General features: G+C 38.7%; 1 protein-coding gene across 1 annotated transcript; it reads right to left on the bottom strand.

Moving 5' to 3' along the window:
• Nucleotides 1-37,121: 37,121 nt before the first annotated feature.
• On the bottom strand, nucleotides 37,122-125,003 carry RSPO3 (R-spondin 3). Its single transcript, XM_062187708.1, has 5 exons — nucleotides 124,577-125,003; nucleotides 92,450-92,641; nucleotides 90,252-90,398; nucleotides 85,357-85,554; nucleotides 37,122-38,340 (listed from the first exon to the last, which is right to left on the bottom strand). Exons 1-5 carry the CDS (start codon nucleotides 124,671-124,673, stop codon nucleotides 38,147-38,149), a joined length of 828 nt encoding a protein of 275 aa, XP_062043692.1. The 5' UTR covers nucleotides 124,674-125,003; the 3' UTR covers nucleotides 37,122-38,146.
• Nucleotides 125,004-144,179: the final 19,176 nt, after the last annotated feature.

Raw genomic sequence — 144,179 nt, 5'->3', positions numbered from 1 at the left:
TAGATGGGTTTTTTTTTTAATCCATTCCACCAGTCTGTGTCTTTTAACTGGAGAGTTGAGACCATTTACATTCAGGGTGACTATTGTTAAGTACTGACTTTGCCCTGCCATGTTTCTGTAAATAGTCCTGTTTTTGTATTTTGGAATTCCCTTTGTACTTTTGCTGGGTCATTCTCTGCATTCAATTTCTTTCATAGTGATGTTCCTCATTCAGTGTTTCTTTATGTAGCACATCCTTGAGCATCCTTTGTAGGGCTGGGGGAGAAATTACAAATTCTTTCTCTCTATCCATGCCTTCCATAATTCCTGGGATCCTTATGTTGGGTTGTTGGATAGAATCTTGTAAAATCTCCAACTGTGTTTTTTAGTTTTCTAATTTCTTCTTTTATTGAGCTGACTGTACTATTTCCAAAAATTTGTATTCTAGTTCTGATATTCCTTTGTCTGTCTCACTTATTCTGTTGTTAAGGCTCTCCACTGTATTTTTTAATTTCATCTATTGAATTCTTCATTTCTAGTATTTAATTCTTACTTATCTTTAATGTCTCAATTTCTTGGGAGCACTTTTCATTTAGAATGTGAATTTGCTTATGATTGCTTCTAAGTAATCTGATGATTAATTTTCTGAATTCCGTTTCTGGCATATCCTTGATCTCTTCATCTTCACTTTCTATTATTGAAGAGTTGTAGAATTCCTTTGGGGGGCTCATAGTGTCTTCCTTATTATTATGTAGGGTTTTTCCTTTGTTTTCAGCATTTGTGTATTTTTCCTTTCTTTCTCCTTTCTTTCTTTCTTTTCTTTTTTTTTTTTTGGGTCTGGTTGCTTTTCTCTTTAATTTCTGTCTTTGTGCTTGTGGTGAGGTTTCCCTCAGATATGAGCTGCTATTTGTCTGTGCATTGCAGGTGGAAACACACAGCTCTGCCTCCTGGTGTCTAGTTCACTTCTCAGTTGTGATGGGGGCAGGTACAAACTCTGGTGCACTGAGCCTTCCCTATGGGGGCCCAGCTCACTTCTCACCAGTGCATGAAATGAGCTCAAGTTTTCAATATTCAGGACTTCTCTTTGTTGTACACCTTGTGTGCTGGGGAAGAAATTACTCTGAAATGTTGTGGTCCTCATTCTTGGGTGTGGGGTGTGGTGAGGTGGCCCCCACAATTGATGTGTGTGTGCATGTGAGGCAAAGGTGGTAGCCCATGCTTATGTTAAAAAATGTAAGCAATCAATATGTCTTCTTCTAGCCAGCTGCAGGGGAGAGACGTAGATGGGCAGGGGGTTGCCTGACCTGTTTGTTCCTCTATACCTTCTCTTTTTTCCTGTATAGAACCAAATGCAGTTCTTCAACCTCCCTCCTGCTGCTATCTTCAGCTCCATGGGCCCACAATGTCCCATCAAACCTGGTACACCTGGGGCTGGCGCCATCCTCCCCATTTTGTGTCTCTACTGCACCTCCACTGCATCCCCACCATGCCTCTGCTGCACCTCCCCTTTCTTATTTGCTCCTTCAGTGTGGACCTGCCCAGTCTCTGTTGGACCCCTGGGCTTCCCATCACAAATTTCCCACAGCTCTATCTCTGACATGTATCCTCTCTCTGTTTTGGAGAAAAGGATCATCCTGTTACTATGCCACTATTATGGGCCTGATCCCTGTTTAATAATTTTTTACTACTATAGTATTAATGGTCCATGATTACTTTAAAATTTACTGTATATGGATGAAAGGGTCACCTATCCCTTAGAACCCTTGCATAACAATAATCAAATGTAAAGGTGACCATTAGGCTCTTTTTACTTTTTTACTTCTTGAACTCTTTATTTACTGGAGAATTAAGCCCTTAAATGTAATATAAATTAAAAATATATTATCTCAAAAACTAAAAAAATCAAGAGAAAGGAAGGAAGGAAGGAAGGAAGAGGAAGTGAGAGAAGGGATGGAGGAAGGAAGGGAATATCATTGTAGACTCAGAATTATATCTATAAACTATATTTAATCTGTTCTCTTTATACTAGCATCACATTAACAAGAAAAAATGAAGTATCAGATGATAAAAAGATAAAAAATAAAATAAAAGGTGAAATTGAAATATAAAGAGAGGATGTACACTTGATTTAGGTAAGATTCCCAGAGAAATAGAAAAATGTGATTCAAAGAACAGATGGAAAGGATTAACAACACATGAACATGGGGCAACTATTTATCTAAAATAGAAAGAGAAGAGGTAAGACTGACTCTGATATATTTCATTTGTTTGTGATGTGGGGAAATGCTGGGTCTTAGTCCACCCGTACAAGGATGGACTGGGTCCGAGGAAAGGTAAGTGCCCGGCTCGCCCGTTCCCCAGCCTCCCGATCCCGGAGACAATCAGACGCAGCGGGGAGCCAAGTCTAGCAAGGACTCATTTACTTCGTGGGAAACAGAACCTTTTATAGTACAAAACCGCAGAGTCATTGGGGCAGGGCTAAGGACCAACCAATCACTTAAACGGTCATTTTACGGGGGGATTTCTATAGGACTAGCCATATGTCTATACACTTGTTACTAGTTTTGTTACCTCCCCTGATGTTGCACAGCCAATTAGTTTTAGTGGTAAACAACTTTAGATTCCACCCACCTTACTTCCTTTGGGCACCATCATGTAACTAATTTCCCCACAGGGAAAGGCAGGAAGTGGCAAATGTTCTTGCAAGATGGTTTGTATTTTCTTTCTAGAGTTTGCTGAGAGTGATGGAGAAAATCATAGTAGTGAAGGTTTGAAAATATTATTGTGGGAAATGAGAGAGGAAGCAGACAAGGGTTAGTGAGTTTTCCTGTGTAGTGTTAATAGCACAATTGATGTGGAAGACCATGAATTTATAGTGGAATCAATCCATGTGGTTGCGGCGTTTGTTTTCAGCAAAGCTAGGCAGCCAGATATGTGACTGGGAAGGGGATGACTGGCTGGTCCACAGTTTGAGTTTTCCTAATTAGATGCAGAAGACGGACCAAGGAGAAGTCAACTGATGGTACTGGCAATACAGTTTGAAAATAATGAATTATGATTTAGGTTGACCAACACTGATAACAATCATTAAATGCCTACTCCTAGGAAGGAATACTATGAGTTTTACATGATTTGTCTCTAACCCTCACATCAAATATGTGAGGTGCGCATTACTACTGCACTTACAAATGAGAAAAATGATGCTTACCTAAATAATTTAGTGATGTTAGGAGGAAGGATGAGTGATTAAAATAAATTTAGGGACCAATGACTAGTGTCCTTAATAATATTGAAGAATATTAAATGGGAACAAAAACTGTGGGAGATTGTGGAGGGAGTGTAGTAGTCCAGAAATTATAAATCCAGAGCTGAACAAATTCTATATGTGGTCCACAAAGAGGCCTATAAAGAGTGGTACTGGATTATTGGATATACTATCTAAAAGAAGTGACAATCATCAAGAAAAGTAAAAATGAGGTGAAGAGCTAAATGTGTGATTGATTTACCCAGATCTTTGATGAAGTGCATGGGGAATGGATTGGATGTGAGAAAATGAAAAGGTGCTTAAGTGTAAAGCACAATTTACCTGATTGCCCTGACCTCAAGGAAAAGTTGAAGTTTAGAAGATGTACCATGAAATCTCATTCTTTTTTTATTTTTATTTTTTATTATTATTTTTTTTAATTTTTGACAGGCAGAGTGGACAGTGAGAGAGAGACAGAGAGAAAGGTTTTCCTTTTGCCGTTGGTTCACCCTCCAATGGCCGCCGCGGTAGGCACACTGCGGCCTGCGCATCGCGCTGATCTGATGACAGGAGCCAGGTGCTTATCCTAGTCTCCCATGGGGTGCAGGGCCCAAGCACTTGGGCCATCCTTCACTGCACTCCCTGGCCACAGCAAAGAGCTGGCCTGGAAGAGGGGCAACCGGGACAGGATCGGTGCCCCGACCGGGACTAGAACCCAGTGTGCCGGCACCACAAGGCGGAGGATTAGCCTAGTGAGCCGTGGCGCCGGCCAAATCTCATTCTTTTTGATCTTCCTCCTCCATGAACACTACCTTTTTCCTTAATCACCCCTAATTCATCCTTTTCCTATTAATTTTCTGCTGCTTCAAGTCTGATTTATCCACTCTTCTGTGTCTCTCCTAATCCATACCTAGAACCCAACATATAACTCTTCTAAATCGAGCTTTCCAGTTTCTTGATATAGCTGAAATTTGAGTATTTTTCTCAAAGACAAAGTGGACTGTGAAAATACAAGCTCATGTCCTGGGATTACTGACCTCCTGTGGTGAAATGAGGCCATGCCATGATGGCCACTGGCAAAAGAAACTGCCTGGCAAAGGCTGTGATTGGATGGCTTCAGAAACTGCCTGGCAACCGGGTGTGATTGGTTAGGGCATAGACCGCCCCTTGGCTGGATTGGCTGCCTTGGCTATATAAGCTGCTGTAGCAACTGAAATAAACGAGTCTGCAGGCTGCTTGCCTCAGGCTTGCTTTCACCCGACTCCTGGGGTCTGTGTGGTGACTCCACACCTCTTGCCCCCACCGCGCTTTTCCTCTCAGAAGAAATCAACCTCAACAACCTCCCACTTCTTGACAAAGTGAAGTGGTGAATGTGAGCAGGCAATGATTTGAAGATGGGTGAGTGGTCGCTTTTCAAGGTGCTAAACTAACTTGTATAGTGACTTTATGATGATGCCTCTAGAGAGTCCAGGTATGAAGTCACTCATCTTAGCTAGTCCCCAGGCCCTGACCTTGAGGTAGAAAAAAGCAGCATCCCCCAGGGTGGCACCATTGAAGTAGTAGCTCCTGTGGGTACCCTATCAATTTCTTTGCTTCTATTAAGCTGTGGTCAACTAACAGGTATGAATTTCTTCATGCCAACTGCTATTAACTCTCTTGCTCCTATATAGTTTCTCTAATGTGGCCTATGCTTTTCTTCTTACTAATCTTATCATCTCTCTTAATCCTAATGTTCTTATGTAGATACCATATGTATACACATATGAACTATTTTTCTTAAGAGTAGAGATATTGGGGCTGGCACTGTGGCATAGTGGGTTAAAGCCCTGGCCTGAAGTGCCAGCATCCCATTTGGGCACTGGTTCTAATTTCAGCTGCTCCTCTTCCAATCCAGCTCTCTGCTATGGCCTGGGAAAGCAGTAGAAGATGGCCCAAGTGCTTGGCCCTGCACCCAAGTTGGAGACCAGGAAGAAACTCCTGGCTCCTGGCTCTGGATCAGCGCAGCTCCGGCCATTGTGGCCATCTGGGGAGTGAACCAGTGAATGGAAGACCTCTCTCTCTGTCTGTACCTCTCTCTGTAACTCTGTCTTTAAAAAAAAAAGAGTAGAGATATTATTATCACACAATGTGGAATTCATGCCAATGATCAAAAAGTGAGAAAAGAAGGGTATATTGTCCTGTAGATAGTATAATTCAATAAAGAAAATATTTCTATCTATCAAATACAATGACATCCACACAATTTTTATACTCTCTATATTTACTCCTACCTTTGTGAGAATACATGTTATATTTGTTTAGCTTATTTTGCTTACCATAATGATCTCTTTTTTTATAGAAAGCTTTTATTTAATAAATATAAATTTCATAAGTACAACTTTTGGGTTATAGAGGTTCTTCCCCCCATACCCACCCTCCCACCCACAAATCATCCCATCTCCTACTTTTGCTCCCATCCCATTCTTCATTAAGATTCATTTTTAATTATCTTTATATACAGATCAACTCTTTACTAAGTAAAGATTCAACAGTTTGCACTCACACAGACAAAGTATAAAGTACTATTTGAAGACTAGTTTTACCGTTAACTCTCATAGTACAACACATTAAGGACAGAGGTCTTACATGGGGAGCAAGTGAACCGTGACTCCTGTTGTTGATTTAACAACTGACACTCTTATTTATGATGTCAGTGATCACTCGAGGCACTTGACATGAGCTGCCTAGGCTGTGAAAGCCTCTTGAGTCCACAAACTCTGACATTATTTAGACAAGTCCATAGTGAAAGTGGAAGTTCTCTCCTCCCTTCAGAGAAAGGTACCTCCTTCTTTGATGGCCCCTTCTTTCCACTGGGATCTCACTCACTGAGATCTTTCATGTAGGTCATTTTTTTGCCACAGTGTCTTGGCTTTCCATGCCTGAAATACTCTCATGGGCTTTTTAGCCAGATTTGAATGCTTAAGGGCTGATTCTGAGCTTAGAGTGCTGTTTAGGGCATCTGCCATTCTATGAGTCTGCTGTGTGGCCTGCTTCCCATGTTGGATGGTTCTCTCATTTTTAATTCTATCTATTATTATTAGCAGACACTTAGTCTTATTTGTGTGATCCCTTTGATCTTTATGATCAGTTATGAACTTAAGCTGATCACTTTAACTAGTAAGATGGCATTGGCACATGCCAACTTAATGAGATTTGGAATCCCCTAGCAAGTTTTTAGATTTACCTTTAGGGGTAAGTCCGAGGGAATGTGTGCCGAACTGTATATCTCCTCCCTCTCCTATTCCCACTCTTATTTTTAACAGGGATCAATTTGATTTAAACACTTAAGAATAATTCTGTGTTAAGTAAATAGTTCAACCAATGGTATTAAATAGAGAGAGAAAATACTAAAAAGTATAAAATAGTAAGCTGTTCCTCGATAGGACAAGGGGTGATCAAGTCATTGTTACACATAGTGTCAGTTTCACTTCTACAGGTTTCCTTTTTAGGTGCTCAGTTAGTTGTCACAGATCAGGGAGAACATATATTTATCCCTTTGGGACTGGCTTATTTCACTCAGCATGATGTTTTCCAGATTCCTCCATTTTGTTGCAAATAACTGGATTTCATTTTTTTTTACCGCTGTGTAGTATTCCATAGAGTACATATACCATAATTTCTTTATCCAGTCTTCTGTTGATGGGCATTTAGGTTGTTTCTATATCTTAGTTATTGTGAATTGAGCTGCAATAAACATTACGGTGCAGACAGCTCTTTTATTTGCCAATTTAATTTCCCTTGGGTAAATTCCAAGGAGTGGGATGGCTGGGTGTATGGTAGGAATATATTCAGGTTTCTGAGGAATCTCCAAACTGTCTTCCAGTGGCATTACCAATTTGCATTCCCACCAACAGTGGGTTAGTGTCCCTTTTTCCCCACATCCTCACCAGTGTCTATTGTTTGTTGATTTCTGTATGAAAACCATTCTAACTGGGGTGAGGTGAAACCTCATTGTGGTTTGGTTTGCATTTCCCTGATGGCTAGTGATCCTGACCATTTTTTCATGTGTCTGTTTGCCGTTTGGATTTCCTCATTTGAAAAATATTTGTTTAGGTCCTCAGCCCATCTCTCAAGTGGGTTGTTTGTTTTATTGTCGTGGAGTTTCTTGATCTCTTTGTAGATTCTGGTTATTAATGCTTTATCAGTTGCATAATTTGCAAATATTTTCTCCCATTCTGTCGGCTGCCTCTTAACTTTCTAGACTGTTTCTTTTGCAGTACAGAAACTTCTCAATTTGATGTAATCCCAGTTGGTAATTTTGGCTTTGGCTGCCTGTGTCTCTTGGGTCTTTTCTAAGAAGTCTTTGCCTGTGCCAATATCATGCCGGGTTTCTCCCATGTTCTCTAATAGTTTGATGGTGTCGAGTCATAGATTTAGATCTTTAATTCATGTTGAGTGGATTTTTGTGTATGATGTAAGGTAGGGCTCTTGCTTCATACTTCTGCATATGGAAATCCAGTTTTCCCAGCACCATTTATTGAATAGACTGTCCTTGATCCAGGAATTGGTTTTAGCTCCTTGATCAAATATAAGTTGGCTGTAGATGTTTGGATTGATTTCTAGTGTTTCTATTCTGTTCCATTGGTCTATCCATCTGTTTTTGTACCAGTGCCAGGCTGTTTTGATAAGAACTGCTTTGCAGTATGTCTTGAAATCTGGTATTGTCTGGCTGAAGAGCCCATGAGAGTATTTTAGGCATGGAAAGCCAAGAAACTCTGTAAAAAAGAAAAAGAAAAGAAAAAAAAAAGGACCTAAATGAAAGATCTCTGTGAGTGAGAACCCAGTAGAAAGAATGGGCCATCAAAGGAGGAGGTACCTTTCTCTGAAGGGAGGAGAGAACTTCCACTTTGACTATGACATTGTCTAAATAAGATTGGAGTCAGCGAACTCAAGAGGCTTCCATAGCCTTGGAAACTCATAACTAGAGCCTAGGGAGATTTCTGACGCCATAAACAAGAGTGTCAAATTGTTAAGTCAACAATAGGAGTCACTGTGTACTTACTCCTCATGTGGGATCTCTGTCCTTAATGTGTTGTCCAATGTGAAGTAATGCTATAACTAGTACCGAAACAGTATTTTACACTTTGTGTTTCTGTGTGGGTGCAAACTGATGAAATCTTTACTTAATATATATTAAACTGATCTTATGTATATAAAGATAATCGAAAATGAATCTTGATGTGAATGGAATGGGAGAGGGAGTGGGAGATGTGAGGGGTGCGGGTGGGAGGGAACTTATGGGGGGGAAATAGCCATTGTAATCCATAAACTGTACTTTGGAAATTATATTTACTAAATAAAAGTTTTTTTAAAAAAGAAACCTGGTATTGTGATGCCTCTGGCTCTGTTTTTGTTGTATAAGATTGTTTTAGCTATTAGAGGTCTCCTGTGCCTCCATATGAATTTCAGCCTCATTTTTTCCAGATCTGAGAAGAATGTCTTTGGTATTTTGATTGTTATCACATTGAATCTGTAAATTTTTTTTTGGAAGAATGGGCATTTTGATGATATTGATTCTTCCAACCTGTGAACATGGCAGATTTTTACATTTTGTGTATCTTCTTCTATTTCTTTCTTTAAAGTTTGGTAATTCTCATTGTAGAGATCTTTGACATCCTTAGTTAAGTTTATGCCAAGGTATTTGACTTTTTTGGTAGCTATTGTGAATGGGATTGATTGTAGAAGTTCTTTCTCAGCTGTGGCCTTGTCTGTGCATACAAAGGCTGTTGATTTTTGTAGATTGATTTTATATCCTGATACTTTACCAAACTTTTCTATGAGTTCCAATAGTCTCTTAGTGGAGTTCTTTGGATCCCTTAAATAAAGAATCATATCATCTGCAAAGCGGGATAGTTTGATTTCTTCCCTCCCTATTTGTATCCCTCATAATGGTCACTTGTTCTATCCATTTTGTTGCAAATATCAGCATTTCATCCTTTTTTGCAGCTGAGTAATATTCTATCATGTATATATACCACATTCTGTTTATCTAGTCATCAGTTGATGAACATCTAGCTTGATTGTGTATCTTTGTTACTATGAATTGGGGTGCTATAAACATTGGAGTGTGAGTATCTATTTAATATGCTGACTTCACTTAAGATATAGTCCCCAAAATGGAATAGTTGGGTCACATGTAAGATTCTTTCTTAGTTTTTTTTAACTTTTATTTAATGAATATAAATTTCCAAAGCTTATGGATTGCAATGGCTTCCCCCCCCCATAACTTCCCTCCCTCCCACAACCCTCCCCTTTCCCACTCCCTCTCTCCTTCCATTCACATCAAGATTCATTTTCAATTCTCTTTATATACAGAAGATCAGTTCAGTATATATTAAGTAAAGATTTCAACAGTTTGCCCCCATGTAGCAACACAAAGTGAAAAATACTGTTGGAGCACTAGTTATAGCATTAAATAACGGTGTACAGCACATTAAAGACAGAGATCCTACATGATAATTTTTAAAAATTAATTTTCTATGCAATTTCCAATTTAACACCAGGGTTTTTTTTTTTTTTTCATTTCCAATTCTCTTTATATACAGAAGATTGATTCAGTATATACTAAGTAAGGATTTCATCAGTTTGCACCCACACAGAAACACAAAGTGTAAAATACTGTTTTAGTACTAGTTATGGCATCACTTCACATTGGATAACACATTAAGGACAGAGATCCCACATGAGACATAAGTACACAGTGACTCCTGTTGTTGATTTAACAATTTGACACTCTTGTTTATGGCGTCAATAATCGCCCTAGGCTCTAGTCATGTGTTGCCAAGGCTATGGAAGCCTTTAGGGTTTGCCGACTTTGATCTTATTCCAACAGGGTCATAGTCAAAGTGGAAGTTCTCTCCTCTCTTCAGAGAAAGGTACCTCCTTCTTTGATGGCCCCGTTCTTTCCACTGGGATCTCACTCACATAGATCTTTCATTAGTTTTTTTTTTTTTTTTCCCCAGAGTGTCTTGGCTTTCCATGCCTAAAATACTCTCATGGGCTCTTGAGCCAGATCTGAATGCCTTAAAGGCTGATTCTGAGGCCAGAGTGCTATTTAGGACATCTGCCATTCTATGAGTCTGCTGTGTATCCCGCTTCCCATGTTGGATCCTTCTCTCCCTTTTTGATTCTATCAGTTAGTATTAGTAGACACTAGTCTTGTTTGTGTGATCCCTTTGACTCTTAGACCTGTCAGTGTGATCAATTGTGAACTGAAATTGATCACTTGGACTAGTGAGATGGCATTGGCACATGCCACCTTGATGGGATTGTATTGGAATCCCCTGGCACGTTTCTAACTCCACCATTTGGGGCAAGTCCGATTGAGCATGTCCCAAATTGTACATCTCCTCCCTCTCTTTTTCCCACTCTTATATTTAACAAGGATCACTTTTCAGTTAAAATTTAAACACCTAAGAATAATCGTGTGTTAATTACAAAGTTCAACCACTAGTACTAGAACAACAACAACAAAAACAAAAACAAAAAAATACTAAAAAGGATAAAGTATTACATTGTACATCAACAGTCAGGACAAGAACTGATCAGGTCATTGTTTCTTATAGTGTCCATTTCACTTCAACAGGTTTCCCCTTTGGTGCTCAGTTAGTCGTCACCGATCAGGAAAGCTCTATACCATTTTCCACTATGGTTGCACTAAGTTGCATTCCCACTAAAAATATATTAGGATACCCTTTTCTCCACAACCTTACCAGCATATTTTTTTTTGGAATAGTCATTTTGGGTGTATCTCAAGTGTGGTTTTTATTTGCATTTAGTTATGGCTACTGATCCTGGGCATTTTTCCATGTATCTCTTGGCCATTTATATTTCTTATTTTAAAAAAATTTCCATTCATATCCTTTGCCCACTTCTTAACTGGATTGTTTGTTTTGTTGTTAGAGTTCTTGAGCTCCTTATATATTCTGGAATTTGCAAACATTTTCTCCCATTTCGGCAGTTGTTTTTTCATTTGGTCAGTTATTCCATTTGGTGTGCAAAAGGTTCTTATTTGGATATAATCTCATTTGTCTATTTTTGCTTTCATTGCCTGTGCTTTTGGGGTCTTACCCCAAAAAATCTTTTCCTAAGTTAATGTGTTGCAGTGTTTCTCCTGCTTTCTTTGGGTAGTTTGTTAGTTTCAGGCCTTAACCTTGATCCATTTAGAATTGATTTTTGTGGCCGGCGCCGCGGCTCACTAGGCTAATCCTCCGCCTTGCGGCGCCGGCACACGGGGTTCTAGTCCCGGTCGGGGCACCGATCCTGTCCCGGTTGCCCCTCTTCCAGGCCAGCTCTCTGCTGTGGCCAGGGAGTGCAGTGGAGGATGGCCCAAGTGCTTGGGCCCTGCACCCACATGGGAGACCAGGAGAAGCACCTGGCTCCTGCCAGCGGGTCAGCGGCCATTGGAGGGTGAACCAACGGCAAAAGGAAGACCTTTCTCTCTGTCTCTCTCTCTCACTATCCAATCTGCCTGTCAAAAATTAAAAAAAGAAAAAAAGAATTGATTTTTGTTTAGGGTGTAAGGTAAAGTTCTTGTTTCAAACTTCTGCATGTGGCAATCTAATTTTCCCCGTACCATTTATTGAAGAGACTGTTTGTTCTCCAGGAAATGATTTTTTTTCATTTATTAAACTTTTATTTAATGAATATAAATTTCCAAAGTACAGCTTATGGGTTACAATGGCTTCCCCTCTCCCATAACTTCCCTCCCGCCCGCAACCCTCCCCTTTCCCGCTCCCTCTCTCCTTCCATTCACATCAAGATTCATTTTCAATTCTCTTTATATGCAGAAGATCAGTTTAGTATATATTAGGTAAAGATTTCAACAGTTTGCCCCATATAGCAACACAAAGTGAAAAAACTACCGTTGGAGTACTAGTTATAGCATTAAATAACAGTGTACAGCACATTAAAGGCAGAGATCCTACATAATATTTTTTTAAATTAATTAATTTTCTATGCCATTTCCAATTTAACACCAGGTTGTTTTTTTTTCATTTCCAATTATCTTTATATACAGAAGATCAATTCAGTATATAATTAGTAAAGACCTCATCAGTTGGTACCCACACAGAAACACAAAATTTTTAACATGTTTGTTAAATATTAATTGGTTGTTGATGTGTGAATTTATTTGAGGTTTCTATTCAGTTCCGTTGATCTACATTTCTATTTTTATGACAGTTCCATGCTGTTTTGGTTATAATAGCCCTGTAGTATGTCTTGAAATCTGGTATTTGGTGCCTCTAGTTTGTTTTTATTGTTCAAGCTTGCTTTTATTTTGGGGGATCTTTTGGGGTTCTATACAAATTTTCAGATTGTTTTTCTAGATCTGTGAAGAATGTCCTTGAAATTTTGAAGAGGATTGCATCAGATGTGTAAATTACTTCTGGTCTATGGAAATTTTGATAACATTCATTCTTCCAATCCATGAAGATGGAAGATTTTTCCTTTTTTTGGATCTTCTATTTGTCTCATTAATGTTTTGCAATTTTCATTATAGAAAACTCTCACATCCTGGGTTAAATTTATCCCATGATATTTAATTTTTTTTGTAGTTTTTGTAACTGAGACTAATTTTATAAGTTAGTTCTCAGCCAGATCACTATTGGTATACAAAAATACTGTTGATTTGGGGATGTTAATGTTGTATCATGAAACTGCTGAATTCTCTTATCAGTTATAATAGTATCTAGATGTAGTTTCTTGGTCCCCCTATATAAAGAATTATGTAATCTGCAGCAGGGATAATTTGATACCTTCCTTTCCAATTTGTGTCCCTTTTATTTATTTTCTTTGCCCAGTGACTATGGCTAAAACTTCCAGAACTGTATTGAATAAAAGTTCTAACAGTGGACATCCTTGTTTGGTTCCAGATCTCAACAGAAATTGATGCAGCTTTTCTCAACTGAATATGATGTTGGTTGTGGGCTTGTAATATATTGCCATAATTGTATTGAAGTATATTTCTTCTATACCTAATTTTGAAAGATTTTTTATCACAAAGTTATGCTGTATTTTATTCTCTGCAACTACTGAAATAGCAGAAGGATTTAATGCTTCAATTCATTGATGGGATGTGTCATGTTTAATGATTTGTATACGCTAAACCATCCCTTCATCCCTGAAATAAATCACCGGATCTGTGTACCTGATCTTTGTGATGTGTTCTTGGATTTTATTTGCTGGTATTTTGTTCAGGATTTTTTTAAATCTATATTCATGAGTTATATTGATCTATAGTTATCTTTTTTGTTGTTTCCCTATCTGGTTTTAAAATTAAGGTAATATTGGTGATATATAATAAATTTGGAAATGCCCCCCCTCTTATTTTTATTGTTTGGAATAATTTGGGAATTGGTATTAGTTCTTCCTTAAAATTTGATAGAATTCAGTAGTGAAACCACCTGGTCATCATGGGCTTTTATTGTTGTTGTTGGGAGAGTCAAATAGTGATTCATTATCAACCTTGGCCTATTCAGGTTTTCTGTGTCTTTCTGCCTCACAAGTGACACTGTTAGATTATTTATTTGATACTTTTCCTTTTTTTTTTTTTTGATGTAGGAACTTGTTACTATAAACTTTCCTCTTAACAGAGATTTTGCAGTATCCTATAAGTTTTGATGTCCTATCTTTTCAAAGTGAGGCAAATATGCTTTCTTTACCTTCATATAATATACTATGGTGAAGCTAATGGTAGGTGAAGGAAAAGACTTTGGTGCATCATTTTGGAACTTGCAGGTTGACATAGATAATTTTAGCAATACTTCTTACCTAAGGTTATTCAACCAGATACAGAACCTCTAACTGTAGTTGGTTCTGTAAATTTTATCCATAAAAATATCCAGAAAAATTCTGTTAAAGCCTTTGTTAAATTCAATATATACTTTATAAAATTTCCCTAATTTGTGACTTTAAAAAGCAACAAAAAAAGTAAAACTAAAACAGAACAGGAAAGTGCAGTCATGCAAAACCTCATGTTTGTGAGCTGTGGTAATTCCATGTGTCCCGCACAGATGGTGAAATCTTATCTTCTAGCATTGATAACTTTTTAATATTATCTTTAGAATTTTGTCAGATAGCTCTGCACAACATTAGTGGAATGTTCAGAATCTACATTTGTTCTTCAATGCAGGCCCTGTTATTTAGGCAACAGAAAGTATATTTGAAACAGAGTAATTTAAAAAATGGGCACGTTGGGAGGCTGCTGAAACATCATTGATGCTTCTCAAATGAGTTTGCAATCAATTAAAGAAAATTGCTTTGTTTCCTAGTTTTATACAATTGATTTTATGATTTAGAGTTATGTTCTTTATATATATATATATATATATACATATATATATATATATATACACACACACATACACATTGGTTTTTGTCCATGCTTCCTGGCTCATAGCTTCCTCCCAATGGCAGGCCATAGAAACTATAAATTTCTTCCCATAGTGAGTCATGGAAACTGATCATCCACTTTCAACTGGTCATGTGGCTCCCTGGCATACTCTTGCTAGAGAATAAGTCATCAGATCCTCCTGACTCCAGAAGGGCCTGCCCCCTAATAATTGTGGAAGGACCTGGAGAAGCCTTCTCGGGTTTCTCCACTCAGTGTATCAGCTGTCATGCCTATATAATGAAATCTCCGTTTTAAATAAACAAGTGTGGGAGAGCTTCTGATATAGCTGAACAGGATATTTCTGGAGGCTGATACACCTGGAGAAATCATGGAAGCTCTGTGCCCTCTCTTCCAAACTTGCCCCATGCATCTATCTCCTCAACTGCACCCTTTGTAATATCCTTTATAGTAAATCAGTAAATGTAAGTATTTCCTTGAGTTCTGTGAGCTGCTCAGCAAATTAATTGAATTGATGGGAATATGGGAATTCCAACTTACAGACAGAAGCACAGTTAAAACAAACTGGAGCTTGTAATTGGTGTCTAAAGTTCGTGTATGTGTGTGTGTTGGAGGGTTATGTTGAATAATGAACCCTTGACTTGTGGGATCTGATGCACTCTCCACATAGATGGTGTTAGCACTGAGTTGAATTAGAGTACACCCAGCTGGTGTCCAGTGCTAAAGAACAGGACACCTTAAATAGCACTCTGGCCTCGGAATCAGCCCTTAAGGCACTCGGATCTGGCTGATGAGCCCATGAGAGTATTTCAGGCATGGAAAGCCAAGACATTCTGGCCAAAAAAAAAAAAAAAAAAAAAAAACTAAATGAAAGATCTCTGCAAGTGAGATCCCAGTGGAAAGAAAGAACGGGCCACCAAAGAAGGAGGTACGTTTCTCTGAAGCAAGGAGAGAACTTACACTTTGACTATGGCCTTGTCGAAATAAGACCAAAGTTAGTGAGCTCAGGGGGCTTCCAAGGCCTTGGCAACTGATGACTAGAGCCTGGGGAGATTGCTGACGCCTTAAACAAGAGTGTCAATTTGTTAAGTCAACAACAGGAGTCACTGTGCACTTACTCCTCATGTAGGATCTCTGTCCTTAATGTGTAGTTCAATGTGAATTAATGATATGACTAGTGCTCAAACAGTATTTGGCACTTTGAGTTCTGTGTGGGGGCAAGCTGATGAAATCTTTACTTAATATATACTAAATTGATCTTCTGTATATAAAGATAATCGAAAATGAATCTTGATGGAGTTAGAAAAGTGCCAGGGGATTCCAATACAATCCCATCAAGGTGGCATGTACCAATGTCATCTCACCAGCTCTGGTGATCAATTTCAGCTCACAACTGATCACACTGATAGGCCTAAGAGTCAAAGGGATCATACAAGCAAGATTAATGTCTGCTAATACTAACTGATTAAAAAAAAAAAAGGGAGAGAAGGATCCAACATGGGAAGGGGGAGACACAGCAGACTCATAGAATGACAGATGTCCTAAATAGCACTCTGGCCTCAGAATCAGCCCTTAAGGCAATTGGATCTGGCTGAAGAACCTATGAGAGTATTTTAGGCATGGAAAGCCATGACACGCTGGGGAAAAAAAAATATGAAGAAGAAGAAAAAGACCTAAATGAAGGATCTCAGCGAGTGTGATCCCAGTGGAAAGAACGGGGCCATCAAAGTAGGAGGTGCCTTTCTCTGAAGGGAGGAGAGAACTTCCACTTTGACTATGGCCTTGTCGGAATGGGATCGAAGACGGTGAACCCTAAAGGCTTCCATAGCCTCAGCAACTCATGGCTAGAGCCTAGGGAGATTACTTACGCCATAAACAAGAGTGTTAAATTGTTAAATCAACATCAGGAGTCACTGTGTACTTACGTCCCATGTGGGATCTGTCCTTAATAGGTTGTTGAAGGTGAAGTAATTATATAGCTAGTACTGAAACAATATTCTTACACTTTGTGTTTCTGTGTGGGTGCAAACTGATGAAATCTTTACTTAGTATATACTGAAGCGATCTCCTGTATATAAAGATAATTGAAAATGAAAAAAAAAAAACTCGGTTTTTTAAATTGGAAATTACATAGAAAAATAATCAATCTTTTTTTTTAATTATTTTGCAGAATCTTGGTCATTAATGTGCTGTACACTGTTATTTAATGCTATAACTAGTACTCCAACAGTATTTTTTTCACTTTGCGTTGCTATGGGAGAGCAAACTGTTGAAATCTATATATATACTAAACTGATTTTCTATATATAAAGAGAATTGAAAATGAATCTTGATGGGAATGGAAGGGGAGAGCGAGTGGGAAAGGGGAGGGTTGCGGGGGGGGGGGGGTAGTTGTCGGGAGGGGGGAAGCCTTTGTAATCCATAAGCTGTACTTTGGAAATTTATATTCACTAAATAAAAAAAAATAAATTAAAAAAAATAAAGTAACAACTTGTGATCAACTGATATTCTGCATAAAAAAAAAAGAAAATGAATCTTGATGTGAATGGAATGGGAGAGGGAGTGGGAGATGGGAGGGTTGCGGGTGGGAGGGAAGTTATGGGGAGGGGGAAGCCATTGTAATCCATAAACTGTACTTTGGAAATTTATGTTTACTAAATAAAAGTTACAAAAATAAAAGAACAAGACGCTTGCTGGAGGGGCGAAATCCCCACATCTTTTGTGATCACAGAAATCTTTGTTGTATTGTAAGAGTAGAGGAAAGACAATTTTTTTTTATACAGGTAATCTAACCTGAAAGTAAGCATTTCACTCTTATTCACCTAGGAGCTGCTATGAAGATGTGAAGTTTTTACTGGTCTGAATTTCTATAGGGGAAAAAGCTAAATATTTATCATTGTATCACCTATGAGGATTACATTAGGTTTCTATTTTTAGATATTACAAAATAAGTTAATGGAATATATTTAGTCCTATTTTTGCTGAATATGCTAGGCACAAGATACTTTCTATCAACAATTGAATACGGTAATAAAACATCGCATTTTTAATTGAATAGCTGAAACCATGCCAACATGTGAAAGGCAGCTATAAACTGTTACAAAATATAACAGGTTGCATTAAACAGTATTGTATATAGCAGATTGTGGATGCATGCATTTGGGAAAAGGAAAGCAAATATGGAGTAAAAAATTATACTTAATATATAATATGAGGAAGGTTTAAATTTTTATAGTAAAATATTTTGCTAGGGAGTGATGTCACAGTTATTGAACAGGTTTTCTTCTGATCATTGATTTGCATTCATGGTTCAAACAATGGCTTACAACTTTACTGAGAAGGAGATACAGTATTCAAAATTGATATTAATGATTTTATACCTGATATTTACAGCATTTTATATTGTTTTAAAGATTTCTTCTATTTATTTGAGAGGTAGAGTTACAGACAGTGAGAAGGAGAGACAGAGAGAAGTCTACCCTCCCTAGGTTCACTCCCCAAATGGCTGCAATGGCCAGATCTGTAGCGATCCGAAGCCAGGAGCCAGGTGCTTCCTCCCAGTCTCCCACACAGGTGCAGGGGCCCAAGGACTTGGGTCATCTTCCACTGCCCTCCCAGGCCATAGCAGAGAGCTGGATTGGAAGAGGGGCAGCTGGGACCAGAACCAGCACCCATATGGGATGCCAGCGTGTAGGTGGAGGATTAGCATACTGCGCCAGGGTGCTGGCCCCAGCATTTTACATTTCAGCCCTTAAGGCATTCAGATCAGGCTAAAAAGCCCATGAGAGTTTCTCAGGCATGGAAAGCCAAGACACTCTGGCAAAAATAAATAAATAAATAAATAGATAAATAAATAAATAAATAAAACCTAAATGAAAGATCTCTGTGAGTGAGATCCCAGCGGAAAGAACGGGCTATTAAAGAAGAAGGTACCTTTCTCTGAAGGAAGGAGAGAACTTCCACTTTGACTATGGCCTTGTCTAAATAGGATTGGAGTTTGTGAACTCAAGAGGCTTCCATAGCCTTGGCAGCTCATGACAAGAGCCTCGGGTGATTACTGACGTCATAAATAAGAGTGTCAATTGTTAAATCAACAATGGGAGTCACTGTGCACCTACTCCCCATGTAAGACCTCTGTCCTTAATGTGTTGTACTATGCGAATCATCGGTAAAACAACTACTCAAACAGTACTTTATACTTTGTGTTTCTGTGTGGGTTCAAACTGTTGAAATCTTTACTTAGTATATACTAAGTTGATCTTCTGTATATAAAGATAATTGAAAATGAATCTTGATAAAGAATGGGATGGGAGAGACAGTGGGAGATGGGATGGTTGCAGGTGGGCAGGTGGTTATGGGGGGAAAGGCCACTATAATCCAAAAGTTGTACTTTGGAAATTTATATTTATTAAATAAAAGTTGAAAAAATAAAAAAATAAAAAGATGATTAATCCTAGTTTTAAATTGTATTTGTAACTCATTTATGAAGTAAGATAGAATTTAGAAATGAAAACACTATATATAAGCATTGGGTATAGAGTTGAGCAGGCAATATTATCTAAAAATTCAGAAATTTGACCTACATATTAAACAGGGCAGCAATTTGGATTAGTTTAGATAAAAATCAATTACAGGGGGTTGTCAAATATGTTTATTTAGTAAAATAATGGATAAAGCAAAAAATTATCTTACTAAGAATTATGAACTGGTATGGGAATCAAGAGAGAGCATTCGAAATATGTGTTGTGGCAAACAGGTTAGAATGGAAATACTGTTAAAGTCCATTATGCTTAGTATTTTCAGATGTATATGTAGTATAGCATACATCAGAATAATTCATCTCTCTCTTAAACTGGGGGATTTATTCCTTTTCCTCCTTTGTTTGGCACGTTAATATGCTCTTCTATAATTTCTTCATGAAGCAGACCAAAGTAAATATCTTATCTTTGTGCAGGTCATGCCTTGAATTTCTTTCTCGTCTACCATTTGAAGAGCTTTTCCGCTGTAGTTACCGGGTTACCTACATTCCCTAGCTGCAGTCTCCTGCCTCTCATTCTTTGCTCAGCACACTGACACTTGGGTTCTGCCCTCACAACTTGACTATTTGGCATGTCCAGGTGGCATCTTTTTCATTTTCAGATTTACTAGTCTTGTTGTGGCATTTGGTATTTTCACACGCCCAATATTTTGTATCATTGCAGGGGGGGCGGGTGTTGACTTATTTATCTCTTACTGCACCTGTCTCAGTTTCTTTCATAAGTTCTTTCCCTCTACTCTTTAAATGTTGCTACTTGTATTCATTACCACTCCCCCTCTTTTTTTTAAATTATTTTATTTATTTGAATGACAGTGTTAGTGAGGTAGAAAGGAGAGAAAGAGAAGTCTTGCGTATGCTGGTTCACTCTCCAAATGGCTACAAAGGCCAGAGCTGAGCCAATTTGAAGCCAGGAGCCAGGAGCCTCCTCCAGGTCTCGCACATGGGTGCAGGGACCCAAAGACCTAACTGCTTTCCCAGGACATAGCAGAGAGCTAGATCGGAAGTAGAGCAGCCAAGACTTGAACCGGGGCCCATATAGGATGCCAGCACTGCAGGCAGTGGCTTTACCCACTGTACCACAGTGCTGGCTTCACCACACCCCTTCTTTTGAACTGTATCCTCCTCAGACTCAATCACCTAGGCCCTCTGAATTAATTAGATGATGACTTTTAAATCAATCTCTCTACATTTACTGCATTTTAACCAGGGACAGAACTGTATGTCAGACTCCCATGAATCCATCCATCATTTGTTTCACCTCAATGTCAACAAAACAAACAAGCAATCCTACTCGTGGCTATGATGGATTCTCTGCTCTCCTCAGACATACCCAAAGGAAACCCATTATGTTTTGTGGCTGCTACCTTCGAATGATCTCTGCTATCGATTTTCCTCTCTCCTCATCTTGAATTGCATTATTTCAGACTCTACTTATTTAAGAGTTGACTGACAAGATGTTAAACTCCTATTGTTGGGGCCAGCACCGTAGCTCATTTGGCTAATCCTCCACCTGAGGCGCCGGCATCTGATATGGGCACTGCGTTCTAGTCCCGGCTGCTCCTCTTCCAGTCCAGCTCTCTGCTGTAGCCCGGGAGTGCAGTGGAGGATGGCCCAAGTGCTTGGGAACTGCACCCGCATGGGAGACCAGGAGGAAGCACCTGGCTCCTGGCTTCAGATCGGCATAGTTCCGGCTGTAGAGGCCATTTGGGGGGTGAACCAAAGGAAGGAAGACCTTTCTCTCTGTTTCTCCCTGTTACTGTCTGTAACTCTACCTTTCAAATAAATAAATAAGTAAAATCTTAAAAAAAAAAAACTCCTATTCTTAAAATGCTGCTCATCTGAGTATTCTTTTCTTCATTCTTAACAGAATCCATCCTTTCATTGCCATCAAAGGCAACTTAGTAAAGTGAATAGAATCCTTTTATTGTCCTTCATAAAACCCCTAACAGATCCATTACTGTTTTCAAGATCAAGTCCAGACTTTCCCATAACGTAAAAGGGCATTTGTCATCTGTTCTACCCACGCACCTCCTGAATCTTGCCAGAGAACACAAAAATTACTTGTAGTTCCCCAAACTGTACATTCTGTTTTATGCCAGGCTCTTCTCCTGGCCTGTAATATCCACCCCAGCATTCTTCTCTTACCTTGTTTCACTGACAAAAGAACTGTTCATACTTGAAGAATTAGTTCAGGTTATGGGACATTCACTCTCCCGCCCCTGCATCCAAAGCTGTATTAAACCTTAATTCTCCTTGACCTCCACACTACCAGGCATATAGTTAGCAAAACTAAAAAATACTATCATTTAGGCATCAATATATGTTTCTTCCTCTAGGAAAATTCAAAGATAAGGATTTTGTCTTGTGGATTTATATTACTGGTAATCAAGCATATTGTCTATCAAATAGAAAGTATACCATAAGCACTCATGGATTAAATGGAATATTATAGAAAGAGTAATTACTGAAGGAAATACGTAAGTGTCCATATATAATGGGGGAATTCAAAGTTTGTGGAGAATAGAATTAAAAGATAAGAATATTTTGGTGCAAAAACACTTTGAAATTCATGCATTTTAATTTTTAATGCATATTTTCTATGAACTTTTGAAGTCCCCTGCAGTGTGTGCATGTGTGTGTGTGCGTGCATGTGTGTGTGTATAGGTATTTTTGAATGACTTGGAGAATCAATCTTAAGCAAAGTTCATATAAAATGTAACAGGAAACCATTTACTGAACTCTCAGCATGTGCTTGGCATGCCACATAATTTCTTCTCATTTTCACAGTAATTCTATACAGAGTGTAATGAAATGTTCATTTTTATATGAGTACACCTAGAATTTTTAAAAAGTTAATTTTATTTTTTCCAGTTTTGCACAGTCAGTGATTCAGGTTCAGTTGCAAGTCGTCCTGTCTCCAAAGTCTATGCTCTTCCCATAATCTCACCTCCAAAAGGAAGTCCTAGACTTACTTCTGAATGTTCTCCAACAATTCCATCTGACTATTCATCTTGACTGCTTCTTTAGAAGTGCTTTTGGTTGCTCTCAGGATACAGTCAGATGGGGTAGGCAACAGGGAAAGAAGCAGGTGTGGATGAACAGGAGCCGTTGAAGAGAACAGTTGAGAAAACTGGATGGAGAGAGAGATGCATAAAGGTCCAGCACTGCTCCAGCCCCTACCTCAGGCTGATGCTGCCCTTTCGTACTTTCTATCGGGTTATGGAATGTTCACTTTCGGATGAATATGTTTTAGTTTATTATATTTAGAAGCTTGTAGAATGAAAAGAATTCTATTTTTGAAGCTTACATTACAAATTAATATTTGTCTTGTTGCTATTTTGTTTGTTGAAAGACAGAAAATGATTAATCATGATAGTTAAGGATGATTCTTATAAATTTATTACAACTGGTAGCATGGGTAATATGATCTTGCCTCCAAACAACATTTGCAAGCTTTGATGAGACATTGGAATTTAGAACATTCTTTTAAAAAGGAAAACTGAGTTCCTCATTTTGCTGATATGGCTTAGGCCATGTGTGAAATATAATAAATGTGTAATTGGGAGCAGGTTGTGAGCAGATGAAAGTGTATATCAGACATAGCTCTGGCTTTGCCAACCACTACTCCCTACGGAAAGAGAGACAAGTACACTTTTTAAAAGCGCTTGTTCCAGATTGAGTATCTTTACATATTTATTTGATTAAATGTGAAACATTTACTACTCCACTGGCAGTTAACAGGTTTGGTATTTTTTCTTTTTGCTTTTTATTTATTTTTTTGGACAGGCAGAGTGGACAGTGAGAGAGAGAGACAGAGAGAAGAAAGGTCTTCCTTGTCTGTTGGTTCAACCCCCAACGGCTGCCGCGGCCGGCGTGCTCCGGCCAGTGCACTCCGGCCAGCGCACTGTGCTGATCCGAAGCCAGGAGCCAGGTGCTTCTTTTGGTCTCCCATGCAGGTGCAGGGCCCAAGCACTTGGGCCATCCTCCACTGCACTCCCTGGCCATAGCAGAGAGCTGGACTGGAAGAGGAGCAACCGGGACAGAATCCGGCGCCCTGCCTGGGACTAGAACCCAGTGTGCCAGCGCCGCAGGCAGAGGATTAGCCTATTTAGCTACGGCGGCGCCAGCCAGGTTTGGTATTTTTTAAAGTCAAGATTTATGAACTGAGAACAAGCAATAAGTTTGGTGTATATGTATATATGGCATAATTTATTTCTTATTAGTAAAGGTTATTATAATTAAGTATACTGATTTTTTTAGTAGTTATTGCAATTTACTGATACATTACATAAATTCCTAATACTTCTCTTTCTTTGGGCAAACAATGCTTACTATATTGCATACAAAAATCTTATCATATATTATATATATTTATATATGTCTAAATATAAGTAAAGGGGTTTATCAGGGCAAGTATTTACGTAACAATCATTCCATTTGCTAAGAGTGACTCTATCATTCCATCTAATTAATTTGCTCAGGAAGAGAACTTGATGAGTTGCTATTGGCCCTCTATGAACTTTATTTTTTTAAAAGATTTATTTATTTATTTGAAAGTCAGAGTTACACAGAGAGAGGAGAGGGAGAGAGAGAGAGAAAGGGAGAGAGAGAGAGGTTTTCCATCCAATGGTTCACTCCCCAATTGGCCGCAATGGCCGGAGCTGTACCGATCCAAAGTCAGGAGCCAGGAGCTTTTTCCAGGTCTCCCACATGGGTGGAGGGGCCCAAGGACCTGGGCCATCTTCTACTGCTTTCCCAGACCATAGCAGAGAGCTGGATTGGAAGTGGAGCAGCCGGGTCTGGAACCAGCACCCATATGGGATGCTGGCGCTTCAGGCCAGGGTGTTAACCCTCTGTTCCACAGTGCCAGCCACCCTCTATGAACTTTAAATGAAGGGAACTATGTACAAGTTTAATGCATATATCAAGCACGTGAAACGTGGAGGCCATATCACTATAGTATTCCCCTGCACTAGAAGAGTTATGTTTCCTAATGCAGTAGTTCCCCTGTAAGTGTGGGTGAACATTTCAACATCCCCTAATGGGTTCCTGAAGTTGTGAATAGCACTGATCCCTATAATATACTATGCTATTTCCTATACACACTTACCTATGGTAAAGTTTGGTTTGTAAATTAGGATCAGTAAGAGATTAACAATAATAATAAATGGAATAGCTATAACAATATAATATGATTTATTTAAAATTTATATTATTTCTTTCAGAATTTTCCATTTAATATTCTCAGAATTACAGTTAACTATAGGTAACTGAAACCATGGAAAGTGAAACCACAAGTAAGGGGAGATTTGGGTTTCCCAAATCAAAAAGTAAGATTCGTTTTCTTGTCTACCACAACAATAATCATTAAACTAAAACTGAAATTTTTTTCATATCTAAATGGACTAGTGTGGTAAATTAATGCTTATTATGCTAGTTTCAGATAATAGAAAAACATGAGAATTAAAATAGCACTAAGAAGATTAGCATACTTTGTGAAACGACATTAAGTACAGACAGTATTGCATTCTTTGGAATTTTAAAATAAAAACAGTCAGTCTTTGGTTTGTGTTTTGTTAATAATGGAAAACATTTTCCAAATTAAAACAATGAAATCCACACTTTATTAAGGGTACTAAGAAAAATTAGCACTCTGTCTCATCTCATGCGATGCAAAGTTTTGCCTCCAGATGTTATTTCGTATTTATTTTGCAATGTTTATTATGACAGTCCAAGATGTTTATGTCTTAAGGATACACTGGCCAGTTTATTTATAGAGAGACAGCTTCTTGAAGCGAAGACAGTTTACTTTGGGTGTGGGTTAAGCTACACAGTGCTAGAAAGAATGGGTGTGGCTGGTTTCTACCAGTGCATTCTCATTATTTCTCATTTCCTTTCCTTTTGAGAATGCTGTTTTGTTCTCTTTTCTTGCTTTCCTTTTTAAAAAATTTCATAAGGTTTTTACAAGGCCTAGCATGTGAGAAATATTTGAGCTCCTGGAGCTGATACTATGCCGAAGAAACACAAGGCACAATGTGTAGTAGGGCCTTGGTGCATTTGGTTACAGACCTGGCTCCTGTCAAAGATGGAATAGCTGGACATATTCTCATGGCACCCAGGATAGAGGCAGTTCAATGTGCTTTGATAGAAATGCTGTTGCTTCTTAAGCAAGGCTAAGAAAGGGCTGGTAGATCAGGGTATGGAGAGTGGTTGTATTTGTGTGGTAGAGCTAGAATGGGGCTCTTGGAGATTGCAGCGTCCAAACAGTCTCTTATCTTTTCCTTTATGGTTTGCAAAATAAAACAATATTGGGGCCGGCGCTGTGGTGTAGTGGGTAAAGCCGCTGCCTCCAGTGCCGGCATCCCATATGGGCACCGGTTCAAGTCCCGGCTGCTCCACCTCTGATCCAGCTCTCTGCTTATGGCCTGGGAAAGCAGTGGAAGATGGCCCAAGTCTTTGGGCCCCTGCACCTGCATGGGAGACCCAGAAGAAGCTCCTGGCTCCTTGCTTCAGATCAGTGCAGCTCCAGCCATTGCAGCCAGTTGGGGAGTGAACCAGCAGATGGAAGACCTCTCTCTCTCTCTCTCTCTCTCTCTCTCTCTCTTTCTCTCTCTTCTCTGTCTCTACCTCTCTTTGTAACTGGTTTTCAAATAAGTAAAATAAATCTTTAAAAAATATTAAACTGTATAACCAGTAGGAGAAAGTTCAACCAAGTTCTTATTTTCCCGATGCTGATGACTTCCATGACATTTTGATAGTATCAAATAGCATTTATTTCAAAAATTGTTTTGTAATATAACACAGTTCTTTCAAATGTTTTTCCTTACTTCTGCTTTGTTGGAATTCTTCATAGTGAGCTTAGCCTTCCTGTGAAGGAATCCCGTTTGTGGGAGAACAGGCCCGAGGCGTTCTAGAATAGAAGCTGGTGATTTGAGAGCTAGTGCAGGCAGGGAGAGTGCTGAGGGCAGAGTTCTCCTAGGGCTGGCGTGGCGTCTTAAAGCCATATGCTGCACATTTGCAGTAATACCGAATATACTTCTTAAAAAGTTAGAATAGGGAATGCCACTTTTCATTCTTTTCCTCCAGGTGAGCATTATTTTTCTTCCCATGCTTTTAAAAGTGAACTGGGGATGGATTTGTTTTCTGAAGTATTCCTGTCAGTTTACTCTTATCTTCACATTTAAGTCTTGTATAGCGTTTCAAGGGACACAGGAAAAACAAAGCCATCTGCCACTTTTCCTTTGAGGATATAAAATAATATTATATCCCTTGTAAGGAGACTTTTTTTAGTTGACACTTTGCCGGTGTGCCATTATACCTGGCTACTTCTCCAACGGAAACATTCCTCAGAGGTTTACCTTATTTACTTTAGTCACTTGAAGCATTGCCTTGTACCAGATGAAGACTGTAGTTTTGCTGGCCAAGTCAGCAGTTCAGTCATGATTAATATTACTGCTAAAGAAGTTCTCCTTCAAATGGGTGATTAAATCAGTCTTAATTTCTGTAAAGTTGTTTAATATAACCATATGTATTTTCACATTTTTTCTGGGGACTTTTTGGTATCAAAAACATATGAAGTTTTACATAAAATTTATGATATAGTTTCATATCATTTTTACAGTATGGAAAACATCAGTATTTATGGTAGAAGCCAAGCCTGGTATATAAATTATTGCAAAATTAAACAAGGCCTTTAACTTCCACCTAGAAACCTGATAGAAAGTTTTCGGAGACTATTATGTAGCCTATACATATGAAAATAGTCAAATCCAATTGGATAGCTCTACTGGTGCCTCTAAGCACTGTTCGTAATTAGCTGAACATTGAGGATGGCAGAATCCAAAGATTGGTTAATTACTTCTCCTTCAAATGGTGTGTCATTAGGATGGGAAGTGCATCTAAGTGACATGAATTGAACCTGAAAGAAATAATGCTCTTAAATACTAATTTCTCATTATACTTATTAGCTTCTAATTATTCCTTATATACTCATTTCTAAATTTAGACTAATTTATTTGTCTTCTAATTTCCTGATTTTTCCAGGGGTGGACATGAAACTGATAATGGCCTTGAATTTCAAATTGCTTAGGATTGCAGAAATATCTGCAACCAAACCATCTATTTTGATGATTATGGGAAAGATAATTTAAAATTTTTTTTTTTATTTTGACAGGCAGAGTTAGTGAGAGAGAGAGACAGAGAGAAAGGTCTTCCTTCCGTTGGTTCACTCCCCAAATGGTCACCACGGCCGGCACCCAGCGCCGATCTGAAGCCAGGAGCCAGGTGCCTCTTCCTGATCTCCCATGCAAGTACAGGGGCCCAAGAGCTTGGGCCATCCTCCACTGCCTTCCCAGGCCACAGCAGAGAGCTGGACTGGAAGAGGAGCAACCAGGACTAGAACTCTGCACCCATACGGGATGCTGGCGCCGCAGGTGGAGGATTAACCAAATGAGCCATGGCCAGGGAAAGATAATTTTAACAACAAATCTGGAAAACTAGAAATCCTGGAATAGTACATTTTGATGATGTCCTTTCTATAACTAATACCATTTTAGATTTGGTTAGATTATCTACACATACAAATTAAGCTGTGTTTTCTTGACCCTTTGACCTGTGCATACTAAGGTTTGCTTTAAATATTCCATAATTAACAAGTGGGAATATTGGTTTATATTGGTTTAGTACAATAGTTAATTCTTCCTGCCTCCCACCCAGAAGCATCAACATTTAAAAGAGGACCAGGGCTGGTGCCGAGGCTCACTAGGCTAATCCTCCGCCTGTGGCACCAGCACCCTGGGTTCTAGTCCCGGTCGGGGCGCCAGATTCTGTCCCTGTTGCTCCTCTTCCAGTCCAGCTCTCTGCTGTGGCCTGGGAAGGCAGTGGAGGATGGCCCAAGCTCTTGGGCCCTGCACCCGCATGGGAGACCAGGAGGAAGTGCCTGGCTCCTGGCCTCAGATCGGTGCTGTGTGCCGGCCGTGGTGACCATTTGGGGAGTGAACCAAAGGAAGGAAGACCTTTCTCTCTGTCTCTCTCTCTCACTGTCTAACTCTGCCTGTCAAAAACAAACAAACAAAAACAAACAAACAAAAAAGCAGAGAACAGGCAGTTGGTGTAGCAGTGTAGCAGTTAAGACTCCTATTCCCACACCAGAGTTATTTGGTTCAATTCCTGGCTCCTGCTCCTGATCCCAGTTTCCTGCCAATGCAAACCCAAGGAGCCTGCAATGTTGGCTCAATTAATTGGATCCCTGCCACCCACACAAGAGCCCTGGATTGCATTCCAGTTTCCTGGCTCTGGTCCTGGTCCAGCTTCTACAGTTATGGGTAGTGAACCAATGGATGGGCACTTTCTCTGTGTCTGTCTGTCTCTGTATCTCTCTGTGTTGCTTTGCTTCTCAAATTAAAAAAAAAATAGAAATAAAATAATACTGGCAATCAAGAAAAAGAGAATTTATTTATGTGAAACTGACTTTCAAAAAGTGATTCTGCTTGTCTACTTGTCTTTTGGAATCATGAATTATTCTCACTGCTGGTATAGATAAAACTAAAATCTGTTTTCCTGGAGTGCTTGATGTGTTCCTAAAGTGAGTCATAATCCTTTTTCACAATGGGAAAAAGACCAGTAGGGGTGAAATTCATGATAATTGGTGCACCTAAATAGCTACCCCATGAGGAGAATCCTATGTACCTTAAATACCAAAGATTTTCATGTTCGTTTTTCCAGTTTTATTTCATTGTATTAAACTACTGCTTTAAGAAGAACAAATGCTATTCTTTCTTAGTCCCCTATTAAGAGTAGGAACATTTACTAAATTACTTCTTTTCCAATTTATTCCTTTTTTATTTGTTTTTCCCTCTTGAACTATACAACTGAAAAATATAAGCAAAGTATAGAAAAAAGTAAGGAAAAGGGTCAAAGGTCAGGATGTTGCCATGGAGAGTCCAGTGCCCTGAGGCATGCCACCCTTTTGTTGTCATGGTTTCTACAGGGCAGGTGGCATCCAATTTTCACTGGGTAGCTATCAAGATGACAGTAAAAGCTCCATTTTGGGGGAAGATCCAAATTGTCTTTTCTTTTTTCAAAACCTGTGCTCATTATGGCCACATGATTGAGTTGTTGCAGAATTTCTTCCTCCTGGGAAACTGGGAATAATTATAAGATTGTATGATCTGCAAAGATATGGGAGCTTCAGCTGCCTCAGAAATGTCTCCAGTTCAAGGTTTAGTGTTAGCTTGTTTTCTTTCATTTAGGTATCACAAAATTTATAAAGTGAAGCCATACCTCTAGAGCCACCTTTGAAGTAGTTCCAGTTCCAGCTGCTAGAGAAAATTTTCCCAGAAGGAAAGGAAAGGCTACATGGTTGCATTCTCAAACAGGTAGTTGGTCACCTTACTTGTTAATATTTGTTTCCGCTCCTTTGGAGGAGGGTGTGGATAATTTCTTTTAAGGTAAAATCTCCAGTGAGGGCAGATTAGTAAGAAACAGGGAAAGGGAAGCCAGTGTCTTGCTATAGTTAGTAACTGGCAAGCAACAATAATTGCTTACATATTTGCAGTGCTTCACAATTTCAAAATACTCATAATGCATTGGAATATTTAGATTTTACTAGAAAGCACTTGCACTTTAAATTTTTTTTCTTTTTGACAGGCAGAGTTGGAGAGAGAGACAGAGAGAAAGGTCTTCCTTTTCCATTGGTTCACCCCCCAAATGGCTGCTATGGCCGGCGTGCTGCGGCCGGCATGCTGCACCGATCCAAAGCCAGGAGCCAGGTGCTTCTCCTGGTCTCCCATGCGGGTACAGGGCCCAAGCACTTGGGCCATCCTCCACTGCACTCCCAGGCCACAGCAGAGAGCTGGACTGGAAGAGGAGCAACCAGGACAGAATCTGGTGCCCCAACTGGGACTAGAACCCGGGGTGCCGGCGCCGCATTAGCCAAGTAAGCCCCGGCGCTGGCCTGCACTTCAAATTTTTTAAGAAGTTAAGTTGGTTGACAAAATCTAGTTCTTGCTTGAGATCAGTTTGTCATAGAAGTGAAAGGTAGCTTAAATAATGACTGATTTAATAGTACAAAAGCTACTGTATCAGTTAAACCTCAATTAGCCATAAATTTGATACTTACTCATCTTTGTTTAAAAGGCTTTCATAAATATGTCTGAGAATTCTTTGTTTTAAAGATCAAGGTAAAATTTAAACTCTGGTAAATGATTCAATATCTTGGATTGTCTTAATGTTATTTTGAGCAACAAAGTTCATTGCACACAACTATAGATACAGAAGCATAAGGTGTTTTTCAAACTGTTTATATGTCAGATTATTTTGTTATGTTTTCTTGCTTCTGAAATTATCACATTGCCAGTTTTCTGGTTCATGGAATATTCTTTTTTTTTTTTTTTTGACAGGCAGAGTGGACAGTGAGAGAGAGACAGAGAGAAAAGTCTTCCTTTTGCCGTTGGTTCACCCTCCAATGGCCGCTGCGGTAGGCGCACTGCGGCCGGCGCACCGCGCTGATCCGATGGCAGGAGCCAGGTGCTTCTCCTGGTCTCCCATGGGGTGCAGGGCCCAAGCACTTGGGCCATCCTCCACTGCACTCCCTGGCCACAGCAGAGAGCTGGCCTGGAAGAGGGGCAACCGGGACAGGATCGGTGCCCCGACCGGGACTAGAACCTGGTGTGCCGGCGCCGCAAGGCGGAGGATTAGCCTAGTGAGCCGCGGCGCCAGCCCTCATGGAATATTCTTACTAGAAGTTTTCGTACAGCTATATTTTAATAACTGTAAATAAAATTTACACTTTTCCCCCTCTTCCTCTGTGTTTTCATCTCTCCTCCCTTCTTCTCATCTCCTTTTTGCTTCATTCATTTTTCTTTTTTTTTATGACTACTTGTGTTATGGACACGTTGGCCTCTGCGTTACTTGAGAGATAAAATGGGCAAGAAAAGAAGTGTGACATACACATGAGTATTGAGTATCTGAAAGTGGCTGGGACAATGAGAGGAATCACCAGAAGGAAGTTGTTTGGCAGTTCCAACAGGGAGGAAGATCTGTTGCTTCCTTGTGGATCATTACAATTACGAACAAGTACTCAGGGGAAACTGATAGTGCTGGCAAACATTCTGCTTTCCCTAAAAGGGAACTGCACTGAGGGATGCGCCACAGGTACTAAGGGATATTGCAATCCAGGACCTCCCAAAGAGCTACACCTGACACCTGCTATTCCGTTTCATTCTAAACTTTAGTTTCTCTCTGATGACACACAATTCTCATTTCTCCTTTTGATTCCCCTTACCTCCCTCCATGCACATCCCCATCAATGTGTCTACAGGCTCATTGATCTCTCTCTCTCTCTCTCTCTCTCTCTCTCACTTTCTCTCTCTCACTTTCTCTCTCTCACTTTCTCTCTCTCTCTCTCTCTCTCTCTCTCACACACACACACACACACCCCACAAACACACACAGAAAGAGAGAGAGTGAGAGAGTCAATTTTGAGTTCCGGTTCAGAGGTAAATCTTGTCCTGACTTGAAACCTCTATGATTTGACTTTGCAGCTTCCTCATGAGACACTATTTGATGGTAGGAAAAGAGATCACTGTTGCATGTCATGGGAGAATTGAAATATTTACTAAATACTCTTTTAAAGAACATAATAAAGGGGAAGGAACATGGGTTTTGGAGCCACCCAGAGTGGGATGTGACTTCCAGGCCCACTGGTTACTGATTGTGTGAGTTTAGGTACTTGTGTACCTCATTTTCCTCATTTGTAAAACAAGGACATCACTAACAACCTTGGAAGGCTTCAGTTATAATTACATAATATAATTTAGTCAAGCATATGCAGCGAGCACAAAGGAGGTGCAACCATTGGTTATGTTTTGCTTTTCTTTTTATAAGAATTCTTGGAATCAAATGATAATCTACCAAGTTAGTAAGATGAAGTTTTATTGCTTGAAGTGGGAAAAAGTCTTAATTTATCTGAACACTGGTTTTATTTATCATATCCTTTCAGTGGAGGATGGATTCCAGATGAATTCTCTTTACATTACAAGATGTTATACCCTGTAACAAACCAGCCTTAGAAAGAAGTCTCTTCCCCATGATTCTCCTAAAAATAGTAGCAACTGTATTGAGAAAGAATCTAGTCAGATTTCTTTTCTGCTATTAAAACATATCTGTGGAGTGGATGGGTGTATTTACTTATGCTTACTTACTAAAAATACATACTTTTAAGAATAAGTAATTTCTTAATTTTAAGAGGATCCAAGGCAAAATCATTATTTACATTTTAGTTACTATTATTCCTTTCATTCCCTGATTCTAACATGTGTACTTATTCTGTGAAGTTACCAAATATGCACACTTATATGGAAACTATCATGTCATTAATCCAGAAATAAAACTGATATAAATATGTGATTGGTGGAATTAATCTTTTTTATTGATATTTATATACAGAAGTTATTACCATAGTTTTATAAGATTTATTTTTTTTATTTGATAGACAGAATTTCAGAGAGAGAGGGACAGACAGAAAGAAGATAGAAATCTTCCATCCCCTGGTTCAATTTCCAAGTGGCCCACAAAGACTAGAGCTGGATCAGGTGACAGCCAAGGACCTGGAACTACATCCAGGTCTCCCAGGTAGGTGGCAGAAGCCCAAGTGTGTGGGTTTTCCTATGCTGCTCTCTCACGTACATTAGCAGGGAGCTGGGTTGGAAGTAGATCAGCCAGGACTCCAACTGACTCTCCTATGGGATGCTGGTTGTCACAGGTGGCAGATTAACCCACTGCACAACCCCAGCCCCATACTATGTTGAGTAATTAATGTTCTAATTATTGTAACAATCTTGCAAAAAATAGATGTTGTTGTTTGCATTTTTCTGTGATGAACAGAAGCTCTGAGATTCCATGTTCCTTGTCCAGTGTCACACAAGTTACAACCAGCTAGCCACAGAATCGCGGCATTAGTGAGTTCTAACTTCAGCTGTGGTGCACTTCCTATTTCTTTATTTCCTTTTGTCGGGGGCAGTCTCTATTTTCATCATTAATATGTATTTGTATATTATTTTCCTTCCAAGGTAATTCAATTAAATGTATTTTTAAAATATTCTCTTTATTTGGAAAGGAGACAGGAGAAAAAGGACAAAGGCACAGAGTGTGGTCCCATCCGGGGGTTCACTCCCCAAATGCCTACAGTGGCCCTTGTCCAGTATGAGCTGAGCTGGGAGCTGGAAACTTAATCCAGGTCTCTTTTGTGCACAGCAGAGACCCAGTTATTTGAGCCATCACCACTGTCTCCTAGGTTCTGCATTAGCAGGAAATTAGAATCAGGAGCTAGACCTGGCACTCAAACCCAGGCACTCCCATATGGGACAAGGATATCTTAACAGGTAGGCCAAATGCTTGCCCCCATTTCAATATTTTAATAGCCATTAACATGAAAAATTTTTAATTCAGCAATATCAAAGCAGTTGAGTTAAATCTGTCTTCTCTGACAGCCTATACATTTCCATTTTGGGGAAAATACAGTTAACTATCCCTAATGAGTATCCATTATATACAAAAGAATGTCACATTTTCCCTTGCTTGAGATTACAGTGGTCATCTACAGTCCCTCTCTTTCTTGTTGCACACGAGAAATGGAAATTCAGAGCAGGTAAGTGATGTAACAATGGTTATACTCTTGGGACCATAACCTGGATATCCCGACAACAGAAGAGGCCTCCTCTCAGTCATCAAGCAGAATCTGAAGACCAGGGCAGGAGCATGGACCAGATTTCTGTTGCTGCACTCTCTCAATTCTTTCTTAGGACCAAGAATTCACCCACCATCTGTTACCCTGAACAGCTTACCAGATCTCAGAGGTAGAATCAGAGCAGAAAGCTAGTGCCTTCTGTGACTAGTGTCTGAACTAGTTAATAACCACAAGTTAATAATGAGATTCTGCTCATTGGCAGGTTTACCAGTTTGAAAACTGAATGATTTCATGTGCGTAAGGATATGTTACAGGTGGGCTGAGAACCGCAGGATTCACTGTTCCTATTTTCTCTACCAGAATTTTTTTTGAAGCATCCTAACTCTTTGTTCGTATATGAGCCTTTACTATCATCCATATTCTAACTTCCTATATCTCTAGGTATAAAAGTCCTCCCTAATTTTCCCCGCACACCTTCTATTGGGGAATTTCAAATTCTCTAGTTCCCATTCAAAAATTGCTTGAAGTTAAGAGTTCTCATAACCACTGGACCCCTACTTTTCAGGAATGCCCCAAGATTGTTCATAAAAGGGAAAATGACAAAAGTATTATTTTCCAAAGTCAGAATGTGGGTAAAAGTCTTCTCTTTACCATCAGTGGTGTTTTGTTTTTGTTTTGCTTCTTATTTTTTCCTGAAACTTTGAAGGTAATTGATATGGAGAAGCAGAAAATCTTAGTCATTTTTAAAAATCAGAACTACTTTAATGCTTTTTGCCTATTCAGAGCCATTAGGAAGAATGCCTAGGTCCTAAACTTTGCCTGAGGCAACTTTCGGATCTTGTCTACTATTGATTGTCTTCTTGAATTCTCAGAGACCCATGGCCAGCTATATATTTTAAAAGTTGCCTGTTTTCTCTTTAACTGCATCAGCTTGCACACTGTTGTCTAACTATAGTGTTTAGAATTCCTTCCTGATTCTTTCTGAACAGCCACCTGTATTTTCTCCACTCCTCCCTGATCTTACAAGAGTGCATCTGACAAGGAAATATGGCAAATTTGTTTCCCTCTCTTCATACTGGACCATCTATATCAGTGTTCTGAGTCATCCCAGATGGTATCTCAAATATGTAGACTATCACACCAGACTGAATAGGTACTCTTACGCAATTTTTAGGTAGTGTTCATCCTGATAGGAGGAGATTCTTAATGTCACCTTTGTTATCTTTAAAGCAAGTCCCTTCCTTGATGTTCTTAATTTTTTGAAAAATTGATGCTGCTTTAGCTGAAAAATTAGCAAGAATACTAAACAAACTGAGGGGAGCTGTTTAAGAAACTGTAAAGCAATTGCAAATGATTATTGTGACTTTCAGTTCAGTATAGATTGAATTTTTCTGCTCTTTTCCCTATACGTGGTGGTTCTATTCTCAAGTAAAACTTTTATTTAAAAAAAAGTGATGCTACCTTTTTTTCCATTTACATTTTACCTGATGCATGAAGACTAATGTTAGTTTTCATTTCTATTTCCTTTTAATGATTCTACCTTTATTTAAGTTATTTAAGTTTTGTATTAAGTATTGTAATATTTTGCCATTGTATGGAGGACCATATGGGAAGACAGAGTTAATTGTCACCATTGTTGTGTCCCTGTTTTTTAAAAAATGTTTATTTTCATCTACTTGAAACACACACACAGAGATAGAGAGAAAAAAAAGAGATAGAGAGAGGGAGAAAGAGAGAAAACAAATTGATCACATTTCCTTGTCAGATGCACTCTTGTAAGAAGATCAGGGAGGAGTGGAGAAAATACGGGTGATGGCTGTTCAGAAAGAATTAGGAAGGGATTCTAAACACTATAGTTAGACAACAGTATGCAAGTTGACTCAGTTAAATAGAAAGAAGGAAGAGAGAGACAGAGAGACAGAGAGACAGAGAGAGAAAGAGAGAGAGAGAGAGAATCTTCCATCTACTGGTTCACTCCTCAAATGCTGGCAACAGCCAGAGCTGGACTAGTCTGAAAGCAAGAGCCCAGAACTCCATCTGAGTGTCAGGGTGTCAAATACTTGAACCATCATCTGATGCCTCCCAAGAGGCATTAGCAGGAAGATGGTTCACAAGTGGAGTTGCCCCAACTCTAATCTGGAGATAGGGCATCCCAAGCAGCAGCTTAACTCACTGTGCCACAACAGCCCACCCTGTCCTTGTTTATTTATCTCATTTCCAGCATTGTAAATGCAGGTGTAGAACTTCCTGGTAAGTGCTTGTTGAAGGAATAAAGAACATTTTAGAAAGATATGCAAACATAATTTTGTTATTTATACTTGATTAGATAACACTGAGGACAAAGATGGTGTGTGGAATCATTTGAAAGTTCTAAACCATGGGACCTTACTTCTGCTTCACATAATTCTGTAGGATAAGATTGGTTTCTCCTTGGTAACATATGTTTTAGTTGAAGATAGCATTATTTTACATTTTGGGAATAGTTGTAGTTGAAATGTTCATCCCATGTGGACAAGTAAACAAACACTAGAGTAAGAAACACAAATACATCATGATAAATTTTTATATCTTGGGAGAGGAAAAGAGAGATGGAAACCCAATTAAGCCAAACAGTCCACATGAACAGTACAGTTGGCAGAGAAAGAGTGCCCAGAGCCAGGCAGTGAGAAGTCAGATTCATTGCAAGTTCTTCAGCAAGCAGTGATCTTGACAGGACTAGGAGGCCTGGTGGACAGAGCAGCTGTGTATCCTTCCATTACAACAGGAAGGTTATGGTGGGTCACGAGATCGCACACTGCACATTCAGGGATGCCTCCTTCTGTACTGGACTGGCTGTGTCCTCTGTGAAACACTGGTAGGGCTTCAGCTAGGGTGACTTCAATCCCCAAAAGAGATCCACAGACTGAGAAAATATGGAGAAGAAAAAGCTAAGTGTTGAAGATACAGGAGGAACCAACATACAAGAAAAGATGCTAATTTCTAAGCTATGAGAGGGGAGCAATGAAACCATTTATGCAGGTCCATGCATCTATAACTAGAATTTTGTATAATAAAATAAAAAAAAGTTTGAATCACTGTCTCCTAATACCTTCTAACTATATCTCCATCTGTTCAGATAAAGGTGAATTCAAAACTCAGAGACATGTTCATATGTTCTTAATTACATAGACATAGGACATAAGTTCTCTGGTTTAGCAGAATTCTTTTTCTTGATTCATGAGTGTCTAAGAGTAATAATTTCCCAATAGAGCAAGCAATAAAACAAAGTGAACAGAACTTTAAAAACTATTAACAAATATATTTATTGTGGTGGCTTTCTCCCCTACTAGATACACCTTGTTAGAAAGTAGTATCCCTTTTAGTTCCAGGTGGACCATGGAGCAGGTCATAAAATTGTTTTCCCCCATTGAGAGAAAAAGAAAACACAAGACTTGGCAAACATATTATAATCCCCTTGCTCTATTTTTTGTTTTCTATGAAATCAGAATTTTCTTCTAATAAGTATGATTTTGCTTTTGGAAGGAAGTTACAGGCATCTGTTTACAGACTTATATAATTCAAGGGGTATCAGAGGCTGAATGTTATAGTGCTGACATAGATTGGGGACCTGTTCCAGGTGGTCCCGACCTTTCACTGTTTTGAAAAGCACAAAAGTAATCTCCAACTCTATGATTTCTTCCACATTTTGCCTTCTCCAATCTCATACAGTATATTTAACTGTGGCATACACTCTCATGTTTCTTGCAGAAGTACAGGATGAGGACAATAGAACTAATCTTAAAACCGTTGTTTCTGTGATGTTTGAGTCCTGTGATTCCAAATGCCAGGAGTGCCCTAAGAGATCTCTAGACCTCTTGGACAAAACAACACGGTCTGTTCAACGATGTTTCTCTCCCCTGATCTCCTATTTGTTTTGAAGGGATACTGCATCTTTGAATTTGCAGAATTATCTTTTGCTTCTTAAGATAATAGATTGAACAAATATTTTTATAGGAACAAGATGTTTCTTCAGATGTCATTACGTTGTTACACCTTATAGCCTATTGATCATTATACACAAAACTCTTGTCTTTTAAAAATGCGCAGAAGCACAGAAGATAACCATTTGAAAGTATCCCTTCTTTGAACTTTTGCTCTTTGTTGTTTACTATGCTTGTAAGGAAGAATATAGCAACTATCTGGAATGTTGTTTAGACAGAGCAGTAACTGATATGTTGTCCATTTGTGGTCCTAATGGCTAGAACACCTGTCCTGGGCATCTGTTTGAGATAGCAGCATCATGAGTCTATAGCAATCTCATGGGACCCTTTAGTGCACAGTGCTGACTGATACCGATTTCTGTTGTTTGTCTTGGACTTTTCGCTTCTTCTGCTGCTGTTTGTCTTTGTGTTCTCGTTGTTCTGGAGTTTCTCTGCTGGATTCCAGACTTTTATTGTCAGGTATTGCTTCCTTATTTTCTTCTTTATTAAGCTTTTTTCTTTTCCTCTCTCTTCCTTTTTTTCCTGAAATAGAAAAAAAAAAGATACTCCTTTAAAAACTACATTCAATTATGTTCTAACCTAAGATTTTTTTTTAAAAGACTTAAATTTTTCTTAGTTTGCACAGCATATTTGTGGATGCTAAACATATACTATGTAAATCATTCATTCAACTACTCTGTTCAGTCTAGGCTATATTCTAAACCACATAAATATGAAAACTATAAAATATAACAAACCAAACAATTCATGACAGTTTGAACTTTAGAGAGTTCTATCTTGTTCATTTGAAATTTAGTTTACAGATATTTACACATATTTAATAGAAACTTTTGAACATAGAAAGTTGTCTTGCTATTTAAGCATTTATGGATATGTATATTTTATCTGATTCTTATTTAAAGCATCATTTTCAAGTCAGATTTTTCCAGAAGCAGCTATATATTTGCAGTCTGTTGAGATAGTTGCCTGCCATCTAAGAGAAGATAATTGATTTGCATAATGAATATGAAAAGAATAATTCTAGTTGAAGACTAGAATAAATAACAAATATTTATAATTTGAAATTAATTTACATTGCAATTTATCTGATGGGTGATGGTGACTATAAGGGTAGAGAATTTGTGTTTTTAGTGGTCAAATAACTAAGTATTTATTGGATTCCATGGAGGCTCTTGAATCATGGGCTTAAATCAAACTGACACTATTCCCTTTTAGAAGTGAATAAACGTGACTACAAATTTTGATGTGAGAAGGCATACTATAGTTAATATAGAACCTAGTGAAGAACTGAATTTATTCTGTTGAAACTGGAGAACCACTGAGAATTTCAGAAGGAGGCAGTAATATGATCAAAACACCTGAGCCTGACACCAAATTGGATGAATGTTTTTATGTATTTTTAAAAGAGTAAAGTAAGTAGATGTTTTATTATCATGGAAACACTTTACAATACTTTACACTTTACAGTACTAAGAAATTCCTGAGGGCTTGTAACATCAATTAGCACATATATAAAATGAGAAATTACTTACATGAAAATTATGAAAACTAAAGACCAGCTATTCCTCAATGTAGACAAGTTTTGAATTCATATCCCTACACACTGAGCCATACAAAATTTGAAGTTAGTCTCTATAATAAGTCACTTGAGACAAAAGCATTTTGGGGAAATTATTTGCATGAGAGAACCAAAATATTTTCACATTCTGAAACAGGCTGCAAATATTAAATTTGGTGGTTTGGCTTTTTCTTTTCTTGAGCTCTAGTTACAGAATCCCAGGGAGCAATATTATTAATACTGCGTTTGTATAGTAGGCCAACACAGTCTTCTTGGCTTAATGATTTTATGCCACAACCAGCTTTGTCATGAGACTTTATTTACAAACTCTTTCATTTACTTTATGAAAACTTACTTTGTTGGATTTAACATAACACACCTCCATGTTTCTGTACTCAAAAAAGACAGTTAACAAAAATGAGAATTCAGACCAAGGTGAAGCAAAATGTCCATCAGGTTTTGGAGGATATATAGAGATGAATGGCAAACAGAGTCAACTCTTAAGACTATACTGAGCTATTTGAACACTGACTTTGCAATTCCTTTGTTTTTTTTCCCCACTTAAAACAATGTTGCTGGGCTGGTGAGATTTCTGAGGAGGGAATCCAGAGCCCTTTGTTGATGCGGGATTTAATGACTATACCTTTGAAATGCTGACTTGAATGTAATCATTAAGCAAAGAAAATTGAAGAATAAATTCACCTTCTTGAATATCTAGTATGATCTAAATTTCATAAAGCTGTACAAACTGAAAGAGAGAAACACTGGATCTCATGGTCTGTGCTTGAATTTCAGAAAGAGATGGCTGTAAAGGTTAGATTACATAATATTTCCATTTTGAGGAACATTTTGGAGGTGTTCAAGTTCAACTCCAAAAAAATTGTCAGCACAAATCATTCCAAAGTTCCATAAAAACTACTGACCCCAAACAAAATGTTATTTTTATGGAAATCATCCAGAAGTTTAGTGTTTGACATTGTTCTCTTGATCATGGTCCAACATCTTACAGCTGTGATCCCAACCATAATGTTTTAGAAACATAAGAAATATATTGTTTCTTCCTTGGTCACAGATTGATTTATATGTTTTTTAGCCACTTGTGACAACATCCTCAACTTGCAGTGTATTTCTGCTTATTAGCAAGCTGATATGATTATTTTTTAAGACAGGCAGAAACAATTTTGGAAGTAGCTTGAAACTCAGTATTATAGCTTTATTATCCAAGGAGTAACTATTTAGTCTGGGCAGTGAGTGAAAGAGGAGGCTCTGGTAAAGTAACAGGAAACTAGCACATTGTTCATTGTTGCTGCCCAACACAGGACTATTGCACAATAGAAAAATGGATTATTATTTTTTACAGGCCATGTGTTAGTGGTTGGAAACCCTAACTATGCTTCTGCATAAATAATATATTTTCCTCTTGTCCAAGAAATGAAATAGAAATGCAGAAAGTGGCTGTAGTCCATTAAAAATCACATGCAATTTGGGAGAACTTTGTAAGGTTTTCATTAAAGGAGACTTCTTTTTCTATTCTGGTGACTTTTCATTGATGTGGTTAATAGCAATTTTTACATTTTGGGGCAATTTTGCAAAATAAGCTTTTTTATATAACTATCTCACATATATGTGTGTTTTGCCATTCACTGAGTGTATGTGAGTACCTGTGTACACCCATAGGCACATGTGTGCCTCAACTGGGTTGTAGAGCATTCCAATGATTAAAAAAATTGTCATCTTCCCTCGAAGGTCCAACAATGAGGGTAATGTTTGAGTGGGAACCATCAAAGAGAAAATGCCATTAACAATCAAGTAAAATCTGAGCCTGCTTTGTTTTGAGTGTTCCCTCCAAAGCTCGTGTTGAAATGTAATTGATGTTGTAACAGTATTAAGATGTGTGACCTTCAGGAGGTAACTGGGTCATGAGAGCTCTGCCCCTGGGAAGAGATTATTGCCATTACCAAGGGGATGGGTTAGTTATTAGAAGAATGGGTTCCCCATAAAACGGATAGGTGCAGCTTGATTTCGTTTTTCTGTTTTTCATGCTTGCTTGACCTACCATGTCATGATGCAGCACAGAGACCCTTACCAGATGCTGACTCCAGACTCTTGGACTTCCCAGCCTCCAGAACCATAAGCCAAATAAGCCATTGTATAATTTACTCAGTTGGTGGTATTCTTTTATAGCAGCAGAAAATGGCTAACACACAAGCCTTGCAAAGTAGCACCACACTGTTACATTTAAGAACATTGTGTCAGGGAAACTCTGCATTCAGATTCTATGTCTGCCACCACCCAGTTTCATGACCTTTGGCAAGTTGTTAATATTTCTCAGAATCAGCTGTCTGATATTTTAAAATGTTAATAATCATTGCTACTTGTGAAACTTTCTAAGGATTGGATGAAATGCTTGTAGAGCACTGAGCACAGTACCTAACATGTGTTAATCATGGGACAAATGAAACCGAATGTTCTTAACTCATTACACAAACTTGGATTGAACCCTTATTCCATGCCAAAAGTGTGAGATGAGATATAATTATAGTCACATGCTAATACTAAAACGGAGGCATGAACAAGATACTACTGGCAGCACAGTCGCGAAAGCATCGAACTTTTTGAATAGAGATGGATCAAACTTCCTATGTGTGATGATGTTTGATCTGAGACTAAAAGAATGACAGTGCCTGCCAGGCTGATGAAGGAAGAAGGGCATGCCAGGCTTTGAAAAATATGCCAACGGCGTGATGGCATGCAAGGACATGGTGCACCTGGGGCCCTGAACATAGACTTCCCTGATTTGATCAGAGTCTATAGATAGGATATTACCCAGAGAAGTTGGAAAGATGTAACAAGACTCAGTTGCCATGTTAGGAGTTTTTCCTGAGGATCAGTGGTACCAAAGACTGAAGAAGGGCAAGTATCACAATCTGAAAGCAGAGCAAGGTTTTGATGTTCCTATGACTGGTTTGGAAAAGGCCGATAGGATATTCTGACATGTGACCATATTTTCCATTTCAGAAAATTGCTATAAGTAATATGAATCCATAGAGGGAATATAGTCAATGGCTGGTATTTCTATTTGAGCCTTGATTTTTGAATGAGCACATATTGTCTAAGATTTTGTTGAAAACTACTATAATTACATAGGTAATTGGCATTTTTGAGATTCTAAAACGATGTTCTATGAATCCAACTATATAGTTTTTCATAAACATATTAAGCACATCCTAGCAACTGAAGGTCAAGTTCCAGACACAGATGCCTTTAAAAAATGCAAATGCTTGTGTCTTATTCCTAGAGATTATGTGTTAGCACTTTTTATGAGGGCCCAGGAACCTGAAGTTAATAACCAGTTTATTTTGACATTTAAGAACCACATCTACAGCTGTAGTACAATAGAATACATAGTTTCCTTAAATATATACTTTCAAAATTTATTTCAAAACACATTACTTATTTAATTTCTTTCATTTTTTCCTAGTGGACATATATTTTTTATTTTTATTTTTTTCATTAGACAGGTAGAGTTATAGACAGTGAGAGAGAGAGAGAGAGACAGAGAGAAAGGTCTTCCTTCCATTGGTTCACTCCCCAAATGGCCTCTACGGCCAGTGCTGCGCTGATCCAAAGCCAGGAGCCAAGTGCTTCTTCCTGGTCTCCCATGTGGGTGCAGAGGCACAAGGACTTGGGCCATCCTCCACTGCCCTCAGCAGAGAGCTGGACTGGAAGAGGAGCAACCGGGACTAAAACCTGGAGCCCATATGGGATGCCGGTGCCACAGGCAGAGGATTAGCCAAGTGAGCCATGGCGCCGGCCCCATGGACATATATTTTTTAACATATAGCTACTAATTTTTAGGACAAGTTTTCTAATTAGGTATATTTTAAATTGGTACCCAGGTATTAAATGAAAATTCATTGCAAGTTGCCTTTTTAAAACCTGTTCAAGGGGCTGGTGCTGTGCCATAAAGGCTAAGCCTCTGCCTGTAGCACCAGCATCCCAGATGAGGGCTGCTTCTAGTCCCAGCGGCTCCACTTCTGATCTAGCTCCCTGCTATGGCCTGGGAAAGCAGTACCAAGTAAAAAGAGAAACCATAGATGTTCAATACTCTTTTTGTTTTTAAAGATTTATTTATTTATTTGAGAGCCAGACTTGCACAGAGAGAGAAGGAGAAGCAGAGAGAGAGAGAGAGAGGTTTTGCATCTGCTGGTTCACTCCCCAATTGGCCACAACAGCCAGAGCTGGGCTGATCCGAGGCCAGAAGCCAGGAGCTTCCTCCGGGTCTCTCACGCGAATACAGGGGTCCAAGGACTTGGGCCATCCTCTACTGCTTTCCTAGGCCATAGCAGAGAGATGGATCAGAAGTGGAGCAGCTGGGACTTGAATGGGTGCCCATATGGGATGCCGGCACTGCAGGCAGTGGCTTTACCCGCTACGCCACAGCGCCGGCCCCTCAATACTCCTAAATTTAATGGAGTTATGAATAAAAGGATAACTTTCTCTAGAATTATAAATCTAATTAATTTTGTTAATTAGTAAAATTATGAAAGTCAGTTAGCAATTTTCTTGATGTTTAAAAATAATCAGCCCATAGGTTATTTTTATAAAATTGTTTCATAAAAGGGGCTTTTTTTGGTGAATATTTTATAAGGTGCCACTAAGGGGAGCCATTGAGCTTTCAGTAGCTCCACTTTCCAACACAAATGAGGTTGTAATTTTTCTCAGAAAAGCTAAAAATGTACCCCACATTCTAGACTGAGGGTTAACTGTCACTGATGCTATGAGTCAAACCAATTAAGAAATAATCCCTATTAAAACGATAAAAAAAATTAAGTCTTTTCTCCTTATTTGGTGTGGAATGGAGTTCCATTTGAAGCCCATGATGTTATAGCTTCTATAAAAGCATAAGTGGTGTGCAAAGGGGGATAATCTGATGATCTCTGGATCCAGAGTTGCTCTTGAATTTTATGTAGAGAGCACATTTTTAAAAATTAAGATATCACTTGGAAAATGTACAAGGAAGGTGAATTGTTACACTGCAACTTTTTAAAGAATGAAATTATGAGCTGTTGTGGAGATAAATATTGAAAGGCCTTTGAATTACAAACACAGGACAGCCTGACCCTGCAGTGAGGAACGCAGCTGAAAGCCGTCAAGGCCAAATGTCCTTCTCAGCTATATTATAACCAAATGGAAATGACTTGAGAAGTGCATCCACCCTTTTAGCACTTGTTTATTTAAAAAAAACAGAAATACTTATTCCCCTTGCTATAATTTCAACCTAGTTTTTATAACAAATATAATAAATATGTCAAAGAATTGAATTTTTAATAGGCAGACAATTTCTCCAAATTGAAATTAATTCCACTGTTTTCTGTTAACTTTCAAGACGCTTGTGATAAATTATTCAAATAAACATAATTTGGTACATTATGAAATAATCTATTAAGTGTTAATTCAGAATATTACCTTGAACCCTCTGTTGCAGAAAGCTGTGATCTCAAAAATATATTAAGATTGAAATTGCATTTTGCCACCAATTGAAAAGGGCCAATTTAAGACATGCAATCTGTATGCATTGTGTTCTCTTGGGAACTCAGAAAAAAGATGGCCCTGTAAAACACGAGGTACACATTTGAGGAGGGAAAAGCAGGGAAGCCCACGTGTCTCAACATGTCACTCCGAAGCCTTGTCCTCTGAGACCCAGCTCCTGCTTCTCCACCTAGTCACCCTGGATCCACCAGAACATTTACCAATCCTATGTATTTGATCTACCTAGAATGCAGCTTCCAATATTCCTTGCCTTAACTCAAGCCTTGCTGTTCCAACAATCAAGGCGAGGATGATCTGCGTGGTCTCTTTTTAAAAACAGGAAGAGTAATAACTAAAATTCAATGAATACTTTTATGTCCCAGGCATAATTCTAAGAAAGAGAGTCATGTCTGTGAGCTCTAGTTAGCCCTTGTCTTACAGATGAGGAAGAGGAGGGCTCTTAGCCATGGTACCCTTTGCCTCAAGCATTACAGCTCAACTGAGCACAACATGACGTGCCAGCCTTGCTTTATTTCAAAAAAACAGTCATGGAAATTGCCTATGTGTGAGCTAACTTTTTAGAACAAGAAGTCTTACAGAAACCAAAGTGTGGAATAGAATTACTTAGCCTCTTGAAATCTGAATGTCCAGGGTATCACAGAATCCAACAACAACATTTTGGGATAGATCTTTGGTGTTAGCCCCATGCAGTTACCTCATTCATTCTCTCTCTGTCTCTCTCAATCCCTCTTAAATTGCTACAAATCTATTTATTTTTCACTATTTCTACACCCTGAAGTATATAAAGGGGTGATATATATTTAATTTATAAATATATTTTTTATAATTGTCAGGCATAGTAAGAAAGGAACAATAATGACTAATAAAATTGAGCAATGATAACAGGACACTGCAAAATAAAATACCAGCCTCAGACTCTTGTGCTTTGTGGCTGTTTAAATAAAACGAGGGCTTTTCGAACTCAAGTGCTATGATACAGTGAAAGCTGATTGGATAACTGAGGTGGCTACTTAGTGAGAAATGGGCAGGTCGGGGATACAGTGTGGATAAGTAGGACAAAGGGATGGTTCACAGACCAGGCAGAAGGGAGTGGGATGGCATGGTATTTAATCACAATCCTCAGAACAATATACATTTTAAAATATATGAATTGGTTATTTCTAGAATGTTCAGTTTACTATTTTTCAACCAGAGTTGACCTTGAATTAATGAAACTGTGGAAAGTGAGGCTGTGGGTAAGACAGGACTAATGTATATTATACTATTTATACCAGCATTTCACTGCTAAAACCCCTATGAAATTATCAGATATTCTTATATTTTGTTATAAAGTATTTATAACAGAAAAAAAGAAAGAAAAACTATATGAATTCAAATTTTTTGAAAACCCACTGAAGTTGAATACAATTCAATTATACATCATTTCAACTTATGGCAGACATCATAAGTATCAATAATCATAATTTTTGAAATCATTATTTTAACAGTGTGCTTTAAGTCTAATAAATTTTCTTGGGCCAAATCAAATACTCTCCTAATGAATTAACTATTTTAGTTAAGCTTTTATAGATGTTTTTCATCTTTTGTTTAAATAAGTTCATTATTCACTGAGGATTCAGAATCTGAAATTTTGAATTTTGGTTCTGTGTCCTAACAGAAGTTTCCATGGCCCTTTCACCCAAGGTTAACCCCATTCCAGCTCATTGTTTCTGCTGTACTGAACCCCAGCCTGGAATTCTTGCTTGCATTTAAAAAGAATACTAGCTGGAGTCCAAAAGAAACTGTTAAAGATATTGGATACTGCATACTAGGATGTCTTCCTATTATAAATCATCAGCATTTAAAAAAAAAAACAGATAAAAGTGCAAAGAGGAGAAAGTATGCAAAGACTTTATCTATTGGCAGTACTTATCACTTACTCATTATAAAAGTAAAGTGTTTCTTGTATTTTACTATAAAATATTCTAAATATACAGCAGGATATTACAGTAAGTATTCTAAATTTAATATGGAATTTATTTCTCTTGAATCAACTGCCTTTTGATTAAAAGGCCTTTTGAAATAATTTTAATGTGTCTTTTTCAGTGTAACTTTGAAATTCTATCCATCACATTAGGTCAGATCACAAAGCCCTTGTAAACCGAATCAGACACATTAATTGACATGTTCAAAATTTGTTGATTGAAGCATGGTTGCATAATGTGTTTCAAAATAACTTGTGGGGCTTCAGCAGTTGATATATTGGGTAGGTATAATTATTCTGATTTTTCACTTGATGTCAAAGGGTGTGTTTGTCAACTTCTTTTATTAAATCTAGTCAAATTTTATTCACTTCTTTGCCATAAAAATCATGATTAGGTTATGAATTGAATATTATTTCTCCTTTAAGGAAAATTACATTGCATATGATATCTTGATTGTTTTATATACTGTTATGAACTTATGAGAATTTTGCTGTTTATCATCCGAAATTTAGAGTGATGTAGCTCAAAGACCTTTAAAGCTTATGAGTAGCGTTGTCAAGTGTTCTCAAAATCTTCAGTTTGGACCTAGTTGTTTCAGAGTATTAATGACTACTAATAATAAATTGAGGTGTTCATTTTTTGAAAAAACTATTTATTTATCTGAAAGTCAGAATTACAGAGAGAAAGAGAAAGACAGAGATCTTCCATCTGCTGGTTCGTTCCCCTGATGTCCACACTGGCTAGGAGTAGGCTGGACCAGGCCAAAAGCCAGGGGCCAGGAGCTTCATTTGTGTTTTCCTTGTGGATAGCAGGGACCCAAGCAGTTGGACCATCTTTTGTTGCTTTTCTCAGGCCATTATCAGGGAGCTGAATCAGAAGTGGCGAGCAACTAGGACATGAACCAGCACCTAAATGGGATGCTGGCATTGCAGGTGGTGGCTACACCTGCTACACCACAACACCATCCCAAGGTGTTCATTTTTTTATTGCAATATACATACATTACCAAACCCCTTCACTCCACCATCTCCCCCACTTGCTGGAGCCTCATGCTGCTTTAGACTACCATTGCATAGCTCAAGCTAAGACTATTGTGTGAGTCTATAAAATTTTTATGTCAAATATCCTTGTCCCTTGGTACATGTTGGGTACTGATCACAGGACCCTTGAGAATACCAAATTCATGGAGTTCTTTATGTGATATATGCATATAAGCTAGATGCATTTTTCCATGTACTATTTTTTTTCAGAACTGAGAGAGAGAGAGAGAGAGAGAGAGAGATGGATGGATAGAGCTCCCATCAGCTGGTTTACTACCCAAATATGCACAACAGCCAGGACTGGATTGGGCAGATGCTGGGAGCCACAAACTCAATCCAGGTCTCTCATGTGAGTGGACCCCAACACCTGAGCCATCGCCTGTTGCCTCCCAGGGGCTGCACTGGTAGAAAACTGTAATAAGGAACAGGAGTAAGAAAGTGAACCCAGGCACTATGATATGCAGTGTGGGCATCTTAACCAATATCTCAGCCACTAGGCCATCCCTTTCCTGGGTTCTTTGAATCTACTCTAGATTACTTATAATACTTAACTTGAGGTAAATTCTTGGTAAATAGTTTTCATACTTAATTGTTGAGAGAATAACCAAAAAAATCTGTACATATTTAGTATAGATGCAATTTGTTTTTCATCCTCCAATTGGGTGAGTCTGCAGATTGGAACCTGGGAGTATGGAGTACAACTGTATTTACTTCATATCACCTTTTTCTCAGCAATTTAAATACACATTTTAAAAATAGTGACATAGCTGTACATTTTGCTTTAATGCTATAATTAGTACTCAAACAGTATGTTTCACTTTGTGTTTCTATGTGGGTGCAAACTGTTGAAATCTTTACTTAATATATACTAAATTGATCTTCTGTATATAAAGAGAATTGAAAATGAATCTTGATGTGAATGGAAGGGAAGAGGGAGCAGGAGAGGGGAGGGTTGCGAGTGGGAGGGAAGTTATGGGAGGGGGAAGCCATTGTAATCCATAAGCTGTACATTGGAAATTTATATTCATTAAATGAAAGTTAAAAAATTAAAAAAAAAGAAAAAGAAAAAAGAAAAAAAAATAGTGACATACTTCCTTTGACAATTCCTATCATTCCCATAGTGGCAGATATAAAGTACATAAATTGTATTACCTATAAGTAAAACTATTTTAACTAAAATTCAAAATTTTCATTCAGAACACCTATCTAACCTTTATTTTAAAAGTCTGGAAAATGATTTATTTAGTATTTGGCTGTAATTAATCTCTTTTAAAAACTTTTCAAGTTTTTCATGATAAGTCTTCCTAATTTTGTTTAAATTCAAAATTTAAATGTAACAATGTTAATAAATAGATCACTACTATACCAGTTGAATTATAGACGTAAATGTAAATTGGTTTGAAAATATAGATCCTCAAAATAATTTTTCCTTATGAATTTTTATTTTCTTGCTCTAAATACTACTGAGTTAATCATGCTTCCCCTACTCCAATAACACATATTCAAGTAACACAGTGAAGAACACAAATTCATTGACTTATCTAATTAATTACCTCAGAAAATAAAAAACCATGGTTACATTAATGGTTTATTCTAAAAGTCAGTTTTTTACGAAACGCTATCTTTTCATATTCCTGTTATAGTGAGTCTTCATGTTGAGCTCAGAATAAAATTGATATTTAAATTGTCCCATTTCTCTTTAGTTATGAAGGTTCACAGTCCATTTTCTCATGCTTGAAACACATGTTCTAAATATTTTTATGGTATATAGCCATCCAATGTCTTTTTTTAAAAAACAGGGAATTACTAAGTCAAGAGCATTGTCTTCATCTTTGATGAAATATAGCTTTCAAATTAGCAGCAAAGTCCTTCATTTCAAAAGGCTGAACAGAATGCTACTTGAAAATTCATTCCAGCTGGTTGAATTGAAGAACTGAAAGAATTCCAAAGAAAGAATATTTATCATTTGATTCCATTTGGATACATTTCCATTTGCTCCAAGAACTTGTCTCAGAATTTTGTTCTTCTGAGACACACAAAAAGGTGTTGATAGCCTTGTTTGACTAGGCTGAGCTTCCTCTCTTACCCTTACTGTCTTCTGAGTTGTATTGACAGGAGGGGACAGGCTATGTTTGCTGGTGTGTCAGCAGTAATTGATGATACTAAAGCTCTTGATATTATTCTACTGTCTTTCATAGTTTGATGTATTAGTGGACTCTTTTTTCTTTCATGGGCCACATTTTCTTTTCTCTGAAGCTTTTTATGTTCTAAGGGAAGAAAACATAATTCTAACATGCAGTTGCAGCCAGGGGGGCAAAAAACAACCACCAAACCTCTTATTTAATGTGGTATTCTGTGATATCTTAGCTAAAGATATACACTTTTATAGCTATCACTTATTATTTTCATTCACTACTAATGTGGTTCCATTGTTTTGACTGAATCCCTGTATACATCACAATATATTAGCTACTGAATTTTGAACTATACTCTTAAACCTTTTTGCAATTTGTCAGGGTCATATTGAACTTGTTTCTATTTTTCATAAAATTAGGAAGAACAGTTAATTTAGTGATAAATGTAAACATGCTGAACTTACTCCTAATAGAAATTCAGCCTTAATTTTGATTCACCTATTAAAATATTTGAAAAAAAATGCAATTCTCAGGCCAAATTATTTTTGGAGTAGGGTAGGCGGATATTACTAGGAGCTTCTAGAAGTGGCTTCTAGATCAATTTGCAAAATTTGATGCATAAAGAGAGGCATAAGAGTTCTACATCCTCCATATATTGCTCCAAAAAACATGGTATCTATGCCTTGCTCTTTGGCAAGAGCCTGCACACAGTAGCAACTCAATAATATTTGCTCAACAAATTAAATGAAAAAGATTTATATGTATTATTCCATTTTTTGATTTTGTGGGCATCACTCAATTTGAGGGAGTGTTAGGGAAGGAAAGGCATGAGGAGACTGCTTTTGGTATTACTCCATCGTATGCAAGCATGTTGAGATAACTCAGTGTCCCAAGAACTTGCCTTAAAAACCTCATTTGTTATCATGGAACCCTCATCCAGTTAGTCACTTCTGTTCCCATATCAGCTTCAAATGGCTTTAGCCCATTCCAGGGAGCTACATTGTAGTCACAAGGAAATAATTTTTGACTTGCCATGCTCTAGCAGATCATCTTTGGAACAAGTGAATGATGAATAACTAGAGAATGCCTACGGCTGTTTCAAGAAAAGTGGTAAGAAAGTCCAGGTTGCAACAGAGAGGTTACAAATCCAACTCTCTTCTATTTTGAGAAAGCATTTAAATTCTAGAGCAGGCTTGGGGATTTGAAGGCTCTAAAGTTTCCCTGAGGTTGGGGGTATGGGCCAAATTCCATCTCTCGGCTCAAAGCTGGGAAACAGTAGCCTAAGAAAAAGCTTCTGAGGTTGTTTGGAGAAAAGGAGGTGGTCAAGGAGAGGGACACAAAGGGGAAATGGAGGGTGAGAGGACTTTGGATAGAAAGTTGAAAGATGCCGAAGCAACTTTTCCTTCTTTAAATTATTTTATAGAGCAGGCATAAATGATGCTTCAGATGATGGAGTTGGAAATGTAGTCTTTTAAAGTTGTGAAATATGACCCTGGCCCATCTTGCCCCAATCTTGGGGCTTTTCTATGCTCTTTTGAAGTGGCATTCACAGTCTCAGAAGCCTGACTTCCCCTTGAGTTTTGAATGACTGTGGCTTTTGTTGTAATCCATTGAATTTTGCTTTCAGTGGAATATCACCAAAATGAAGGACCTTTGGGTAGTATGATGAAACTTCTAATTTAAGAGGGTGTTGCAAGGGCAACAGATGGCATGTATAATACCATTAATGGGGAGAGAAAGTCCTGGGAAGACTTAAGCAAATAAGTTGAAAATGAAAGAAAATGTGACAGTTCCTGAAGGAATGAACCTTGTCTTACTCAATCTCCAGAAAAACAAATGTTTGTTGTGTAATTGAAGTATTTGAGAATCAAATAAAAGAATCCTGGAAATATAAACGCCAAATGAAATAGGTAGGAAATAATGTTAAAGGGATAAACAGCTTTGAGAATCCACATTTTGGCTTTTATTTTCTCAGCAAAGTGAACATCTTCCTGTGTGCCTATAGGGTGGGAAGCATCACTATGTTCCTAAATCTATCTATCTATCTATATATGAAATTTATATACCTTAAAGTTTAAAAAGAAAAGATATAGAAAGAGGAAAATGTGATCTCTCATCGTATATATGCCCTTCCCTTATTGTTAGATAACTTTAGGAGAAAAGGCAGGAGTCAAGAGGTGATTTAAAATACTGTAGTGGAGCAGGTGTTTAGCCCAGCAGTTAAGTCTGTGGTTAAGATGCCTGCATTTCATGACAATGCCCAGCTCTGGCTCCTGGCTCCAGCTTCCTGATAATGCAGGCTCTGGGAGGCAGAAGATGATGGCTTCAGTGACCATGTTTGGGCTACCCATGAGAAAAACCTGAGTTGTGTTCCTGGCTCTTGGCTCTGGCCTCAGCCTACTGCTGGGTCAGTATGGGTATCTGTGAAGTGAATCAGTGAATGGGAGCTCTCTTTATCTGTCTCTCTTTGTCTCTGTGCCTATCATTAAAATTTTAAAAATTAAAATAAATCAATAGCAAAAATATTGTGGAGTAAAAATACTGAAGACAAGCAGTAGAAATGGCAGGATTATTTTTCTGCTGTGCCAGAATTTGAGGAAAAAGAAGAAACCTTTCTGCTTTATTACACCCTGACCAATCTTAATCAAGCAGATTTGGGGCAGGGCTGCAAATTCTGTTAGAACTTTTTAAGCTGTGGAGATCCTGAGTTCCTGGGCCAGCTTCCCAGGTCTGCCCTAACAAGCAGAAAAAATACCAAGTGATTTCTATAAGTCAGCAACTATTTCACACATCACTGATTGACCTCCCAGATGATTTAACTACTGCTTAAAACATATCCGGCAGGCAACTATGTTCTTAACCTGTGCACACTAAAATATTTAACATTTTTATTTATACATGGTTTGCTATACTTACACATCTTACATACTACTTTTTAAGTCTCTTTTAAAAAAATTATTTATTTATTGTGAAAGCATTACAAAGAGAGAGAGAAGGGAGAGAGAGAGATCTTCCATTCCCTAGTTCATTCCCCGGATTTGAAATTCATATTTATTAAATAAAAGTTTTCTAAAAAAAGTGTCCTTAAAAAATGACATTAAATTTTAAAAGCCTGAAATATGTATCAGGAAATGTATATTTTAAACCTGGCTATCTTACTTATCAACAATGAGATACTAAGAAATGCACTTTCTGTCATCTGCCTCATTATAAAATAGAATGATAATTCCTGTTATTCTCACTGTTTGGGGTAGGTGTAAGGGATAAATGATGTATAAGTACTAGGAAATGGAAAGAATTATGAAATTATAACCCCTAAAATAATTAAAAATAAAAATAATTATCTCTAAAGCACATTTGAAAATAGATTAGGATGGGTATTTGCCACACTGGTTAAGACACTGCTTGGGGCCGGTGCCCTGGTTCACTTGGCTAATCCTCTGCCTGCAGCACCAGCATCCCATATGGGCACCGGGTTCTAGTCCCGGCTGCTCCTCTTCCAGCCCAGCTTTCTGCTGTGGCCCGGGAAGGCAGTGGAGGATGGCTCAAGTGGGCGCCTGTACCTGCATGGGAGACCAGGAGGAAGCACCTGGCTCCTGGCTTCGGATCGGCATAGCTCCGGCCTTAGCGGCCATTTGGGGCATGAACCAACGGAAGGAAGACCTTTCTCTCTGTCTCTCTCTCTCTCTCACTGTTTATCTCTATCTGTCAAAAAAAAAAAAAAAAAAAAAAAAAAAGACACTGCTTGGGATGCCTACATCCTATATTGGAGTCCCTGGGTTCAAGTCCTGGCTCTGCTTCCAATTCCAGCTTCCTTCTAATGTGCACCCTGGAAAGCAGCAGATGGTAGCACAATACTTGGGTCCCCACCATCCACATGGGAGACCCGGATTGAGTTCCTGACTCCTGAATTTGGCCTATTCCAGTTCTGCCTATTGATGGCATGTGGGAAAGGAATCAGGTATGGCAGGCCCCCCTCCACTCTCTGCCTTTTAGATAAAACAACAAATAAAATTTAATTAATTTAATTACTCAGGTAAAGATTGAGGATCATTTAATTCCTCTAAAACCTTTATTGAAAAGTCTTTAATCCATTTAATACTCTCTGTTTAGTAAAATTATCCAACATTTTACATCTTCTCATATCTCCTCAATCTGAAATTCCTTCTTTGGCCTCATCTAGTTCAAGCCTCTGCTTTTGAATGTATTTTTGCAAAAGATGGGTCTTTCTTTTGTTCTTGATTTTCTTCTACCTTTTTCTTAGGATGCTGTCTTGTAGTACAGAAAGCTGGTGTGTTATCCTTGTTAGTCTGTTGTCTTTAAACCTCCACAGTGCCTGTGCTGTCAATATTAGCATGGTTTAGAAGACCCTTAAGAACTTGACTCCTTTCTATTACAGCATCACCTCTTTCCTAAATTTACCTTTGCTTCAAGCACACTACACGTCTCTCTGTTATTTGACACCATCAGGTTCTTTCTTTGTGCCTTAGTTCACGCATTTCTCAGTGGAAAGTTCCCCATCCTTGTGGCTGGAAAACCTCAACTTGGCCTTCGAGAGTCAGTAACAGTTTACCCCTTCTATTTCCAGAGGACATATTTATCTATTTGCCTTTTGTTTATAACCAACTCTCCCACAAAGTTGTGAACTTCCAAATGAATCTCATGCACATCTGTACGTCTTCCTTGTTATTTTAACTTTTGGCATGTAGCACAGTTCCTGGGATATAGTAGATACCATATGCCTGGCATGAAGTAGTGATGTATAGAAGATAAAAGTCAAATGAAAGGCAGAATGTTTAATGCCAGAATCATGCAAAACAAGAGGAGTGGTGATACCACAGGACTTAAGTAACAATACAATTTAATGACAATTCTATCCATAAAGACAAGTTTTATAGTAGCGCAGGTAATAATTTTATTAGGCTTACTTTTCCTTTGTCATGATTCTATTGCAGTGTTTTTAATGCTGTATTTAGTAAAGGAACTATTGCTTCTGGTGATGATGTGATCCAGTAAATCTATGAGGCATGGTGTCATTACATCACCCCAGCTGGGATCAGTGAGGACACAAGATTCACTCACAGGACCATCACATCCAGCTTTTAATTTCTAGGCTTCAGTCTGTCTTGTGATTATCATGCACAACAGAATCATGCATGAGATGGAGATGAAAGATTTAGTCACATTGTTCTGCACTGTGTTTAGGAGAAAGATTAACTCTCCTTTTTGAATCTGAAAAATAGAGGGGGAGAAAAGCACAATAATGAAAGGACTGGGAAGACATTGCTGAAGCTGTCTGCAACTTCTCATGGAAGAAATCACCATGAATGTCCACTTCACAGAAATGAGCATTTCTAGTTAATGTTTGTCCATATCTTAATCCCTGTGTCCGGTGAATATGTTACTTTATATGACTAAAGGGAATTAAACGTGCAGATGGAATTAAGGTTGATGATCAGTTGGCCTTGATAAGAAGGAGATTATCTTGAATTATGTAGGTTGTTCCATTTAATTACATTAGTCTTTAAAAGAGGCAGAAGAGAAAGAGAAATGCTCCTTGAAAGGACTCAACCTGCCATTTCTGGCTTGGGAAGATGGAGATAGGGGCTATGAGCCAAAGAATGTGAGCAGCCTCTAAAATCTCGGTGAGGCAAGGAAACAAATTCCCCCCTAGAGCTTCCAGAAAGAACAGAGCCTTGCTGATGATGTCTTGTCCCTAGCCTGGTAAAACCTGTGCTGGTCATGGGACCTACAGAACTGCAAGATAGTAAAATTGCATTAAGACACTAAAATTTTGGTACCTTAATACAGCAACAGAAAATGTGCACAATGTTATAATGGTTTTCTCATATTTCAGCTCATATCTTCCAAAAAACAGTTTTAAACACTAATATCCCACCACTCAAATGCTCTTGGGTAAACTGAATGAGATCATCCTTGTATCAACCACCTAACTTGTCTACAGACTATTAGAATGTAAGCCCCTTAGTTTCTGTCCTGGAAACTTGATTCCAGCAGATTGCATTTATCGATGATTACCTACAAAATGATAAATTGGAGGCAGGTGAGCCTCAGAAAGAAACTTTATACACAATTTTTCTATTCATGCCTCTACTCTTAATCCAATTCCTATGAGAAGCAAAGATTTGCTTTCCTTAAAATGATCCACTGAATTGTTAACAAGGTACTTTAGCATACTTGCCTTCCTTATTTTCCCATGTATTGAGGGTATATTTTCTTGTCAATTTGTGAACAAAAATTCCTATTAAGCAGAAATTCATCTGGATTGTATCATCTGCAAGATCAGTTTTAAGAAGAAGAAAGAATGTGAACAGAGATTCTTTAAGAATGAAATTATGTCTTCCTTCATGCACTCATACCATTGTAGTCATGGAACTTCAGGGAATTTATTCGAACTTTTTTTTTTCTACTCTTGGTGTTCACCGTTTCACTTCTCCCTATCACAAGAATCGCCTGAGGTTAGAAAGTTTTGCCCTTTTCAGAGACTTTTTTTCAGCTGGTAAAATTTTCTGAGCTAACCAGAAATCAAAATGGGATGCTGCATTATGTCAGGATTGCATGTTTAGTCTGCCTTCCTAGAATAATCAAGAAAAGTTATATGTGAAAAGACACAGATGCTCCTCAGCAATATTTTCATACTTTTGAAGTATAACATGAAAAAACTGAGTTCAGATCTAGAGAAATGTGTATTCCATGTACCCACATATTTTATTGATTTCACTTGTAAAGTTCACAAAGGGATATATATCTATATAATGTAATACAAGGAAATTAATGTTATATTATGTTGTCTCTTAGCCTAGTATGTTTTTCTTTAAAAACTCACAGGAAATTTATGTTCTGTCTATTTTGACTTATTACAGGGCATAAGTATAGTATGGAGAATTTTTTTATTTGTCAGACTTTCAATCATTTTAGGAAAATTTTTGAAGAGATACATGAAGGCATTTTGCTCCAAATTTTCATTTTATCTTTTGTTTTTATGATTGCATAAACAAAATAGGATTCATGCTAAAGCTGCCTTAATGCATAAATTCTGTTATAAATTTAGCAGTTATGGAGCTTGTGGAGGGAACTTAGAGAATCTCTTGGACTAGTGTATGACATTATCATTAGTTAACATTTTGATATCTGGGTTCAATATAACTAGTAAAGGTTCTCTTGTAAGATACACAATCCTATGTATGTAGCAAAATGTACCTATTGCTATTCAGTGAATACTAGATTCACTTCATATTTATTTCTGTCTCAGAAATGAGTCAAAGAAGGACTGTGTCCCACAGATTATGCGACTCTTACAAATGTGATAAATATTATTTCACCATTCTCCTTTTGAAAACAACAACAACAAAATTCCAATAACAAAAACAAAACTTTAAGACTATTATTTGGCTCCTTCAGACTTCTTTCCCTGGATAGCACTTACAACTGACTTTTGAGGAAAAACAAGCACATTTGTAAAAAAAAAAAAAAAAAATTGGCTTCTTGTGAGTCCTTTCCTCCTTTGTCTTTCAGCTCTTACGCAAGCTTAAGAAGAGAAAGTGTAGACACAAATCTTTTCAACTTACATTTTTTAAAAACTTCAATTCTTGTTTCACCCATTTTACTTTTCACTCTGCTCTTAGTGTGCACTCTTATAGTTGATGGTGTCCTGCTCACACCTTATCACTAATTCTAAGAGAATACAGAGTTAAGTTACTCTAATCAACACTTACTACTGGCATAGAAGATGTACTGCCAATCAAAAACTGATTCCGGATTGCAGAGTCATCCATATTGTCTTTCTGACTGGCCTAACTACCCTCTGCTGTCTCAGGGTTACACATAAAGCTCCTGCCTTCTTGTATGGCCAGCTGGATTCAAGAAAGAAGTGGAACCTCTTGTTGACAACCACCAGATAAATGTGCCTCTGCTGTACAGCTGAGACATGGAATTGGCACTGGTGGACATTTGGTACAGTTTGGTAGTTTAAAAGGCTGAGAGTTCACATTTGTGATATTTAAGCAGATTTTAGTCTCACTGGCTTATTCCCAAGAATTGGGTAACATGTTATAGTTTTTGATGATTTGTTGGTTATTTGTTATTCTTTTAAATTCCCAAGGAATGAGCAAAATATCCAGAGGGAACAGTGATGTGAACAATAGACTTAGCAGTCACTTTCATGGGCCATCAGCCGTGGCATATCACATTAAAAAACCCAAAGGCAGGCCAATCTTGGGTCAGAATTCTCTCTAGTTAGAAGAAGGCCTTACCATGCAGGAAGAACTTAAATTCAGAAAAATTCTTCATTTAACAATGGAAAGTTTGAAATCCTCAGTATGGGTGGGGGAAAATAGACAATATTTATTGGATACAAAAATTCCTGTCGAGAGAACCATAGGGATTATCAAAAGTATAGTAATTCATCTACAAGGAGTGATGGGTAAGCATTGTCCTCAATATTTTGCAACAGGTATCACTTAAGCTAAATGGAGATGAACTTTGACTTTTATTTGAACTTAGATAAATGTCTAAACCCTGGAGTAGAATATTTCTTTAAATGTATCTTTGAGGTTTTTCTTTGTTCAAGCTCTGGATTATTATAAATTTATGCTAAAATACTTTCTTGGACACCTAAAATGAAGTCATTTTTTCCTCCTAGACATTAAAACACATTGTGTTCTTGTAATAACTTATTCTTTATATCTGTTTGAATATATCAAGAATGGTCATGAAAAATAACTGAGCTAAACAAGTAGGATTTTAGGACCCAAAGACATAAGAATAGTAAAAAGTATTTTTGGGTCTATTCACAAAAAAGGGAACTAGTAGTTCCTTGATGTTGGAGCTCAACTCCTGTGTTACAGGCTTGTACTCCTGCTTCCCGAGCTGCTTAGTCATTGCTCTAACTCCCACTCTGAGATTAATTGCATGACCCTTGGAAATGAACGATTTTCTACTTAATCTTAGCCAATGCAATCTGGACAACCTCAGGTTTGGTGAGGTTCCTCTTGGGTGGCTTTCACTTGTTTTAAGAACATTAAAGTATCTCATAAATCTATATTTATTATATTGGTGAGTAATCTAGTGTAATTAAATATGAAATGCTGAAGACAATGTTAAGGTAAAACTGGGGTCACAAACCTCTTTATGGTGATTTCATGGCTGCAAAAATACTCTGGAATTTGATTTTGTCTTTATGTCCAGATCTGTTTAGCATTTCTGGGCATCCAACAATGTATCTTTTTCAGATGGGTAGTTATGTAAATGTTTTAAAATAATAGTGATATTTTAAATGATAAATTCACAAAGCTTCCAAGAAAACAACATAAGATGAATCTTAAAGAGTATATAGCTAGCATGTCCTTGTTCAATACAATATGTCCCCAGTTCAAGTGTTAGAAAGTTTGGTGGACCAATGTTAAAGAATACAGTCTTATACTGGTATGTGACATAGTGGGTTAAGCCACAGCTTGTGACACCAGCATACCATATTAGTGTGCTGATTTGAGTGTCAGATGCTCTGCTTGCAATCCATCTTCCTGCTAAGGTGCCTGGTAATGCAGTGGAAGATGGCCCAAGTATTTGGGCCCCTGCCACCCAAATGGGAAACAGATGAATTTCATGGTTCCTGGCTTCAGTCTGGCCAAGCTATTCTAACCATAGCTGTCATGTGGGGAGTTAACTAGTGGATAGAATATCTCTGTCCTCTCTCCCTCTCCCTCTCTCCTGCTGTCACTTTGCCTTTCAAATAAATAAATCTTGGGGAAAAAAAAGAATCATTCTTTTAGAAATCCATGTTTATTAATGGATCTATAGTTACCGGTTTTGCTATAATTAATTAATTAATGGTTCTTTTAAAAATAAGTTTTTAAATTAATTCCGGAAGTTTTTTTTTCCAAAAAGATGTATTTTGTTTATTTGAAAGGCAGAATAAGAGAGAGAGAGAAAAAGAAAGAGAAAGAAATCAGCCATCTACGGTTCACTCTCCCAAATGCCTGCAACAGCTGAGGCTAGACCAGGCCATAGTTAGGAGCCAGGAACTCCATCCAGGTGTTCCATGTGGCTGGCAGGGGCCCAAGCTCTCAGACTATATTCTGCTGCTTTCCCAGGTACACTAGCAGTGAGCTGTATCAGAAGCTGAGCAATTGGAACATGAACTGGCACTCATATGAGATGCCAGTGGGCGGCAGCTTAACCCCTGAACCACAAAGCCAGCTCCTCAAATTTTTATTCTTAAAAAAAATTTAACATATTAAAAACTATGCCTATTTATGGCCTACTATGTGGTGTTTCAGTACATGTATACATTATATAATGTCTAGTCAGGGTAACCATATTTATCTCTTCAAACATTTAAATATTTTTATGCTAAAAATATACAAAATCCTATCTTCTGGTTGATTTTCTTTGTAACAGAGAAATGCACAGTACATTTACATAATCTGTAGTCACCAAACTGTACAACAGAATCCCAGAACTTCTTACTCCTATCTGCTATAACCTAGTACGCATTAGTCTAGAGATGTGGAAATCAGTCTGGGTAATAACAAAACCAGCTAAGTCCATGAATTTAGAATCTATCATTTGGAGGGAATTGTGCTAAAATTGCCCTTTGCAATACATCAGGGAGGAAAAGAATATCTTACTTCTGTGGATTTTCTGGGCTTTTCATATTCAGCACTGCAAGGGACCAGCATTGTGGTACAATGGGTAAATTGCTGCTTGTGACTATGGCATCCCAGATAGGAGTTCCAAGTCAAGTCTAGGATGCTCTGCTTCTTATCCAGCTTCCTGTTTATGCACCTGAGAAGGTAACTGAGGAGGGCCCAAGCATTTCATCCCTTGCCACCCTTGTGCATAACCTGGATGGAGTTCTTGGATCCTGGCTTTGGTCTGGGGTAATCCTGTCTGTTGTAGCCATTTGGGGAGTGAACCAATAAATGAACTATCTCTCTCTCTCTCATTCTTTCTCTCACTCTCTTTCTTTTTCTTCTCCCACTCCTGCTGTCCCTGATACTCTATCTTTCAAATAAATATGAATCCTTAAAAAAAATTCAGCAAGGTACATATTCTCTTCCCCAAAATAAAATCTAAATGTGATCTGGGACTTAATTTTCAATAAAAAACCTCTGTTTTATAAGTTAGACAAATGTGCAAGATATACAAATTAGAAACTCCAGATAGGACGGACAAAGAAAGCAAATATATGAAAAAACATAGAAATCAGTAAATAACACCTATTCTGGAAAAATGCACACATTTGAGGATGAACATTATCAAGTGTAACAGTGCAGAGAGCTTGCTTGATAAGCAAGGCAAAATCACTTGTCTTTGCATCAAAATGTTCTAAAAAACTGATTCATTAACAAGTCTTGAAATTAAATAAATTTTCATTCATCTGCACTTAAAGTCAGGGATATGAATGACAGATGCCTAATAGTCATTACTCGTAAATTACATGGCTAATGATTTAAGATTAATCTGCTTAAAGGATCAACGTTTCAGTATGGAGATTCCTCAGAAATCTGAAAATAGATCTGCTATATGATCCAGCCATCCCACTTCTGGTAATTTAATCAAAGGAAATGAAATCGGCATATGAAAGAGTTATCTGTACCCCCATGTTTATTGCAGCTCAATATCGAATCAATGCAGATGTCCATCAACTGCTGACTGGAAAAAGAAAATATGGTATATATACTCTATGGACTTCTACTCAGCTGTAAAAAAGAATGAAATTCTGTCTTTTGCAACAAAATGGATGCAACCAGAAACTACTATGCTTAGTGAAATAAGCCAGTCCCTAAAAGACAAATATCATAGTTTTCCTTGGTTTGTGGTAGTTAATATACAGAGCAGAAAATCTGTACTGTATATGAGTGAAACTAACATTTTGAGATTTCATGACTGTTTATAGCCCTGGTATTTACTCTTGAGGAGCAGTGGTTTTTCTACTTACTACTCGTTAAATTCTTTATTTGGTGGAACGTTAAGCATATAATTATAAAATAAACTGAAAGTATGCCATTGTGAAAATCAAAAGAAAAAATAAGAAAGGAAGGAGGATGCAGGGTGGGAGGGAGGACAGGGTAGGAAATATCACTGTGCTCTTAAATCCATACACACAAAATATGTGAAATTTGTTCACCTTACATAAATAAAACATTTGAAATATAAAAAGGATGAAAGTTTCTTCATAAAAGTAACCACTATTTTTTTTTTTTTTTGACAGGCAGAGTGGATAGTGAGAGAGAGAGAGAGAGAGACAGAGAGAAAGGTCTTCCTTTTGCCGTTGGTTCACCCTCCAATGGCCGCTGCGGCCAGTGCACTGCACTGATCCGAAGCCAGGAGCCAGGTGCTTCTCCTGGTCTCCCATGCGGGTGCAGGGCCCAAGCACTTGGGCCATCCTCCACTGCCTTCCCGGGCCATAGCAGAGAGCTGGCCTGGAAGAGGGGCAACCGGGATAGAATCCGGCGCCCCAACCGGGACTAGAACCCGGGGTGCCAGTGCCGCAAGGCGGAGGATTAGCCTGTTAAGCCACGGTGCCGGCCCAGTAACCACTATTTTTGCCAAACGTCACTTCACATTGGTCAAAGAAAATTTTACTGGCTATTTCAAATGAAAATTTATTGTATCACTGGGAACAAATACAGATAAACTATAAAATGGTCTGTTTTTCTAAAAAATGCAATGTGTTAGTGACTACATTTCTAGTTCTACAACTCCATGCAGATTACTTTTATTTATCTTACTACAGGCATTTTAAGTATGTGTATAGTATACACATGCTTAAACTTTGAGGAAAATGGGGTAAGACTATTTCTATCATAGTGGCTCTAGAGAAAATGGTGGCAATACAGTTAACCTGAAAAGCCACAGCCTTCATTTTCTCATGGGTCAAAAGCAACAAAGTCAAATCTGGCATAGAAACAGCTTCTTAATATATTACCATGATTTCTTAACATCTCATATTTCTTTTGCTGTCTTCACACCTCAGCCTTCTGATGTGAGCACAGCCACCATTTCAAAATGATGCTCAGTGTAGTGTTTGTAAAAACATCAGGCAATGCCAAATGGCAACCACAAATTTGTTCTTGTTCCCATTAGGCTAACCTTGATTTTGCAAATCTCTAATTATGTTTCAAGTGCTTTAGAAGGTTTAATAGACCACTAGTAGGTCTTTAACCATATCTTAATTCTGAAAATCTGTGTAGAATTTAAGAGAAAGATAGCTAGGTGTTTCTACTAATTTGTCATTAAGCCCTTTTCGTGAGCTCAATTTCAGGTAAAAAAAAGTGTTTAAAAGCCTCTTTAAATTATTAAGTCTTTGCCAAGAGCATACCCACCATTAAGATGGACTTGCCTTGGACAATCCAAGTGAATGGATGTAAATAGATATCAGGAAATATGGTTAGGATAAATAATGCTCCCATTTTTTGCAAATAAAGATCTTAATGTCTTCTTTTTTCCTACATGAATGAAGATGTGGTACAATTATCACTGTAGAATGATGCTATTTTTTAAACTTCCAGTTTCCCTTGTTTCCAAAGTGAAACTGTGGTATTCTAGGAGAAATTTTGCAGCAGTTCCCGAGCCTCAGTCTCACGTGCCATCAGCAGATGTCTACAGCAATTGAGAGCAGCATGTAATTTTTCCATACAGTTGTGCATTCCCCAAGAACAAACCAAAAGCCCTGCTGCATCTGCTTTATTCGCACATGCACATTGTGTTCTCTCTTGGAACTCAACTCACTTACAGCTTGCTTCAGGCTGGGAAGCCCCATGGGGTAGGAACTTTGCTCCGTGTCTGGCATGTCCAGTGATTCACACAACATTTAGGAGACCATATATGCTTTACAAATTGAGCAGACAACCCAAATCTTTGAAATACTTTTTCTTTTTTTTTTTTTGAGTAAATTTTACATTATGTCTTAAATGTTATTTTTATAGTAGTTGAATGTGGGAACAATTTTCATAACCTTTTAAAAAGCCAAGGATCTTTATTAGGATTCATATTTAAATATAACTGTGAAAACTGCACAAATGCCTGAGAGCCCGAAGGTCACTGGCTCTGCTGGCTGATGGTGTCTCTCCTGAGAAAACTTGATAGCACTAGCATAATCATTTACTGTAGCTGAATAAGATGATGGTATCTGTGAAAACAATTTTGCTTTAAAGCATCAGAGTGATTTGAAGAAAAAGAGAATCATTGACCAGTTTTCTTACTGAATTCCAGTTTGTTCTTTGAACAACAAAAAGGTTGCAAAACAGAAAATGTAAGCCAATTTAGTAGTAGAAATAGAATATTTTCAATTTTGTCAGCAACAACAATGATAAGAAGAAATAACAGTGCTCTATGTAGGATGGGTGTAATTAGGAAAGGGCAGACAGATATAAGTAGTCATCTGGAACATGAAAAAAAAACAGTCGAATGAGACAAGTGAAAGAATATTGGATTAACAGAAGGATCCATGTTCTAGTCCCATCTCATGTATTCATCAGCTGACATGCCGGAGGTAATTCATTTTTCAGCCTTAGTGACTTGAAGCCTCACTGGTCTTGGACTGAGGTTAGCGTTTGAGTCCTGCATCTCCCATTGTTTTATGTGATTTTTAAATCAGTTATTCACAATGAAAGTGTCAACAACCTCATGATTAAAATGGAGTTGATAACAATAATATATATGTGCCTGGAGTGTTTAAGGCCTGAATGAGATAAATATGTCAAATATCACTTAAAGAAATGATAATATTAAGACACAGTCCAATTGGAAAGAAACTATGTTAATGGATATGGTTTTGGTTGGTGGATATGGTTGAATAAGGACACACAACCCAAACAAAATATTTTCCCATCTTTGGCTATCTGTAAGATGATTTTGAGTCCATGTGAATTCCCCTGGAAAACCACTTTATTTCCTCTGCAATAACTGGAAGTTTCATTTCTATTTCAGTCATCCTATCAGGTTCCCAGAATTACATAACCAGGTAAGTAAACTACTATGCCATAACTCCTGCCAATTGTTGTATTTTGGAACATTTTAGGATTTAAACCAACTCAGCACTTGGACTTTTTTTTTTAAATTTCTAATTGTGGAAACTGTATATGTTAAACAATTTGGTATTGGACTTTGAAATCAATAGCTAAAATATGTTTGAGTGTGTGTATGTATGTGTGCATGTGTGTGCGTGTGACAGAAAGGGATTCATAAGCTTCTTTTCCAAATGTAGCCTAGTAAAGCAGCATTTTTATTTAAAAGAATGGAGTTTCATGGCAATCAATGTCTAATAGGATGAATTAAAAATTTCTCATTGTTTCCTATGGAACTTTAGGTGTTTGCAATTACCGATTTCTGGATCACATGGTGGTAATTGTATTCTTTTCAATACCCCAACACATATATTTTAGTCCCTTGGGTCTGAAACTAACTTATTCTTTTTAAAATTTAGTATTGCACACACATTTTTAGTTAAGCAATAAACATCTGTCATCTGCCATTTATTAATATTAATTATAAATGGTCAGTGGCTCATGGGATCCAAGTCTAGCAGCTGAGATTTTTCTAAATTTGACCTCCTTAGAGTTTATATAAAAAGTGCTCAGAGTAGTCCTGCTAAGGTCCAAGCCAATTTAAGGCCAGTTTGAAACCTAATGTTTTAGATTATGTGTTTAGCAATTAAGAAGGGAGAAAGAGGGATAAATGGCAAAAGTCCTGAAAAAAAGACTTATGCCAGCAGATCACTTGGGACAAACTATAAGGAATGTTCAAAATGATATGGTGCCATACCTTAACCATCACTCAGGTTATGTGTATTGTATATGACTTAGAAATGTCATAAAATTTCACCCCTGTCTTCCAGTTACTCTACTTCAAATAACACCTGTGTAAAGGCCATTTGTGTAAATTAGTATAAACGAATAAAAACTTGTGGAGAAAACCAATAAGCAAATGAATAAAACACCCAGTGTGTTAGTAGATCCTGAGAGAGCAACCCTTCACAGCTGCATAATTCCTGCCACCCGACAACTTCCTGCAGTCCCAGTGCAATGGCCTCTCAGACATCTGACAACCTCTGCGCAATACTTTGGGGAACACACTGTTGTGTTTCCCTGTTGAGATCCAAGAAATTTTCCTATGAAAAAATACTGTGCTCCTCTGTAGCAAAGAGCCTCTATGAATCTCAGTCAGATTTTACCAGGAAAATAATTGAACAATGCAGAAGTTTTACAAAAATCTTGTTCAATAATTAAAAAAAAAAAAACAAAAAAACAAAAAAACAGTATCCAGCACAGGGCTATTGGTTGGTTACACATTCCTTCAATACAAGTACCTGTCCCATTCTTATTTTATTAGAATAAAACTAAAACATGCATGTTTGCCATTTGTAAGCACACAGTTCAGTACCATTAAAGACATTCACATTGTTGTATAATCATCACCACCATTCATCTTAAGAACTCTTTTATCTTGCAAGTTAAAAACTCTGCATCCATTAAACAATAACACACACCCCCCACCCCATTTTCCTTCCCTCAGTCCCTAGCAACCACTTTCTGTCTCTGTGAATTTTCTAGGAACTTCGTCTAACTGGTATCACACAGGATTTGTGTTTTTGTGACTGGCTTATTTCACTTAGCATAATGTCTTCAAGGTTTATCCATGTTACAGCATGTGTCAGAATTTCCTTCCTTTTTAAGACAATAATATTCCATTGTATGTATATACTACATTTTGTTTATCTATTCATCCATCATTTGAACACTTGCGTTGCTTCTAACTTTTGCCTATTCTGAATACTGCTGCTATGAGCATGGGTGTACAAATATCACTTTGAAACTGCTTTATAATTTTTGCGTAAATACTCAGAAATGGAATTACTGATTTTAATTTTTTGTAGAATTATATTGTTTTCTACAGCAGCCATACCAGTTCATATTTCCACTAATAGTGCTCAAGAGTTCTAGTTTTCCTCACATTCTTGCCAACAATAAACTGTTTCTATTTTTAAAATCTATTTTATGTATTGAGCTCTGCATAAGGTTTCAGTAGAATAGGGTGGTCTGTTACTAGAACCCATTTAAAAATCACTGTAATTAATCCAAAGTTTTCATCCTATAAGCATCTACACATAGCCAAGCAATCCACTGCTAGCAGGAAAGCAAGTCCCAGCACAATGCCCACTAAAGGCTCCTCTTACCTCCTACCTGGCTTTCCATTGCTTTTTTTTTTATTTTTAATTTTATTTAATGAATATAAATTTCCAGTGTACAGCTTATGGATTACAATGGCTTCCCCCTCCCATAACTTCCCTCCCACCCGCAACCCTCCCCTCTCCCGCTCCCTCTCCCCTTCCATTTGCATCAAGATTCCTTTTCAATTCTCTTTATATACAGAAGATCAATTTAGTATAAAGATTTCAACAGTTTGCACCCACATAGAAACACAAAGTGAAACATACTGTTGGAGTACTAGTTATAGCATTAAATCAAAATGTACAGTACATTAAGGACAGAGATCCCACATGAGGAGCAAGTGCATAGTGGCTCCTGTTGTTGACCCAACAAATTGACACTCTAGTTTATGGCGCCAGTAACCACCCTAGGCTGTCGTCATGAGTTGCCAAGGCTATGGAAGCCTTCCAAGTTCCCCGACTCTGATCATATTTAGACAAGGTCATAAAAGACAGAGTGAGGATAGTAACCAATGATCCTAAGAGTGGCATTTACCAGGTTTGAACAATTATACAGCATTAAGTGGGGAAGAGGACCATCAGTACACACAGGTTGGGAGTAGAGCCATTGGTGGTAGACGTTATGATTACGAAGGAGTGAGGCCCAAGTACGCTAGACAGGGTCTAGAACAAAGGACAGAGTCATTATTGGAGGAGCTAAGAAAGGTGCTGTCTAAGCTACAATTAAGTTTTCTGACTGAGAGGCAAATAGAACCTCACAGAAGGGGCTTGATAATAATCTGGTGGGCTTTAGGCCTTGTAAGTTCAGAGGCCCAGACCTATCTATCTCTTCCCATGGGGTATATCCTAAGGGAGGTGTGAACCTCCTAGGGGAAGGCACTCTGTTGACTTTCATTACTTGGCTGGCCTGGGAGGAGAGCTGGCCAGGTAAAGGCAGGGGGCATCTCTAACAAGAAATTGACAGTTCTGCCTGCAATGTTGCTGACCCTACTTGACCATCCCCTCAGCTGCAGTGGTCACTTTGGAAGTTGGGCTGAGTGAAGGGCTTTTCAGCTTAGAGCCAATAAGATCTGTGGCTCTGACCTGGGCATCCTTTGACTCCAGGGCAGGTCAATTTCCAGTGATCCAACTCTTGGCAGAGCTGCCAGGGCTCTTCACAGGCTGACTTCTGCTGAAGCCCAGGCTTACCACATTGAAAGCCACTGCAGTGGACTGGCCTGTTGGGTCTCCTTGAGGGCAGATCACTGTACAGATCAGCCATTAATAGGCCTGCCACCCATTGCTTCTGATGCCTAGCTTTCTTTTCCTCTGACTTGCATCCTCTGGTCTGCTTTAACACAAATCCATTGCTTTTTTGAAGGGTGAAGGCCTCTACCATTTTTTGAGCCCCTTCTCAGGCCACCTTTCCAAGGAGAAATATGCTAGCCCAATGCTCAATTATTCTTTCCAGAATATCTGGCTCCAAGCCACCAGTTATGGTGAGAACAAACTGCCAAGAAGACCCATTTCACTGAAAAGTGACTTCCCCCTTCCATTGTAGTAGCCCAGGTAGCTGAAGTAGTCGTCTCCATTTGCTGTTTAAAAATAGGGCTGATGAAATCTTTGCTTAGTATATACTAAATTGATCTTCTGTATATAAAGATAATTGAAACGAATCTTGATGTGAATGGGATGGGAGAGGGAGCAGGAGATGGGATTGCGGGTGGGAGGGAGGTTACGGGGGGAAAAAGCCACTGTAATCCAAAAGCTGTACTTGGGAAATTTATATTTATTAAATAAAAGCTAAAAAACAAGAAATAGCAACCCCCCCAAAAAAATAGGGCTAATGAAAAGAGACTTAAAAAGGAGGAAGCAAGTAAAGTTAATGTGGTGATTATTAAATATTTGGATAGCTACACAAATTGGATTAACAACATCAACACAGTTCATGGAAAGCCAGAAAACAACAGTATTCAAAACAGTGTCCATAAAGCAGCACACTACAGTGGAAACTGTAATGCACTAGGGTTCTCTTTCCTCTCTGCCATCACTGACCTTGGGATGAGGTCACTTAGCTTAAACTCTTTGGTGTCATTTATTGTTGGGGGGGGGGCAGGAGTAGGGAGGGGAGGGGAGGAGAGAAGAGGAGAGGAGAGGAGGGAGGGAGGGAGGGAGGAAGGAAGGAAGCAAGGAAGGAAGAGAGGAAGGAAGGAAGCAAGCAAGCAAGGAAGGAAGGAAGAGAGGAAGGAAGGAAGGAAGGAAAGGGGAACAAAAGGAGAATCAGAAAAGTTATAAGAGGGGCAGAGGTTGGGTGCCAAAATCCTCACTTTTGCAATAAAATGGATACAACTGGAGATCACCATGCTTCCTAAAATAAGTTAGCCCCCCAAAGACAAATATCACATATTTGCTCTGAATTGTGGTAGTTAATTACACAGTATAAAAATTTAATGTATATGAGTAAAATTGATAGTTTTGGATTTGACTATAGTTTATAGTCCTTGTGTGTATTCCAGCTGAATAGTGAGCTTTCTACTTTTTACTTGTTAAACTCTTTATTTAATGAAGATTAAGCCTTTGGCTATAAGGGAAATTAAAAATGTTATTGAAAAAATGAAAAGGGAAAGAAAGGAAGGAAGGTGGAGGACAGGAGGGAGGAAGGGAAGTATCTTTACGTTCTAAGAACTGTATCTGTGAACTACATTGAATCTGTTCTCTTTAAATTAATTAAAAATGTAAACAAAAACAATTTAAAAATGACATCCAGATTTTAAAAAGTAAATAAATAAAAGAAAGTTAATTACTTCCAAATTTAAAAAGTCACCACTCCTGATTCACCTTCCTGCTAATGCACACCCTGGCAGATAGAGACAATGGCTTATGTGCTTGGTTCCCTGACATCCACGTGGGAGACAGGGATGATGTTCGGCTCTTGGCTTGAGCCTGGCTGCTACAAACAAGTGGGGAGTGAATCAATGAATGGGCAATCACTCTGTGTCTGTCTCTATGCCTTTCCAGTAAAAATATAAAATGGAAAAAAATCTAGTTTCTTGGGAAAAAGAAAAAATAGAATCTCTAAGATACTTTTTTTCTCTTACTGTGATGTCTCATATGAGGTTATTACTATACAAGAAGAGGATATCTAGAATATGATTAGTTATAGTATATGTCCTCTTAAATGCATTAGCAGGGGGCACAAGTGAGTTTAGGAGAGAAACAGCATCTATCTATGTATAATATAATATATCTATATCTATATAGATATATGGATCTTTATACGTGCATACAAATACATTTACACTAGTGTGCCTCACACTATGTCTAACACACAACAGACAATAAATGCTTGTTGGAAGAATACCCACACATAAACAATTATAGTATCTAACAAATTGAAAAGAGATCAACATCTCAGAAGGTAAAGATATGATATATTAAAACAGCATTAAAGCACCCTCTATAAATAAAGTCAAATAAACAACAGACTATGAAAATTTTGCTAAATGATAAGAGGATAATGTTCAAAGAGTTAGTAAAATCGGTAAGTTTTTCTTGAAAAATAATCATAAAAATGGGTAAATCATAAAAGTAAGTATACTGTGGAGATCAAAATAGCCAATAACTATGTTATTAGCCTTATAATTTGTAGTCAGGAAAATGCCAATAATAAAATAGCAGGATACTGGTTCTCAATCCATCAGATTGGCCAACATTTCAAAGATTGCTAACATCAGTTCTGCAAAGGATGTAAGGAAATAGGCATTTATGATTCACTGTGTGAACAGTTAAAATAGTTTTGAAAAATAATCTAGCAGCATATATTATTGTTTAAAATGTTTACATCCTTTGGTTTATCCCTGCAAAATGCTTGGCACCCCATTTAATATCAGATTTCACAATTATTGAGAGGCTACTAGGTGCCAGGCACAATTGTAAGAATTGTATAAACACACTTAACTCCTTACTTGTGAGGTAGTTACTGTTACCCTCATTTTACAGATGAAGAAAATAGGGTATTCAAAAGCTAAATAATTTTCTTAAAGTCACGGATCTTAAAGAAAATAGTTCAGTTAAAAGTGCAATTGAGATCTAAAATCAGGTGGCTCCAAAGCTCGCACCCTAAGTCCTATGATGTATTACTCCCTTTACCTGTAATAGTGAGCACTTCAGTTCACTAATATTGCAGAGACTTTTATTATCGCAAGTAGAGCAAAAAAAAAAAAAAGGAAATATTTCATTTTCCATCAAAAGCAGAAAGATTGAATAAATTATGTGGTATTCATGGAATGTAATATTTTGGTGCCATTAAAAATGAATTGGAGATGGCAGAGTTGTGGTGTAGCAGGTAAAGTGGCCACCTGCAACACTGACATCCCATATGGGTACCTGTTCAAGTCCCTCCTTCTCCACCTCCAATCCAGCTTCCTGCTACTGGCCTGGGAAAAGCAGCAGAAAATGGCCCAAGTGCTTCGGCCCATGCACCCACATGGAAGACCTGGACATAGCTCCTGGTTCTTGGCTTGGGCTTGGCTCAGCCACTTGGAGAGTGTACCAGCAGATGGAAGCTCGCTCTCTCTGTATTTTTGTGTCTCCCTCTCTCTCTGTAACTGCCTTACAAACAAATAAAGAAACCTTAAAAAATGAATTGGAAAGATGTCTATGGTATGTAAAAGGTGACACAAGTGTGGGTGTTTGGTATCGGGATACACAGATCACATTAGAGTACCTGGGTTTGAGCCTAGTGCTGCTCTTCATTCCCTGCTAATGCACACCTTGGGAGGCAGCAGGTGATGGCTCGAGTGGTTGGGTTCCTGGCACTAACATGGAAACCTGGATTGAGTCCCTTACTCCTGACATGGACCTTACGCAGACCCTGCTGCTGTGGTCATTTGGGGAGTAAACCACTGGCTGGGAGATCTCTCTTTGTGTGTGGGCACGCTTGCATGAATGCATGCATGTGTGTGTGTGTGTGTGTGTGTGGTCTGCCTCTTTGTCTTTCAAAAAAAATTGTTTTTAAAAGTGACACAGATAAATACACACTATTGAGCTACTAGGATGCATACTTCTCTATTTCTCTGTAAATGGAGAAATAATAGGCCAGGTGCTTGTAGAAATGAAAATAATATATTCATTCTAATATGGCTTTCAAAACATTAGTGGAAAATAGAATAAAAAGACAACTCACATTTTCCATGAACTTTTGAAGTCTCCTCATATTTGGAAACATGTTCTTACAGATGAATATCTCTTTTTAAAATGTGCTTATTTATTTCATCTACTTTAAAGGCAGAGTGAGAGCAAAAGGGAGAGGAAAGGAGGGTGGGAGAGAGACAGAGATAGAGAGAGGTTTCTTCCTTCTGCCAGTTGACTCTCCAAATGGCCACAGGCTGAGCCAGGCTAGGGCTGGGCCAGGCTGAAACCAGGGTCTCCCACATGGATGAGAGGGGCCCTCATCTACTGCCTCCCGGGATGCATTAGCAGGAAGCTGGGTTGGAAGCAGAGCCAACACTCCAATTTGGGATGCGGTTTCCACGCAGCAGTTTAACCCGCTGCCCTATAATGCCCACTTCTGTAAACATTTATTCCTATAAGCAGAAAAATAATCTGGAGGAAAGTTCAGCACATTTTAAAATTGTTTTTCTCAGAGGACTGTACTTGATTAAGCGAGATCTTATTAGCTAATTGTTCCTAAATACTGTAGGTTTGGGAGTTTTTATAAGAACAGGTATAACATTGTTGATATTAAAAATAAAGGAATTTTTAAAACTAAACAAACAATAAAACAAATACATCCAGAGCTGAACTGAGATGAAATAGTTCAAACTATTTCAGTATTTATTTATTTATTTTTTAGTTTTCTTGGCTAACATTGCACATATTAAACATTAGTTTTTAAAATGTGGACATGAGAAGAAACAGTGATCTTATGAGCAGTCCATCTTTGTTTAATATTGAGGAAACGTGCAGGGATGGGAGGAAAGGGTGATAAGGCAGGAGGATGGGCGCTGAGCACAGATAACACAGTCAGAATTCAAAGGTCTCAGCCAGAGAAATGAAGCACAGAAACCCCCTCTTCTTACCCAGGTCAGAACAAGATGACACCTGGGAGAAATGAGAATCAACTATAGGTTTCTCTATAAAATACTTAAGTGTCCTGTATCTTGCTATTGATTCAAAACAAATAAAGCAAATTCTTTATGATTTTCAGGTTGACTAGAGACCATAAAAGCATTTACAATATGTAATTAATTCTTCTGAGAGATGGTTCACCATCACTTGCACATATTCCATATGCAGTAATTAGTTATCTGATTAGTATTCCACTAAATGCTTTATGAAAAACTGTTATTATTTCTGTTACACTATTTTTAGTGCATGAGTTATAATTGGATATTAGATATTAATGGTTTTTCTCAACTCTGCACACAACCTCTTTGTTTTACTTTGGAATTAGAATTATTCATATTTCTCAAGTGTGAGTTTAAGTATGTCTTAAGATGTAATATTATATAAAATATTAAAAAGTAAGTGGCAATATGCTTTTAAATATTGCATTTCACATCATGCAAAAGTAATATCTCATTTAAAAATGTACCTGATTTGCATTGAGATGTAAAATGAAATTGGACTGTTAACCAACTCTTCCCTAATCTGATGCTTTGCAATAATAGGAAAAGTAGGTTCTTCCAGCAGAAACAACAAATAAACAAAACAACCCTTTGTAAGGCATATTTTTCAATTATGGTAGTATGTGCTCACAGAGGCTAGAGTTATGACCTGGTGGTATATACACAATATAAACACAAGAGTTCAGTAATTAGGTTTGAGTTAATTTTAAAGTTTCAGTGGCCTGGTGTATAATCAAGCAAAAGGTCATTACCCACACTGGAACATTTCACACAGAAGTCAGAAGCTAGCAATAGAAATGGACATGTCTTTACTTAAGGCTGCACAAATGAATCCCAGAAACCATTCACATGAGTAGTGGATTCTTTTTCTATTCATTTAAAACCATTTGACTCTCATAAAAGTGTTTTTCATAAATCAAGAGAAAAGAGAAAAAATTAGTTACATTAAAATAGTAGTAGAATTATGCTGGATGTTTATCTAGTCTAAATTAGATAGCAAAACTTTGTTACTCTTCCTCACATAAGGTTTGTTTTTTTTTTTTTTTTTTTGGCTGCAAATACTATTAGACATGGTAACCTTGCAGAATAGTGTATTCTTGATTTGATCAACTTTGAGCATTTTCTTTCTTAAATTTATATACATTGTTTTTTAAGCTTAGTACCCTTATTTCCGAGTAGAAACAAAACTCACAATGGCCCACTTGTCCCTGGCTTCAGTTGTGGACATGTGACTTATGTAGACCAGTCAGAAGACTCCAATCCCCCTGCCATAATGACTGGCTCAGGGGGTGGACGTGTGACCCAGACTAGGTCAATTTCATGAGAATCCTTTCATGAGATTGGATGAATGGACACTGAAAGAGATTAAAAGCAATATAGACAACGATTTGGTTTGTCCAGAGTCAACTTTCCTCCCATGATGGAAAAAAGACTATAGCACAGGGAAACAAAACAGATTAAAAAAAAAAAAGAGAGAGAGAGAGAGAAATGATAGCAGAGTGAGTTCCAGTATCTAAAGAGAGACAGCACACACCCAGTGACACTGTTTGAACATGTAGCAATATGTACTCATAAAGCCAATAGTTTTATTTTTGCTTAAGGTAATTTGAGATACGTTCTTTTCTACTAAAATATTCTAATAAATGCATAGGAGCAACAGTGATCTTGGTGAAAAAGAATTACTAATGATGGATAAAAACTGATATAAATTATTCTCCTATTAAAGAAATAACTACACAGACATGTAAATATTTTTAGGGAAACTGAAAAACAGAAATGAACATTACAGAACAGTATTTTTATTTTGTTATGGCATGAGAAATGTTTTTTTTTTTTAACAAAAAGTAAAAGGAAATGGATTGAAAAAAAGAATTATAGGTGGAAGAGAGTAAGAACATAGTGGGTTAGAAGGTTTTGAAACATTTTCCATTTATTTATATCTACTTTATTAGGTTAATAATCACAGCATTCATGATGTAAAAAACTGTGCTAAAATCTATGCTTGGATTTTTCCATCAGTAAAACATGTCTTATTTGGAGTCTATTGGACGGCAGTGTTCAAGGCCCAAACCATGGGAGTGGTGCATTCCCATGGGCAATGCCAAAAAAGATACAATTTTAAATGTAAACAACTTGCAGAATTTAATAGTAAGCTGGTTGTATTTATTTGGTCACACCTTTTGGGAAGCCTAAGAACAAGGTATCCAGTCCTTTCTGCCAGACTGTAAGATCTACACAATTAGCCTGTAGGCTTCAACGAAGAAGTTTCTGAGTAGATAAAAAGAGAACAAGATAATGATCTATGGAAAGAATCCTTCTTTTGTGCCTTCAAATGTAGGGTGTCTCCTGTGCCAAAGAGGTTTCAGCAACACCAGCAGTTTCAAGGAGGGACTGTATTGAGAATGTGGGAAGGAGGACAGGAGCTTGAAAGGAGGAAGTGTCTTTTTGCTGAGAAATGTTTACTTTGTAATTAGCAAAGGACAAGAAGGCCCTTTTGCAAACTATATTTGGGGGTCCAGAATTTAAATTTATGCTGATGCTCTCCGGAGTCTCTCTCTGGGGAACGCTTCTCATTGGCAGGGATCTTGGTTGGCTGGAACAGGCTGCAAATGAAGCCAAGGTCGTGGGGTCATTTCTCCAAAGGGCCAGTTAACTCAGCTCAGTTGCACAGCCACAAGCTGTACCTTTAACCCTACTTAGCCATCTTACAAACACATATTAGCACATCAACATGGTGGTCACAGAAAAGAACACATATATTTGCGGTGAGACTAAAACAAAAAGTAGGAAGAGATATTTTATTTTTGCCTGCATAAACAAACATCTTTGCAAAAGTGTTAGCAAACTCTAATGGATTCAGCAGCTACTGGAAGTACAGATCGTGCAAACTGTCAACTCTGGTATACCCTGCAAGTGAGTTCATCATCAATGGCCTTGACTACATGGAACAATATAAACCAAGGTGCTAACATCTTAAATGTGTAACACACATACACACACACAATGAAAGGGACTTTTGTCTGTTTTGTTCACTAGCTATATCTTCATCACCTAAAAGGGTCTAGCACATAGCTGGTACTTTAATAGGTACTCATTGAGGATAGGCGTATATCCTGGGCTGGCCTTTTATTTATTTTTCCTGTTGTACCCCTTACAAATTGCAATGTACAATAGCAGTAACATCCCACACTTCTCCTGTATCAACCTGTATGATCGTGTTTTTGACAAAGGAAGAGACAGTATGTCAGACAACAGGAGATTGTTGAAGGAATGAGCAATGCTCTAACTGCAAGCAAGAGAAAGATCTTTATGGTAGACTGCATAAAGGGTCACAATTCTCCATCCCTCCCAATGTGTACAAGGCATTTTGCAAAGTAACTCTGCAGCTTCTCCTTCCAAAAGGAGTAATCACTTTCTCCCATTCTTGAACTCAAGACTGGACTTGTGACTAGCACAGGCTAACAGAATGTGGTGAAAGTAAATTTTGCCAGTTCTAAGCCTAGCCTCCCGAGGAACCACCTTTCATCTGCTTGGTGTCCTGTAGAACCCTTGGCCGTGTTGATGATCATAGAAACATGGCATAGTTTCCTCAGTCCTCAAACCATGTGAGGGAACCCTGCCAAGATTGAAATTGCACAGTGGCGCTCAGCCTAAATTTCCTAGCCACAGATTGTTAAATAAATGGTTGTTGTTTTAAGCTTCTATGTTTTCAAGTTATTTGTTATGCAGCAAAAGCCAACTGAAACAACCTCTCGCACGGGATCTAAACAATGGCAAGGTCATTGTTTGCTCAGGGACTAAAGAAGGCTCAGTGTAGTACAGCTACCACTCATCAATAAGGTGATTACTGTATGTTATGTTACACAAAGCAATGGGTCAGAAAGCATTAGACACCACAAAAATAATCTCAGCTAATGTGGGCATGTTCAAAGTTCACTCAATATAAAAGTCATTTTAGAATAGGGATACTTTTTTATGACCTTGTCTAAATATGATCGGAGTCGGGGAACTTGGAGGGCTTCCATGGCCTTGGCAACTCATGACGACAGCCTAGGGTGGTTACTGGCGCCATAAACTAGAGTGTCAGTTTGTTGGGTCAACAACAGGAGCCACTGTGCGCTTGCTCCTGATGTGGGATCTCTGTCCTTAATGTACTGTACGTTTTGATTTGATGCTATAACTAGTACTCAAACAGTATGTTTCACTTTGTGTTTCTATGTGGGTGCAAACTGTTGAAGTATTTATACTGAATTGATCTTCTGTGTATAAATAGAATTGAAAATGAATCTTGATGTGAATGGAAAGGGAGAGGGGGCAGGAGAGGGGAGGGTTGCGGGTGGGAGGGAAATTATGGGAAGGGGAAGCCATTGTAATCCATAAGCTGTATACTGGAAATTTATATTCATTAAATAAAAGTTAAAAAAAAAAGAATAGGGATACTTAGTTTTACACCAATATAGCACAGAAGCCTATATCTAGTTTTCATACCACCGCAACAAGGAAAGGACTACAAAGATAGTATCCACCAGTTATTCTGACCACCACTGGTAATGTTCCAGAAATCTCAGGGAGCCTTCAAATATAAGATGATACAAACTTGGTCATCATTATAAAGCAACAATAACTTCTGGTTGAGTTCTAACAAATGATACTAAACCTAGGATTGTACAGCATGAAATCAAACGCTTCTTATTTTCTACAAAGCTTTACTACTGAGAAATTCAAGAACATGCAATGGGATTATAAAATATGTTACAGGCAAGAAACCTCATAACTTTCATGCTACTTTTGTCTTACAAATATCCAGGCGCTGGCTGAGTTCCTTTTGCTTCATTATGACACAGGGGAGTCAACTGTACATAAAAAGGAACTTGATTTTGTCTTCAGCCCACAAACTTGGATAACAGAGAATCCTAACAAAGATATTGCCATTGTAATGTCAATGTCAAAGGGAATAATGGGAGGTTGAGGCCTGTTGCTGAGGCTACAAAATGTTTTTATCTGTATGAATAATAAATTCTGGATGCAAATCAGCTGAGTTTTCAAGTTGATTTAAAGTTTCAATAATTAAATTGGAGTAGTTGGGGAAAAAAAAAAAAACAAAAATGGATAAGAGTTTTGTAACAGAGCTAAGGGAAAAAACTGCAATCAAATAAGAAAGAGACTAGGCCATACATGAACACGTGTGAAGAGGATCTGAGGATGAAACATGGTTTTATGGGGTCTTTAGAATTAGTAGAGCCTGTTTCTTGCAAAGATAATAGTACAACTGAACTCTTAAAAGAATACTTAAAATAGGTTGCAGCAGATACAATCTGTAATATTTCGATCTACAGCAACCATACTCTTGGTCCAGTTCTAATAGGTAAAAAAAATTAGAGAAATGATGTTTTAAAGCATTAGGTTGAACCATATTAAACTGCTAATAGCTGATCATTTATGATCTATGGAAAGAGCTGTTGCATGCAGTTCTCCTAATAGGAGCGCTTACAAAGAGGGAGATGGATGTAGCCATATAGTATTCCTGAAGAGAAAGTTCAGGCCTTTAATGAAAAACTGACCTTAGCCTTTAAGAGGAAACACACACATGTGCATTAAGGAGTATCTCTTTGAAACTGAAGGGTGTTATTAACTAGAATGGACTACCTTTCTTGGAGGTTTAATTAAAATTACTCATTTTCATTTTATCTTGAAGGCAGAGAGACAGAGATACAAAGAAAAAGAAAGCTCTTCCATCTGCTAGTTCAGTCTCTAAATGTACAACAAGAACTTAAGCCGGGTCTCCCCCAAGGGTGCAGAGTATCCAACTACTTGAGCCGCAATAAGCTGCCTTCCAGAGTGTGGAAGCAGGGATCAGAATCAGAGCCAGAACTCAACCTAGGCATTCTTACACCCAATATGGATGTCCCAAGCAGTGACTTAACTGACACACCAAGGGCCCTCCCCTCTTAAAACCTGCAATCCTAGAATAATTTGTGTAGTACTAGGATGTTTTAAATTAAAAGACTATTACATCTTAGTAAAATCGATCCCTTCAGAATCGGAACAAATAATCCATCTGGGAAGAGACTGAGTAGGCCTCCAAGAGGATAGAAAGGGTAGCAGAGAGATGAATGCGTTTGCACTGTGGTTTCTTATCCTTGGTAGTACCAACAGAGAATAATTAATGTTCCCTGGGGACTAATTGCTTCTGGTTCAGACCTACAATCTCTAGTGCCATTAATTTCTCAGTTCTGAACTTGGTGTTTTTCTCTGCTCTATGTCAAGTGGCTGATCTACTAATGTATTTAGGGGAAGAGTAGAAAGCTCTTACTCTGCAATCCTTAAACAGGATGCATGCCTTCCATAAGGTTGACAGTAGAGGAAAGGACATAATCTAAAAACTCAAAGCTAATAGGCTTCAGCAGTATTGAGCTAATGAATCCATCTATTTGGATTTTGATGAATTATTTAGGAAATCTTGGGTAAAATTGTATTTTGAAGAGGAATTAATAAATAAATAATTTTGTATGAAACAATTATAATGCACTGGTATATATGTACACATATGGTATATATGCATCCATATACATATATGTACATATACATACATATATATGTGTGTATATATATAAAGAGCTAAGCAGTAAACTAATGGGTGCAGGGATAAACTTAAGAACTAAGTAGACAATTTCATTTTGGGTTGGATTTTTTAAAACTGGTCTTGCTGTAATTTTACATGTAGTCTTTATATTGAGCTTACAGCAAGCATGCATAATACTGACATTAGAGAGTATGACTAATAACTACTTACAAAATAACATGTAATATTTTTCCTTTCCTATAGTATATTCAAATCATGCAATAATATAAAAATTCTCACAGTTGGTTTTCTTTTCTGGAATATCTCTGGATTACTCACTTCTTTCTTATTTAATGAATTCCTTTTCAATTTCTCTGGTGGAACAGATACTAGCTCATCTTAATGCCCAGAAAATAGACCCCCAACACAGTTTTTTTCATGACTCTTCTCTCTTCTTTCTACTCCAACATCATTGCTATCTGTAATTAATCAGAATCTCCTTCATGAAATTAACTAAATAATGGAATTTCTTTCATTCTTGTGAATTAACTTAAAAGCAATTTATATTGAATGCTCTTCGGTTAGAAGAATGTAAAAATGAATACAAAACAGATTGATTCTCATTCTGCTTTACCACCATACACATAAATAAATGCTCTTTTGCATCAGATGTAGGCACACTCACATATCCTATCATGTTTCACCTCTCAGTATCAGAGATGGTTATACTTAGCACATCAGAAGCATCAATAAATATAAATTGACAACCCTTGAGAGTGCATTTTCCAATTTACTTCCTGTTTCAAAATAGATTGTTTTAATATGCATGTGGTACTAGTCTATGTGCTACGCTATATAATCTCTTAAAATATCTGAGGTATTTTTGATATTTCAGTTTTATAATTCAGTTGAAATAGGTTCAAGATAAACACAACTATAATGGTAATAACCTGTTACTAAAACTGGCAACTGAGGAAGAATTCAGGACTGATTAAATGGCAGCACTTAATTTAATTAAATGGTAGTCATCATGTAAAGGGAAATAATACTTAGTGGTAAAAAAAATAATAATAAACCATATAAAACGTTAGACTTGGGGTTGCAAGAGTTACATTCCTTCTCCCCAGACTAATTTGCTATGAATATTTGAAAAATAAAAACATTGATGACAAAGAATGATGTACATGTATAGGATTTTGCAGCCTCTTTTTTCAACAAACACGTATTGGAAAGTACTTCATAGCTAGAATAATCAATCCTGTTACTAAAATGCTTCCTTCTATTCAACTTCTTTAGAAAGTCATTTCTGGATCATATCACTCTTCCCTAGGAGACTTTGACTTTGGCAGTTACAACAGAACAGGAAAAAAATCCTGAACACATGCTCCATAACTTTTCCAAATATAGGTTCTCTACCTCGGTCTACTATTAACCTCTTAGGCAGGGAGCATAGAGGTAAATTTAAATTCAAACTATTGTGGTTAAAGTTTATAGTAAAAGCTCTACATTTCATAATAAAAACCTTATACTTTAAAAACTCATCTAGAAATGTTCAATCCATGAATCCAAAATGATCTTTTTTTATTTTATTAATCTATAGGTATTTAGGACAACTCAAATAGTAACTGTTCTAATAATAGAAATCATATCTTTATAATTTTATTATTTTGATTTTAAAGCTGCTTACAGATTTCTAAAGCTGGATCTACTTAACATAAGGAACACCAACTCATACCGGAGAATATAGAGAAGTTAACATCTTCTACTTTAGTTGATCTGATAATATTATTCCTTACATCTATGTTTGTGGTCCTTAGCATAGATTATAAATTCAAGCCAATATTAAAATTACATTACTATATAAATATATAACAGAGCCTAAGTGAGAACTCTGGCTAATATTATTTTGATATGAATAGTGGGATGTCTATAGGTCATAATTACTTATCGATTTGAAATCTTTATGTTCAAATGAGATATTTGAAAAGAAACTTAAGAAAACTGTTAGGGAAATAAGGAATGAAGGGAGAAATGGTTTTCTTCCTATCTTGAGTTTCTATGGTGCTTTGGAAAATTTGTTGACAAACACATTAAAAAATGAATGAGGAGTATATGTAAATATGGAATTTATTTATAAAAGTGACCCACACTTTCTATTTTTAGACTATGCATTACCAAATCTGAAAAAGAATAAAACATCTAAATTTTTCTTGCTGTATAAAGTTCTCTGTAGATGTAAAATGTTGCCGTATTCTTAGAGTAGAGTAAAAAAGATTAGAAAGAACACTTTAGTCTTATGTCACAAGTTACTATTTCAGATGTCTTGTGGCATTATTTATAAGTGGCTAGTTTAAGAAGTGACATTTCCAATGTAAATGTTTAAGCCTAGTGCTAGCAAACTATATTAGAAGACCACATTCTTAAATAAAAGAAATAAGGTGCAATTTGTATCCTAATTTAATTTTTCTGTTGAGTAAGTTTATTCACTTATATTTTAAAAGCAAAGGATACTACATGCTGTTTAGTAACATAGAATCTTTGCAGAAAAAATTATCTGAGCAAAGATCACCTGTAAGTCATTTAATTTAAAAAAAAAATCTAGTAAGCAAATACAAGTAAGTGTACAGTTATGGGAGCACACCAACAGAACAGTGATGAAATATTTGACTTTCACTTCTAACCTTAAAAATCTAAGATGTTTTAAATTAATTGGTAACAAATGCCAGAAAGACCTTTTTCATTAGCCAACTTTCATTCCTTAAACTCAATTTTAATCAAAACCTCTTACAAATTTACAAAAGTCTGAGGCTCTGTTTAAAATAACTCATGTCTTCAAGAATGTTATCACATTAACTGGTGAAATATAATAGCAACATTGATCTGTATATGTCCCAATGATGGCCGGTTGTTCTGGTATAGTGAATGGCAACATACAGGTGACACAAATTCTTGTACATGTGAGCAATAAAATGCTCAAGTTCTCACAACGTCTTCTGTGTTCTGTTGAAGTTTGATCACATATCTATAATCTCTCTTACTACATGACGTTGTGATTCTCTGTTCAAACATCTCAGCCCCCTGTACTGGACTCTTACCTCTGACAGTTAAGTACCCTTTTAAGTTATGAATCCCTAGGGCTCAACACTGTGTGATTCACTTTGTGTTGCTATGTGGGGGCAAACTGTTGAAATCTTTACTTAATATATACTAAACTGATCTTCTGTATATAAAGAGAGTTGAAAATGAATCTTGATGTCCATGGAAGGGGAGAGGGAATGGGAAAGGGGAGGGTTGCAGGTGGGAGGGGAGTTATGGGGGGGAAGCCATTATAATCCATAAGCTGTACTTTGGAAATTTATATTCACTAAATAAAAGTTTAAAAAAAGAATCTAAAAAAGAAAAAAGAAAGTAATTAGTACAACTATATTTAATGAAGGAATAAATTAATGAAATAAACTAAGGGAGTTCAGTCATTGAGACAAACTTTTTTTTTTGACAGGCAGAGTTAGACAGTGAGAGAGAGAGAGAGAGAGAGAGAGAAAGGTCTTCCTTCCATTGTTTCACCCCCCCACATGGCTACTGCGGCGCGCTGTGCCTATCCAAAAGCCAGGAGCCAAGCGCTTCCTCCTGGTCTCCCATGTGGGTGCAGGGCCCAAGCACCTGGACCACCCTCCACTGCCTTTCCGGGCCACAGCAGAGAGCCGGACTGGAAGAGAAGCAACTGGGACAGAATCCGGTGCCCCAACCGGGACTAGAACCCGGGGTGCGGGCGCCGCAGGTGGAGGATTAACCAAGTGAGCCTTGGCACCGGCCAAGACAAACTTTTTTCAAACTGCAATTAATGGAAAGGTTCACTGGATAACTACTGACAGTTAAATAAAGCTTTATAACATATTTATAGGCAGTAGTGCAGAAGACATTAATGAAAAAGATGGAAAAATTATATGTAGAAGTCAACAACTGTAGTTCTACATTAGAATTTTATTCCTCCTCAAGTATCATATTAAGTGGTATATTTCTTCTTGGTACTCACATTTCAGAATAAGTCCTGACACAGTCAATATTTAACTAATATATTCTATAATCTGGCATAGAAAATTAATGCAATATTCAAACATCTGGGGGAATGTCATCAATGGTTGGGCTCTGTTCATAAAATATGATTTCAGTCATTTAATTCAATGTAGAGTTAACAATGAAAATATCTGTTTAAATACAAAAGTTTAACTGTTACTGCACTACAGATTGAGTACCCGTTATCCAAAATAGTGGGGGCCAAAAATGTCTTGAATTTCATATTTTTTTCCAATTTTGGAATACTTACATATACATAAAGATATATTGGGTATAGAATACAAGTTAAAACATGAAATTCATTTATGTTTCACAGGAGGGATTTCAACAAGTTCATGGAAAATACAGATTATGAAAAAATTATGAATTGCTTTCAGAATTTTTTGAACCAAAATAAACTTGTCTTTTACATTCCATTTTCTATTAACTTTTTGAAGTAATCTCATATATACCTTATTTGGTAACCTGAAGGTAATTTTATGTAATAGTTTTGATAGCTTTATGTAACTATAACAAACTTTCTTTTTTTTTATTTTTTAAATTTTTTTATTTTTTTGACAGGCAGAGTGGACAGTGAGAGAGAGACAGAGAGAGAGGTCTTCCTTTTGCCATTGGTTCACCCTCCAATGGCCGCCACGGTAGGCGCGCTGCGGCCGGCGCACCGCGCTGATCCAATGGCAGGAGCCAGGTGCTTCTCCTGGTCTCCCATGGGGTGCAGGGCCCAAGCACTTGGGCCATCCTCCACTGCACTCCCTGGCCACAGCAGAGAGCTGGCCTGGAAGAGGGGCAACCGGGACAGGATCGGTGCCCCGACCGGGACTAGAACCCGGTGTGCCGGCGCCACAAGGCGGAGGATTAGCCTAGTGAGCCGCGGCGCCGGCCACTATAACAAACTTTCAAGGTATGGAGTTTTCCATCTGTGGCATCAAGTCGGCACTTAAAAAATTTAGATTTGGGGTCATTTTAGATTTCATATTTTCAGATTAGAGATGCTCCACCTGTCTTTTGTATGCAGGCAATGAAGTAAGGAGTAGGTTGATAGTGGGGACTGTTTGCCATGGACTTATATCACATGGCATTCAACCATGTGTTTATGAACTTCCTGAAAGATATCTTAGGCAAAAGAAAGGTGGATTATAGAAAAGATAGTATCCCCAATGCTTATAATACAGCTGCATTAATCGAATTCAGTTCACACACTCATATAGTAGTTTCTTGTTCTCATGTACAGATCCACTTTAAAACACTACCACATCTATACTCCATAATTTATAGCCAACATGTTCTTTGGTACACATTATGCACTGAATGATAAGGATTCAAGCAAGCATATTTGTTAGTGTGATTGTACCTCGTTCTCCCTTTTGACACTTCTTTCTTTGCACTGTACACTTTCTTGTCTCACTTGTCGGGGGACACAGGTTACCCTTTGCTGAAGGGTGCTGAATTATTTCCCGGACCCGTGTTTCAGTCCCTCTTTTGAAGCCACAAGTTTTTCCTTTCTTCGTGCATGGACTCCAAGTGCTCCATTCACTCGCCTCACAGTGCACTGAAACAGATCAAAAAAGTTTCACTTGTTCAAACCACTTGCACTGTCGTTAAACAAAGTAAAAGGTTGACTTCCTTTAATACCTGCCCCAACTCCAAGGAAGATCTTGCCGATAGATAGAAGTCGGGCAGGATGCTTAAATATTAAAAGAAATAGAATGGGAAATGCCAGAATGGAATATTTTCAGCTCTTAGAATTAAAAAGATCAGGAAAACTCATTGTTGCATAGGGTTCTATTTCCTCCATATTTTAATAACCTAATCACCAACGTAATTACTCAAAATTCACAATTTCTAGAGCCCTGCTTCAATTATTGGCTAATCCTAACCAGAACTTGAGAGAACTGTTATCATGTGCTGAAGAATTGATTCTCAATCTTCAGCAAGCATCAGAGTCACCAGAAGGGTCTGCTAAGACACAGAATGCTGGATCCCACCTCCAGAGTTTCTGATTCATTTGACTGAGATGGAGATGTGATTTTGTCTTTCTAACAATACAGGTGATGTTGATTTGCAGATTCTGGGAGCAAATTTGCAGATTCTGGGAGTGATTTAGATCACTAGTGAATGGTTGAGCAGAAAACCAAGCCAAATCTTGGACCTGCACTGAGTATCTCTTCTGCTTTATGTATGATTGGCTGTTTAAATATTGCCACTTATTACTGGGTATTGTTCAGGCACAGCAGCATCTATTTTAAGTTAAGTTCTGGGTCAATTTCAGAAGATAACCTGCTTCTAGAATTAACTAGATTGAGTCATTCCTGAGATGAACTCATGTACTTTTTCTGTGGCTTGTTTTAGAAATTTCTTCCTTTTTCTGTATCTGTTCGGTGTTTCTTAGCTATCATGACTTCCTTGGATTTTATAACACATATTTGCACTTCCAATGAATAGATACATATGAAAAGTGCTATTCTTACATTTATATCTATAAAATTTGACAATTTACAATTACTGAAACAACTTGCAATAGTATCTCCTTCATATGATACAAGGCTCTTTTCAGAAAAAAATTTCCAGTTAAAAACAGAAATAGTCAGCTTCTGTGTTTCTTCTATCTTCTGTGTTGAGAAAAACTGTAACACTGGAAATCTCTAACTATTCACTAATGAGGCAAGTGTCTCAAAAAAGTAATGATCTCCCTGTCCCTGGAAATGGTCCTGCTGTGGTTGATCATCAGCCTGAGATGTTGTAAAAGAGATTCCAGAATTGGAAGGAAACTTGAACTGGATGTCCTACCAGTAATGGCCTTACAACACCATTACTCTTTTGCTCTAATTCTTGTTGACTAACTGCATGGCCCCTTAGAGAACACAGCAAGAGCATGTCCTTGCTACCCAGTATTTGGAGTGGCACATCTTCTCTCCATGGCTACGTAAGTCCAGCTGTTCATGAGAAACAAGGAAAATGGCAGAATGACAGTGCAGAAAGGAAGCACGTATCTGGAGCCCAATGTATAAAGAATGTGTTCTCTCATAAAACTGGGTTCATTGAGTGTTTGTGTTTAATCTGACCTACAGGTCACGGAGAGTAGATGTGTTGTAATATTGGTTTTCACCCCAGCTCTACTCAAGATCTTCAAAAAGTTCATGGAACTATATATTATGAAAAGCCTCTGCCTGGATTTCAATTTTAGTTTTGCACCAAAATAAACTTAGATGTTCAGTCCATTTTTTTCAATGAACTTTTTAAAATATTCTTATATATCAGAGCAGTATTTTCTATTTGATACTTTTCCTCTCAATCTGGCATCTAGGTAGGAAGTGAGTATGACAGTATAGATTTCACAAAGGAAAAGACACATTCTATTGGATGAGTGGGAAGCTAAACTTAAACTACTAATCATAGCCCTGCAATAAGTTTCAGTGTGTCTTTGGAGTCATCATTTCAGCTGTCTGGGTCTTAGTTTTTAGATGTCTTAAAGGAACAGGCTTTAGTATTCCTTTGTGATAATGAAACGGGTCATTTTCCATAAAATGACATAGTGCCTGGAGGCCAGACACCACACAATGGGAAATATCCTGAATAGAGCAAGCAATGAGAACTGACATTGGTGAAAATTGGCTGATTTTACTACCACCATGTTGTAGGTCAGTTGGACCTGTTAAATAAGTCAGATTTAATAAATCTTTTATTTCTATTTTTATTTTATTCAAAAGGCCAAACAACAGGAATAGAAAGAGACAGAGAGAGATCTTTGATCTGCTGGTTCACCCCACAGAAGCTTACAATAGCTGGGACTGTGTCACGCTGAAGCCAGGACTCCAGAACTCAGTCTGGGTCTCTCACATGGGTGGAAGGAACCCAAGTACTTGGTCCATCAGCTGCTGCTTCCCAGGGTGCAGGAAACTGGATCAGAGTGGAGTAGCAACTCAGACTCAGCATTCTGATATGGGATGTAGGGACCCCTAATATATCTCAACTGCTGTATGACAACCCACTCCCAGCAAATGGCTCGTAGATTGCTAGCCCCTATTCTAAAAGACATGGATTTCTTACATTTAACTATGGCAGGACACAGTTTTAGTCTTACTAGCAGTGTACATACTACTAAGCTTTAAAGGCTCATCTAACAGTGCCTAGTGTTGAATGTTGTCTCTGATAGACTTAACTGCTACACATTCAACAACTAAGAAAATCTAAATATGTGTCTTTTTCCTGGGTAGAGAAAAATCACAAATTTTCTGAAACTCCTCCTGAATCTCTCTTCTTGAATATTCCACAAAAGTGGTTTCCTATTTTTTCCTACTCTTTGGAACTTTATGACCTCTAATCATCAGCCGTCAAGACTTACAAAGACATGAACTTGAAGTGCATTCTCAGGTACCTTCTGCCTTCTCCCCAAATTGTTTTCCTGTGTTTTTTTTTTTTTTTTTTTTTTCCAGGCAGAGTGGATAATGAGAGAGAGAGAGACAGAGAGAAAGGTCTTCCTTTTTGCCGTTGGTTCACCCTCCAATGGCCGCTGCGGCCGGCACATCTCGCTGATCCGAAGCCAGGAGCCAGGTGCTTCTCCTGGTCTCCCATGTGGGTGCAAGGCCCAAGCATGTGGGCCATCTTCCACTGCACTCCCGGGCCACAGCAGAGAGCTGGCCTGGAAGAGGGGCAACCGGGATAGAATCCAGCGCCCCAACCGGGACTAGAACCCGGTGTGCTGGCGCTGCAAGGCAGAGGATTAGCCTGTTAAGCCAAGGCGCCGGCCTTCCTGTGTTTTTATTAACTAGAAAAGAAAAGCTTAACTAAAGTGGGCCATGAACTATTGTTTTTCCAGAGGCTTCTGACATTTTCTTTAAAATATAATTCATTTATTTCATTTTACCAAAAGCATTGTTTAACAATAGCAGTTCTGTGGTGGACCTGTAGTGGTTAAACCACCACTTAGAGTTATTTCTCCAGCACTTCAAATTCTAGTGATGGTGCTGTAGGACCTCAGGGAAGACCTGGACACTATCTTATACTGATTTAGGAGGGCATTTGTGCGCATATGCCAATAGCAGGGCAGCATCAAAGGTTCTTGCAGTTACTGCCTAGGGGAGTTTGAAATTTGGTATGCTGTTTTCCCATTAGGTTTAGCATCTGCTCCCCAAGTGTTCATCAAATTTGTAGCTGTAGTAGCTGTGAGACATTTAAAAGAGGGAAAATATAGCCTGACAGGGATCTGTTATTTAGACAAACAACTTATCTGAGGGACCTCCCCTCCAGGAAATTTAGCCTGCAATTAGTCAGACCCCAGGACTGTCTTGTTCTGTCAGTTTGAGTAAGTTCAAAATCTTCTCTTTCTCGTTGCTGAATATCTGTGTAAGCAGAACATCTCAGCAAAGCTGTGTGAGAGAAAAAAGTAAAGCACTTAACTCTATCGGTCTCAGTGCTCTAAATCTTATTTTAATTTTTTAAAAATTTATTTGACAGGTAGAGTTATAAATAGTGAGAGAGAGACAGAGAGAAAGGTCTTCCTCCCGTTGCTTCACTCTCCAAATGGCTGCTATGGCCGGCGCTATACCAATCCAAAACTAGGAGCCAGGTGCTTCCTCCTGGTCTCCCATGTGGGGCCAACATCCACTGCCTTCCTGGGCCACAGCAGAGAGCTGGACTGGAAGAGGAACACCCGGGACTAGAACCCGGCGCCTATATGGGATGCCGGCACCGCAGGCGCAGGATTAACCAAGTAAGCCACAGCGCCAGCCAGTGCTCTGAATCTTTAATCTAGCCACTGAGCTATAAAGAAGAAAATGTTTTCCACCTTTGGAAAATAACTTTGCTCACTGGTTGACATTAAACTTAGGTGTTTCGTGAAATTCTTTCCCTTAGGTGAAAATCTAGTTCAAGACCAAGATATTGACACACACACACACACACACACTCTCTCTCTCTCTCTCTCTCTCTCATATTTGTTTTGCTGTAACTAAAACTTCACTTAGTAATGCTATGAAATGAATCTATCCTGATCAGAATAGTTGAAACAATTATTGCCTCTAAGGAATAATCGAGTGCCCCTCGACCTTTAAGTTGTACTGTGCTACATGCTGTGAGGAAGGCTATGGGAACACATTTAGAGTGTCTTCATAAAGAAATCTGCTGTGAACCTCTTAGGGAAAATCCTTCAGGTTCTTATGCAATAGGACTTGCGAAGCACCTCCACACACGCTGGCACTATCATGTGTGGTATTTCTCATCCATGCTAAATCTGGAGGCCTTCCTCACCTATACTGACGCACTCCATGGTGTGGTTGTTAGTTTCCAACCCCTCTGGACAATTGTCAAGGCACTTTCCAAGGTGTAAGTAAAATCCACTTTTACATTTTGTGCAGAAATTTTTGTTGAAACAAGTATCACAGTCAGCTTTGCATTCTGCAAGAGAAAAAAAAGAGATAAATATGATTTCATTATCTTCTCATCAATATTGTTGGACCAGTTCTGCATGCTTCCAACACATATACATGCAACTTTGTGTCAAACACTTGGGTTCGAAGTTATTTTGCAAACTGAATTAAAGATCACTCCACAGTCATTTAGTTGATGTACATCAGTTGTTGAATTCAAAAACATTGTCCTAACTACCTTAGGGAACATTTTTATCGTTATAAAGGTTGAGAATCACTAATCTAAAAAGCTGAAATCAAAAACACTCCAAAATGAAAAATATTTTTAGCACTGACATGAAGGTCAAAAAGTTTCAGATTTCAGAACATTTCAGGTTTTAGATGTTTGGATTAGGGATAGATGCTCCATCAATAAAGTCTATACAACTATTCTAAAAACAAAAAAAAAAAAACCTGTGAAACCTGAAATACTTCTGCTAAACATTTCTGATAAAGTATATTCAACTTGTGTATACACAGTCAAGAATATTTATAAGATCAACCATTTATATTAAATGATAGTGAAATATTTCATTAATTTTTTAAAAAATATACTTGGGTATTACCTTTGTTCTGTTTTAAGAACCATCAATGTCACAAATTTCTTTTAAGCCACAAAGCTTATTTATTTATTTACGTTTTATTTCAGAGAGCTCTTCTATCTCCTGGCTCATTCCCAAAAGGCTGCAGCAACCAGGGCTAGCCCTAGACCAAGGCCAAGGTCAGGAACTGGAATTTCATTCCAGGTTTTCCACGTGGGTGGCAAGAACTCAAGTACTGAAGCCATTACATGCAGCCCCACAGGGTATACATTAGAAGAAGCTGGATGAGAATAGGACTTGCAGCAAGTATTATGATATAGGGTGCTGGTATCCCAAGTGACATCTTAACCACTGTGCCAAACATCAACCTCAGATATCTGATAACCCACAATGATCTAGGCATTATTTTAGATATTTCTGGCTAGCAGTGCCCAAGAGAAGTAACTCCTAGTCTTCATGAAGCTCATATTCTAACATGAGAGATGCAGTAACAATAAACAATAACGGTTGACCCTCAGATGGTAATTACTATAAGCCAGGATTGCGACAAATATTTCACAATATTAAATCCTTAACACTCTACAGTAATCCAATGAGGTAGTCACTGTCATGATTCCTATTTTACAGAATCTGAGGCTCCAAAAGACTACATAACTACCCCAGGGTCACAAAGCAGTCAGTCTGCTTCCAGAGTGATAAGGGCTCTGGAAAAAATAACATATGCTAATGGAAGATAAAAAGAGATGGAGAATTACTTGTAAGGGGAGAAGGCTGATTATTTTGGAAAAGATGGTCATGGAATGTCTCAATGAGAAGGTGACAAAGGAGCAGAATCTTAATTGAGACAGCCAATCAAGCATAGGCGTGGTCAAGACATTCCAGACTGCCAGAACAGCCAGGTTAATACAGATCGTATAAGAAGATCTTGTAAGAAGGCCAGTGAGGCTGGAGCAATGATTGTGTGAGGGCTGTAGGGTGTGAGTTTGGAGAGGCAGGCACAACTATGCGTGATAGTTGCATAACAGAGCAATATTTCCTAATTTATAGTTTTAAAATATCAGTTTGGGTTTCAATGAGGAGGGTAGTCTTAGGATCCAGAAAAGGGTGCCTCTAGCATATATTTCCAGTGGATGGATATTTATTCATTGATCATCAGTTGTATACTGGAATCCTTTCTGAAGCCAAAATAGCTAAAATGACTTTTCAAGTTATTAAATACTTGGATTTTGTGATGGAAATAGGAACAAGTGGAATTGACATTTATAGTTCTTTTCTACAGGTTCAGTGATTAGCAATCATGTTCTCAACCTTTGTTTTTACAGTTATAATGAACGTACCTTTTCTAAGTTAGTGGTAGAAATGTGATTTAGCTTAATTATCAGATAAACATTCTTATTTTCTTATTTAACATTGAATATCACAACTATATTAGAGGCCATGTCAGTCTGGAAAAGTCCCCAAGGATGAGATAAAAATATAATTTTGGGAAGGCACTTACTTGTACACTTATTTATATCTGGATATCGAGTTCCATAATATCCACTTGGACATGAAGAGAGACACACTCCAATCTGCTTCATGCCAATTCTTTCCAGAACAAAAAATAGTCTGGGCTTACATGACAAACATCCATTGTAATCTGAACACGTTGCACAGCCTCCTTGGCAGCCTTGACTGACATTAGGATGCACTGGGGAGACAAATGGAGAAGACACAAAGAAAGGTTAAATCATAGGTACAGAAGTTAAATGACATTTCCTGGGCAGTATATACATTATATTTAATTAGCTTTCTTTTTATTTGTATAAAGATGTATTTTATTTACTTGAAAGGCAGAGTTAGAAAGAGAGGGAGAGACAGAGAAATAAAGAGATCTTCCATCCACTGATTCATTCACAACCCAAATTGGTTGTGACACTGGGGGCTGGGCTGCGCGGAAGCCAGGAGCCAGGAACTCCACTCTGGTCTTCCACATAGGTGACAAGGGCCCCAGTTCTTGGGCTAGCTCCCACTGCTTTTTCCAGGCACATTAGCAGGGAGCTGGATCAACAGCAGAGCAGCTCGGACTTTAGCCAGTGCTCATACAGGATGTCAATGTCATAGGCAGTGTCTTAGCTCGCTATGCCACAACGCTGGCCCCCATCATTAACTTTCTTTCTTTCTTTCTTTCTTTTTTGACAGTCAGAGTGGACAGAGAGAGAGAGAGAGAGAGAGAGAGAGAGAGAAAGGTCTTCCTTTTGCTGTTGGTTCACCCTCCAATGGCCGCTGCGGCCGGCGTGCTGCGGCCCGCGCATCGCGCTGATCCGATGGCAGGAGCCAGGTGCTTCTCCTGGTCTCCCATGCGGGTGCAGGGCCCAAGCACTTGGGCCATCCTCCACTGCACTCCCAGGCCATAGCAGAGAGCTGGCCTGGAAGAGAGGCAACCGGGACAGAATCTGGCGCCCCGACCGGGACTAGAACCTGGTGTGCTGGCGCCGCAGGTGGAGGATTAGCCTAGTGAGCCACGGCGCTGGCCATTAACTTTCAAGTTGATTGCAATGGCTGAAAAAGTCAATTTTTTCCTTAACTTTTTTATGATCTGATGTTTTTTCTTTTTTACGTCTGTATTGTTCTTGATTTTCAAGAGCTTAAAATTTGAGCATTTGAAAAATAAGAATGTATTGTCTCAAACAACTTACAGAATAAAATATCTCTGAGAATTAGTGTCCTGGAAGACTGAGAATTGGTAATTTTTTGCTTGTTGAAATGAATATAGATTACTTTTGATTTTCACTTATGTAGTGGGAGATAAGCACATCTCTAATTTAATCAGCAAGTCTATATTATAACTTGGGGCCTAATGATTAAAAGCGATGTATTCTGGGAAATCTTTCTTCAACTACTATATGTCAGAGAAGATGATCTTACTCTGATTCAGTTCTAACTGATTTATGAAATGTTGCTATTGGCCGGCGCCATGGCTCAGTAGGCTAATCCTCCGCTTGCTGCGCCGGCACACTGGGTTCTAGTCCTGGCCGGGGCGCCAGATTCTGTCCCGGTTGCCCCTCTTCCAGGCCAGCTCTCTGCAATGGCCCGGGAGTGCAGTGGAGGATGGCCCAAGTCCTTGGTCCCTGAACCTGCATAGGAGACCAGGAGAAGCACCTGGCTCCTGGCTTCGGATCAGCAGATGTGCCAGCCTCAGCATGCCGGCTGCGGCGGCCACTGGAGGGTAAACCAACGGCAAAAGATCTTTCTCTCTGTCTCTCTCACTGTCCACTCTGACTGTCCAAAAAAAAAAAAAAAGAAAGTAATGTTGCTATCTACTCAGCAACCTGCAAAGCTGATAAAATGGTAAAAACGTGATGCATATCTTACCAGTATTTCTGCATGAATTTTATGCATTTATGGTAATTTACATTCAATATTTTATCTTTTAGGAGAGCCATCTTATAGTTCCTGTGCCTTCATCTTGCACCTACTCAAGTGAAATGTGCATTGGGTGAGGATGAACAAGTCCACCATACAAATCCCTCCTTCACATATTCCTAGGTTTCCAAGAGTCACCAGTGTATGGGATCAGAGCACTCATTATCAAGTTTCAATAAATATTAACAAACATTTGGGAGATTCCAATTTATTTGAGATTTTCACCACATTGGACTTTCTTATGACTATTAACTAGTAGTCATCATCACATATAGATGAGCTGGTGGGAACTGCGAACAAGCAACTCCCACGCAAAGGTGTCTGGATGACTTTCTGGCCTAAGGTGTTCTTGATTCAAAAATTATGGTAATGACTATCATCTTCTCAGTACGCTGGAAGGAAAAATAAATCATGATCCTTTGAGAAGCAAATGTTGATGCACAGACTCTAAATGTTTCCCAGTGTATTTCTGACATTTTTTGTTGGTAGTGGAAGGGACAGCATCTGCTGGACCTTGTCATTATTAAATCTGTCTTCACAGTGATGTTGGTTATTACAAAGTTCTTAACCACAAAAACAAATTTCTCCAGGCTTAGTTAGAAGGGGCACCCATATGACCCAACAGCCTTACCACAAGGGTGCATGGGTTAGCTACAGAGAGGTCATTCGGTTGACCAGCATCCTTTGCCTGTAGGAAATCATCCCTGAATCAGCCACAGGAACCACAAGCAGCTCATTCTCGTTCCAAGACGTTTTGTAAATAAACTGAGGAAACGTGTGGGGGAAGGGAAGTCTGCTTTTCCTGTACATGCTCCTCTGTGGGGTGGGGTGAGCATATAAAGTGGCACAGGAGGTTTAGACATTATAGGGCCTGGGGGACTTGTAAGTGAAAACTTCTTCCCAAGTAACAGGGTCATTTTTCATGCCAGGAACTCAGCATTGGAGACTTACAGAAAATGTGTACATATTTTAAGCTGGACAAGACCCTAAAAAAGAAAGAGACAAATGAGTTCCACTGTTCAATACCCATCAGAATCCATCTCAAAAAGCAATAGGCATAGGTTAAAAACCTGTAAAACCTTTCCATAAGAACTGTAAATGAAGAAGTGGACCTCAACTTGAAAGACAATCACTCCAAGTTCAGGTCACTGAGTCACCCTGGGTTTAATAAAAATGGATCAAAGTAATTTATGCAAATATATCCCTGTTCCTGAAATGGGACTGTTGAGAGAAATCACACAACCATAATTGTATGCACCCTGAAACATCTGTCAATTGTGAGATATGTTTGAATATATTAGTGATTACTATAAACATGGTTTATATATTCGGAGTCTCAAAAAACTGACATATCTTAAGATAAATTTCAGTTTTAGACACTGGGTTTTAGATGCCTTGCAAGTTCTCCAGTAGAGAACTCTGCATGAGTTTCATACAGTTTCCACTGAAACTTTCATAGTTTCCACTGCCAAAGTACCTTGCTCATTTACCTCTTTCTCTAAAACTTTTGCTAATGAAATACAGCACAGTTAATACTGTGCTACAACAATTTTTCTTGCTTTTTCACATTTTGCCTTTTTAGACAAAGATTTCTGTAAGAATAGATTTTTGAAAAAGCAAGGAAGACCTGGTTGTCCCAACTCTCAATGACTTCTTCTTCTTGGCCGGTGAATTTATAACAGGGGCAGTGAATTTTGAATGTGAAATGATGGCAAACTTTACTTGTGTTTTTTAAAAGATTTTTATTTGTTTATTTGAGACATAGAGCTATAGACAGAGAGAAGGAGAGACAGAGAGAAAGGTCTTCCATCTGCTGGTTCACTCCCAAATAGCCCCAAAGGCCAGAGCTGGGCAGATCAGAAGCCAGGAACCTTGAGCTTCTTCCAGGTCTCCCACATGGTTGCAGGGGCCCAAGCACTTGGGACATCTTCTACTGCTTTCCCAGGCCCTAGGCAAAGAGCTGGATGGGAAGAGGAGCAGCCCGGATGCAACCAGCACCCTTACGGGATGCCGGCACCACAAGCAGAGGCTTAGCCTACCACGCCACAGCACAGGCCCCCTAACTTCATTTCTTTAAGAAGGTTACAATACTGGCTGTAGGAAGTGAGAGAAATGGAGACCATGAACTTGAGATTCTATCATTTCAGCTTTTTAAAAAACTTGAGTAGTGACTGCTTTCCTAAATGCTGTATAAGGATCACTGAATTGTACAGTCAGTATTACACAACTAAATACAAATTTCCCAAGCTTCATCTTCAGGCAAGAGCTTTTACTTTTTATATGGAAACCACAGAAAACTTTGGTCTGGATTCACTATAACAACCCTTTCAGCAATAAAATCTTGTGATTCTAAGTCAGAAAATAGAATTTTACTTTGTCAGGCTTTTATCTTTTTTCCCATTCTAATAATAACTTGTATCTCTAAATCATGTTTTGAAATAATATTTATATACTATTATTTTACGAGTGATAGAGACGTTGGTAGTGGAGAGGTAGTTTCAGAGTGCCTCACACTTGAACTTAATCTCAAAAAATGAATTAGTATTTATCATTGCCTAAATGGCCATATGGCTACAGCAGCACAATTACCCAAATCAAGAAGGAGACTGGCATGATTTGATGCAACTGATGCACAAGGGTTAGGGAATGCAGAATGAGGTATCAAGAAGACTGAAGTATAAGGCAGATCTAAACTATGTAATCCTCTGTGAGATACATCAAAGAAATTAGCCTGTAGCCACTCGGGGTGGGTGCCTTGGATGGGGGGTGTCAATTGAGTGATTAGTATGATCAGATTTGTATGAAAAAGACATTTTCCCTGGCAACATGGTAGGCATGGAAACTCAGAGACAACTAATGTAGCGGTCACTCTAAGAGGCTGGTGATAACTTAAAATATAGGTGAGCCCTTGTGTAACGGGGTGTTTTGTAAGTGTAACTAACCAAACATAGGGACAAAGACTGTATGAGAAAGATTTGAGAAGGTGTATTTTTATTGCAACCTGTGAATTGGTATATGTGTGGATACCAAAGGAGTAAAATTCTGTAGTTGAGGAGTTGGGGTAAGGTGCATATAATAAAGAGGTCTAAAAATATGAATAGGGCTTGGAATCACTAATTTTGCAGATTTTATGATGTACCCAAAAAGTGAGGCTTGGTAGATGGCAATTACTTTTAGGTAACTGTTGGAAATGCACATGCCACTCTCTAGTCATAGCCACTGAATTAGAGAAGACATCTTGACAGGGGTAGGTGCTGAAGAATGACAGGAAAACAGTTCAAAATAAGGGATATCTTGTGAGAGAAAAGCATATATTATCAGCGGATTTTTCTAACACTTTATATTTGTATACCACTTTTTGTTTTCAAAGCATTCATCTCACAAAAGCTAAGTGAACTGTAGTAACTGTCCTATGATGTATATAAGTAGACACTGTCATAATTATACAAACTAAGACTCAAAGAAATGCTATAAACTAATGAACACATAGTGAGGCTAGATCAAGGGGTAAAGCCGTGATCTTTGATATATAGTACCTGTATCTTAAGTATAAGTAAACTTTAGAAGTTTAACAGAGATTGTGACTCAGCGGATTAAGCTGCTGCTTGCAAAGCAAAGCATCCCATATGGGCACCAGTTTGAGTCCAGGCTACTCCACTTCCATTCCAGCTCCCTGCTAATGTGCCTGAGAAAACAGCAGAAGATGGCCCAAGTACTTGAACCCCTGCACCCATGTGGGAGACCAGGATAGGGCTCCAGACTCCTGGCTTCAGCCTTTCCCAGCCCTGGCCATTATGGCCAAATGGGGAGTGAACCCACAGACAGACGACCTCTCTGTGTCTCTCCTGCTCTCTCCGTAACTCTGCTTTTCAAATAAATAAATAAACTTTAAAAAAAAAAGTGTAACAGAGAGAGAGATATGAGTTGGCAAATGGGCAGAATTCAGCGGGAACTCTAAATTGGAGCTACAAATATGCCATATACATGATAAAATTAGTATGTCTTTCCCTAAAATTAAGAACCAAGGAAATTTTTTTCTTCACTTGTTTATGAAGGTTTTATATGAAAAGAGTATACACCAATTCATAACTTAAACCGATTTGGAGTGTCTCAAATTTTGTCAAACCTCAAGTAAGTGACTTCAGTTATTTTAGCTATTATGATATATCAAACCAGCATTGAAAGTTATTTCCATCATTGAAAACTAAGTTCTGTTACTTTAAAAGTTTATGTGAATGGAAGGGGAGAGCGAGCGGGAAAGGGGAGGGTTGCGGGTGGGAGGGAAGTTATGGGTGGGGGGGGGAGCCATTATAATCCATAAGCTGTACTTTGGAAATTTATATTCATTAAATAAAAGATAAAAAAAATCATTAAAAAGTTAAAAAAAAAGTTGAAGTGCAAGCTTTTAGAATTTTCCCCCTTCTAAAGCTTAATTGCAAATGTCCTAATATCTGTTATAAGTTGATATGTGGAAGAAGTCCTTTGTTACATGCTACCAATGACCTTTCATATTTATCTGTGGTTAGATAATTGGTAGAAAAACAAAATTTAGTAGCCCTTTGGCTAATACAACTGGTCTGAGTTCAAAGCAAGTGTCAAATACATGAAAGCAACTTACTGATTTTTATAATGTAGATAATTAAAAAAATAACTAAATTCATAAAATTGATGTTATTTTTAACCAAAAAACCCCACTTCTATAGAGACTTTTTAAGCATTCTTGTCTTGACAGTATTTGCTGTCTGGCTGCTGTGGTTTTGGTGTAGTGTGTGTCCTTTAAAGTTTTCAAATGATTGAGGCTTCTTCCTGAAGGTGGTGTTGTTAGGCAGCAGTGGCACCTGTAAGAGGCGGGGCCGACTGGGAGGTCTTTGACCAATTGGGATGTGCCCTCCAAAGGAAATGTGTAGACTCCCTTTATTTCTGCTTCTGATTTCAGATGTAATCACTTGTTTGCTCCTGCACACACTGTCACCATTGCTTTCTTTACCATAAAGTGATGAAGCCAAAGAGCAGCCCTTGCTAAGCCTGCACTATGCCATTCGGACTCTGAACCTCCAAAACTGTGAGCCAAATAAACCTTTTTTCTCACAGTTGTCCTGTGTCAGGTTTTCATGATAAAATGAAAATCTAATACATTGGTCTTTCGTATGAATGGCCTTAAGAGACAGGGTAAAGAGACCAGTAGAATTCCATAATCAAGGCTGTTTTTACATTTGTCCTTTCTGCTATGTCTTCTTCTGGGCATTCATTCATGTTGACTGAAACTTTTTTGAAAACAGGGGTCTGTTTGATTTGATCATTTCTTGATAATTCTGAGATTCTACACAAGATAGCTATTTATTGAATGTGTTGTCAACAAAGAGTTTTTGATTGAATGAATGAATTGGATTTAATGCAGACATCCAAGTGAATACAGAAAATAAATATAAAAGAGAAGCTATTTATTTGGGTTTTAAAAAATAATAAAGACTTCATGCCAGCACGGCGGCTCACTTGGCTAATCCTCTGCCTGTGGCACCGACACCCCGGGATTCTAGTCCCGATTGGAGCGCTGGATTCTGTTCCAGTTGCTCCTCTTCCAGTCCAGCTCTCTGCTGTGGCCCGGGAAGGCAGTGGAGGATGGCCCAAGCGCTTGGGCCCTGCACCAGCATGGGAGACCAGGAGGAAGCACCTCGCTCTTGGCTTTGGATCGGCGCAGCGCACCAGGCTTAGCGGCCATCTGAGGGGTGAACCAACGGAAGGAAGACCTTTCTCTCTGTCTCTCTCTCTCTCACTAACTCTGCCTGTCAAAAAAAATAATAAAGACTTCAAAGCAGGAAATATTTAATTGGAAGTATTAATAATACAGTAATTGATTTTAAGTGGGCTGTTCCTAAGAACACCTGGTAAAAGAACTTAATTCTTTTACATACATACACTTTGAAGATGCTTAATATCAAATAAATTATTTTAAATGAAATAATAAATAATTTTAAAAAGTGATCCATGCACCAAGAGAGAGAGTGCAGAGTTTCCTTCTTGTCTAAGTCAGTATAACAGATTCTACTATATCTTGGGACTTCATTGTTACATAATTCTATTTAAATTGAGAACAATGTTACGGTCACTGAAAATTAAGAAATGTTTCATGGTTCCTCTGGAATGCTTGGCAAAGTTCACTTTAAGAAAAATTGAATGTTGAAAATTTGAATTACTTGGCAATCTCTTTTAAACTGTTTTGCATCCACCCTAGAAAATACTGAAAGTCAGTGTTTTTATGTATTCATAAGTTAAAACTTCCAAAATAAAACTGACAATGGGTAGGTCTGCAGAACCACTTAGGCAATTTGGGAGAGTTAGGAATAGATAGAAAAACAGATACAAAAGCCTTGTTGAGTAAATATAATTACTTACTGGGACATAGTCCATTTTTACATTCTGATAGTATGATATATGAAGAAAGAGAAGTCTCTGTTCATGTTTAAATATTCAACCATATATAGATGTTGTTATTTTTGAAATACTGTTTTGATGGTTTTAATGTTTCAAAATAACAATGTGCCACAACACCAGTGGGTTAGGTTGCTACTTGGTTAGGTTGCTAAAAAAAAAATAACAATGTGTTAATCACAAAATGAATTAAATTTACTGTTATTTAAATACACATATGTATACATGTGTGTCCATAAGTAGGCATATATCTATCTTTATATGCATATACAGAAAGACATGTGCATGCATGCACATTTATGCACCTGTAAACTGCATACATGTTATATTTGGAGTTTATCAAAGCCAATAGCAGATATAATTTGAATTATGATAGTTAAGATAAGAGTGTTCTGCTGTATCTTTTACCACATTCAATCACTGTAATTTGAAGGTCTGTGCCTGCACCAGTGGGTTTACAGAATTCTTAACAGTCGCAGAAAGGAATGTATTTACCAGCTGCTAAATATAGCAGAGCTGGTGCTCTACCGTTATTATTATGTGGGGAAAATACTGTTTTTAATGGAAATGATTTCTTCTAAAACTTGGAAAACTTTTCTTTTTCTCTTACTGAATAATAATTTCCTGAAGGGAGTCTAATATTTATAGTCTATAAATACTTTAAAATAAAGCCACAGCAATAAGACAAACCTAACATTAAATAGCAGTTAACTAGACTTTCCACTAAAATCAAGTCAACCCAAAATATTAAGAAAATGGCTAGCAAATAATGGTAGCTGTAGAATTCCTGAAATCTAAGATATGATGAATATTTGGCAGCTAGATGCAAACTTGGTGGCAAAGAGCTATGCTTTGTCTAACCACATGGTATAGAATCAGGACTAGAAATGAGAGACGGGTGAAAGTGGGCTGCAGTGTATATGGGTGCACTGTGGAAACTATGATTTAGGTTTTCAACAAAAATTTATGAGAGCCCCTATGTGCCTAACATTACACATACTGCAGAAAATGCAAGTATGAAAAAGACACCAGTCATGTCATGATGCCACGATGTTGCATAATTATAAAGCAAATGAGTGATTAAAGACTGTGATGAGTATTGGGGAGGAAATAAACAGGTGGATAAGGCAGAGAATAGCTCTGGAAACTTCTTCAAATGTGGTGTTCAGAAAAGACTCTAAGTTTCCTTCTTAGTTGAGTTGAGAGGTGGAGAGTTAGAAGGGGTCAGCCTGAAAAGCTGAGGAAGGGTCTTCCAGGTAGAGTAATGCTTAAGATCTGAAGTATAAGGAGCACAGCATGTGGAACAGCACAGGAGGAGCCCCAGGGCTGCAGATTCGTGAGTGACAGGAGATGAGGAGGTGATAGAAGGAGGGTGGAGCCCAGCCTTACAGATCCTTGTGCACTGAAGTCAGCAGCTGCAGTACTTTCAGAATCTTCATTTTTAAGTAAATTTCGGAAGTAAAAGAAAGAACACATGGGAAAGAACACATGTTGCCTCATATAGTTATTCACTTTAATTTTTGTTAATTTTATGGGTCTTGGAGTGGGACCAGCATCTTGTATTCCATGAAAATATGTTCTCTTAATAATTTTTATACTAGAGTAGAATGTTCTAGCCATCAACAAACTTGGTAATTTACATTCAGATTCCAGTCTTTGAAGACTGTGTATCAATCTAAATGTTATTTGCTCTTGGGAACATGTCATTTCTCCTCTATTCCTCCTCTTCTCCCTCTAGCAATAATTTTAGTTTTAGTTTGCATCACGATTTTAAACATCCATTCCCTTTTAATTGGCGTGTATGTGTGTGTGTGTGTGTGTGTTGGGGAGGTTATGTTAGGGGAAATAGAAATTTATGAAACATATAAGAGATCATAGGAACAAAAAAAGAATTAAAAAATACTATTTCACACAGAGTCATTTCTTTCTTTTTCTTTCTTTTTTTTTTTTTTTTTTTTTTTTTTTGACAGAGTTAGACAGAGAGAGAGAGGTCTTCCTTTTCCGTTGGTTCATCCTAAAATGGCTGCTACAGTTGGCGCAATGCACCGATCCAAAGCCAGGAGCCAGGTGCTTCCTCCTGGTCTCCCATGAGGGTGCAGGGCCCAAGCACTTGGGCCATCCTCCACTGCCTTCCCGGGCCACAGCAGAGAGCTGGACTGGAAGAGAAGCAACTGGGACAGAATCCGGCACTCCAACCGGAACTAGAACCCAGGAGAATTAGCCAAGCGAGCCGCGGTGCCAGCCTTCACACAGAATCATTTCTTTCTTTCTTCTAAATTCTTGCCATCAGCAATGCATATTGAAATAGTCTAAATAAAACCCACAGCAATCAAATCATATTATGATTGTTTACTCCTGAAATAACCTTTATTTTAAAATCGCAAAGTTAAATTCATTTTTCTGTCAAATGAATTAATAATGTATGGGCTAATTTCAAAGTAGATCCTTCCAAAATACTGAAACATTTTTTTGTTTTCCTGTGACCAACCAGACAACTGTAGTTGATACTTCTGTGAAAACGGCAACAAAAGTATGTGTAAAACAAAAAAGGTAGAGTTCTTTCTGCTAACCTAGGAAACCTATCTTAAAGCTAATGCACTCTGCTCCTGGTCTAAAATGTAAGGTTCTGGATCAGCATCTCCAGCTGTTGCTAAGTGAGGGAAAGCCTTCCCTCCTCCAAGTGGCCATGTTCCCAAGTGGAGGTGAACAGAGGACAAGAGGTGGGTGGAGGGGAGAAGAGAGACCCAGATCCTGCAGAGGGCCAGGACCTGTTGATGAGTTAGTGGGTGGTAATAACAGCACTTTGCATGAGACAGCTCCAACAGTGTTCATCCAACAGTGGGAATCATTATGTGCTCTGGTTTGGCTAGAAGAGCCAATCCTTTTTTTTTTTCTTAAGGGGACAAATAATTAGAAATCAACATAAACAGAAAATGTGATAGTTTAATGGTAATGAATCTGCATGGGTGTGAGTCCATAACTACTAACTTCACATTCTTGAATGAAACAAACTTCAGTTTGTGCTAAAAACAAACTCCACTTTGTTATACTATGAATAAACTTGGATCTTCCTGCCACATTGCATGCTAAAGTAGCATATCTGATGGCTGCAGCCTTAGCATAAGCAAACAGTGGGTGAGGGACTTGTGGTATTTTAACAGGCACAGGAAGATGTGCAAATAGTGGGTATACCATTTACAAAAAATCCAGCTTTGTGTGTCACATCGAAAGTCCTGAGCAGGGAAAATAAATGGAGTTTTCTCCTAGTTTCATAAACCTTCTGACAGAATAGGAGTATGCATGCAGTTTACTGAGGGTGAGGCATTTCTGTACTTATATGCACAGTTCACTGCATTGTCACCGCACTCTGAAACGGGCCTTCCAGTCTTCCCAGAGGAACACGTGGATACGGTGGTGAGGCACTGGCCTGGATTCCTGCAGAGCCTGGTTTTCAATCACAGTCCTGATATTTTCTGGCTGAACTGCCAACATTGACCACTTAATTCAGACACTGCCAGTTAGTGAACATACCAAGATAAATAAAATTAATTACTGTGCCAGTCAGTTTACAGGCTGATAATTTAAACAACAGCTGCTTATCCTTTTTGAGCCTCAGTTTCCCCATCTATAACATGGAAACACTCAAGTAATTTGATATATAGTGAAAGAATTAAGTAAGGTGCAGTGGAAAGCACTTAACCTATTTACAACACTCATCAAAATAAATATATAGAAGACAGTTTCTCTTCCTCAAGGGGCACTAACTATATCCTGGGTTATCCCCACCATATTCAAGGTTGCTAGCAGCTTTATCCAATAGAAACTCTCAAAACCCTTTAAATAAGAAAGCTGAAATGAGGGCAAAATGCAGTGTTTCATTCTGAGACGGGGAGCCAGGAACTCCCTAATCATCAGACAGGGTGTCTAGTTTTGAAATGCTATAGACATAGGGTGTAATGGGTATTACTGGAGGTCTCACAAAAACAAAACAAAGCAAAAACAAAAACAAACCCTGGGAAATAGGACTTCTAAGGTTCTAGTGACATACTGAAGACAAATACATCTGTAAACAGACTGAAAGTAAGACTTGCAACAGAAATAATACCAACATGGTACAGTCAACTGAAAGATTTATGCCTGTGGTTCTAAAACCTTGCTGTGTGAGAAACTCGCTTGTTTAACATGTGGATGCATACGTTTCTATCTCACACAGTTTGATTTAGGAATGAGGAGTTCGATTTGGACACTGCATTAAGGCAGCTGCATCTAGAAGCAGTTTCTGGGGGTGAATTTCATGCATCTGAAACGAATATCATACTCGCAGTATCCCATCAGTATCATCTTGACAAGTCAGTGTGCGCTCTGTGATCACTATAAGTAGATTTCTAGGGACGGGGCATGCTCAGAGACAAAACACAGTCTCTGACTCCAGTAGCCTACAATACAGTCAGTAAAATTATCTTTCTACAGTCTAAAGACCATAATGTGTAGACCAGAAGTTGAATGCCACAGAAATCAAAAGAGAGGAGCTAATACTGATGGTTGAGATATCTGAAAAATACCAAGAGCAAGTATAGGTCTTAAAGGAAAAAGAAGAAATTAAACAATTGGAAAGGGAGAAAGAGGGTAAATGTTTTGAACAAAATTCTCTATGTTGGAATACATAAGGAATATTTAGGATGCCAAATATAACCATGAAATTTAAAAAGATGTTAATACTCTTCCTTCTCTTAAACTTTCTAATGAGAATACCAAGATCCAGAGAGTGAATTAGCTTGAATTTTAGAGAGATCTGGTTTAAAACCCTTCTCTAGAATGATCTACTCGATCATGTCTAGTAAATCAAATATGATGTTTAGGGGAAGCCCATACAATTATTTTTATTAAAAATAAAATAGTTATTTTAAGAAATCTTCTTTTATAAAAGTTCAACTTATTTCTCAGAGAATTCTACTACCACAGAGAATACTCAGTATAGTTTCTCTTTTTTTCTAAGATAGTTTTTCAATGATGCTTGATGTTCTTGCCTCAGTATCTCATATGCTGAGCTCACATATAGGTATTTAAATGGGATAGGTCCTTATGGACCTGCCAGTTCACCATGTCAACCAGTGAGATTCTCATCCATAACAAAGATTTCCCCTGATTCATGTTATCAAGTCCAAAGAAATTATACTAGTGGTAGGACGTCACAGGAGATATAGGAGAACTGTGGCAGTACAGGAAAGACCATGAACTTGTAGAAAAACAAAATAAATATTCCTCTATAGAATTTTAATGCCATAACTTCATGATACTATGCAAATCACTTAACATCGTTAAGATGTATCTATAAAATGAGTATGATAAAACCTGCTCCACCCATTCCAAAAGGGAATTGAAATAAATCAAATAAGGCAATGATGAGAAAACCTCCTTATGCTATACAAGATTATACTGATATGCTTTGATTAATAATAGACATAATACTACTTACCAGATCAAGGTCGGATTTGAACCTCCCTCTTTCCCAGAAAATGAATAAGCAAGTGTTGCCTGAGAAAACTGATCATTGCATCTGATGAGAGTGTGTATGATTGGTTTGTTTTTGAAAGTTGTTGCTTAGATTACTGCAACAGGTTATTGTAGCTTTTTAAAGCTTCAGTGTCCTTGAAGTAAGGAAATAAAGAGATTGTGAAATAAATCCTCAGCCAATGAACAGATAATTCTCTTTAAAAAGGCCATTAATTAAACAAATATGAAGTCAGATTGGCAGCAAACCCACAGAGCACTTCTCTGGAATGTCAGAGCTTGGAACCATCTGCTGTGTGGTGTTTGGTGTTGCAGAATGGCCGCAGGAGTCATTTTCTACTCTTGGCTCCATTGCAAAGTGACTTCAGTCAGGTCACTTACTTCACTGGTTTCTCTTTGTCTTTGTCAGTAACATGAAAGGATTATGCTGCACACATGATTTTTTAAAAAAAATCTTCCTAGCTATTAAAGCATATTGCATGTCTAATAGGTGCTTTTTCTCTACTATTTTCTAGCTCAGTAAGCTGCTGAAGTCAGGAATCTAGGAATTGTCTTCATCTCCACATCCAAACACACTGTAGATTCTACCCCTTTCATTGACAGACTTAACATCTTTCCATCTCCTCCATCACTGCTGATACCACTTAACAATCAGAGTGATCTTTTAAGAACAATAATTGCGATCTTACCACGTCTCTGCTTTTAAAATCGTCTAATGCCTGTCATTATGCTTTCCAAATACCACCGTCCATTAGCTCAGTTCACTCTTTCTCACCCTAAGTTTTTATTTCATGAAGTACAGTTACATCTTAGCTGCAGAAAAAGATCACTCCCTAGTTTAAATCTCCTCTGCCACCCTCTTTTATCAGGCCCAGTGAAAGGCAGAGGGTTGGTGTGGTCGGAAAATCTGAGTGTACGTTTTAGGTGTACCATTTCTGGCTGTGTCACTTTGATCTATTTCTTGTTGGTGTTGAGCCCCAGTTTCTTCATTTACAAAATAGTTAATAATAGATCATAAGATTGTTGTGAAGGTTATATGAGATACCACAGGTAAAAATTGCTGTTAGTTGCTTCTCCTTACTCAGAAATGTTCACAAGTTAGTGATAACACACAGGAAAGAGCTGAATCAAGTTAGTTTAAGACTCTGCATTTTAGCAACTGACATTTTTAAAGCTATCAAACAATGTCAGGAAAGGTCATCAATGGACTTGCATTAAGAAATCCAAATAACTTGTTGACTAGTGTTTGCCAAACTGGTGCTTTAAGTAGATTGGACTGTATGTTCTATGTAGTGGTCAAGGGGTTACCATAAAAGGTTTGAAAATGCCTCAGAGGGATGGACAAAAACGCACTATTTTTAAACTTACAATATTTTAGTGTTTGTTTGGTAAAAGTAATTCCAGTTAATGAACTAGTGTGAAAGTTCAGCTATAGAAATTAATCAATGTGCTGAAAATGGAAATTTGCTCAGCCAAACTATGCCACTTTATTACAAGCTTTACCTAACAATGCCAACTGCGTTTATAGTGCGCATAGCATGCTTCCTATAATTGTCACAAACGTCATGCTAAGTGGAGGCTCCTATTCATTGGTCATAAATTTTAAGACAAGAAAATACTGGGAGGGCTAATAAATTCCAGTGTCTTCCGCTGATCTTCCTCCTACCTTCCTGCTTCATCCCCACAATGCTGTCTTGCATCCCTGTTTTACAGAGAAAAATCTGGATATATATGAGTTCAGTAAACTAATTTTCAATTCTATTTAGACAAACCTAAAAAAGAAATAAACTTCAGCTTATAAGTGATATCTAAGTGTTCTAATTTATCTTAAGCTGAAGATTTTTTTTTTATTCTGGTTTCATATTTTGTTTCCTTAATCACTGTGAAATTCTTCAAGGGCCGGTTTCAATTGTGTTTCTGCTCACTTTTGTAACCCTGAAACACAATAAATGTTCCATAAATAGTTGTAACATTGATGAATGCACAATGTTTTATTTAAGTCTAGGTTCAATTTCATTTTCCCTCATGTCTTTCTGCACAAAAGTATTTCTTATGCTTCTTAGCTTTTCCAAAATGGTGTCTAAAAATTCTATGGAAGTACAAAGAGAAACATACCTTTGAATTCCAGACCTAACTCTCCATTCTTGATGTTTTGACAGGTAAGTATTCAAGGTGAGAGCATGCTACCAGAAGAAAAGAGCAAAGCCCATTGAGCTGTCGGAGGGATTCAAGATCAGTTTCCTGCTTTCAAGTAAATGAAAGATGTGTCCCATTTCATAGTAGATACAATTGAATTGTAGACTAAACGATTTATCTAAATTATACTGCATGGTATAAATTAGAAATCAGTCTTCTAGGTTCCTAACATGGAATTTCTCTCACTATAGTGCAAAGCAAAGATGATTCAGATTCAAAGAAGATAATTAAAAGTTTCTTCTGCAATGAAGTTCATGAAGTTTCCACTTCATATCCCATAGACCCCTTTTTATTATTTTCTTTGCTAAATAGTAATAAATAGAGGATTTAAGTGGGAATCAATTGGAAAGACAGTAGTGAATAATTGCCTTTGTATCTTTGAAACAAAAACAAGGAGTAAAATCCCATTGTAAATGTTCTAACATTGTTTGCATAGCATGTTTTTCCTAAAATGGTTTTATACAGGAAGGAAAAATCTTAATACAATATTTTTAAAGTCTTACTTCTGAAAGAAAAAAAAACTGTAGATACCAATGAGAAATGTTAGACAGTGAATTATCAATAAATACACTGAATTAGAATTCATGGCTTTTCATATTTTAATGTGATCCTTAGGTCTCTTAAGGAAGAGGAGGCAGTAACTAGTCTAATGGATACATTCTTTCTCTGGAGATGTATCACAGGAATCATTGGTACTGTAGTTATTTGAAACTCAGTGAAATCTCTGATTATGTCAATTGCTGGACTGGGTAATCACCTAGTATATCATATATCACAAACACTTGAAAACCTTGTGCAAACAGCAAAACACAGAAAGGGAACACTGGTGAGCTTTCAACCCTTGGGGTTCCCAGTGCCACCCGATTTTAGCAAATGATATTTGATATAAGCATTAGAGCTCAGCCATTACTCTTTTTAATAGTTCTTGACTAATAATATAGAAACAAGAGTTTGTATCCAATCAGATATCAGATATTGTACTTCATTTTGGTGAGACTATGGAGAAATAACTGAGTTTCACCTTTGAACTAGTCTAGTGATAGGAAGATTTTAGTTGTCATCACCTTTTTAAAACTATTAAAACATCAGTATACAATTTTCACTACTTTTAATTTAAATGAACTCATTTGCCACATATTCTGTATACATTAAAAAGTCATCTCCATTGTGATAATTTAAAATGGTATTGTAAGTTCAAACTATACAGAGTTCATTCTAATTCTTCTCTTTGTTCTTTTTCCTTTGGTCTTTTCTCCAGTATACAGTATATGAATCTATGCACTCAATAGCATAAGGCCTGCTGTTGCAAACATTAATAAGATCTATCATTTAGGAACAGTTACTTACACTTTGTTTAATCTCTAATGGAAAGGATTTCTCTAAATATTTACACCAGAACAGTTGTCAGAATGAATCCTGCAAAATTGTTGGCATATTCCCAGAGGCAGGGGGCTGATGCAGGGGTAAAGGAGGGGAGATTTCTGGTCATATAATTTTAAGCAGCCTCGAATTTCAGGGAGCTGCCTGCTAGAATATGAAGGGTTTGTATTAACAAAAAGGTACTTCAGTGTACAGAGCAATTCAAGTAAAGTATTTGAACAGCCACTTTAGTTTATTGCTCTTGTAAAAATGACTCTCTCTTTGCTTCAGGTTTAAAGTAAAGGGATTATGTAGGTTTCAGAGACCCAGTAAATAAATTGTCTATGAGGAAAGAAACTTGTATAAGAAGTGTGTAGAAATACCAAATTTATTAAGTGTAATGACCCTCAAGGTACTTAATATGTAGAAGAGAGTTGCTTCTTCCCTGAGTTGCTAAGTAGAGTCAGCATACAAGAGTTTGGGGGTCAGGGGGAGTGAAATTTGCCAAGATAACTGCCAAGATAAATGAGGCAGTGTTTTATAAATTAACTCAGCTGTCTGTGTGTTTATTTTTTTAAGGGTTCTAAAATTAAGACTATTCAACTCTTCTTGGTAGTGGCTTAGAATTTGGGGGCTGGATGAGGAAGTGAGTTTGGGCTAAGAAGGGTAAAGAAAGTATTCTGCACAGGAAAATCTCAAGCAGTTTCCATTGGAAATGTGTTCTTATCTGATGAACTATAGCACTTTGCCCAACAGCCTGTTGGTTACAGCTATTACATGAAGGTTTCTGGGATTGTAAGCTCTCCATTTATAGCATAAGCAATATATTAAGTTCAGAGGCAGTTTAAATGAATATATGTCATGTCAGTGGGATGTCCACATGGTAGCCTGAAAGCTTTTGGAGCTCCTCTTCCTAGGACTCTTCCTTATTCTACAAGAAGTTAAACTTTAAAGTGTATGCACATAATGCTCATTGGTCTGAAAATACATAAATCAGAGGCTGGGGTCTTCAGTCTTGGTGTGGATAGAATGACAAATGCTAGTGATTACACCAGGGCTATGTATCTGTGTGACTCAGCAAACCTAAAATCTCACTGTTCTGTGTTAAAAGTCTGCATCTACATCAAGCTCTGGACAGAACTGGTAAATTGGCTGGAATTCTTAGAAATGTACTACATGAAAAAGATACTGGCTTTTAAATTGTATTCAGTTGTACGGTCGGTGCTGTGGTATAGTAGACCAAACCTCCGCCTGCGGTGCCGGCATCCCATAAGGGCACCAGTTCATGTCCCGGCTGCTCCTCTTCCAATCCAGTTCTCTGCCTGTGGCCTGGGAAGGCAGTGGAAGATGGCCCAAGTGCTTGAGCCCCCGAACCCACTTGGGATACCTGAAAGAAGCTCCTGGCTCCTGGCTTTGGATCAGCTCAGCTCTGGCAGCGGCCATTTGAGGAGTGAGCCAGCAGATGGAAGACCTTTCTCTCATCTCTTCCTCTCTCTGCCTGTAACTGTACCTCTCAAATAAATAAATTAAAATCTTTAAAAGTAAATTATATTCAATCTTTGTTTAGGAGCTAAGAGTTACCATTTTGAGGATGCCATGAAATGAGTGTGTAAATTCACACCAGAGAGGTTAAAGATAACGTATTCGGTCTTTATTTCTTGGTACTAAACAAGTAATGACGGCCTTTCTGGACTCTAGATTTTTAAAAAATCATCATGAATTGGAAAACAAGAAATGAATATTCAGCTACTCAGTATGTCCTTGATTAGTTTGTGGTCGAGCAGCATTTGTCTTTTTTTATTCTTGTTATTTCATAGCAGAAACCACATGTCATCAAAAGGTAGTAGAATAAATAAACACAGATTATAATTCCCCACTAAATTCCAAAAAAAATTCTTCTATTCTCAGATTATCTTATTGAAAATTCAAAACTAAAGGAAAAAAATATACTGTTCCAATCCATTTGCCATAGTGGCCATCACACCACTATGACAATTAAATATGTATAATGCATAAGGATAGGGCTTATTGGCCAGCTGACATCTGGAGATTGCCAATTGCCAGAAAAAACTGGCCAGGCAAAGAGTGAGACTTCCTCTCTGCATATGTAATATCACCCATAGCTGTGTTTGTCATCAGAGAACTAGTATTTTAAGTTCAATTGAGTACTGAAACATACTGATGTCATTCTGAATCATAAAGAATTATCAAACTTACCCTTTGGAGACAGTCACCTGACAGTGGGAGCTCTTATGTCTTTGTTCTATTAAAGATGTATCAAATGAGATGACAGAATGTGCATTCTGGATATTCTAGGTAGTGGCAGTAGTTTCAAAGACAAAGTTTCACACTAGTTGTTAAGCACAGATACATTTGTGCTGCATGAATAAGTTCCCATGGAAAGGCTTAGCAATCTAATTTCTCACATATTGAAAGTTTAACATGACAGCCTATTTATTTGTTATAAATTCTACTTAGCTTCTCATAAGCATGAAATGTCTAAAAGCTATTGTTTTCAGTACAATAGCACCTGCTTTCTAGAAGGGACTGCTTTCAATACAAGACATCATAAGTTTGCACTTGAACTTTTTCTAGCTCTGGATATTTTAGAATTCCTGTCCTGGGGTAATGTACTACCACTTTGTTCCTTCAAAAATGTATCTGCATTGACTTAAGGATGTTTACAAAGATTCCTTCCCTTCCCTTTTCATCCTGGTCAGCCAGCTCTTTTATGAAGACAGATTAAATTCTTTGGTTTCTTTTTATCTGTTCAGGAAGGAAGGAGGAGAACCTGCAATGATGATAGCAGGAATTCTGTATGTGGGCATTTGCAGTCATGCAGGAATGCAAGGTGGTTTATTAAAGGATAGTGACATCAAACGTGCATGTGCTGGTGGCCTATTTCCATCTCTTGCATGTTTAGGGTGAATAACCTATTGAAGAAAAAAAATTGGTGGAAAAGCATTGTTTTCGGGTGGATTTCCTGCTGTCTGTAACTCATGATTGCTCCCAATCCTCAGGGACAAGTAACTAGGTCTGACCATGGAGCAATGGCTCACGAGTTCTCTGATGACCCCTCCTCCCAAGGAGCCTGGCTTTCTTCAGTCTAATTACTTCTGGCAATTGTGGTTATTGGGATTTGGCCTAGTGACTCACTGGAACCCAAATTTTCCCAAAGAGCCCCCTTAACAAGCAGAATTAAGTCTGACAGGAAGCCCAGACTTCCACCTCACTTTTACATGAACCTTTCTCCAGTTTATGACAAAATTTGAAAATCCTTCATGGACTAGAAAAGAATAATAAACAAGATTTAATGAAGATATCTACCCAAAGAAGAGCACATTAGTAGTGAATTAAAAACAGTAACTACATGAATAAGTGACCTACCGCAAAACTTAACCCATAAAGATAGAGTTAGTACTATGCTATTTATAGTAGTTTACTGATCACCAGTAGTCAATCTAAAGTTAGTTAGCAATTGTAGAAACTATAAAAGAAATGGGTGTTTATATCTTGTTAGGTAGTTTCCTAACCATTAAGATTTTCCTAAAAACAAGGAGGACTCTAGGGCACATTACCAATTATCTGCTAAGACATAAAAAAAAAAAAAAAAAGGTTGTTTATTATTTAGTAGCTTTGAAAAAAAAGTTGTAGTTGGGTTGATCCCCATTTTCCACAATTGTCCTGTTTACTCTGTCCCCACCCACAGTATGGTTCAGCAGGAAGCACACGCACCCATGGCTTGCACCATTCCTAGCAGCCATGTTTTTAGTCTATGAAATCGGTGTCTGTTGGATTCACTACCATGTTCTACTGTGTGTACTTTGCTTCCTTTCTTGGACTCTTTGACTGAGACAGTTCTCCATCAGATAATCTTGTCTGCCACAGTCAATGTCTCAAGTTTAACAACACTGTCTTGATGGACAACATAGAGCTATCAGATTGCTTTATATTGTAAATTGCTATTTGTTCAAATGACATATATCTCATCTCTTCCCATGCTACATGCAAGTCTATTTTATCTGTCTAGCACTCATAAAACTAGCTTTGCTTTCAACAATTGCTCAGCACAATAGTTTTTCTTGAATTGAGGATCTTTCAATATTTCTTAGTCTCTGCTACACATTAGAATGACCAGGACAACTTTTAAGAAATGTGGATATACATGCTCCACATCCCTGAAGATTGTTTTATTTTATCTAGAGTATGTCTTGGCATTGTTTTTATTGTTTATTTTATTTTGGGATCCTCAAGTGATTCTCATGTGAACTCAGGGTTGAGAATCACAATACCAAGGCCCATAAAGGAAGAATTTGAAGTGCAGGTTGCTGTTAATGCTCATGGTAAAAGTAATATAAATAAAAGATTTTATGAAGCATCATAAAGATAACTTTTCTGGATAACAAAAGCTAGCCAGTTAAATATCTCTTGTGGTTGTAAATTACATGGACCATTTTGATATTTAACTACAAAATTGTAGACTCTGCACACATCATCATGCCTAAATAAATCTTCACGTGAATATACGCACCATAGATGGGAAAAGTAATCTCAGATTATTTCTCATAAACTGTATAATTCTATTGCTTCTATTAAAAACATCAGCAGATTTTATGTTTAAAAAAACCATCAAAAGTTTAGAAAGCACAAAAGGTAGAGAAAAGGTAGTAATATGGAATACTTGAATATCAGATGCCACCTCTACACAAAATGTTCAAAAAGACTTCTGGTTTGTTAAATTAGCAGCAAGAGGGAATGAGCAAATGAGAGTAAGAGAAAGGAAAAATAAGGTGGAGTTTGAGAAAATGCCTGCAAGACCACCTCAAGCTCCAAGCCCAATGTTGAGGTGAAGTGAAAAACTGAGAATCTGGTCTTTGGACCCAGATGCACACCTTCATTAACTGATCCACTGCCGTGGAACTACTGGCATCTTCCTCACAAGGTGAGCACGAGGGCAAAATGAGATACTATCTGAAGACAACATCAAGAACAAAGTCTGGCACTCACAAGTGATTCAAACGTGAAGACTAAATAATAATTATTGTTATAATATCTATGCTACCAAACAAGTGTAAGTATACATGTTAAGATAAAACATGTATGAATATATCGGTGGCTCTGAGAGCTATGAAGCCATGGTTTGTCATGAGGAAATTATGAGTACGGGGCATATTATTTTACTCTTTTTTTTCTGGCAAAGTGAGACTGATACCTCCTCTACTTATATGTCAGCCTTTGTCAAGATGATTGTTCATACCTGTGAGGTCCCTCTGTCTGACAGCAGAACCCAACAGTGAGAAACTACTGCTCTTTTTCTTACTGAGCGTATGTAAAGAAAACAGTGTTCTAAAATAAGCAGCTCACAAATTCTGTTATTTTATATTGTGTGGTGGTGGTTTGTATTATGTGGTTATAAAATGGGGGTTGCCTTACCACTTACTCTCAGGAATGTGCTTTATATTGGGGTATAATTATAAATATGCTTACCAGCTAGTTTTCTGAGGACAGTTTTTGGGAGCAAATATAGTACATTGTATTATTGCATATTCATTTTTAAAAGGTGTTTTAAAGTAACTCAGTCTAATCCAATACCCATAGCAAGTGCTCAGAAGACTAGGAAAAGAATACACTGGTACCAATACAGAAACTCAAAAAAACGAATAGAAGGATAAAGAAAGCAAGCTTGGACCTGGCCATTACTGAAGCAGGACAGATACTCAGTGGAGATTATGTGGATAATTCCTGCACCGTGTAGATGAACTGGATTCCTTTCCATTTCATCCTATCATGAGATTCTCTTATTCTCAGTAAGCACACTTTGTAGAGAAATCTGCTTAAAAGCAGATAGCTGTGTTAGCAATAAATGCTATGTCCAAATGGAATGGTTCGAAAAATCGTTTTTCTACCTTATTGAAACTTGTTCTTCATTACCATAAAGTTTTTCAAATCACCTTTTGATCTCTTGCAAAGCAATATAGTTCCACAATTAATGAGCCTTCTAAATTTAATCTTTACCTGCAAGATTTGACAACTTTAAATTGCAGCTCGTGATACCAGTGACCATTCTCTTACAGAGAATGCCACAAAATACACAAAATACACAAAAATACAGAACGTGCCACAAAAATGAGAAGCCATAGTAGAGAAGACATATTAAACTATCTAAAATAGACAAAGTGTCTCAAGTGTAATTAATCTTATTTCAACACTACCAAGAAGAATGAGTCTTGGTGTCACCAGTGAAACACTTTGGAAATAATACATAAGGTACCACCAGATTTTTATCACCTGTACCCAACTGTCCTCACTTTTTTAAGATTTATTTTTTTTATTTGAAACACATGTAGAGAGAGAGAAAGAGAGGGAGAGAGAGAGAGAGAGAGTGTCTTCATCTGCTGGTTCATTCCCCAAATGGCTGTAATGACCAGGGTTGGGCCAAGCCAAAGCCAGAAGCTTGTTCCAGGTCTCCTACATGGGTGCAGGGCCCTAAGGACTTGTGTCATCCTCTATGCTTTCCCAGGTGCATTAGCAGGGAGCTGGATTGCAAGTGGAACAGCCAGGACTCCAACTGGTGCCCATAGGAGATGCTGACACTACAGAGTGTTGCTTTAACATGCTACACAACAGCACTGACCCCCCCAATCATCCTCTTTATGTAAGTGGCTCTGCAGTTCTTGACCTGTGTCTTTGATGCTCTCTGAAATTGATTTTGACTTCCCAAAGGTCCAACTGGGTCCTCAAGGTAAAGATGATCTTCTGTATATAAAGATAATTGGAAATGAAAAAAAAAAAAAAACCAACCTGGTGTTAAATTGGAAATGGCATAGAAAATTAATTAATTTTAAAAAAATATCATGTAGGATCTCTGTCTTTAATGTGCTGTACACTGTTATTTAATGCTATAACTAGTACTCCAATGGTAGTTTTTTCACTTTGAGTTGCTATATGGGGCAAACTGCTGAAATCTTTACCTAATATATACTAAACTGATCTTCTGTATATAAAGAGAATTGAAAATGAATCTTGATGTGAATGGAAGGGGAGAGGGAGTGGGAAAGGGGAGGGTTGCGGGTGGGAGGGAAGTTATGGGAGGGGGAAGCCATTGTAACCCATAAGATGTACTTTGGAAATTTATATTCATTAAATAAAAGTTTAATTAAAAAAAAAGATTATTCCAAAGAAAAATAAGTTTCCTACCCAACCTGCTTCTCCTTCTTTGCTGTCTTTGTCTACAAAATGTTTCCATTCACCCAGACCAGAGTCTTCTTGCTCCAAAGTTTAGTGCCAACGATGGTCCTCCTTCTCTTTCCTCTTCATATTCAATTAACTACCAAGAACTACTGATTTCATCAAAATTAACTATCAGCTGTGTACAATCTCTTGCTCATTCAGTGTCATATACCCTTGGACCTTATTACCTTAAATCTGGACTATTAAAATCAGCTTTTCCTCACCAACAGAGGCCACCTCTGAAAAGTTGCTCTGGGATGGAAGCTCTGAAGTATTATTCTAGTTGGTATTCCAAACCAGCTCCCTGTTGCTCTATACCCAAGCATAAGGCAGAAAATCTACTGTAGACTGAGTATGCTGATTGACACCATGGCTATGGTTTTCAGAAACTAGAATTTATGAAGAATGTGGCCTATCATAATACATTCATCCTACACTTTAATGTTACTCTTTTGTCCTTAGGTAATGAGTTTGCTTTTGACAAATGAATACTTATATTTATTTACATTTTAATCTTCATTTGCTAAATGTATTAGAATAAGACAAGTAAATTTAGGGTAATCATTGGGGTCAGTGTTGTGGTGCAGTGGGTTAAGCTGTTGCTTGCAATGAAGGCATCCCATATGGAAAACAGTTTGAGTCCTGACTGCTCCACTTCTGTTCCAGTTCCCTGCTAATGTGCTTGAGAAAGCAGCGGAGGATTACCCAATTCCTTGGACCTTGCATGCACATGGGAGACCCAGAAGAAGCTCTTGGCTTTAGCCTAGCACAGCCCTGGTGGTTAAGCCTATCTGAAGAGTGAACCAAAAGATGGAAGAACTCTCTGTCTCTCCCTCTCTCTCCATAACTGTACCTTTGAATAAAAATAAATCTTTTTTAAAAAAGAAAATAAAAGAATAATCCTAGTCATGTTTTCCGACCAGAAGATTAAAAGTTAAAGAGACTATAGATATCACTGAAATCTAAATTTTTGATAAGTGCCTCATTTTGTAGGTATTCAGCTACCACTTTGTGTGATAAGGAGATCCGTCTGAGTTACACAGACATTAGTAGCAGTGATGGATATGAAACAAGGATCTTCAACTTTTCAGTCTACTTTTCCAAGTACTCCCTGGGGATTCTCCCTTGTCTGTCTCTGCTTAAGAATTTGGGATACTTGTGATCCACCAAACATTTGAAGGTCAGATGGAAAACTAGTAAGATGCTATTTTGAAGATTAGATTAGACTTTTGCATACAATATAAAAACAGTTTAGAGCTATTAAGTATATATTTAGTTGAATAATCATATTCTTTAGTACTACTTAACTTTTCCCAGAAAACTTCTGGAACAATTTTAGTGACAACAAATGGCAACCAGGTCCCTTGCAAACACTACCCAAAAAAAAAAAAATGCACAAATGCTCTTATCAGATAAGAAACATCTGCAATCATATTTTTAAAAAATGAATTTTTGAAATTATTCAGATTGTTCATGTGTGAAAAGAACTCAGGTATTTTGCTCAAAAGTTCCAGGTTTTTAAAACCATTGGAATGAAAACTCAGCTTAGAGACAACTAACATTCTCAGCACCCCCCACAATCCTTGAGAGTGGAACAGTACAGTCTTTTTGGTATTGTTGGATGATTACTTTGTTCAGAATGCTAGTAATATTCCTGGATGGGAAGATCTTAGAGCTGAATTAAATAAAACAGATTCACTGGGTAGCACCTTTTATAAGTCTGTATTTTATACTTCACAGTATTTTGTTAAGGTATAGTGGTAAAGCCTTTCAATTCACAAGATTGTTCAATAAAAGGCAAACTTCAAGATAATCCAGTCACATTACCCTGAAAAAAGTCCGAAATCAACAAAGCAATGTACATTTTCCCCCAAAATCAAAAGCAATGCAAAATCTATATAATTTATGATGCAATATTTTTAAAATTATCATTCTCAAAAGAATGTCAGTATTCAATGCACTGTTAGGAAAAGAAATACTCCTAACCAAGTCAAACATATAATTTTAACACACTGTCTTGCATGATCTCTACAATGCTCTCACAACTGAATGATGTTTTCCTAATGGTAACCAAGGTTGATTCTTACATTTCATGAAACACAATATCCACTCTTATAGCATTTCAAGAATTCACTACTTGGAAAAAGATTTTCTGGGGGGAGGGGATGGCATATATCATAATGAATAGTAAGGAAGTGGGAAGAGGGATTCAGTAGAATGTCCAAAATGAAACAAATCAGCAAATCATTATATCTAAAATAGTTTTATATTTGATAGTCATTCTTAAAATAGCAAAGGGATCTTTTAGTTTTTATATAGAATTCTGAAAGCTCTACATAGTGTTCCATCAACATTACATAGGAATCAAAAGAATCACTGCATTTTAAAAATATTAACCATTTAGGTGTGTAGCAGCAATCTGGAGATTTAGGTCCAGATTCAAATCACCTAAAATGATTAGAGAACTAACAGATTCATTTTGTGGTAGTGTAGCAAGGGTTTCTCCATAATACCTTGAAAATCAAATTTAACTGCACATCATAATTTCCATTCATTGCTTTCTGGGGACCTAATTTGTAGAATATTAAATGCCATGGAAGTTTTTAAATGGATAAATGATTGAGCAAAGCTTATCTACTTACAAGGTAAAATACAGTTCATATTTCATTTGAAAAGAATTGTGAAATAATGACATTTAATTTCATACTCATTCTTACATTCTCAATTACTTAGAGTAATTTGAGGCTAAAATAACAGTATTTTAAAATAAAGTTCTAGTGTTCTTAGTGTCATCTTTCTATTGACGTAATAACAAAGTTAAAATAGTTTAACAACAAGATATTTAAACAACCCTGATAGTAAAGTAAAAGCTTTTTGCTTGCATTTAGATGTTGCTACTACCTCCTGTGAGTCTGAAATTGTCTTTGATTTATATGGATATCACATAATATCTCACAGAGTATATGTTCTCCAGAAAATTCTGTTCCTGTCCCTAACTGTTCCTCTCAAAAATATAGTAGACTTTCGATAAATGTAGACAGGTGAGAAAAGTGCATTGTAGTATATTTCCAAATCAAACTTTAATTCCAAAATAGTATTATAAAGTGAAAATGGAATTACAGATTTTTTTCTATTTTGTCAGTTAATTGATTATTCTCCCAGATTAGCAATGTAATCGGCATGAATGTATCAGAATCTCAAAGAATAGCTCAACATTTGAGGCAATGCCATGTGCAGTGACTAGTATATTCAAGTAAATCTGTTTTTATTTTACTACCATTAGAATTATTTTCATTGTATTCTTGATTCTTTTTTCAGACTTCTTTATGAAAGACTTTAAAAAGTTTTATAGATTGTGCAATGGTGTGCTTTGTAATTATTATGCATATAATGGCTTGTCAAAACTTGCATTTATCTAGAATCTGAACAATTAGAACCCAATTAATAGATGGTGTCAAATAAAAATAACATTAAATAGCATCTGATGTATTTAACAATAGCCTCTGGCACAACATGGCCCTACAATGTCTTCTGACCAATCAAATAAAATATTCTACTTAGCAAACCTCACTATAACCATTACAGGTTTGCTTCTTTGACATTAGTCATCAAGGTATAATCCATGTAAATACAGATCAATTTAAATATTTCCAGTCTAGTCAAACAGCTATTCTCCATCATATTGGATAAATTATAGCCTAGAGACCAACAAATGTATTACTCACAAAGGCTAATATCTTGTCTATGTCATGAGTTAGCATACAGCGTAAGTGCAAAAATAACCATGCAACTCATGGCAGGAATCAGGTTCCACTTAGTAGTTGTATGAATTCATGTGAGTTGCTTAGTTCTTGTTTCTGAGGTCCTTTTTCTGAAAAGTAAAACAATTAACATCTGCCTTGATATTATGGCATTTAATTTCATACTCATTCTTACATTCCAATTACTTAAGAGTAACTTGTGACTACCTGGGGCTCAAGTGAATAATCCAAGTGGAACTGCAATGAACGGGTAAGGTATTATGTTATCATTATGACTCTGGGGATTTTTAAAGTTTCTAGCACACAACTTGCAAGTCAGAGGTTGACTGTAGTAGCAAGCTGAAAAGGCTGACCTGGAAATGAGCTAAAAACTGAGTTCAGGGGGCATTCAGTGGATAAGACTGCCATACCCCACATCAAAGTACCTGGATTCAATTCCCAGCTCTAGTTCCTAACTCTAACTTCCTGTTAATGTAAATCCTGCAAGGCAATAGTGACAGCTCAAGTGATTGGGTTCCTGCCACCCATTTTGGAGACCTGAATTGTGTTACTGTCTACCAGCCTCAGCCCCAGAACAGTCCTGGCCATTGTGGGGATCTGGAAAGTCAGTCTCTCTCTCTCTCTCTCTCTCTCTCTCTCTCTCTCTCTCTCTCTCCATCCCTTTCAGCAATGAATTAAACAAACAAACAAACAAACCCTGAGTTAAGGGTTCTTGATTTAGGATAGCACTTAAAACTAAGGTTTACCTCTAAAACGCTGCCATTTTTTTTAAATTAAGGGTTGCATTTAGTTATCTTGACAAATTCAATTTTGTCATCTCTGTAAGCTGTATATAAATCCAAATCGTGTATTCATTCACCCACAGCTAAATAGATATTTTAAAAGTACTCCCCTTTTAAAACACTGCTTTCATAAGAGGAAACACTAGTTTGTAACAACTAGGATCATTAGTTTGCACCAAAACAGACAAATGGAAGAACCGTTGTTTAGGGAAACGGGAGAACATGAAATGGCTTTGTCTGCTGTTTGTGAGGATAAGCCACGGTTCTTTACATCTTACAGTACCTAACACTGCAAATGAATATCTTTGCAAGAAAATTTTGTACTAAAACTTATCCAAAAGCCTACCAAGCAAAGCTTTGAAAACCCATCCTTGAACCTTAATTTCTGCTCTCGTACCTTTAGTGGCGGTTTTAAAAGTCGAGGACAATTAAGATATTCATCTCCAAGCCAAAAGGGATGCTGTTAAATATTCACGTTAAAAATAAAGAAGTTGGCCTTCCTAAAAATATATTTGACCATTCTATTTTTCACTTCAAAACGCTTCCTGGAGTCCCTGTTTGAGAAAATGTTCTTTCATTCAGAGGCTTCCGAAGAAACGACCCATATGAGTTTGTACAAATGCAATGGGACCTTGAAGTACAGGACATTTAAAGAAGTCCTCCCTATTCCCCTCTCATTCTCCAGTGTCACACTGCACCTGCCAAAAGAGAATGTCGTCCGTCTCCTCACAGGACGCAAGGGGTCGCCCCTCTCCCAGAATTACGGCTACAAACGCAGCCGCAAAGGCCGACTCAAGTGCCAAGAAGCACGGAGCATCCCTGCTAGAGCCTTCCCTCTCAAACCCACTCCCACAGAATAATTGGAATTTCAATAGGATTCCACCCACTCCTCCTTCAGCCCCGGAGGGCGCCTTTGCCTTGGCCTTGAGATCATGAATGCACGTTCAAAGGCAGCTCGCGGTGGGCCTTGGCAGTCGCTTCTCCTCTAAGCGCGGCGGTGCACCATCCTGCGGCGCCCCCAAGCCCTAGGACAGCACCCGCCCCAGCTTCCCACTCCGCGGTCCTCGCTGGGGGAGGTGCGAACAAACGGACATCACGCTTTCTTTCCGGTGGCTGTCTTCAGAAACAGGGGGCCTAGGGCCACAGAAGGAGACCCCTCTGACACTCAGGACCCTACCTCGCCCTGGCCAGTGTGTGGCTCCTAGCCGGAGGTGTACTCCGTACTCCGCGGGCGGAGGACGTCACTGGCACGAACTGGAGGAGAGCAGGGGCCAAGCAGGACCCCAGTGACCGCGCGACTCCACCGCCCCCACAGGACCCCGTTAGGGCTCTGCGGAGCCCCGGGACGCTCCCTCCGCGAGGCGGCCGCACCGCTAACGCAAAAAAGAGTGGGTGGGAGAGTCCTGAAGAATACAAGCCATTCAGAGGCCAAGCGTAATAAATCGGATGCCTCACATGTTTCCTTTTGGTCCTCCCTCCTGCCCCCTGCCACGCGGTTCTAGAGGCAGCGAGGCCGGCGCTCCGGCCCAGCCACTTTTTTAAAGGGCAATTTCCAGGTGAATCAAACCTTGTTTGGCCGAGGCGAGCGGTATAAAGGGAGCTTTCAGGGGACCCTCACGCCCAGAGGCAGGGCAGAGACAAACAGAGGTGGGAGAAGCGATTACTGAATTTCCATCCCACACAAGCCCGTGTTGTGTCCTCTGCGCTGCCCCAGCGCCTGCCCCGAGGGGGCGTCGCTGGCCGGACGCTCACAGGGGGCTCCGCGCAGGGGACGAGGCGCAGCCGCCGGTCATAGACAGCCCAGTCCCGTCGCGCAAGTACGAGGGGACGGGCGGTGGCATCGCTCTCTGCGCCCCCCCCCCCGAGCTCCAGGAAGGGTTCTCGCCTCCCTTTCCCCTCGCAGAGTCCCTGACGATGGAGCCAGGGTCGCCCTGGGCTCTGCAAATCTGCGAAGGAGGACACATGGGGCTGGCTAACCAGCAGCAGGGAGAAGTGTCAACCGCACGTCTGTCCCTGCGTCCCGGGCAGGCACCACTCCCTACACAGACCGACCAGGGTGGAGCACGCTCTGGCGGTGCCCGTTTAATCCCAGGTAGGGCACTCTCTGGAGCAGCCATCACTTAGCCAATTTCCCCAGGGCCAGAAAAAGGGGCGGCAAGCGGGAGTCTGCAGGGAGAAGCCACCCTCCTCTGTGCCTGTCTCAGGGGATCCCCTTGGAAGGGCCTGAAATACGGAAAGAGCTCACGTGTGGCCAAGAGTAACTGGAAACCCAGCACCTCCAGCTTGCTGGGGCCGGGCTGCGGCTGTCTTCAAGCCCCTGGGGCGTGGGTCGTCGGGCGGCTCCGCAAAGCCACGTGCACGCGAGCCCCGGCGCCCTGCGTGTCCCTCTGCTCCGCCCGTGAGCGTAGGGGGACGCGGCCGCGCAGGCGCTCCCTGGCTCGCTCGGTGCCCCGGCGGCCGGCGGGCGCTGGGCGACCTGGGCTCAGCAGGAGGGCCCAGCGCGGGATCCCCGGCGCTAGGTGAGCGGCTGCCGCAGCCGCGCCTCCCCCGCGCCGGCGTCTACGCAGCGGTCAGGGGCGTCTGTCGGGCCAGGCGTCCCAGCTCCCCGGGTTCCAGGCCCCGGTCCAAGCTTCAAGAGGAAAGCACGCATCCCTCGGGCGAGTCTAACGCAGGACTCCCGGGAACCTGAAGTCCAGAGGCGGCCAGAGCTGCGTTAGCGCCCCGTCCGCCCGCTAGCGCACCCACAGGATGCTGAGGATCACAGGGGCTCGGCGACGCACCGCGTGAAAGGCACCAGCAGAAGCCCCAGAGCCCGGACTGTTAACCGCCTCTGGGAGGCGAGGGGTGCAGGAGGAGCGGACCCCTGGCGCTGGGGACAGACAGGACAGGCAAAGCGACCGGACAGGTGAAAGCGGCCAGAGGGAGCAAACGCGTAAAAAGCCCTGCACTTACTTCTTCGCTGGCGCCTTCCCCGGGAGGCGTTTTGGCTGCCGATGTATTCCATAAAGTTCAACATGATAAAAAACCAAGGAATCAGTCGCAAGTGCATAGTAACCCAGTGATGGTTCCCTTCCTTTTCTCCTTTTTCTTTTGATTGCTAATTACAGTTAATGTCTTAAACCCTATGTGTCAGGCGTCTATAGAGCGAGACAGCAGCACGGAAGCCAAGCAGCGGGCTTCTCCGCTCAGATCCGACAGGCGTGCTGTGGTGGCAAGCGGAGCGGGGCGGGTGGACAGGGAACCAACTATTGTACTTTCAAATTGTCCGAGGACTGAGCTGCCGCGGCTTCTCTGGGGTGGCTGTCATCGCCGCGAGCAAGGGTTCCAAGAAGCCGCCCCGGCGGCCGCAGGTAGCATGGTGCGCGGCCGCTGCGGCCGCGGGCGGAATCCGGGCGGGCGGCGAAGGCGGCGGCCAGCTGGGCTCAGAGGCTGCTGCGGCGGCTGCGGCGGCAGCGGCGGGGGCCCCGGGAGCGCAGGGGAGCGGGCGCCGTCGGCACCGCGGCCATGGCCAAGGGGCGGCGGAGAGACCCCGAGCTGCTTCTGGCTTGCGCGAGCAGAAGCCGCTCCACTGTTGGGCTGGGCTCCCGGGAGTACCCCATAGGGAGGAGGGGGGAGAGAGGGAGGGGGAGGGGGGATGGCTGCGGGGGGCGGGGGGAGCTCGGGGGCGGGGAAGGAAACTGCTGGAGCAACAACCCTGAGCGACCTCAATAACTTTCAATTTCAAGAGGGAAAGAGGGAGCTGGAAAAGTACAGGCGTTGCGATTTGGCAGAGGGACGGGAAGAGGCGCCTAAGGGGTCCCGGGTCTGCGGCGGAGCATCTCTGGACACTGCCAAGACGACGGCAGAGCCCGAGCCGAGGGTGGGGGGCGGGGGTAGGCACTGCGTGCAGAGAAGAGCCCCTCGGAAGGGCGGCTCCGGCGGGAGAGGTGGGCGCGGGGGGCCGGGAGTGTCGAAGGCGAAGGTCTGGCGGACGGGAGTGGCCCCAGCACCCTAGTCGGTTTGGTCTCCTCGGCCAGAGGCCGTCGCGCTCCGCTAAGGTGGCCTGCGCCCCCCACCCACCCCAGCGACTGCCCCCGCTCCGGGGCCCCTTGCCCCTGGCAGATCGCTTTCCAGCTTTGCAGAGCCTTCCCTCTGCAGTGTCTCGCCTTTTCTTTCAACAAAAGTAGCTGCAGCTGGACGCCGGGCGGGTGGTCGGGAGGAAACTCCTTGCTCTTGGCGGTCAGCTGCGCCGCGGTTTACCTGCTCGGAGCAGGAGGACGCAAGGCGAGCGCGCTCCGCTGCGTCCGGCGAGAAGAGCAATGGTGCGGCGGCTGCCTTCCAAACCGAGACTAGGCTGAGATTTGGAAGATTCCTCCTCCCCTCAGGCAGTTAGTTCCCTCGGCAGCCTGCTCGCTCTGGCTCGGTGCGCTCCGTCACCCTCCGTCTTCCAACTTGCTACAGAGGACTCCATGTACATTCTGGTTTCTCATCTGGGGGCTGCGACTTGGGGAGGAGGGGAAGTCCCACTACTTTCTTCCGTTCTCAGCGCCAAGTAGGGATCCATGGCAGCGGGGGAGTAAGGTTCCTTGGCGCATCCAGGGGTAGGCAAACCAAGGGCCTGCACTTCTGGGCGCTGTACACAGTGGCTGTTCCTCGTCGTTGGTGAGCTGCTCACCTCTTCTCTCCAGGAGCACAAGGCGGAAGAGCTTGTGGTAGTTCTTGAAGAAGTATTTAGCTGGAGGTCACAAGCCTCTAAAGTGATTTTATCGACACCTTTCCTATGTGTCGTATTTAACAGACTGTCTGAAGGGCTACACTCTGCAGCGCCACAGCTTTTCACAGCGCCAAACTTCTGGGAGGCCCCTTTGAAACAGTCCTGGATTCATAAACACCTTGCTAATTCTTACGGTCCAATAATTTAGGCTTAGGAAATCGCCAGAGCCTTTTGGGCGAAACACGTTAAGATGTGTGTTTCTTTCCTTCATTTGAGATCCCTGCTACTGGATTGCCTTCAATATATGTGTTGATAAATTAGAGGAGAAAAGGAGGTTATGGCCCCTGTCCATCCCATTTTGCAAGCTTGCCATGCTAGGAATTGCACGGCTCTGGAGTCGTCCAGTGGTGTATTTGTTGTACAGCCCAGAAGCAGGACTGAGGAAATGAAAGGGCCTGGATGCAAAAGGAAGGGAAAGTGAAATGTGCATGCTTTTCAAGGTGCCAAAAATTAGGATCTGAGAAGCTGGCCCTTTGATGCTAAGTCCTTCATTAAGTGTCAGTTATTACTTTGCATACTTGTGTTGGAATTTCAAAAGCAGACCTAACTTATCTCTAGGTTAGATATTACTAAGAAGATAGTAATGCCATCAGGACTATGATTTTTGTCTTACTTTTAGGAATTCCCACTTGCAAATTCCTCTTTCTGTGGTGGAACTTTTTCTGTAAACCGGGCATGCGCATACCCACACGCAGAGCCCTCTCACTATCTGTTGCATAATATCTAGTGGTAAGTGACTGTTTATCACTTTGAACCAGAAATGTTCCAGATAACAGGACAATTCCAATAATGATTATCCAAAAAAGAAGCTACTCTCTCTTTTTTTTCTGTGCCTGTCCCCTTCAAGCTTTGCTTTCCTTCTTGCTTAATACCTCAGATCCTGAATATCTGCACCATAAAATGTGGGGGATTTAAAGGCTATGGGAGGCTCCCTTTGAAAATGGCTCCAGGGACAGCCTTTCTAATCCGGGATACTTGAGCCGGATGGGGTGAGATTGCAAGAGGGATGTAAAAAAGCAATTTGGTGAACAACTTCAGGGAAATAAACATGAAGAAAGACATTGACTTTTCACCGTGTGCTGTGCAGACATATGTTAGTTTGGATGAGAACAGGGATGGCAGTGTGAATAAATAAACAAACCCGGGGAGAAGCTACAGTACTTGAGCCATTCCAGAAAAGAAGTGCTAGATGCAACGAGTAAGACAAGCTTGTCAAGGAGTAAGCACTGTTTGGAAGAAACATAAGGAAAACATTAAATAAACAAGGCAAGTATTCTTTCTTTCCTGATGCTGTGCATTACAATAACTTTTTCCTGATCCATGTCACTGTACTATTAAATGTGTGTTTACTTGCCTGGCTGGGTCTTGCATGCCCTCAACTGTCCTAGAACCTTACGGAAAGAGTGCCACGGCTGGATTGTTTGTTTTGTTGTGTTTCTCTCTCTCTCTCTCTCTCTCTCTCTCTCTCTCTCTCTCTCTCTCTCTCTCTTTTGCAACATGGTTACTTTTTTCCTCTTCAATCAAGAGAACATCCACAGAAGCCTGTGGCTCCCAGTGGATTTCAGGGCTGAAGCCTAAAGGAAGTTAATAACCATAGGCTCAACACAGAGGTCAACATTTACTGTATCTTTTTCTCCAAAAACCCCTGTCGTCCCAGGGAGCTTGGATAGCCAGGAGTTTTAAAAGACTCAAGGCCAGAGAATAGAATAGTTTTGGTCTAGGATCAATGGTTAAACATAGGCAGACTAGTTACTGCAACTTCTCATTTCTCCCACCTCCCCCAGCCAGGCAGTGACAATGGTAACAAGTTATTTTTACCCATCCCAGCAGTGGCACTTTAAGAAAAGAAAAAGATTGTCATATTGTTGAATCCATACTGCAAGTATGTGGAAGGGGGTGTCTCCAGAAAGGGAGAGCAAGCCCAATAGTTTGGAATGGGATATAGCTAGTAGTGATGAGAGATGTTTGGCAAAGTCAGAGCTGACATCAGTCATTATACCACAGAGCTAATATGCAGATTCTGAAAACACTTGGTCTCCCGTTGTTGCTGGGATCTGAAGGCATCTGAGGGAGTTAAGTCAAACAGGGTACTGCTGGCCCACTCTGTGTAACTGACGAAGCTAGAAGTCATCCCTGAAATCTAGAGCAGACAGCAGTATTTAAAAGCCACTGAAATTAGTTGATGAAGGACAACTTCTATTTTTAGAGAGAGAAAGAAAGAAGACAGAGTTATTACAGTCATTTAGAAAGTGATTAAATGATCATATAGCATTAAGAAAATGAGAAAATCAAGACTCGTGATGGATTACTTTCTGTCAACAAGAAAGAATGTTCTTTCTCCCAGATGAAGTTATGGGACATTTATAAAACAGTCGTGAGCACTGTCTGGTATGCCTATGTCTTTAAACTTCTTTCTTTTCCAAATTTGTTCATTGCTAGGCTAACTTAAAAAGTGAATATCTAATAGATAATACTTAATATGAAGAATTTAACACTCCAGAAATCTTGCTTGATTATAAGTATTTAATGCAAACAGATCATATATTAAAGTAAGAAGACCCTGAATTAAGAATCTGGAAATTGAGGTCATTTCTCACTCTATAATTATGTTGTTGTGTTCCAGGTTTCTTCATTTTAAAAATGAGGCAATTCAACTCACTGATTTCCAAAGTCCCTTTTAGGACTGTCTGAAAATAATGGTAATATCTCCAAAAAAGAAAGACTTGTGATTGCAAATGTCAAAGCTATTTCTAACTGTGTGACATCACAGCTTTCACTTATGGAGTTGTGTTTAATTGAATAGGTCCAGATTTAGAAATCCGCTTCCAAACTCATGGTTTTTCTGGAAATGTCTACCCCATTACAATAATCCTAGATGACTCTGGCCCAGCAAAGATAAATCCAAGACTAGTGTAATCTGTCTAGATATCTAAAGACTTTGGGACAACAAGGAAGAACACATTTTAAACACTGGATTCTGGGAAGACTTCCAGAGAGGGGAAAGAATGGGACTTTTATATCTCATGGAGATATCCGTCACTTCAGTTAGTGCTCAGGAATCACAGGTGAGGGAGGAAGATAGATTTCATGAGTAAGAGCTTATCTTTCTTATTTTGTGTTATTCCTTTCTTTTTCAGAACAAAAAGCCATTAATAAAAATCACTTAATTTTTTCCTATTCATATCTTTTATGAGATTTATATCCACGCTTCTTCTGTCTCAGGAAACTTTTTAGGTCAACAGTGAAGCTTGAGTGGTTGCACAGTCATAGCATTAGGTTGAGGAGTTCCTATTGAAGACATTGAAGTATCACGAGATATGGGGTGCTCAGTGAAGGATATTATTGATGAGCAATTTTTACAGGTGCTTTTGAATATATTATCTCAAAAATCATCAAAACGTTGTTTCACAAATGAGACAACTGATCCAGAACAATAAAGTCACTTGCTTACTCTTCTAAAGGAGGTAGTCTTAATATTTTATATTCCCCGCCCCAGATCTAGTTACTCTGCCCCACTGTGCCCCAGCATGCTTTCATAAATCACCAGAGCTCCCTTTCTCTGGTTTCTGGTTGTGGTTAGTGAGAGTAACCTGTATGTGATCAGAGCATGGCTGGAAATCATGATGCTGCCCCCTCCGAGCTTTGGCATCATTCTGCAAGCCCACGTACCCCTTGCTCTGTCCAACAGACCAGTTTTCAATCCTACCTTGTATTCTCCCAGACTCCTAGCAGTAGAAATGGCTTCCCACCTATCCAGTCCTTGGATTCCTCAACAGTTCCTGCTGATTCGATCAACCCAGTGTGCACCTCTAAAAATCATCATTTTATAAGGATCATCTTCCAAAAATTCTTTCTGGGTCCCTAAGTGACACAGAAGTGTTGGAGCTGAGGTTTTAAGCCAGTGCTTTTCCTACTATGTCATGCTGCTGCCTTTCCAAAGGCTGCACTCTGATTAAAACCCTTGGGTGAAGGGTAAGGGATCAGGGCAAGTGGGAGGATTACAAGCCAGGAAGGCTCATAAAATAAGAAAGCAGGCATCCAACAGACATCAGAACAAGGTCATGGGCTAACCCAGAGTGAATAACTAGAATAGGAATGGCAAGACTCAAAGCAAAGTTCATTTTCAAAATTATAGTCAGGCAATCAGAAACTAGGAGATAAATAGGAAAAGAAAGAGAAAAGGTAGCCAGGAAAAATCATTGGTAACAGCTGACCTTGATTTTAAGGTGCATTTTGACTAAGTCATTCCTTATTTGTGCCAGCTCAAAACATGTTTAGAGTAATGCACAGGTGAGAACTGGTGCCTTCTAAAAGAGGAGTAAAGAGTGGCAGTTAAGGTCAATCAACTGCCTGTTTACCCCTCAGGTATTTGGTAATGTTGCCTACTATGATGGACTCCAGGTTAGATACCATAGCATGCCTTATGCATAGTCTTTAAGCCAAAAATGTTAGAGTGATGGCTTAATGGGTTTCATTAGTGCTTTAATTTAAAGCAATGTTATAGTTGATGACAAATAAAAGGCATTAAAATATATAAGGGTATGTTCAACAGCAAACATTAGGAAAAAGCTCTTCAAAGAAGCTATTAAAAATGAAAATGAAAATGGAACACAACAAAAACCTTCCTCCACCAGTACATATCCTTACCTGCCTTTTATGGTTTATGTTTCTTACTGCTAATGCATTTGAGTAGCTACTCTTGGTCAGCCGAATAATTTTATTTCCACATTCACTGAGCATGTGGCAAGCACCATGCTAGGTCCTAGAAATACAAAACCATGTAGATTAGGGCTCTGTCCTCAAGGAGAACACCCTCAGCGAAGGAGCAAGCACTTAAACCATTAAAGCTGCCAGGTGATAAGGGCTAGTGGTGTGTTGTAGGCAGAGGAAAGAGGAACAATGCTTGGGGGGAGGTGAGGAAGGAGATAAACTGTGTCTAAGATGAACGGTGTTAAGAGGACTAATGCTGAGTCTTCATGTGGATAAGGAAGAGTCCTTTTCTTTCCTGCATACTGCCATGATTCAGATGTGGGGTGGCAAGCTCTCCTGTGTTGTTCCGTGGAGGTCAGTAGTCACGGCTGGCCGCCTGCTAGCTAGGGAGTCAGCCATACTTGTAGAGTGGTATCAGGCCTCCTCCTCCACCAGCACTGTGGCTCAGTGTTGACCATGTGGGAGGGCTGTTAATGTCTGATACCTGTGTAGGGGTCTATGCCAGTTAATGATTTAACCACTTTACTGTAGCTCCCCTGGGGGCAGATTCCTCTCATGTGAGAAAAATGAATTTTGTGCCTCCTATTTCCTAGAAATAGTTGAGGAGATTCAGAGAAACCAACAAAGAAGCTTCCTGGGCATCTGTTCCTGTTCTCCTGCCCTGCCACTCTCCCTCTGTTCCGGAATCCCTCTGGAACATGCTCTCCCCAGACAGTGTTTTGTGCACCCAGCCTTATCGAAAGTCCCCTGCTGAGTCTCATCCATTTGGCTTTCCCGCCCTCCACTTAACCAGAACTTCTCTACTCTGAAACCTAACCCTTGCTCACCTATTAGTGATAAAGAGCTAGTTTAACTCTTCCATTCTTGCAAATAGCCCTTTCTTTATAGAAACATATTTTGATTGGCCTTAGGATATTTCCCAGATATGAAGAATTTCAGGTTATTATGTGGGATAGAAAAAGCTCTGCTTGCCTGGCAGTCCTGATAGTTGCATACAAACTTGTTGGCCAGTTTTTCTAATTTGGCAGGTGGTGTTCTATACTTACAGATAAGATTGGCTCAGTGAGAAGCATTCTGCAATAAAGGGAAACAAAGGACTTTCTTTCCAGGAAACTTGTTATTTATTTAAATCAGTTACAGAGGGAGAGGGAGAGGGAGGGGAAGAAGAAGGGGAGAGGGAGAGGGAGAGAATTGGAACACACCCATTAAAGCAAGAAAGCTCAACGAAGTTTACCATACACCCTAGCTACCTGTAGAGAGTGTTCTGTTTCTATATTAGTTATTCTCTGGATTGAGTGTCAATTCTTGGTTTAAAACTTCATAATATATAAGTGGTACAAAATTTTAGGCCACTTCGGAGACAAATTTTCAGTTTAAGATCAATAAGTAAATGGCAATCAATGTTTGGAACTCATAGGGAAAAGTCTTGGTGGCATTCTCATCTTGAGGAAGGTCACAAGGATTTCATTTACACAGAGATAACTGAAATAACCACAGCCCATTTCCTTTCTTTTTCTATGGTCTCAAGAGCTAGCATTACTAGCTAATAATATACAGTAGTAAGGGTTTGTGAAAATGAAATGTAAGGCTCATTAAAGTGAATCCCTGTGTAAAGCCTCCTCATTGGAAGCCCTTCCATTTGTCATCTAAAATCGATGGCAAGACTTATCATTTTAGTGCACAGAAACATGAAGCCCCTATCTCTTTAAATCCATTAATTCCAGAAGTTAGGGAAATAAGTAAATTTACTTCAAGGGTTTAGGAAAGGAGATAACTTAAACTATTGGATTCACTCCCTTAGTTTTATTTGATTATTCAACTTATGTAAGCATGATAGGTTGGTTTTGTATGACTTTATGGTGAATTTTCATTATTTGTCCTAAGAACAATACTTTTTAAAGTACCACTTTAAATTATATACTATGGCATCTTCCATATTTTTTAAACCAATGCTGTGGTCTAAATATTTCTTTGCTCTCCTCCCCCTCCTCTGTGTGTGTGTGTGTGTGTTTGTATCACCCTCTATATATTTGTTTTCATGGCTGAAATTATTCAGCTCACTATATATACTACTCAAAATGATCACAATTAGAAATTCACATACAAATACAAGAAAGTTAATAATGAATGAATGATTTTCATAGTTTTTTTCTTAATCATTGACATTTGGCAAGCGAGAGCTGATCTGTATGGGGCACTATGAAATGGGAGTCTATATGGAAGATATGTATCTAATAAGAAGAGTAAGTATGTGATATAGAAAAAACACAGGTATAAATGGAAGCCACAAGAAAAAGCAATAACAAAATAAGAGGTGTGTTTCCAGGATTAACTTAGTTTTCTGCAGATAGTCTTATGAAACATTAATAAAATTTAAATTCTATTCCATTCTCCTAAACACAGGAAGGGAGTGTCTAAAATATTATAAAATGGATTGTTCTTAAAATAATTCAAAATTCCTGATATAGATTTACCTGTGAGTTGGCAAGTCCTATGAGACATGGAAAAATAAAAATTATTCATGGTGTGGATGAAAATTGGAATGAATACATACTGTTGAACATAAGGAAGTGAGGCAAAACACTGTAGGTCATTTAACTATTTGCCTATTTTCTTCTTTAAATTCATTATAAAAATTCTGCTGTTCTTGATACTTGCTAATGAGGGTTGTATGAAAGGATTTGTCTGCCATGACCAATAGACATTCCACCCAGTGTATCCAGGCCATTTATTGTTTGAGTGCTAAGGGCAGGTATCAGTTAGAACTGATTTTCATTACTCTTTAAGTCTCAAATCTGCCTTCCTCAAGACTAGTAATGTGAATAATCTCTAGAAATATTCATCTAGCCATGCAACTATTGAGCAAAACAAGAGATTTCTAAGTTCCCAGTTTCCTATATATGTACAAGCTAAGTTGTGGGCCCAAATAGGGAGGTTCAGGGAAAACATAGTGTAGCAGCTAAGATGCTTTTGTCAGAGGAAATAGGAAGTTGGAAATCCTTCTTTAACTGGAGAAGAGAAGAGGAGTGGAGAACATAGAAATTAGACTCTAATCTCCTGTTTTTTTCCCCTAATATCCTCTTGACAGTTGATCATTCATGTACGTTTACTTATAGGAGGAGTAGTAGTATGATGAATTATGACATGTAGGATGTTGTGTAAAATGGATATAAGGAACTTAAAAGTCAAAGGTTAAAGAAAGGAAAAAAATATATCCCTGTGCTGGTGGAAATTAATATAATTGTTCAAGGGCAGACCTCAATGTAGGCCAACCAGAGACATCTGAACAACACTAAAGTGTGGGTGAAAAGTGACCAATGGAATTTCCCTATGACACTGGCCCTGCCAAGACGTTGTCTGCTAGACATGGAACTGTTCATCAGATAGTTCTGTCTGCTTTTTCTGCTTTCTGGCCACATGTGCAGCCTGGCCACTCCCTTTAAATGAGAGCAGAAGTGACACTACTTACTTCAATTTAAAACTTGAAGAGCCAGGATTAAATGAACTACATTGTGCCATCAAACTACTAGTGCTGTTATGGTCATGGAAACATGGAACAAAGTCTTTATCAGACCAGATGATGAAGAAATAGGTCACCTGAGTTATGGTGGTAAATATCCTCTCATTTCACCCCCTACCTCCCCTTAACCCCCCCCCCCCGACATATACTGGACACATAGCATAAGTGAGAAATACAACTTTGTAGTCGTTGGCCTATTGAGATTTCCCATAAATGTAATGCTGGATTCTTCAGTCAGTGTAGGTCCTGGCCTATATAAGTCAGTATGTGTGGGCAGATGGGGAATAAACAAGAGAATGACAATAGACATTTTCCATCAAAATACCCAAGTTGGGTAATAATACATTACTTATTTTAAATTCTATTTACTTATTGTAGAGGCAGAGGGAGAGACACCATTTGTTGGCTCACAAATTCCTCCAATTACCCTGGAATGGGGCCAAAACCTAAAGGTGGGAACTCAACCTAAGCTTCCTATGTGGGAGGCAGGAAGCCAATTATTTGAGCTATCACCTCTGCCTCCTAGGGTCCAAATAAGCAAGAAGGTGGAGTTGAGATCTCGAGCTGGGAATCAAACCTAGGTATTTTGACACGGGACATGGGCATCCAAACACGAGGCTAGATGGCAACTCCAGGATGACTACCTCCAACACCTGTGTTTTAGAGAACTTGAAAGGTCCTTGAATTAGGTCAGTTAATCTAACCTTTCACACTCAGCAAGTATTGAGTCTGGTGTCACAACTCTCTCCCTCAGAAGAATACATTATGGATGTGATCTTGGCTCTCTGGACTACTATAGTATTATTTGGCTTCCCAATCCTTTCCACAAAGTGCTCTGTGCAGTTACTACCAGTAGATGGGACTTGGAGTACAATAGGAAAACCTATTTGCAACCAGAGTCTGAGATAGAATATTCAAAGAACCCTTCAGAGACAAATCTATGCTGCTTTAAAAGACTTTTGCCAGGAGGGAATTTTGAATCTTCTTTGGAAACTTTTTAAAGTGCAAAGAAAATTTCATTTCCCTCAAATGGCAAGTTATGCTAGCATAAATTTTCTGTACTCATCTCAAATTTCAAAACTGAACTGGACTCAGCCTAGAAACTGGTAACACTTCTGATTTCTAAGGGAACCTCTAGTTTGGTTTGATTTGCAGAATTCATAGCATTTTAGTATTCACAGAGACCATCTGATCATCTAGTACATGCTATTTTGTTTTTCATATAAAGAAACGGAGACCTGAAAGACTAGTTGATTTGCCCAAGGTGTAACTGGTGAGACTGAGATTAAAACTCATTCCATGGGGCCAGTTTGTGCCACTTGCAACAACAGCATCCCATATTGGAGTGCCGGTTCGAGTGCTGGCTTCCCTGCTTCTCATCCACTTCCCTGCTAATGTGCTTGGGAAAGCAGCACAAGATGGCCCATGTCCTTGGGTGCCTGCCACCTTGAAGGAAGCCTGGATGGAGTGCTTAGCTCCTGGCTTCAGCCTGGCCCAGCCCTGGCTGCTGTGGCCACTGTGGTAGAGAAACAGTGAATGGAAGATCTCTCTCTCTCTCTCTCTCTCTCTGCCTTTCAAACAAATTAAATAAATCTTTTTAAAATAATCTTCTTTGGTATGGCTAGGATACTTTTTAACACACCAGGATTCTGAATGCTGCTTCATTGAGCATTCAGTAGTTCACCACTAATACTATTTTAGAAATTCACACCCTTATTTCTTATCAGTGGAGTCTGATAATAGATTTTTCATTCAACAATTCATCCATTCATTCACATTTATTTTACACTTCTTAGAATGAAGCTGCTTCAGGCATTGTCTGTGATCCTTACATTTCAAGCTAACAATGCTTCATAAAGTTTAAATCACTCATAAATTTATCCATTTCTGGGGCCATCGCTATGGCACGGCGGGTTAATGCCCTGGCCTGCAGTGATGGCATCCATGTGGATGACAGTTCTAGTCCTGGCTGCTCCTCTTCCAATCCAGCTCTATGCTATGGCCTGGGAAAGCAATAAAAGATGTCCTAAGTCCTTGGGTCCCTGCACCCACATGGGAGACCCAGAGGAAGCTCCTGGCTCCTACCTTCGGATCAGCACAACTCCAACCATTGTAGCCATCTGGGGATGGAAGACCTCTCTCTGTGTCTCTACTCCTTTCTATAACTCTGTCTTTCAAATAAAATGAAATAAATCTTAAAAAGAATTATCCATTTCCTTGGGTTAAGTGCTTCAATTCTTTTTCTCTTAGTAACTCTTCATTAATGTTCATATACTTGTTATTTGCTAAGTCTAGGGTCAGGTGAGATCTGAATAAAGTAGAAAAATGAGCTAATATTTCTACATGTGCTTTGGTAACTGAGACATGTATTTGTTTTTATACTGAGAGAACTTCATATGAATTTGCTGCACAAACTGACCCTGCATTTTTTTTTCAGTCAGGCTTATGAGAAAGAATAACCTGCTCAAATAAATAAGCAAGGTATTTATGTATTACCCTATACTTGTGTTGTTGAAAAGTATTCATTTCTTTTCAAATTTTGCAATATATAAAAAACACTTGGATTCTACTTCCACACTGCCAATGTGTAATCAGGCTGAGCCTACTATGTAGACAATAAGCATGCATTTATTAAATGAAGTGAGAATAACATCAAGGAAATAAAGGACACAGGTCTTCAGGAGCTCATAGTTTAGTCATGAAGAAGACCTAAAGAAATAATCAACAATAAAAGCATATTCTCATCTGGAAAAGATTCACTTTTGCACTGCAGAGAAATGAGCGAAACCAGGTCAATTCATTTAAGATTGTATTCTTTGATGACTTACTATTAAGCCAGGTTTTGAAGCAAATCTGATGGAGATAATGGGAAAGTGCCATTCAGGTGTTGTGGGTTTTACTGTCCAAGGGAATGCTTATTTAGAATTACTGCCCTCTGCTTTCAGACCAGTTGAATGCCCACTCTCTGCCCATGCTCTTTCAGAATGTCTAGGCTCACATTCTGCAGCAATTCCTGAGTTTGTGTTCCAGGCCCTGAAACAAGCACTACGACAGGTCAGTGCATTCATTCTCCTAACAACTCTTCTATAGTTTGGTGGACAGGTTATTCTCAACTCCTTCTTCCATGTTGTGCATCTTACTACTGGAATCACATAGTATGTGTGTGTGTATGTAAAGAGAGGGAGAGTGTGCAAGCACTAGCTTCAGCTCTGGCTCCATTCCCAAAGTTCCCCAATTTAATAGGCCTTGTTACTTATAAGTGGTCCACAGATCTGCAGCATGGAGATCACCTAGGAACTGGTTAGGAATGCAGAATCTAGGGCCCTACCCCAGACCTGCTAAATCAGTCTACTCAATCATTTTAAACATTTCCCCAGGTGACTTTTATGCACATTAAAGTTTGAGCAGCTGGTTTCTGATGTAGTCATCTGACTAAGCTTTTAAAAGTCCTGATGAATGAGCTGTATTTCAACACAATTAAATTAGAATCTCTGGTGATTAGGACATCTTCAGGAATTAAACCCTCCCCAGAAGATTCCAGTGTGCCCCCAGGGTAGACTCACTGCCCCTCTCTTTCTCAATGGAGCTGAAGATAAGAATCACCTAAAGATAAAGCTTTTGCTACAGAAAAGAAAAAAAGTCTAGGTTCCAGAACTGCCAAATCAGAAGGCAGAGTGTGCAGGGGAGACAGCTGTTCATCTGTGTATTTAGCAAGCAACTCAGGTTCGCCGTCTTACGTTTGGGGACCTTGTGGGATCTCATTTTTGCCCCAGTTCCTTTATATCCCTCCCCAGGTAACAAGGGGGAAAGGACTTAAAGCAGGAAGACAAACAGGGAAAGAGGAGAATGTGGGAGGAGATACAAGTTTCAAAATATCCGATAGGATGGGGGCAGGGGTGAAGGTGAGATTCCAATCAGCCAGCATCCCTTTATCACTATCCAGAGCGCCTGCACCTGCCACACCTAGATGGGTAAATGATTCTCAACAAATTGAGATCCCCTTTCTTTGAGAAAGGGCTGGTGATGAAAAGTACATTTCAGAGATAATAACCACAGGTATGAGGGAAGAAACAACACAAGTCAGAATGGTTAACTTGACTGTAATTCTTCGGGTTCAATATAAAGTAAGTATGTGTTCTTCAGGAATGAGTAAGTTACTCTTTAGATGCCGTTTATTCTTATGTGATCTCAAGTTGAGATTTCTCTCTTTCTTTCAAATATTTATTTATTTGAAAGTCAGAGTTAGAGAGCTAGGGAGAGACAGAGAGGTGGCTCTCCATCTCTCTCCCCAGATGACTGAAATGGCCAGGGCAAGATCAAGTCGAGGGGCTGGTGCTGTGGCACAGTGGGTAAAAGCCCTGGCCTGAAGCGCCGGCACCGGTTCTAGTCCCTGCTGCTCCTCTTCTGATCCAGCTCTCTGCTATGGCCTGGGAAAGCAGTAGAAGATGGCCCAAGTGCTTGGGCCCCTGCACCCATGTGGGAGACCTGGAGGAAGCTTCTGGCTCCTGGCTTCAGATCAGCGCAGCTCCAACTGTTGCGACTATCTGGGGAGTGAACCAGCGGATGGAAGACCTTTCTCTCTGTCTCTACCTCTCTCTGTAACTCTGTCTTTCAAATAAATAAAATAAATCTTAAAAAAAAATCAGGTTGAAGACAGGAGCCAGAAGCTTCATCCGGGTCTCCAACAAGGGTGACTGTGCCCCAGACTTGGGCCATCTTCTGTTGCTTCTCCAGACCATTAGTGGGGAGCTAGATTGAAAGTAGAGCAGCCAGAACTCTAACTAATGCCCAGTAGGGATGCTGGCATTACGGACAGTAGCTTTACCTGCTATACAACAAGAATGGGCAGTTTATTGGTCAATGTGACACAAAGGGCAGCAACATATTTGGAACACTGGCATGGATTACGCTTATGGCATCTGTTCAGTGTATCTGCTATCTTGATACAGAACAACAGGTTGGTTTGGTAGGTTAATTATTCATTAAATGATATTAGTTGTCATCTGATAATTTGTTTTTTTGAAGATCATGCTTTGACTTACAGAATTATTTATGTTTTTGTTTGTATTTTGTTCTATAAAAAATATCATGTGTGTAGACAGCAACAAACAAAAATATGGAGAGCATTCTGCTAGATGCTGGTGATAAAGAATATTAGAAGATACAGTCCTTGCTTCTAAATTTATTGGGTGGAGGTAGGGGTATCAGATCTTGTATTCATGAACAACAATGGAATGGAGCAAATATTGAGAGCCAAATGGGAGATTCAGACAGTAAGTACTAAAGAAGTTGAGAGTGCTCTTATGCCTAAGGATACTGTGCTTTGGGCTCTCCCTGTGTGAACTAGGATTACTTTCTATTTCATCACCAATTGTCACTGAATAACTAACAATTACTTAACTTCTTTGAATATTAGTTAGCTAATGCAAAAGCAAAAGAAAAAATTTGCTTCCTGGATTTCCCAGGTGTTAAACCTAAAGGAACTTGGAAGACACAATAGGTTATCTTATCTAGTTTGAATATCTAAAGAAATTACAAGACCCTAAGATAATTAGCCTTTGTAATATGCACCCAAACTGGACATTTGGCTGATAACTATTGTCCTGACTTCTCATTCTAGCAAGAGGCTGTGATTTCCCAACAAAGGCTGGGGAGTTGCAAAACAGCAGGCCTTTGCTGCAGTTAGTAATTAATGAGGTGCTAAAAGTGCCGGAGCAGAGGCTTCCATATGTAGCATGTGACTCAAAGGGATAAGAAGCACCCAGCATTTCAAACAAGTGTCACTTAAGTAAACAGAAAGTCAAGAGAGTCTAGTCTGTGAACTAGGAAATTGCTCTATTGATATCGGGAGCCATCACACAACTATGTAATACAATATTATAAGGGTTAGTCACTATATTTTGCAACTTGTGAAAAACTGGGGTTTTCCCTTCAATATTGTAGTAAGGGTACAATCATCTGCCTTAAGGTATTCCTGGAAGACAAAAGGATCTCTTAATTTATTGTTGTGTTCAAATAAATAACCAATCCATTACAGGTTCTCACCAGAATGCCTTTCTTTTACTTCTTTAATGTCTGTTAATCAATTAAGTTCCTTATTAATATTAGCAGGCAAGCTAAAGTTCTTTACTATGCAACTAATAACTGGAGACTCAAGGCCTACCAAGAATTTTCTTTACTGGATGGAGCATTTCTAACAGAGAATGACTTAAGGGAACATTTTGCCTAAAATGAAATATGTTTTCCTTCACAGAAGAATTCTTACATAAACCAATGTTAAAGTATTATTCAAATTGAGATTTTATGGTACCTTCTCCCGTTTTTTTCTAAACTGGCTTATGTAACTTTAAATTTTCGGATGATGAATACTTAAATAATGCTATCATAGAGTCAATATATGATAGCAGAAGCTCATCAAAACCCATTGAAATATATATCTATACCTGTAACTACATCTTTAAATAAATATTATATATAACATGTAAGTTACATACATAATATGTAAGTTTCCTGATAGAATGGGAAAGAACAAAAGGATCTGATATAAAACTTGATTATCCTAGTTTTGAGTTTATTCCTTTGAGGGATTTTATAAATGTGTATATATAAATGATATATGGTACATAATGCTTCAGGGACAATAAGGGAAAATTTTTTCTTATGTTGAATAAATCTACCTGAGATTGAAAATTCAAAGCATAATGAAAGAACTCTCTTCAAGTGTTAAATTCTATAGAAGAATTAAGCAATCCCTGTACTTACATTCTTTTTGCAATATGGAACTAATACATGTACATCTTGCCAGAAAGGAACATGTCACATTTGCATATTTACAAATGAATATGTGTTCATTATACATGTGAAAAACTGTATCTCATTGAATTTGGTTTGTGAAATTTAAATTGTATCAATCAATGCTTCATGATTTGATTTGACAACATCTATTAGATATGAGTTCCTTAAGGAAGAGTATCTGTCTCATACTAAATCTGTTACTGCAATTTTGGAATTTTGATATTTTGAATCACAGAGGCAGAATTTAATATCATTTACTTTGGAAATAGCCGGCCCTAGCACCAGTAGGTAAATGAGATAATCTAGAGAAACAAATCAGAGAAACCAATGCAAACAAAACATTTTCACTCTCTCTATTAAAAAAGACTGAACTGGCTTTTTTTCTTATTATTTTCTTTTTAAAAAATCGTGTGGATTTTTGGGGGAGGGGTACTTTTGGAGCATGAACTTTGCATGTGTTTTAAACGTGCTTTGAAAAAGAATTTACCAGATACAGTCTTTTCCTTCAACATACTCTAGAGGGAGTCAAATCTAAGAAAGTTATGTTTAATGTGTTTCAAGTGTTGTTGGTTCTTTTCATAAATTCCTCCTCATGGTGACAATCTGTTTTGACCCTCTTAGTTTATAAAGACCATTCCAGGGGTTGGTTAGAATCTGTAGCTAATGAGGCCAACATAGAATCTGACTCCTTGTGTGGACCAATTAACATCTTATAGAGAAAATATCCTCTCCCTTGGTCATAGCCTGGTTCACTGTGTGAACCAATGCATACTTTGGCAAGAATGGGGAGAGAATGAGAGGTAAAAGGTTGCAGTAAGAGAGTATTTATGAGCCAGGGAAAATTCTTCCTTCCAGACTGGAATAATAAACTCCAATATGGTTTACAATAATTAGTTGTGTGAACTTGGGAACACCACTTAAGCTCTTTGTATTTCATTTTTTTCAATTCTGCTAAAACATAGGATTGAACTAGACAGTCCTAGGTCTAAAGTTTATGATATTATTTCTACAGAAGATAGTCTGTGCTTTGTATAAAATAACGGCTTGAGAATCTGGATTTGAGCCAATAGCTCCTAGAAAAATCCTGGAAGTCTAGCATTTTATTCTTAATATACTTGTACTACTACTAAACATGCACAAATGGGCTACATTTATTTCCCCCAAAATACCTCCTGTCCTTCTTCAATATCCATTCCTTTTATTGCAACACTTCTTTCACTTCGTGTTCCTTGAAATTTTGTCTACGGCTATAGAAGCCTTCTATTTCCTTCCAGACAAAACTCAGGTGATTCATGCTCTGAAGAAGTTGTTTCTGCGCAACATTGTGGGAATGATTTCTACCTCCTCTGAATTTCACTTGAATTGGGCTTTTATTTTTTGTTTGGCCCTATCATTTTCTTCCTTGTAGCAGTTGTTTTTTGGACATCACTTACTTTTCAACAAATCTTCAAGTTCTTTAAGTATAGTGATCAAGTGATCTAAACTTTGTATTCTCCTTTGTAAGCAACATGATTTGTTCACAGTAGATGCTCAACAAAAATTTGCTGAAAAAAGAATAAAAAAATCTGCTGGAAAAAGAACATCTAGTTTTTGAAAAGTTATTTAAGTGACTGTAGAAACTGTTCTAGTGGCTTCACCCATTGGTTCTTTGGATTATGAAGCTCCTGTTGTGGAGAGTGTTAGGAAATTTTCTTTTTAGTAATTGAGGGAAGAAACAATTTTGGTTTTTCTTCTTTTTCTTTTGTCCTATATGTGCTTATTTCTTTTTAAATCTTTAAAAAGAAATTTATTTATTTGAAAGGTAAAGTAACATGGAGATGAGGGAGCGACAGAGAAAGATCTACCTACTGTCTCACTCCTCCATAAGGCTGCAAAGCCAGGGCTGGACCAGGCTGAAGCCAGGAGCCTAGAACTCCATCTGGGTCTCCCAAGTGGGTGGCAAAGGCCCAAGGATTGAAGACATCTTCCACTGCTTTCTCAGGCACATTAGCAGGGAGCTTAATAGAAGGTGGAGCAGCCAGGACTCGAATCAGCACCCATATGGGATGCTGGCATTGCAACCAGCGGCTTAATCTGCTGTGCCAGAAGAACAAACTCAATGTGCTTGTTGCTAAAATCTCATACAATGTTGATGTTTTGCTCTGGCAGCTATAAGTTAGGGTCTACCTAAAGCAGATTTTGAGTGAATTTTTTTAAGTTTTGCATAAAATTATCACTGAGGTAATCTCCCCTAGCCCTTGAAGATGAGGGTTAGTCAGCATTTTCCCCCTCAGGTATCCATCTGTTTCTCCTTCACCAAAGAACCAAATCTCCAAACAGACCTGAATGTGGAATGAGAAGTTCTCACAGTTAGTACGAGATGTGTATTAAGATTTTGCCCAACAAGTTTTTAGTCCTTGCTGCAAATTTTTTTCTTTTAGTATGCCTCCTTAGCTTTTTACTTTCACTTCTGCTTTTTGCCTCTTCTGTACAGCCCAATTATACAAGGAATTTATGTAGTAGGTACACAATACATATTTTACTTGGTTTGATACTCACTGATCTTTTCCCTTAATCAACATCTGAAACTTTATCCAGGGATACTGGTGACATATGGAATTTGTCATATTTTTTAACTTCTGGTTACATACCCTCTTAGTGGTCTTTTCTGTTACAAACTCTTCATCATCTATGTATGTATTTTTGTATTTCTTTCTTCATGTGGCTTTCATTTCATTTCTCTTGTGTGTCAACTTATGTTGCGGGACCCCCTTGCTTGATAAATGCAAAAGCTTAAA

The sequence above is a fragment of the Lepus europaeus genome, chromosome 3 (genome assembly GCF_033115175.1).
Source record: "Lepus europaeus isolate LE1 chromosome 3, mLepTim1.pri, whole genome shotgun sequence".
Lineage (NCBI taxonomy): Eukaryota > Metazoa > Chordata > Mammalia > Lagomorpha > Leporidae > Lepus > Lepus europaeus.
The sequence above is the reverse complement of the archived record's forward strand: the minus strand, read 5'-3'. Positions and strand labels throughout refer to the sequence as shown.

Coding starts and splice junctions, on each gene's coding strand:
- RSPO3 (XM_062187708.1), bottom strand. CDS start 124,673: ATGCACTTGCGACTGATTCCTTGGTTTTTTATCATGTTGAACTTTATG. Junction 85,555..90,251: donor CATGGAGTGCGTCAGTATAG/GTGAGGAAGGCC, acceptor GATCTGTTTCAG/TGCACTGTGAGGCGAGTGAA. Junction 38,341..85,356: donor GTGTCAAAAGGGAGAACGAG/GTACAATCACAC, acceptor TTTCTATTTCAG/GAAAAAAAGGAAGAGAGAGG.